The following is a 144,179-nucleotide window of genomic DNA, read 5'->3' as shown; positions in this document are numbered from 1 at the left end:
AAGAGCCCTTATTTGATCTTCCATGAAGATAGGGCAGAGTTGAGGACTCGTCAACAATTTCTGCCGTAGGTGGTTTCATCGTTCCACATAAACCAACCTATTGTGGTGCCAGTGGCTACTGATGCCTTAGTGGAGTCGAAGTCTCTCAATGTAGTCAGAGCTTTAAAAATTTATGTCGCCAGGACAGCTCAGATTAGGAAAACGGAGGCTCTGTTTGTCCTGTATGATCCCAACAAGATTGGGGTTCCTGCTTCCAAGCAGACTATTGCACGCTGTATCTGTGCTACGATTCAGCAGGCTCATTCTACGGCTGGATTGCCATTACCGAAATCGGTGAAGTCCCTTTCTACCAGAAAGGTGGGCGCATCCTGGGCGGCTGCCCGGGGGGTCTCGGCATTGCAACTTTGCAGAGCAGCTATTTGGTCGGGTTCAAACACTTTTGCAAAGTTTTACAAGTTTGATACCCTGGCCGATGATGACCTCAAGTTTGGTCAATCGGTGCTGCAGAGTCATCCGCACTCTCCCGTCCGTTCTAGAGCTTTGGCATAACCCCATGGTTCTTATGGTGACCCCAGCATCCTCTAGGACGTATGAGAAAATAGGATTTTAATACCTACCGATAAATCCTTTTCTCATAGTCTGTAGAGGATGCTGGGCGCCCGTCCCAGTGCGTACTGTATCTGCAGATATTAGTTCTGGTTACACACAGGTTGTGTTACGTTTATAATCAGCCTGTTGCTGACATTGTTCATGCTGTTGACTTGAGTTCTGTTGCATGCCACATTGTACGGCATGTTTGAGGTGTGAGCTGGTATGTATCTCACCTTAGTTTAACAATAATTCCTTTCCTCGAATGTCCGTCTCCCTGGGCACAGTTCCTATAACTGGAGTCTGGAGGAGGGGCAGAGAGGGAGGAGCCAGTTCACACCCTTTCAAAGTCTTAAAGTGCCCATGTCTCCTGCGGATCCCGTCTATACCCCATGGTTCTTATGGTGACCCCAGCATCCTCTACGGACTAAGAGAAAAGGATTTACCGGTAGGTATTAAAATCCTATTTTCCTCATCTACATAGAACAATATTCTCATGTTGGAGATACACCAAAGCTATATAGAATATCGTGTAAGAGACATACGGAGATTAAATCTCCCATGCCTTATTAGTTAGATAATGCTGCTGTTCTGCAGCAGTCTTATAATATTACCCTTACAGATAACTGATAATTCATCACTGTCAAAGGCATGAATCTAGGAAATGTACTTTTAGGAGCATTATAATTATTATATTATTCATGATTTGCTAAAAAGGAATACTGCCAGCCAGTTAATGTTTCTCTTGAAGCAGGTTCATACCTCCCAACACGACCCTCTCCAGAAGGGACACGGGCCCTCATTCCGAGTTGTTCGCTCGCTAGCTGCTTTTAGCAGCCGTGCAAACGCTAAGCCGCCGCCCTCTGGGAGTGTATCTTAGCTTAGCAGGAGTGCGAACAAAAGGATCGCAGCGCTGCTACAAAAAAAGATTGTGCAGTTTCTGAGCAGCTCGAGACCTACTCCTAGCTTGCGATCACTTCAGACTGTTTAGCTCCTGTTTTGATGTCACTAACACGCCCTGCGTTCGGCCAGCCACGCCTGCGTTTCCCCAGGCACGCCTGCGTTTGTATGTGACACGCCTGCATTTTTACACACACTCCCTGAAAACGGTCAGTTACCTCCCATAACCACCCACTTCCTGTCAATCACTCTGCGGCCAGCAGTGCGACTGAAAAGCGTCTCTAGACCTTGTGTGAAACTGCATCGGCTGTTGTGAAAGTACGTCGCACGTGCGCATTGTGCCGCATACGCATGCGCAGAATTGCCAATTTTTTGCCTGATCGCTGCACAGCGACCGAAAGCAGCTAGTGATCATCTCGGAATGACCACCACAATGCGCTGCTCCTGGACTTTTCTCTTAATTTATGATTGCCAACACCTGTGCTGAAACACCTTTCTTATCCATTCACCTGTTCAACACGGGTGCCAGTAATAATCATACATTAAGAGAAAAGTCCAGAAGCAGAACATTGTGTCCCTCCTGGAGAGGGTCATGTTGGGAGGTATGTAAACATAATCAGAGAGACTGCAGAGCGCTTTCTGCCTGTCACACAGCTGACGATACAGTTACTTCGAAGCCTACATGCTATGGGATTTCATACCTCCCAACATTACCCTCTCCAGGATGGCAAAATGCTCTGCTCCTGGGCTTTTCTCTTAATTTATGATTGCTGGCACCTGTTTTGAACACATTAATGGATAAGAAAGGTGTTTCACCATAGGTGATGGCAATCATACAGTATATTAACAGGGAAGTCCAGGAGCACAGCATTCTGTCCCTCCTGGAGAGGGTCATGTTGGGAGGTATGCAGGTTGATTACTTATTTTAGGATGTTTACAATTAGCATAGCACCACTGAGGACAGAGCTTATAGCACATTATCCAGATGACCTTTGGCCTCACTCATTGCAAACATTTTCCTGTCAGTAGCTGGGATGTCCTTGGACAGTATGTCCTGTAAAGCAATAGCAATGAAGGTGTTTTCCAGCTGAGCCAAATCACTCATGAGTTTTCACCAAGCACTAAATGTGCCTATGAAAGACTGCCAGGAGTAAGGATAGGGCATACTAGAACTGCAAGGGCTCACTCACTTTTCAGATGCTAACTAAACCTGAAATGTGCATTACAGATATGATGAATTGTTTTATGGGCTTATTTCCTTTATTGCAATCAAACATTATTTTTTGTCATTATCTCCACTGTTCCGTCTAAAGAGAAATAGTGGAGGTAATGACCATGGCACCCCATCCAATTCTAGGTATGGGGAACACTTCTACTTGTTTCTCTGACAATTTGATATATCTCCCACTTTAAATCATGGCAAAATCTACATTTCACTACTTTGTACGATTGATTGTTTTAGTATAAGTGCAAAAACGACTCAGTCAAATTCTTCTAAAGTGTTCATTTTCATCATATGTACCCATTTTCCAAGTGGGTTGGGTACAAAATCCCAGCAGTCGGGATCCCGACAGTCAGAACTCCAACAGCAGAATCCATGAGGGCCAGAATCCCGATGGATCCTAGTATTTTCACCCTACCCCAACTCCTAACCCTATCCCTAACCCACCCCTCCTGCAGCCTAACCCTAGATTCCTCTTCCCACAGCCTAACCCTAACCCTAACCTCCCCCTCCCACAGCCTATTCCTAACTTCCCGCTCCCGTAACCATTCCTTAATCGTTCCTCCCGCAGCCTAACTGCCCCCCCGCAGCCTAACCCTAACCTCCCCCACCCTTGCAACCTAACCTTAACCCTTACTCTAGTGCCTAACCCTAACTGCAACCCCTGAACTGACCTTCGGGATTTGTCGGGACTCTAACAGATAGGATCTTGCCGTTGGTCTTTGACAGTCAGGATTCGACTGCCGGGATTTTTACCACATCCCTTCCAGGTTTACAGGTTGCAAAGATAAAGATCTCTTTTAGATAAATCCATTAAGTTAAATCCATTTGGTGAATTTGGTCCCATCACTTCCCTTGTTAAAGGGTTCCACAGCCTGATTATCCCATACAGCTTGTTCATATATTTTTTTGTTCACATTTTTCTGACATTATTCAGGTACTAAAAATAGAAACTTTGTTATAATACAGGTATTCCAAAATATGGAATATTCCGAAATATGTAATATTTTGAGTGAGAGTGAGATAGTGAAACCTTTGTTTTCTGATTGTTCAATGTACACAAACTTTGTTTAATACACAAAATTATTCAACATATTGTATTAAATGACCTTCAGGCTGTGTGTATAAGCTGTATATGAAACATAAATTAATTGTGTGTATGTACACAAACTTTGTTTAATGCGCTGAGGGGCAGATATATTAACCTGGAGAAGGCATAAGGCATAAGGCGCAATGAGGTAGCTGTGTGACTAAGCTCAGCGACCCTAGTGGCCGACACAAACATCTGGCCCATCTAGGAGTGGCACTGCAGTGTCAGGCAGGATGGCCCTTCCAAAAAACACTCCCCAAACAGCACATGACGCAAAGAAAAAAAGAGGCGCAATGAGGTAGCTGTGTGAGTAAGCTCAGCGACCCTAGTGGCCGACACAAACACCTGGCCCATCTAGGAGTGGCACTGCAGTGTCAGGCAGGATGGCCCTTCCAAAAAACACTCCCCAAACAGCACATGACGCAAACAAATAAAGAGGCGCAATGAGGTAGCTGTGTGAGTAAGCTAAGCGACCCTAGTGGCCGACACAAACACCTGGCCCATCTAGGAGTGGCACTGCAGTGTCACGCAGGCTGGCCCTTCCAAAAAACACTCCCCAAACAGCACATGACGCAAAGAAAAATGAAAGAAAAAAGAGGTGCAAGATGGAATTGTCCTTGGGCCCTCCCACCCACCCTTATGTTGTATAAACAGGACATGCACACTTTAACCAACCCATCATTTCAGTGACAGGGTCTGCCACACGACTGTGACTGAAATGACGGGTTGGTGTGGACCCCCACCAAAAAAGAAGCAATTAATCTCTCCTTGCACAAACTGGCTCTACAGAGGCAAGATGTCCACCTCATCATCATCCTCCGATTCATCACCGTGTACATCCCCCTCCTCACAGATTATCAATTCGTCCCCACTGGAATCCACCATCACAGCTCCCTGTGTACTTTGTGGAGTCAATTGCTGCTGGTGAATGTCTCCATGGAGGAATTGATTATAATTCATTTTAATGAACATCATCTTCTCCACATTTTCTGGAAGTAACCTCGTACGCCGATTGCTGACAAGGTGAGCGGCGGCACTAAACACTCTTTCGGAGTACACACTTGTGGGAGGGCAACTTAGGTAGAATAAAGCCAGTTTGTGCAAGGGCCTCCAAATTGCCTCTTTTTCCTGCCAGTATACGTACGGACTGTCTGACGTGCCTACTTGGATGCGGTCACTCATATAATCCTCCACCATTCTTTCAATGGGGAGAGAATCATATGCAGTGACAGTAGACGACATGTCCGTAATCGTTGGCAGGTCCTTCAGTCCGGACCAGATGTCAGCATCAGCAGTCGCTCCAGACTGCCCTGCATCACCGCCAGCGGGTGGGCTCGGAATTCTGAGCCTTTTCCTTGCACCCCCAGTTGCGGGAGAATGTGAAGGAGGAGATGTTGACAGGTCGCGTTCCGCTTGACTTGACAATTTTCTCACCAGCAGTTCTTTGAACCCCTGCAGACTTGTGTCTGCCGGAAAGAGAGATCCAAGGTAGGTTTTAAATCTAGGATCGAGCACGGTGGCCAAAATGTAGTGCTCTGATTTCAACAGATTGACCACCCGTGAATCCTTGTTAAGCGAATTAAGGGCTCCATCCACAAGTCCCACATGCCTAGTGGAATCGCTCTGTGTTAGCTCCTCCTTCAATGTCTCCAGCTTCTTCTGCAAAAGCCTGATGAGGGGAATGACCTGACTCAGGCTGGCAGTGTCTGAACTGACTTCATGTGTGGCAAGTTCAAAAGGTTGCAGAACCTTGCACAACGTTGAAATCATTTTCCACTGCGCTTGAGACAGGTGCATTCCACCTCCTATATCGTGCTCTGTTGTATAGGCTTGAATGGCCTTTTGCTGCTCCTCCAACCTCTGAAGCATATAGAGGGTTGAATTCCACCTCGTTACCACTTCTTGCTTCAGATGATGGCAGGGCAGGTTCAGGCATTTTTGGTGTTGCTCCAGTCTTCTGTACATGGTGCCTGTACGCCGAAAGTGTCCCACAATTCTTCTGGCCACCGACAGCATCTCTTGCACGCCCATATAGTCATGAGTCTGCCCTGCTCCACTTGTCCACATGTCCGTGGTTTAGTGGACATTGGGTACAACTGCATTTTTTAGGACACTGGTGAGTCTTTTTCTGAGGTCTGTGTACATTTTCGGTATCGCCTGCCTAGAGAAATGGAACCTAGATGGTATTTGGTACCGAGGACACAGTACCTCAAACAAGTCTATAGTTGGCTCTGCAGTAATGATGGATACCGGAACCACGTTTCTCACCGCCCAGGATGCCAAGGCCTCAGTTATCCGCTTTGCAGCAGGATGACTGCTGTGATATTTCATCTTCCTCGCAAAGGACTGTTGGACAGTCAATTGCTTGGTGGAAGTAGTAAAAGTGGTCTTACGACTTCCCCTCTGGGATGACCATCGACTCCCAGCAGCAACAACAGCAGCGCCAGCAGCAGTAGGCGTTACACGCAAGGATGCATCGGAGGAATCCCAGGCAGGAGAGGACTCGTCAGAATTGCCAGTGACATGGCCTGCAGGACTATTGGCATTCCTGGGGAAGGAGGAAATTGACACTGAGGGAGTTGGTGGGGTGGTTTGCGTGAGCTTGGTTACAAGAGGAAGGGATTTACTGGTCAGTGGACTGCTTCCGCTGTCGCCCAAAGTTTTTGAACTTGTCACTGACTTATGATGAATGCGCTGCAGGTGACGTATAAGGGAGGATGTTCCGAGGTGGTTAACGTCCTTACCCCTACTTATTACAGCTTGACAAAGGCAACACACAGCTTGACAAATGTTGTCCGCATTTCTGTTGAAATACTTCCACACCGAAGAGCTGATTTTTTTGGTATTTTCACCAGGCATGTCAATGGCCATATTCCTCCCACGGACAACAGGTGTCTCCCCGGGTGCCTGACTTAAACAAACCACCTCACCATCAGAATCCTCCTGGTCAATTTCCTCCCCAGCGCCAGCAACACCCATATCCTCCTCATCCTGGTGTACTTCAACACTGACATCTTCAATCTGACTATCAGGAACTGGACTGCGGGTGCTCCTTCCAGCACTTGCAGGGGGCGTGCAAATGGTGGAAGGCGCATGCTCTTCACGTCCAGTGTTGGGAAGGTCAGGCATCGCAAACGACACAATTGGACTCTCCTTGTGGATTTGTGATTTCGAAGAACGCACAGTTCTTTGCTGTGCTTTTGCCAGCTTAAGTCTTTTAATTTTTCTAGCGAGAGGCTGAGTGCTTCCATCCTCATGTGAAGCTGAACTACTAGCCATGAACATAGGCCAGGGCCTCAGCCGTTCCTTGCCACTCCGTGTGGTAAATGGCATATTGGCAAGTTTACGCTTCTCCTCCGACGATTTTATTTTAGATTTTGGAGTCCTTTTTTTACTGATATTTGGTGTTTTGGATTTTACATGCTCTGTACTATGACATTGGGCATCGGCCTTGGCAGACGACGTTGATGGCATTTAATCGTCTCGGCCATGACTAGTGGCAGCAGCTTCAGCACGAGGTGGAAGTGGATCTTGATCTTTCCCTATTTTTGGAACCTCAACATTTTTGTTCTCCATATTTTAATAGGCACAACTAAAAGGCACCTCAGGTAAACAATGGAGATGGATGGATACTAGTATACTTATGGATGACGAGTGACTGCCGACACAGAGGTAGCTACAGCCGTGGACTACCGTACTGCGTCTGCTAGTATAGACTGGATGATAATGATATAAAAAATATATATATATCACTACTGCAGGACAGGTATATATTATATAATGACGGACCTGCTGGACACTGTCAGCAGCAGACTCCTAAACTACTAGTATGAAGAAGATCGAAAAAAAAAAACCCCACCACAGGTAGGTATACAATTATGGACGAGCACTGCCGACACAGAGGTAGCTACAGCCGTGGACTACCGTACTGCGTCTGCTAGTATAGACTGGATGATAATGATATAAAATATATATATATATCACTACTGCAGGACAGGTATATATTATATAATAACGGACCTGCTGGACACTGTCAGCAGCAGACTCCTAAACTACTAGTATGAAAAAGATAGAAAAAAAAACCCACCACAGGTAGGTATACAATTATGGACGAGCACTGCCGACACAGAGGTAGCTACAGCCGTGGACTACCGTACTGCGTCTGCTAGTATAGACTGGATGATAATGATATAAAATATATATATATATATATATATATATATCACTACTGCAGGACAGGTATATATTATATAATAACGGACCTGCTGGACACTGTCAGCAGCAGACTCCTAAACTACTAGTATGAAGAAGATAGAAAAAAAAAAACCCACCACAGGTAGGTATACAATTATGGACGAGCACTGCCGACACAGAGGTAGCTACAGCCGTGGACTACCGTACTGCGTCTGCTAGTATAGACTGGATGATAATGATATAAAAAATATATATATATCACTACTGCAGGACAGGTATATATTATATAATGACGGACCTGCTGGACACTGCCAGCAGCAGACTCCTAAACTACTAGTATGAAGAAGATAAAAAAAAAACCCACCACAGGTAGGTATACAATTATGGACGAGCACTGCCGACACAGAGGTAGCTACAGCCGTGGACTACCGTACTGCGTCTGCTAGTATAGACTGGATGATAATGATATAAAATATATATATATATCACTACTGCAGGACAGGTATATATTATATAATGACGGACCTGCTGGACACTGTCAGCAGCAGACTCCTAAACTACTAGTATGAAGAAGATAGAAAAAAAAACCCCACCACAGGTAGGTATACAATTATGGACGAGCACTGCCGACACAGAGGTAGCTACAGCCGTGGACTACCGTACTGCGTTTGCTAGTATAGACTGGATGATAATGATATAAAAAATATATATATATCACTACTGCAGGACAGGTATATATTATATAATGACGGACCTGCTGGACACTGTCAGCAGCAGACTCCTAAACTACTAGTATGAAGAAGATAGGGAAAAAAAAAACCACCACAGGTAGGTATACAATTATGGACGAGCACTGCCGACACAGAGGTAGCTACAGCCGTGGACTACTGTACTGCGTCTGCTAGTATAGACTGGATGATAATGATATAAAAAATATATATATATCACTACTGCAGGACAGGTATATATTATATAATGACGGACCTGCTGGACACTGTCAGCAGCAGACTCCTAAACTACTAGTATGAAGAAGATCAAAAAAAAAAAACCCACCACAGGTAGGTATACAATTATGGACAAGCACTGCCGACACAGAGGTAGCTACAGCCGTGGACTACCGTACTGCGTCTGCTAGTATAGACTGGATGATAATGATATAAAATATATATATATATCACTACTGCAGGACAGGTATATATTTATATTATATAATGACGGACCTGCTGGACACTGTCAGCAGCAGACTCCTAAACTACTAGTATGAAGAAGATAGAAGAAAAAAAACCACCACAGGTAGGTATACAATTATGGACGAGCACTGCCGACACAGAGGTAGCTACAGCCGTGGACTACCGTACTGCGTCTGCTAGTATAGACTGGATGATAATGATGTAAAAAATATATATATATCACTACTGCAGGTATATATTATAATATAATGAATGACGGACCTGCTGGACACTGTCTGTCAGCAGAATGCGTTTATAGAATAAAAAAAAAAAACACCACACGAGTGTTTAACTTTTTCAGGCAGACAATAGTAGCAAAGCACCAGGATAAACCATGCTGCACTGCAGGTGGGGCAGATGTAAAATGTGCAGAGAGATGTAGATAATATGAGAGGGGCATTCCCAAACTGAAATCTAAATTGCAGTGTAAAACAAAGCTGTCCAGCATTTGTGGGCTACATGCAAAAGCAGCCAGTATTTATATACTGGTGGTCACTGGTCAGTCACACTGGCAGCAAAAGTGTGTACTGTTATGTACTCCTGCTATAACTGCTCCCCGTCCCCAGTCTCCCCCACAATTAAGCTGTGTGAGCAGTGAGCACTCAGCACAGTCAGATATACATAGATGATATTATCATGCAGCACACTGAGGCTGAGCACAGATATGGTATGTGACTGTGTATCGTTTTTTTTCAGGCAGAGAACGGATTTTAAATAATAAATAAAACTGGTGGTCACTAGTATAACTATCAGCAAAACTCTGCACTCTCTGAGTACTCCTAATGCTCCCCAAAATTACTAAAATTAAATTACTAAATCAAGTGTCTCACTCTCTATCTAAACGGAGAGGACGCCAGCCACGTCCTCTCCCTATCAATCTCAATGCACGTGTGAAAATGGCGGCGACGCGCGGCTCCTTATATAGAATCCGAGTCTCGCGATAGAATACGAGCCTCGCGAGAATCCGACAGCGGGATGATGACGTTCGGGCGCGCTCGGGTTAGCCGAGCAAGGTGGGAAGATCCGAGTCTGCCTCGGACCCGTGTAAAAAGGCTGAAGTTCGGGGGGGTTCGGATTCCGAGGAACCGAACCCGCTCATCTCTAGTTGCTGGGGGGAACAAGGGTGCTGTGTCTGTTCATGGAGAGAAGGGGGGTTGCTGGGAGGTATGATGATGCTGTGGCCGTCTGTCTATGGCGAGGAGGGAATGATAGTGCTGTGATGTCTGTCTGTCTATGGCGGGCGGTTGCTGGGGGGGAATGATGTGCCTGTGCTGTCACACAATTGAATAGCAGGTTGCACTCATTGCAGGAATAATCAGGCAACAAACAAAGGGTTCATCAACGTTTCAATGTTATTCAGTTCAACATTTCATCAAAGTGAAATGGGAACAAGGATTTACCTATATACTCTATCCAGACTGTCCATGGCGCCATCTGCTCACAGGTTCCTAGCGCAAAATGACATCACATGGGGAGTCCACCATCGGCATCACGGAGGGAGCCGAACCATCTAATGTTAAATTGAATAAAATTGAAATGTCGGTGCTGATTATTCCTGCAGTGACTTCCGCCTGCTATTTAATTGTATATTCTGGAGACGCCACGCTGGAGTTATTAATGATGGCGTCTGCACTTACGTTATATTACATACTGAGAGGAGTGCTACTTCATAAGGAGATATACACACACACACACACACACACACACACACACACACACACACACACACACACACACACACACGTCAGATAAGAGCTACTGTACTTGGCCCATCTAGGCTGTGACATGCACAAACTTGCACACTAGGGTTATTTGTCTTATTGGGAGCCAATGAACCTACCAGTATATTTTTGGAGCCTGTGATGAAACTGGAGTACCCAGAGGAATCCCGTGCAAGTACGGGGAGAATAGACAAACTCCACACAGTTCCCATGGTGGGAATCGAACCCATGACATCATTACACCATCCGTACTGCAGTCGACAAAGTTGGCAATGGATATTGCTAATGTGTCTTAGCACTATGGTTAAAAATAGGTTAATCAAGACAGCACTGAACCTAATAAGTTAAAGCTAGAGAATGGAAACCCCCCTTTCAAAATCCTGCATTTGCCACTGTCTGCACATGTTAAATCTGCCTCCCCTGCAGTGCACATGGTTTTGCCCAATTACTAACTAAATTCCTGCTGCGATCAACTTGGAATTACCCCCCAGGGGCGGGCCTAGGCCACTTGCTGCTGCTCAGGCGGTGGGCTACCATAAATCAAAGATGCGATGGCAATTGCTATACACCTAATTGTACGTTGAAGCAAAGACTGTAAATGTATACAAGAAACAGTTTATTGCCCCCTTGTTCCCATGTACTGCCCACTCTGAAAGAGGTTACCCCATTATATACTGTGCCATAATCTGTCTCCCTGTCTGATGCCCGATGTGTTGTGCCAGTTTGTGCTGCTATATTTAGCTATACAAACCAGCAGAGGCGAGAACGTAGTTTGAGATTTTGATCTAGAAGGTAAAATGATACGTTAGAGTACACAGAAGTAATACAAATCTAGAAAAAATAAAGCAATATTGTAACTTTACTCACAGTTACCTAATGCCAACACGCAGACATCAACAGCTATTTAGTTTCTTGCATTGGTCTATATTGAGGTGTTTATACAATGACTTCTCTTTACTCATTTACAGACTTACAGGAAGCGTTGTATTATGGTTTATACAGGCTCATTGTGCAACGGGATTATACAGTATTATCTGATCTTTTTAGTGTCGTCGTACCAATGGTGGAGTATAAAAAGAGTGATAGAAATAATCTCAACATCACCTTTGAATCGGCACAATGGCAATGGCAATTCAAATAAGCACGTTTACTTCATAAAATGATTCTGGGCAAAGGGCTGTCAGTGATCACTTGAAATAAACTGTACTCGTGTAGGGTACCTACTGTGGCCTAACCCTTACTATGGGAGTGCAGGAGCAACTCAACCAGTGGCCAACCATGTCTGTCACCTTGGGTGGCAATGTTCAAGGGTAACATGAAACACAGTCAGTAAATGTTAATTAATATTTTTTTTGTATTTTCCCCCACACTGAGTGCTGGCTAATGACACAGAGCAGCATAACACGCAGACAGTTTCTTACCTGTAAGTCTGCCAGCTGCATTTCATCTATGTTGGTGATATAGTGGGGGCATGGTGCTGTGATGTCACAACCCAGGGCCATACTACTAGTAAGACAAAAGCGGAGAATAAGGCATAGGATGCAAGGATGGTCAAGGGGTATGGTATGACTAGTCAGCATCTAGGGCGGAATTCAATTGTTCCCCACCTCAACCACTAAGGGTTGCCCGTTAGCCGCGGGGCTAAAAAAAATTCTCGCAGCCTCCTGTGGTGTGAGAAGATATGTGTGCATTGTCAGTGGTTTCCATTCGGCCGCCCTAACCAGGACTTTAGATGGGATTAGCATCTGAAACCCATCTATTTGGGCACGATCAGTGCAATAAATATAAACAATTTGCATTGTGACTCCCAATTTCTTGTCATTACAGACGGGAGAATTGAATCGCCCCCTTAGAATGTGGACACCAGTATGTTGATGTTGGAACCCATTACATTGACATATATACTGTTCCTGCTAGATGCAAACAGTGCAGGGTGCTGAGGTGCAGGCACTGGATCGTTGCTTGTGCCTTATGGAGGCACTGGGCTTCCCCAAGCTCTCCCCCCAATGTGAATAGACTCCTCTATTCACCAGCAGTGATCGCTACACCTCAACTTTGCCCACCCATTGGACAAACATTATTTTTGCTTATTTTACCTTAACCCTAACCCCTAACCCTATAAATGAACAAATAAATAAATAACTCCCAAGTGATAGTGTCTCAGTACATAACCTAGTGCAGCTCACACATTACACCAGGAGGGTTATTTAATAACACTGCATATACTGTACTGTAGGAGCAAATTTGCATTACACCACAGTGAGCAGACACTTTACTTCAATTATGTAACTTGTTCCATACTTGCCTACCTGACCCTCTCCATGAGGGAGAAAATGCTCTGTTCCTGGATGTTCCTGGTAATGTATGATTGCCATCACCTGTGGTGAAACACCTTTCTTATCAATTAACTAGCTCACCACAGGTGATGGCAATCATACATTACCAGGAACATCCAGGAACAGAGCATTTTCTCCCTCATGGAGAGGGTCAGGTAGGCAAGTATGAGTCTTGTTCTAGATCAGTATTTCCCAACCTCATTACTCATAGCACACAAACACTCCAGGTTTTAAGGATAACCATACTTGAGCACAGGTGACTTAATTAGTGCCTTAGTTATTTTGATTGACCCATCTGTGCTCAAGCATAGATATCAGTAAACCCTGGACTGATAGTGTGCCTTGAGGATTGAGGCCGGGAAACACTGCTCTAGCTAAATACTAATCCACTCTGTTTGGTTCAGAGCAAATATTCATATCATGCAATCATGTATTACTCTTTCTTTCTATAACATCACCACATTACTCAGAGCTGGATGGATCTTGTATAACTATTCACATCAGACCCTGCCCCAGTGTTGCTTACAATCTATGGGCCTGATTCAGACCTGATCGCTGCTGTGTGAAATCGCACAGCAGCCGATTATCAAATGACTGAGCATGTGTATGCACTGCAATATGCAGGCGCGACGCCAAATAGCATCAGGATGGTGTGAAAATTTAGATTGCTAGGTGTTCGCAAGGTGATTGACAGGAAGCGGACGTTTGTGGGTGGTAAATGGTCGTTTTCTGGGAGTGTCAGGAAAAACACTGGCGTTCCCAAGCGGTTTCTGGGAGGGTGTGTGACGTCAGCTCCTGACCCGATCAGCCTGTTTGTATCGCACTGTAGGAGTAGGTCCTGGGCTATGCACAGACTACACAGTATGGAGAAATCATTAGATGGTGAGTGATCTGCGAACGGATTTGTAGATGTCTGCTGTCTGGCGAAGTTTTCGCATGGCGTACACATGCATTCGCACACTTGCACGGGGCGGGTTTTCACTCTCTATGGGCGGCGCCTATCTGATTGCTGACCATAGCAAAAACGCACGGCAGCCATCAGGTCTGAATTAGGCCCTATGTTCCTTACCACTGGCACACATATAAACCAATTTAGTATGAAGCCAATTCACGTCCATGTTGTTGGACCATTGGTGGAAACTGGACACGCTATGGACATACAAACTACAGGCAGATAACACCCTGAACCCAAGAACCCACCACTGTGTCACCATAAATTCAGTAAATAATCCTTTTTAACCAGTTAACAGCCCGTAAAAATGACGGACCAACATAAAAGTAATGTTAGCGCAAGCGGCTGTGTGTACCTGAACGGAGAAACACTTGAAATGCTCCATCGGGCACCAGCGCGCAAAACAATTGAATTCCCCCTAGAGGTGAGGAGCAGCTTTAGCCTTTTATTATATAGGATAGCATCCAAGCAGTGCATTATGAAATGAAACTGAAGCTTTTTAAATAAGATTGTGCTAATGTATGTGCTTGCTTATCTGGGCGATGGCTCTCACTGGTAAAAGTATGACCTTACCATGTTAAGCTGTCAGCTGTATCTGATGCAGGATGACAGTTGATGATGGCGATGGATGGTTGTGTTATAGCCTAGTATTTTGAAAGTTATGAATCTATGCTGCTAGCAATCTTTTACAAGCAATCATGGCAGGTCAACAGCCATACTTTATTATGGCTGCCATGGAATCGTGATTTAGTTACATGATAGGACAGGTCCCTTGAAGGTGCTCTGAGCTTCTTGTCAGTCAGTCTAATGTAAGGCAGGTTTGAGAAGAGCGGAACATGTCAATGATGATTCTGCTGGTTCAGGTTGGAGAGATGCTGGTAGCACTGCAGCATAAACATACATGAATACGTTATTTCATCATTCAATTATCATTGTGCTGTAGAACACAATGTTTCTAACCTTGTTAAAGTGTTTTAGAGGGATAATGTATTTATTGTTTTGTGGAGTAGAGGGGATAGAGTCTTAACAACTGTACACTGTGGGTTCCAATGTATAGGAACACAGTTAAAAGATAGACAGTCATTAGGTCGAGCCTATATGGTCGACAGTCAAAGGTCGACAGGCAAAAGGTTGACATGTTTTTTAGGGTTTTTCATACTTTTACAACCTTTGCCTCATTTACTATCCATGTCACTAACTATCACTTATAATAACCTTGTGGCAAGCGGAGTGAGCCACCAAGCCCTAAGTGTGGTCGAGTGAAGCGAGCCTGCACGGGGATGTATTTCAACAAATGTGGGTAAAAAATGTTTAAAAACACAAAATAACACAAAATGTATTTATTTTTTGTCGACCTTTTGACCCTTTCGACCTTTTGACTGTGGACAATATTGGTTCGATCTAATGACTGTCTATCTTTTAACTGTCTAACTTCTATACCATACCCGTATACAATATATTGCAGTCAGTCATGCAGTTGTAGAGTTCTCTCCACATTTGTGAAGATTAAAAAAAGAGTCTCTGTCTCACTACAAGCTTTACCTATGTAAGCCATATTTGATGGAACAGAGGCCTGTTTGCCTCATCATCCTGATAAGCCCCATGAACTAGCGTATATGCAAAAATACACCATCAGGTGATCCATGTCACGTTTGTGTTTGTTTGTGAACTCGAGCTGGGTACTTTGGCTGGGTGGAAGTGTAACACCCCTGGGGTCGGCAGGGTATGTCTAAGTGGTTGAGCTAGGTATCAAATTTGTTGGGTGGCTATGTGACAGACCTTTCCCCTGAAATGTTGTTCCCCGTACCTTGTCTAGTAGAACCGTGCTCAGAGAGGTAGGATAGATTAATACGAATCAGAAGTGAGTCAGCAATTCCAACAGGAAATCTTTTTATTGAGCTCCAGTGAACTCTGGATTGAAGATGACTGACTGATTATTTGACTTTGAATTTAAAGAATCACAAAAGAATTGGGTATCAAGAAGAAAAAGAGAAGACAATTGTGCTACAGTTCACACCACAAAGGATCATTTAGTATGCAAAATACATTTGGTTTGAATAATAGAAGAAGAATATCATTAGAATCACAAATCAACATAACATAATTAGAATCATAAATAATAGGCGTTAGCACTCCATTCTATAATGTGGTGATGAGAAGAACAATGGAAAACATGTTCAGTAATCATAAACAATAACTTTCTAGCTTTCCCTAGCCAAGGTACAAATATTTTCACCGGCAAATATCGTTGGAGTTCTAATTAAAGTCTGCTGTGCCACAGCGTGTCAATTGGGATTTGGACACACAGATGTATGAGGGAATCCTGGATTGGGATGTTAATTGTACTAAGTTCTCTTATCCAAAGAGGGCATAGCTAGTGAAGGAAGGGTAATGTCACTTGACAATTACAACTCAATTAACCATAATAAACACTCACAATCCTCCACCAATATTTCTCTTTCTCTTTTGATTTTATTAGCTGGTGACATATCACCAAATCCAGGACCCAACCACTTGTCCCACTCATACTCAGCTGATTCTAAACAACATAGAAATCCATCTAACCTCATAAATATCACATGTCTCTCATCCCCCTCCAAGTCACTAAAATGTGCCTTATGGAATGCACGCTCTGTTTATAACAAATTAACTTCAATCCATGACCTCTTCATCTTTGACAACTTCAACCTGCTGGCTATTACAGAAACATGGCTCACACAATCAGTTCCAACCTCCCCTGCAGCACTGTCACACGGTGGTCTCCACTTCACACACACCTCCAGGATTGGTAACAATAAAGGAGGTAGGGTTGGAATATTACTGTCCCAATTTTTCACATACTCGGTTCTACCACAGGTTCCATCACTCACATTCACATAATTTGAAGTTCACTCTATCAGGATTTTCACCACTTTCTCTCTGCATGTTGCAGCTATCTATCGCCCTCCTGGGCAACCCAAACAACATTTTCTAGAAGATTTTTCTGCCTGGCTCCTACACTTCTTATCCTCTTACATCTTCACCATAATCATGGGTTATTTCAATATCCCTATTCACAGTCCACAATCTCTTCATGACTCCAAACTCCTCTCTCTAACCTCCTCTCTTGGCCTCACCAGGAGGGCCACTGCCTTTATTTTGTGTTCACCAGGCTCTGCTCAGTTTCTGAATTCAATAACACTCCTTTCTCTCTCTCTGATTTCAACCTTATCACTTTCTCAATCTCTTCCATTACGCCAAACTCTATGACACTGAAATCAAGCAAGCCTCCTCTAACCCACAGAAATACTAACTATTCATTTTCAACAACTTTCTACCTCTCTGCAACAACTGCTATCGACAATTTCTACATTTACCTTTCCTGAGACTGCTGTATCCCACCTGCACCAGACTCTAGAAAGAGCCCTTGATGAAGTGGCTCCAGCTACCCATCACACTCCAGGTAGGCTTAGATGCCAACCGTGGCACTCTAAATCAACAAGACACCTCCAAAAACTGTCACATAAAGTAGAACGTCAGTGGCGTAAATCTCGGAATCCAAGTGACTTCCTTACATATAAGACTACCTACCACTCCTATCGTAATGCCCTGGACACTGCGAAACAAACATATTTCCAATCTCTCATATCTTCTCAATCCTAAGTGACTTTTAATACATTTAAATCACTTCTTTACCCTCCTTCACCCCCCCCCCCCCCACTAGCTACTATCAGTGCACAAGATCTTGCCTCCTACTTCAAGGACAAGATTGATAAGATCCGAGATGAAATGGTTTACTGTTCCTCATCCAGTGACTGTTTTGTTAATACTTTTGTAAATCCAGTCATCAGGACACAGAGACATGTGAGTTCACTGCTGTGCTGTTTATTCCCTCCAACTCCAGGCACACTGCACACTGGACCCCCCACTTCCCGGCATCCCCCTGGTCCCAGGGACCATCACTGAAGATTCAGGCTTACACAGATTAGTAAGGGAGTGTCTACAAATATTAAGCATTCTAATACACTAACATCACATCCTCTTTTCTTTAAAGATAAGCCCTATACGCTTCAATGCAACAATTAACAACGTCATATTAAGAACATCATCTAACACGTTTCAATGAGTCTCTCAGGTCTGCGTATTTCCTTTTTGGGTCTTTCACACACAGTCTGTGTTTCATCGCCCATGTTGGACCTTTCTAGAATCGTGGTTGGTAGTTTGAAATGTTCTCGTTTAATAGCTTTGTTTAAATCTCTGGGGTCTAGACATATTCAGAGTTGTCCATTTTTCTTTTCAACAATTACTAAGGAGCTTACCCATTCAGTAGGCTCATTAACTTTCTGTATCGCACCCAAGGCTTCCATGCGATTTAACTCTTGTTTCAGTTTTTCTCTCAGCGCAAACAGCACTTTTCTACAGGGGTGTATCACTGAAGAAACTTGCGTGTCTATATTTATTTTATGCTCTCCAGGCAAACAACCTAGACCTTCAAACAAGTCTCTGTATTCTGTAAACATCGATTTGCAGTCATCTTCTACTTGTGATGTCACCATAAAAACTTTCTTTAGCATGCTTAGTTTCTCACAGGAACTTAATCCTAGAATCGGTTGCACATTTTTATCCACAATCAGTAGAGATGTTTTAAACTGTTGTCCCTTATATTTCAGTGTCACTAAGCATGTACCTTTCACAGGAATTTCCTCCTCAGTGTACCCTGTAACTTTCACTTTGGCTGGTGCAATTTAGGTTTTACTCTAAAAGTGTTATAGTCTTGAAATTATATTAAATTCACCTGCGCACCAGTATCAAGCTTAAAGGGAATGACAATCTCGTTCACAGTTAAAGGGACAATCCATTCTTTCTTACCTGCACTGCAAAGTTCAATGCAATCCACAAAGAATTCATCTGTTTGTTTAACAGCATGCACTTTGGTTGTTTTACTTTTAATTTTACAGCATTTGGCAAAGTGATTAAGTCTACCACATTTCATGCAGGTTTTACCATAAGCGGGGCACATTTTAGGATTGTGAGCATTTCCACATCTACTACACATTTCCTTATTAGACTGTGGCTTAGACTGCTTCATTCTTGAGAATGGAGGTTTGCATGGCTCTGTTTTCTGCACTACAAGCACATCAGCTTCCTTGTGTAACTTTTTGGCTTGAAATCTAGTTATTTCTGCAGATCTACACATAGTCACTGCCTTGTCTAGTGTTAGGTCTTGCTCTCTCAGCAATCTCTCTCTGAGTCCATTATCAGGTATTCCACAGACAATACGATCTCTAATCAGTGAATCCTTTTTATCACCAAACTCACAGGTTTTACTGAGTGACTGCAGCTCTGTAACATACTGATCAAATCCATCTACAGACTTCTGATCACATGTGAAAAACTTATATCTTTCATATGTCACATTTTTCCTTGGCACAAAGTAATCTTCAAACTTTTGCATTATAGAAGATAGCACCATATTCTGCCCCTCATCAAACTGAAAACTATTATAAATGTCCAGCACATCCTCTCCTATCACATGGAGGAAAATGGATGCCTTCGTTTTGTCAGCCTCTGAATCAGCTCCACATGCAGTAAGATATATATTAAACCTTTGCTTAAATCTTTTCCAGTTTTCAGACAAGTTACCAGATATCAGCATGCCGGTTGGAGGAGCTAGTTTATCCATGGTTACTCACTGTTTGAAGATAGGAGCACACGGCAGGCTTTACAGACACAGAGTATCACAGCCACAGACTTCTGCAAGATTCTTTCACACTCTGAGAGCACTAGCAGTCCAAGTTAAACTTCTTCTGACACCATGTTTTGTTCATATGTTTGTAAATCCAGTCATCAGGACACAGAGACATGTAAGTTCACTGCTGTGCTGTTTATTCCCTCCAACTCCAGGCACACTGCACACTGGATCCCCCACTTCCCAGCATCCCCCTGGTCCCAGGGACCATCACTGAAGTTTTCAGGCGTACACAGATTAGTAAGGGAGTGTCTACAAATATTAATTATTCTAATACACTAACATCACAGTGACCTGCTCAATTCTCTACCTGAACCTTCTGTCACTTTCTCTTCATTTGCTCCCAGGAATGAAGATGAAGTATCAATGCTCTTCTCATCCTCCCACTCTACTACCTCTCCTCTTGATCCTATACCCTCACAAGTCAGTAAAACTCTGTCTCTGTGCTTATCCCAACCTTAACTAAAATCTGTATTCTCACTCTCTTTACTTGTATCTTTCCTTCTCTGTTCAAGCATGCGGTGATTACCCCCATTCTGAAAAATCTAAATTCTGTCCCAAACTCTCTTTCTAACTACCGTCCCATCTCTCAGCTTCTATGCCCCTCCTAGCTACTTGAGAGAATCTCCTACACTCGCCTCACACATTTTCTTAACTTCCACAACTTATTGGACCCACTTCAGTCAGGCTTTCGTGCCCAACACACCACAGAGACAGCACTGACAAAAGTAGTGATTGATCTGGTCACTGCTGTCACGATCCGGGTAATTTCTCATCAGTATTTTCCTTCCAAATGCCTCCTGAGACTGGCCCAACGTTCCAAGCCTGGATTCCATCTGCGCTGTTTTCCCTTTAATCCCGGCAGTGCTGTCATGGCAGCATCACTGTTAAAACCCACTTGCTCTTAAGTATGGCGTCTCCTGCCTTCCGCGGCCTCCGCCGTCGTTACTGCACATGCAAGTTACAAACAGTCTTTCCCTGCAAATTCAAACATGGGCGCAGCCATGTTTGTTCACATCACATGTTATTCTACAACCTATCCGCTGCACTCTGGACTTTGCCTAATTATCCAGCCAATGCCTGCTCACCAGCTGGTATAAATATCCTGCTCCAGGGCTGGATAATCGTCAGTGCTTTAGTTGTCTAACCTGTCTCTCCAGTCAGGGCTGGATAATCGTCAGTGCTTTAGTTGTCTATACCTGTCTCTCCTGTTTGTGGATTCTACAGCTCGTTTCTCCAGGCATTCCAGCTCCTGTGATCCAGCTCCACTAAGAGACTTGCACCCGCTACCATACCGCGGTGCAGCCTGACTTCTGCAGTGTTCCAGCATTGCTCCTGGGAATCTCCTGTGATCTGACACCGGCTTCCTGCTCACAGCATTGGTCCTGCTTCGCCTCCAGCCTCCAGCGGTGTCCTGAGATCTGCTTCCATTCTCTGCAGCATCGCTCTCTATGCTTCATGGTGTGTTTATCACGGGTTTCTAGCTTTCTACAGCGTTCCTGTGTCACTATCAGCCTTCCAGCGGTGCCTGCATCATCTCCAGCATTATTCTTTGTCACCAGCGGTACTCCGATATCGGTCTGCATCTGTGACCACATAACATCGAATCACAGTCTCCATCGATGGACTCCAGCTTCATTGGTGAGCTCAGTATATCTCTTATTCAACCCGGTTCCATCCGGTATCCTCTGCAGTACCAAGTATCACCTCAACTACTGTGCACCTGTGTTTAGCCAGCCTCTGTGTATCATCTGCTGGGCAGTACCAGCTTGTTCCTTACCTCAGCAGTTAGCTGTGGCATACGGACTTCGTAGCTCCGGATTTGGCAAGGACTATACCATTCTGTTCTACAAAGTCACAGCACTTATTACCTCTGCGCTTCTAGGAACTGTACTGTGATATCTCATTGCACATCTACTATTGAAGTTACTGCATAACCCGAGTGTCTATACTGTGTGTTCGATCAACTGACTTTGCTTTTATAACTCCGTTGTCGTGGTCACGCCTTCGGGCAAATGGTGCTAGAATTCATGTATGTCTAGGAACCCAACTCTACCTCCATGGTTCACCTTCACGCCAGCCCCTATATCTGAGGCTTCCCCAGGTCAGCCTCAGCCCTCAGTTGTGACAACTGCTAGATCGAAAGGCCATTACTCACTTTTTATTCTTCTAGATCTATCTGCTGCTTTTGACACTGTTGACCACTCTCTTCTCACACGAACACTACAATCATTAGTTCTTCAGGACACAGCCCTTTCTTGGTTCTCATCCTACCTAGCTAATCGCTCTTTCAGTGTTCGCTTCTCTGATTCTACCTCCTCTTCGCTACTTCTATTAGTTGGAGTACCTTAATGCTCAGTCTTAGGTACTCTGCTTTTCTCAATCTATACCTCATCTCTTGGTAAACTATTCAGCTCCTTCGGATTCCAGTATAATTTGTACGCTGATGATACTCAAATCTGTCTATCCTCCACAGATTTGTCCACACCTGTATTGGTCCGTGTCACTGAATGCCTTTCTTCCATTTCATCTTGGATGTCATCTTGCCACCTCAAACTCAACATTTCCAAAACAGAATTAATTATATTTCCACCAGCTAAGAGTAGTTACCAACCTGATATCTCCCTAACTGTTGACAACTTGACAATCTACCTTACCCCACAAGCTCGCTGCCTAGGTGTCATCCTTGACTCTGAACTGTCCTTTGGGGGTGATTAGGAGGCAATCGCTGCAATGGCAGTGATCGCACTCTGAAGTCTTTTGTGGAGAGCGCACGCGCAGTAAGTCCCAGTAAGATGCTAAAAGCTGTCAATCAGGTAGAGACGGTCGCAGAGCAGGAGGGGGCGTGCCAATGGCGTTAGAACGCCATTGTTGGGGCACAGTCTGTACAACGCAGGTGTGTCTGGACCGTTGCGGGATGGGCTGCGGTGGCTGCGACCCAGAATGTGGCGGATAGCCGCCAGCCAGCGCAGCTAGGCTGCGCAGGCAGGGAGCTACTTGGTGGGTGCGAAAGTATCACTGCTGTCCAATGCTTTTGCACCCGTGCGTGGGGGGGAAGGGACTGACATGTGGGGCGGACTAGCCCTGTGCTGGGTGTCTCCCCGCATGTATTAGAAACTGATCGTAGATGTGCTAACTTTGGCACATCTACGATCAGCTCTGAATCCCCCCTATGTTCCACACATTCAATCTGTCTCTAAATCATGTTACATGCATCTAAAAAACATATCCAGAATATGACTGTATCTTATACAAGACCCTACAAAAACTCTCATCCATGCTCTCATTATCTCCTGCATTGATTATTGCAGTGGTTCTCAAACTCGGTCCTCAGGACCCCACACATTTCTCGTTTTCCATGTCACCCAGCAGCTGCACTGTTTATCACCAACTGTCACATTTAAAAAATCTACAGGTGACCTGCAAAACATGAACCGTGTGGGGTCCTGAGGACCGAGTTTGAGAACCTGTGCATTATTGCAATAGTCTCCTGGTCTTCCACTACAATCCATTCTGAATGCAGCTGCAAGGCTAATCTTCCTAGCATGACGTTCATCATCTGCTGATCCGCTCAGTCAGTCCCTCCATTGGTTGCCCATATTCTATCGTATTCAATTTAAAATACTTCAACTCACATATAAAGCTATTAACCAAACGACACCAACATATATCTTTTCGCTTATATCAAAATATCGGCGCGGCTATTCACATTGCGGGTGCATCCGTAAGATAATTCTCAGCGGTGGGCAATGGGTGGGTGGCGACATGGCATTGTGGAGGTGAGTCGTGCAAAACGGGGGCGTGTTGGGAGTGTTTTCAGGGTGGCTGAGTGACATTACACGCAGCCACTTCATGAAATAAAATGGCGCCGGACTGCCTGCCAGTGCAGCAAGGCTGTGCAGGCAGGGGTCGACCTTAAATCGATGTATCTGCAATTAGATTGCGGACGCATCGTGGGGTTTACGCCACACACATGCTGAGCTGCCTTGCCCTATGCGGGGCGGCCCCCAGCATGTGAGTAGATGGACGCAGATCTGCGTCCATCTCTGAATAACCCCCTAATTCTCTCGCAGTTGCCAGACTTTTCTTGCATTTGCATAAATCACTAAGTCCTTGTAGAAATAAATGTTCAACTTGCTCTGCATAGAACTCAGTATTTCAAAATAAATGTCTACCTTATACTTGCAATAAACTCAGTCTTTTCAGGACAAGCTTTGCTTTGTACTTACATAAAACTTAGTTTTTGCTGCACCCCTTTAGTGTGGTTTATCTTGTAAGATATGATGCTTCTGACTGTGCCCTTACACCACTGCAGTCAATGACAAGGGTTCCAGAGTTTAGAGGGCACACTTGCCTGTGGCTTGGGCTATCAGTTTCTCATAGTACTCAGACCCTTGGAGCAGAGGTATATACCTGCTGTACCTGCCTTAGTTAGTTCCTCGTCGACACAAGATGGGCTGGCAGTGTCCGGTTCCGGGCTGTGACGTCTCAACACCAGCTTCTCCGGCACTTGGTTCTCATCTGGCCGCACCCTGCTGCTCACCCTTCTGCAGCGCTGTTCTTACCGTCCAATGTCCTGAGGCTGGCCTTGTCCTCAGCTCCCGCTATGCTCCATGATGCCTGCATCTCCAGCACCTCCTCACTCCACACACCAGCTCCTGCTTCTTCTTCCCACAAGGCTTTCCTTCTCCCAAGCTGCTTCTGTCAAATCAGCTCTCCCCTCTTGTACCACGTGACCGGACTATGGGCTCAGCTTACCACCTGCTGTGCCAGTGCCTTTCCCTGCTGCTGCGGATTGGTAAGCATTCTTAAAGGGCAATCTATACCAATTTTCTGGGGTACCACATTAGCTAGAGGAACGCTGTGGGAAACTGGATAGTTTCTACTCATGGGCAACAGTAGAAGCAGTAACAACTGTGCGAGGTTGATAGATGGTGAATAGCTGCTGGCAATCGTACGCAGCAATCAAAGCTGGTATCTGTATGGATCTTAGATACTGAACACACAACAGGGGAATTCTGTTGTAGAACTGGACTGTAGGAGACACTGGAATGGAAACAGAATTCAGGAGACCAGGGCTGGATTAACAATGGGGCTGATGGAGCTGCAGCTCCAGGCCCACTCTCTAAAATAGGCCCACAGCATCTTACAGATCTGTTTGCTGTAGATAGGAAAAAATTTCCTTCTACTGCAGCTTGATGCATCTCACTGCTGCGCCTCCTCTCTAGGATGTCACTGCCGCAGCCTGGCACTTCCTGCTCCGTCCTCTTCAACAGGCCAGTCTCAGGGGTGTGATTGCCGCTTCCCAACTGCCACACTCTCTGGCGGCCGGAACCCGCACTGTGCCACTCCTTGTGCACCACCTCCGGGGTGCGCTGTCCTCTGCTGAACCTACCTCTCTTTACAGGGCTGTCTCTGCGTTCTCTCCACTGACAGGAGCCCAGGGCAGCGCAGCTCTACTCTCATGATGATTCCTTCAGGACTCCTCAATGCCACGGTCAGTGAGTTTCCCTTTTTGTAGCCTCCTCTGGGGTCGTGTGCTGCTCCTTAGCCGGCACACGGCATAGCATCCACATGCCAGCTCTGTACACCGCTGTCACCAATGCAGTATCATTTCAGTTACAGTTCCAGCAGGGAAAATGATACAGGAAATTGATACAAGAGTAACAAAGCATCATATAAATTAAACATATATTTATATAAATTACATTAAGTGTTTCTATAGGTTTCTGAGGGAGTGCCACATAGGTAGGTAGTGCAGTGATGTACTGTGGGGAGTCAGTGCAGTGATGTAGTATGGGGAGGTAGTGCAGTTGTGTAGTGAAGTGAGGTAGTGTAGTGGTGCAGAGTGGGGAGGTAGTATAGTGCCGTTTTGTAGTATGGGCAGGTAGTGCAGTGATGTAGTGTGGGGTGTGCAGTGATGTAGTATGGGTAGGTAGTGCAGTGGGGTTGGGTATGTGTGACCAGCGGAGTCACAATATCAATGATGGGATTCCGGCAGTTACATGGCCAGTGAGGGGGGTAAGCGCAATGAAGCCCCTTGCGAGCTCGTTGCGCTCGCCACAGGATCTATTCCCACTCTATGAGTGTTGTGGACACCCACGAGTGGGATTAGTTCCTGTTAGTTGGCATGCCAACCAGCGGGATTTGTAGATGCTGGGTTCCCGGCGTCCAGAGGTTAAAGTGAGTAGGAACGAGGCGGAACTGCGTTCCGTCAGTTCCATTTGGAGACGGAACAAGTTCCGCCGCCTCCGGCTCACCTAACCCACGCTGTCAGCCGGCGGTGCAGGGAGATGCTGGGCGCCCGCTGAGACTTTATTTCCAGTGGGCGCCAGGCTTCCTCTTCCCAGCGGCAGCAGGAGCTCATTCCTGAGCTCGGGCTTCCGGCTTTTGCAGTTTGCGGTGTGCGCTATTGGAGAGACGTCATAACATCTCTCCCATAGTTCCGAGGAGGAGCGGGCGGCAAGGAAGAAGGACGTCAGCGGTCAGATGCGGTAGCGGGGCTTAAGGTGAGTATATTGTGTGTTTTTTTTGTGTGTGTAAGCGGCACTACTAAAGGGGGCATACCTACAAGGGGCACTACTAAAGGGGAATACCTACAAGGGGCAAAAGTAAAGGGGGTATAGCTACAAGGGGCACTAATAAAGGGAGCATACCTACAAGGCGCATAACTAAAGGGGGCATACCTACAAGGGGCATAACTAAAGGTGACATACCTACAAGGGGCACTACTAAAGGGGGCATACCTACAAGGGGCATAACTAAAGGGGGTATACCTACAAGGGGCACTACTAAAGGGGGCATACCTACAAGGGGCACTACTAAAGGGGGCATAGCTACAAGGGGCATAACTAAAGGGGACATACCTACAAGGGGCATAACTAAAGGGGTCATACCTACAAGGGGCACTACTAAAGGGGGCATAGCTACCAGGGGCATAACTAAAGGGGGCATACCTACAAGGGGCATAACTAAAGGGGGCATACCTACAAGCTGCATAACTAAAGGGGCCATAACTACTGGGGGAATATCTACAGGGGGGCAAAACTAAAGGGGATATATCTACAGGGGGGCAAAACTAAAGGGGCCATAACTACTGGGGGCATATTATCTACAGGGGGGAAGATGAAAGGGGGCATATCTACAAGGGGTAAAACTAAAGGGGGCATATCTAAAGGGGACATAACTACTGGGGGCATATTTACAGTGCCAAAACTAAAGGGGGCATATCTACTGGGGGCATATCTACAGGGGCCAAAACTAAAGGGGCATACTGTACAGGGGCTATATCTACAGGGGGCAAAACTAAAGGTGGCATATATGCTGGGGGCAAACTAATGGGGGCATATCTACTGGGGACATAACTAAAGGGGGCATATCTACTGGGGGCATATCTACAAGGGGCATAACTAAGGGGACATATCTACAAGGGGCATATCTACAGGGGGCAAAACTAAAGGGTGCATATCTGCTGGGGGCAAACTAAAGGGAGCATATCTATAAGGGGCATATCTACTGGGGACATAACTAAAGAGGGCATATCTACAAGGGGCATATCTAGAAGGGGCAAAACTAAAGGGGGCATATCTACTGGGAGCATAACTAAATGGGGCATATCTACTTTGGCAATACTACATGGGGGTATTACTACATGGGGGCACTACTAATGAGGGCATTGCATAAGGTCCACTTCATAAGGAGCATCACTTCTGGGGACATAGGGGGCACTTACTACTGGGGGCACTGCATAAGGGCCACCAATACGATGGGCTCTACAAAAGGGGCACTACCATTACAGTGGGAATTGCATAAGGGGCACTACTACTGTGGGCATTATGTGTATTTGGGGTGCTACTACTGTGGGCTTTCTGTATAAGGGGCACTAATGTGTGTCATAACATGAATAAAGGACACTACTATGTGGTGTAATGTGAATAGGATTGTGCTACTGTGTGGCGAAATTTGAATTGGGGATACTATTGGGTGACCACGCCCCTTTCTTTTCAGACCATGCCCCTTTGTGTGGTGCGTGCTGCAGGCACACGGGCGGTGAGGGGGATGTGAGTTCCACCACCTCCCTAGGACCACATTAAGCACTGCCGGCGTCCGTATTGTGACAGGCGTTCTCCTGACCCTCGGTCACATAACCACAGCCCAAGCAGTGATGTGTGTGGGGTGTCAGTGTAGTGATGTAGTATAGATAGTAGTTGTTATTATGAGCCACGGCTGTGGCTCATTCCTGTTTTGCATTTTGGTTATGTATTTTATGTTATACTTCTGTTTATGTTCCCCGTGGGTGTCATGGGGTGTTCGGAGCTCACCCTTAAGGAGAGGGTACTGTTATGAACCACAGGTAGTGGTTCATTCCTATTCTATGTTTATAGTTGTCTTGCAGGCCAGTATTTCCTGTTGCTCTGGTTTTAGAAGACTCTTGTTTGCTGCCGGTGGTGAGTCTGTGTGATTGCAGCTTGTTCCCATGTGTTCAGCCTCACCTGTCTGTTGATTGCACCTCTCAGTTGTGCAGCAGGGCAGCTGCACGACATAATTAATTAAGACTCTGTTATATTCTGGCTCAGTGCAATTCACAGACGCTGGTGATATTTCCAGATTTCCAGAGTTCTTGAGTTCTGAGCTAGTCCCTGCCAGTTCCTGAGCTCCTGTCTAGCAGTGTCTGTCTAGCTGCTTCGAGTGTCGGTTCCAGTGTCGGTTCCAGTGTCGGTTCCAGTGTCTGATCCCGTGTCCTGCCGTGAAGCGTTCCTGTCCAGAAGTCCTGTGGCTTTGTCTGTGCCTGGTCGAGTATCTGGCTTCTTGGTGTTCACCGGTCTGTCGTTTGGGATTCTGCCTGTCCTCCAGTTCTGAGAGTCTGTGTCGGCTACATTGGGGGTTCCTGTCCGTTTGCCAGTATTGGTACCGGTTCCGTGAGTAGCGGCTTTGCCGCGTCCGTCGGCCTAGGCCGCAGTATTCTTTGGTTATATTTTGTTACTGGTGTTTTGCAGAGGGTTCTGCTTATGCTGTCACCGCCGGTACACAACAGTATTGTGTCGGCGAGTGGACAGCATTTCCTTTGTTGTTCTTTTCCTTTGGCAGCGTGCCGCACATATATTTAGTTTTAGGGTTGTTAGTAGCCCCTAGCCTTCTGTTTGCTTTAGTTAGAGGTCCCCTTGTTATTATCCTGTCTCGGTTCACGCCTTGTCTCACTCTAAGACCTGGGGGCATCGGAGTTGGGCAGACCTAATCCGCTCTTCAAACGTGGCTGCCGTGGGCCCAAGAAACCATAGTCACTCAGGCGTGAACTGACCACACGGGTGAAACAATGGAGGTAGGGTGTTAGGGGCTATTTCCACACCACACCTTATTTCAGCATCACGTTCTGGTGCTCTGGACTCACTACGCAACATCTCCCTTGTTCTGAGCACCAGGAACCTAACAGTAGTGCAGTGTTGTAGTGTGGGGAGATAGTGTAGTTGTGCAAAATGGGGAGGTAGTATAGTGCTGTTGTGTAGTGTGCAGAGAAGTAGTATGCAGAGGTAGTTAGTGTAGTGATATGGGTGGTAATTCTGAGTTGATCGCAGCAGTAAGTTTGTTAGCAAATGGGCAAAAGTATGGGGGTAATTCCAAGTTGATCGCAGCAGGATTTTTGTTAGCAATTGTGCAAAACCATGTGCACTGCAGGAGAGGCAGATATAACATGTGCAGAGAGAGTTAGATTTGGGTGGGGTGTGTTCAATCTGCAATCTAATTTGCAGTGTAAAAATAAAGCAGCCAGTTTTTACCCTGCACAGAAACAAAATAACCCACCCAAATCTATCTCTCACTGCACATGTTATATCTGCCTCCCCTGCAGTGCACATGGGCCCTCATTCGCTCGTTCTTTTTCTTCGCATCGCAGCGATTTTCCGCTAATTGCGCATGCGCAATGTTTGCACTGCGACTGCGCCAAGTAAATTTGCTAAGAAGTTTGGTATTTTACTCACGCCATTACGAGGTTTTTTCTTCATTCTGATGATCGTAATGTGATTGAGAGGAAGTGGGTGTTTCTGGGCGGAAACTTGCCGTTTTATGGGAGTGTGTGAAAAACGCTGCAGTTTCTGGGAAAAACGCGGGAGTGGCTAGAGAAACGGGGGAGTGCCTGGACGAACGCAGGGTGTGTTTGTGACGTCAAACCAGGAACGAAACTGACTGAACTGATCGCAGTGGCAGAGTAAGTGTCGAGCTACTCAGAAACTGCTTAGAAATTTCTATTCGCAATTTTGAGAATCTTTCGTTCGCAATTTTGCTAAGCTAAGATTCACTCCCAGTAGGCGGCGGCTTAGCGTGTGCAATGCTGCTAAAAGCAGCTTGCGAGCGAACAACTCGGAATGAGGGCCATGGTTTTGCCCAATTGCTAAAGAAAATCCTGCTGCGATCAACTTGGAATTACCACCTATGTGCACTGCAGGGGGGGGGGCAGATATAACATGTGCAGAAAGAGTTAGATTTGGGTGGGTTATTTTATTCCTGTGCAGGGTAAATACTGGCTGCTTTATTTTTACACTGCAAATTAGATTGCAGATTGAACACACCCCACCCAAATCTAACTCTCTCTGCACATGTTATATCTGCCTCCCCTGCAGTGCACATGGTTTTGCCCAACTGCTAACAAAATTCCTGCTGCGATCAACTTGGAATTACCCCCATTGTGTGTAGACTTTGGACCTAATTCAGCATGAGTTGTAGTTTTGCGAAAATTCGCAAAACTACAACTGTTCCACTAGCATGTGGGGAGCCGCCCAGCACAGGGCAAGGCTAAAATGTGAGTGCTTTGCTAAGCAGCGAAGTGCTCGCATGATAAGGATGGCCCCCTGTCTCCGCAGCCTAGCTGTGAAGGCAGTCGCCGGGCCGCCATGTTTTGGGTCGCAGCGGCTGCGTGTGACACCGCGCTGCCGCCATGGGCCCAACCCGCAAATGATCCGGACACGCCTCCTTAGTCCGGACTGCCCCCCCCCCCCCCCCCCCGTTGCCTGGGTCACTGTATCTGCATGAGCAATGCGGCTCCTGCGTATGTGCACACTGCACGAGGGCTTCGGCATGAAAACGCAGCGCAGATATGCAGCACTGTGGTGTGGAGAGACAACACAGTAATATGGTGTGGGGCGGTAGTGCAATAATGTGAGATGGTAGCCAGGGTTGGATTAGAGGCAGAGCGGCAGGGGCAGTTGATCAATGATGACATCTAGCCAGACTGTGTGTGTCCCAGAGACTGTCATTGCATTGAGTCACATAGAGCTGTTCCACAGCAGTGAGCGTTGCTGTGCTCGCTGCTGCAGTGAAATTACCTGAACCCAGAGAAGGCCACTGGCACCTGTGCAGTGAACTCAGATGGCTCCCTGCAGTGACCCAGACATGGACTGCCTCCAAGGCCTGCTGCTTTCCCCTTCACCCCCGCCCAATATGAGAACAGCCTCTACAGCCGATAGCACCCTCCTCCCCAGCAGACTGCAGATACACGGAGGATGTAGAAGGTGGGGGTGCTGGGGTCCTTCCTGTACAGCTCAAAGTCCCGGCTGCCAGTGCTGCGATTCCCGTGGTATTTAGGGGGCGGGGCCTAATTCCGTGAATTGCTAGCCCCCATCAGAGACCTTTGCTGTGTTCAGGAGGGACAGGTAATGCATCTCCTCCTTGTTCCCCCCTCTCTCTCCCTCTCTCCCTCTGATACTCTCTCCCAGATGCGAATAAGATGCATTTTCGGCAACAAAAGACGCCCGCCGCTTATGGAGTTGCACAGGACTCCAGGCATCTCCTGCTGCGTGGTGTATTGAGGCAAGATATATGAGGACACATCTGTATGCGGCTGAGTAACATATGTAGACATCTGTACATGTATGTGCACGCACAGACTTATGTGCATTGTGCTTACCTCCCCACACCCCCGCCGGCAGCGCCAGATACAGCAGCAGTGGAGACTTGCACTTATTCATCATGGGAGATGTCCGCCCGTGGCCGCAGGGAGAGCAGGAACTGGGGACTCAAAGATTGGTGACGTGATTCTGGCAGCAGCACAGGTCCTACAGTCTCTCCCAGGCCCCATAGCAGTTGCTTCCACTGCACCTATGGTAGCTACCCCACTCTATCTATCTATGTATATGTCTATCTATCTATACTCATCTTCCTAGGAGGTGCGGAATCACCCCACAGGGCGGAGAAAGGTGATGGGAGGCATGGTGACAAAATCCCGGCACCCGGTGAAATGCCAGTGGTCGAAATCCCGCCCACCGCCCACAATCTCCACTTTGGTGGTGGTCCACGCCACCACCCGAGGAGAAATACGCCACCACTACGTGGGGACATGCTGCGCTCGCCGCTGATATTCCAGCTGTCGAGATTCCGGAGTTGGTCTGCTGGCCGCCGCGATCCCGACACACGGGATATCATACTGAACCCCTCCAAAAACTTCAAGTATTCACTGAAAACTGACCTTTTTGGGGAATTATATCAAATTCCTGAACTTCCCTAAGTAATTTTCCCTGATTAATTGCTCTTGGAATTAAATCTTTCCAGTGCAGTTCACTGATTTCTGTGCAAAATACCAACAGATAAGTTTCTGAGAGTTTGACATTGCTTTCATATTAACCTCTTGTACTTCTTATCTCAGTTACAAAAACTTTTTTCTAATGCTGTTACTACACCAAAATTAATTATTGCATTATTTTTAGTCTAGTAAAGTGAATTTTATGTTATTTTATGCGATTAGTGTGACTATAAATATATGGGAATAGTCCTGACTTAGAACGGGATGTATCAACCATCGCATTTTGCATGCAACGCATCCTGCCACTCATCACAAGCATAACAGTGTTTATTAGCGCTTATGCTTGAAGAAAATCTCAAAGGACAGCTCTCTCAGTAGGCTATTTGTAAACTTGCAGATCGGTTCAAACTGCGTGGATCACAGTGCTTATAGATGCACGTGAACAAAATGCACTTGAGTAAAGCGCACCAACCAACCATTACAAAAACAATATATATATATATATATATATATATGGTACTAGGAAAGAAGAACAAGCGCCTTATGGTGCAGTAATTTTGTTAATAGTGTATTTACAAACACAAATAATGGAAAGATCCGTACCAGATACCAACTTGTGTCAAGGCCTATCAATTCCTTATCCAGTGGCTGTTCTCCACCTATATATCAGGAGACATAGAACATCGCCATATAGTGTAGTATCTTAGTGTATCAACCAGGGGTCCCACCCCTATATATCATGCGTACCAAATCGAATCTTTAACCTGCACGTGTCAGATAAACCTTTATCCAATCCGTATAAAACAATGGAAGACTCCCTTGTATTAAAATATAAGAATAACATTTTTAATACATAAAAATAAAACATAAAAGGCTTAGCTTAGTGATACAGGTAGGTAGGCTGAATGTTCAGTCAGGTCTCTCAATCTCAACGCATTTCGCCCTTCAGGCTTCCTCAGGAGAAATGATTGATGTTTTATTTTTATGTATTAAAAATTTTATTCTTATATTTTAATACAAGGGAGTCTTCCATTGTTTTATACGGATTGGATAAAGGTTTATCTGACACGTGCAGGTTAAAGATTCGATTTGGTCCGCATGATATATAGGGGTGGGACCCCTGGTTGATACACTAAGATACTACACTATATGGCGATGTTCTATGTCTCCTGATATATAGGTGGAGAACAGCCACTGGATAAGGAATTGATAGGCCTTGACACAAGTTGCTATCTGGTACGGATCTTTCCATTATTTGTGTTTGTAAATACACTATTAACAAAATTACTGCACCATAAGGCGCTTGTTCTTCTTTCCTAGTACCATTTAATTTCCATGACTGAGTATACCCGGGTCATTTACTGAGGAACTGAGCTGCCGCCAGGAAGTCTGGAGTGGGCCCATAGGTGATGATCCGGCCAATTCACTGAGGACAGTGACGTTTTTTAAGACTTTATAAACTACTAGTGACTGACCCCTAGAGGGAATTTCCGATTGTAGGATAAGCGCACTGATCTATCAAAAACTTCTTATTTATATATATATATATATATATATATATTTATAATCTGGACACAGCACAGCCAGTATAGCAGAGTATAGCGCAGCATGCATCAGCGTGCAGTGTGCCCCTATACACACACTCAGTCACACTCCAGATCAGCCAATATACAGTACAGCCACTACAGCAGAGTATAATGCATCAAACGGCAGTGTGCGTTCCAGTGAAATGGCACCGAGTCCTGGCTTCAGGGCCTTATAAAGAATTCAAGTCATGCGAGAATCCATCGCCGGAAAGATGACGTTCGGCCTCAAATGGGAATCTGAGTGTGGCAGGAGCATCCGAGCCGCGGCTTGGGTGGACTTGGATCCCAATGTTCGGAGCTGCTTGGATTCTCTGGTTTTGGGGTGGTCAAGATAGATTGGAAATTACTGGAAATTAATGTTATTGAAGTTAATAATATGCTAGGAACAAAATACCAAATTATGTGATCTTAGCTTTTTTGGACAATTTTTTGGGAAAAATACAAAACCGGCAGAAATTCAAAACCGAATCCAAAACCAAAACCAAAACCAGACAACAAATTTGAACCAAACCCAACAAAAATGGTCCGGCGCACATCTTTAGCTGCGTCCCGGGGGTTAATGTTAAAACGTCCTGTTTTTGTGTTGTAAAAAACTGGAGCCTTGTCCAGTGGTGCAAGTAGAAAAATGTCTTACAAAAAAATGGGTGTGGCCAAATGCCACATGGTGCGTGGCCAATATAAATGGGGGCGTGATACACATATGGGGGAGGGGCAGATACACATATGACCCCAATAGTGCCAGATAGACGTTGCCCCACAGTGCCAGATATACATTGCCCCACAGTGCCAGATACACATTGCCTCACTGTGCCAGATACACAAATCATACCTCCCAACATGACCCTCTCCAGGAGGGACAGAATGCTCTGCTCCTGCTCTTCCCTCTTATTGTATGATTGCCATCACCTGTGGAGAAACACCTTTCTTATCAAGTAACTAGTTCAACACAGGTGATGGTAATCATACATTAAGAAGGAAGTCCATGAACAGAGCATTGTGTCCCTCCTGGAGAGGGTCATGTTGGGAGGTATGCACAAATGCCCCCAGAGTGCCAGATATACATTGCCTAACAGTGCCAGATACACATTTCCCCACAGTGCCAGATACACAAATGCCCCCACTGTGTCAGATATACATTGCCCCCCAGTGCCAGATACGAAAATGCCCCCACAGTGCCAGATATGCCCCCAGTGCCAGATACAGAAATGCCCCCAGTGCCAGATACACATGCCCCCACAGTGCCAGATATGCCCCCAGTGCCAGATACACATGCCCCCACAGTGCCAGATATGCCCCCAGTGCCAGATACACATGTCCCCGCAGTGCCAGATATGCCCCCAGTGCCAGATACACATGTCCCCACAGTGCCAGATATGCCCCCAGTGCCAGATACACATGTCCCCGCCAGTGCCAGATACACATGTCCCCCCAGTGCCAGATATGTCCTCAGCGCCAGATATTCCCCAGTGCCAGGTATACATGCCCCAGTGGCAGATATGCCCCCAATGCCAGGCATAGATGCCCCCCCAGTGCCAGATATGCCCCCAGTGCCAGGTATACATGAAGCCCCCCCTCCCCTGCTGCTCACCGCTGCTGCTGTCCTGTGTGTGTGAGGGGAGGAGAGCGCAGCCTGTGCCTCTCCTTCCCCTCAGTCTCCAGCGGGTGCGGGTGAGTTCAATTCAGCGCCGATCCATGAGCCAATCAAAGCTGCCGGACCGCGAGCTCCGAATGGCTCACGGGTGGCGCTGAATTGAACAAAGACACTGAGGGGCAGGAGAGGCGCAGGCTACGCTCTCCTCCCCTCACATCAGCGGTAGCGGCGGTGAGCAGCAAAGGGAGGGAGGGAGGGGAGGAGTGGCGGCCCGTCGGTGTGGGTACGACATACCCACGGCTAAATTCTTAATGGTACGCCATACCCACCCGTACCCGCATACTTGCACCGCTGGCCTTGTCATGTATTTCACTTTGAAGGAGTCCAGCAGTATTTTCCCGATAACTGACTTGCACAGAGTTTTTGTCACTTGTTTGCACCTAGGGGGTCATTCCGAGTTGATTGCTAGCTGCCGTTGTTCGCACCGCAGCGATCAGGCTAAAAATCGGCATTTCTGCGCATGCGTATGTGCAAGCGCGACGTACGGGTACAAAGTCCTTTGTGGTTTTGCACAGGTTCTAGAGAAGCTTTCAGTCGCAAGGCACAACGCGGGAAGATTGACATTATTATTATTATTATTATCCTTTATTTATATGGCGCCACAAGGGTTCCGCAGCGCCCAATTACAGAGTACATAAACAAATAATCAGACAGGAAAACAGCAACTTACAGTTGACGACAATATAGGACAAGTACAGGGTAAATAAACATAGCTACATCAGCAGATGACACTGGAATAAGTATCAGGTGGCAGAAGACTGCTGGATTTGGTGCAGCTGAAGATTATTAAAGTAAGAAAAGGGTAAGCACATGAGGGAAGAGGGCCCTGCTCGTGAGAGCTTACATTCTAAAGGGGAGGGGTAGACAGACAGGGGTGAGACAGATGGGGTACATAGAGAGCGTGGAACAGAGGTTTTGGATGAGATTTGGCTGGGTTTGGTGAAGAAGTGGGTCTTGAGAGCGGATTTGAAGTTTTGTAGAGAGGTGGAGAGTCTGAGGGGGAGAGGTAGGGAATTCCAGAAAAGTGGTGCAGCACGTGAAAAATCTTGGAGGTAGGTGTGGGAGGAAGTAATCCGTAGGCAGGAGAGTCGGCGAGCATTAGCAGAGCGAAGAGGACGGGTGGGAGTGTAAAGCGAGATAAGATCAGAGATGTAGATGGGAGAGGAGTAGGTGAGGGCTTTGTGAGCAAGTGTGAGAAGCTTGAAATGGATTCTGAAAGGGAAGGGGAGCCAGTGAAGGTCTAGTAAGAGAGGAGAGGTGGACGTAGTGTGTTTGGTGAGGAAAATGAGCCGGGCAGCAGCATTGAGGATAGATTGGAGTGGAGAGAGGTATTTGTCAGGAATGCCAGTCAGGAGGAGATTACAGTAGTCCAGTCTGGAGATGACCAGTGAGTGGATAAGAGTCTTAGTAGCATCCTGGGTCAGAAAGGGTCTGATCCTGGAAATATTTTTTTAGATGAAAACGGCAGGTTTGTGAGAGGTGCTGAATGTGTGGTTTGAAGGAGAGGGAGAAGTCAAGGATTACTCCAAGACAGCACACTTGGGGGGTAGAGGAGATGGAAGTGCCATCAATAGATAATGAGATTGTAGGAGGTGAGGTTATGCGGGAGGGAGGGAAGATGATCAGCTCGGTCTTAGACATGTTAAGTTTAAGAAAGCGCTGGGACATCCAGGAAGAGATAGCAGAGAGACAGTTGGAGATACGAGTGAGGAGAGCAGGGGAGAGGTCTGGAGAGGAAAGATAGATTTGAGTGTCATCAGCATAGAGATGATATTGGAAACCAAAAGAACTAATGAGCTTACCTAGTGAGGACGTATAGAGAGAGAAGAGAAGAGGACCAAGGACAGAACCTTGGGGTACCCCTACAGTTAGTGGAAGTGAGGGGGAGGTGGAGTCATGAGAGGAGACAGAGAATGAACGGTCAGAAAGGTAGGACGACAACCAAGAGAGGGCAGTGTCACGCAGACCAATGGAGTGAAGGATTTGCAGTAGGAGAGGATGGTCCACAGTGTCAAAAGCAGCAGAGAGATCAAGTAGAATAAGTAGAGAGTAGTGTCCCTTAGATTTAGCAGCATGGAGGTCATTGCATACTTTTGTAAGGGCAGTTTCAGTGGAGTGGAGAGGACGGAAGCCAGACTGGAATGGGTCAAGCAGTGAGTGTGAGGAAAGAAAGGAAGTAAGGCGGTTGTAGACAATACGCTCAAGGAGTTTGGAGGCAAAAGGGAGGAGAGAGATGGGTCGGTAGTTGGAGAGAGTGTTTGGATCAAGGGTAGGTTTTTTAAGAATAGGAGAGATGAGTGCGTGCTTGAAGGAAGAGGGGACAGTGCCTGATGAGAGGGAGAGATTGAGAAGGTGGGAAAGATGGGAACAAGCAGAAGAAGAGAGGTAGCAGAGGAGGCGGGAGGGGATAGGGTCAAGTGGGGAGGTGGTGAGGGGACAGGAACGAATGAGGGCCATGACTTCCTCTCCAGATGCATGACAGAGTTGGTGCGAGGGATGGGGAGGGTTGGTAAGGGATGGGAGAAGGCTGGTTACTGATGGTCTGGTGTGATGTGATGTCCTGACGTATGGAGTCAATTTTGGATGTGAAGTAAGTGGCAAAGTCAAGAGCAGAGAGTGAAGAAGGGAGACGAGGTGGAGGTGGGCAGAGGAGTGAGTTGAGAGTGGCAAAGAGGCGCCGGGGGTTGGAAGACTGGGAGGAGATGAGGTTCTTGAAGTATGACTGTTTAGCAAGAGATAGGGCAGCACTGAAGTATGAGAGCATAAGTTTGAAATGGAGGAAGTCTGCCTTAGAGCGTGATTTCCTCCAGTGTCGCTCAGCAGTACGTGAGCATTTTTGCAGATATCTGGTGCATTTGGTGTGCCAGGGTTGAGGTGTTAATTTGCGAGGGTGAATAGTGGTTGGTGGAGCAACAGAGTCAAGAGCAGAAGTAAGGGAAGCATTGTATGTGGAAGTGGCTTGTTCAGGGCATGAGAGAGAGAGAATAGGAAAGAGAAGTGAGTCAAACAGGGAGGAAAGGAATGTGGTGTCAATAGCTTCAATGTTACGCTTAGTGATGGTAGCCTTAGGAGGTAGAGATGAGGAAGTCAAGAGAGATAGGTTAAAGGAGAGCAGGTGGTGGTCAGAGAGGGGAAATGGGGATTTGGAAAAATCAGAAATATCACAGCGGTGAGTGAAGACCAGATCCAGTGAGCTCCCATTCACATGGGAGGGTGAGGAGGTCCACTGGGAGAGACCAAGTGCAGAGGTGAGGTTAAGGAGTTTCAGAGGCAGGGGATTGTGTGGGGATGTCAATAGGGATGTTGAAATCGCCTAGGATAATGGTGGGAATGTCAGAAGAGAGGAAGTGAGGAAGCCAGGAAGCAAAGTTGTCGATGAATTTGGAAGCAGTGCCAGGGGGGCGGTAAATGACAGCTACTCTAAGATGGACTGGTTGGAAGAGGCGTATGGCGTGGACCTCAAATGTAGAGAATATAAGGGATGGTTCTGGCGGTATGAGTTGGTAGGAGTAACTAGAAGGTAAAAGGACCCCAACACCACCCCCATGGTGACCCCCAGGTCGGGGGGGGGGGGGGGTGAATGTGAAGCCCCCAGCAGAGAGAGCAGCAGCAGAAGTAGTGTCAGAGGGCGTAATCCAAGTTTCAGTAATTGCTAGTAGGTGGAGGGAGTTGGAAATGAAAAGGTCATGAGTGGGGACCAGTTTGTTACAAACAGATCTGGCATTCCGGAGGGCACAGGATAGGGGGTATGAGTTAGTGGGAGAGATGTGAATGAGATTTTCAGGGTTGCTGTAGCGATGAGGTGGGATTAACTTTGAGGGCAGGGATGATGAGAGAGTAGTGATGGTACGGTTGCCTGAGCTAGGAGGGGAAACTGCAGGAGGTGGGCAGGGAGGGAGGTCAGTGTGATGTGGATGGGGGTGTGGGGAGGTGACAGGGAAGGGAGAGAGGGAGCAGGGCTGAGTTGTGGGGTAGCAGGACCATGGGGCAGAGGTGAATGAAAGTGGGGTAACAGGAAAGGTGGGGGAAGGAAACAGATGGATGGAGGGGAGACAGAGGAGGGGAGAGAGGAGGAGGTGTAGGAGACTAGGGGGGAAGGATAAAGATACATTATTAGGTAGACACTGAGTGATGTGCGGAGTATAAGAAAGCCTTGACATAGTGTTAAGTAGGTAAATAGGTTGAGGGAAAGTGAAAGTAGGAGAGGAGACTGTAAGGGAATCCGAGCAGAAGAATTGCAGAAATGCAGGTGAGAAAAGCAGTGTAGGCTCAAGGGGTGTAGATTTAGTATGAAATGAGTCAAAAGCGTAGATAAAGTGGGTGCAGAAATGTATTTGCAGTGTAAGAAATGAAAGGATTGTGAGAGGTTTAAGAAGCAATGGTAATTATGTTAGATTTTTTAAGTGTTTGCAGGTAAAATTGTATTGGTGCAGCTGTGCTTAAAAAACAAAATTACAATAATACAGATACAAGCATTTGTAGGTGAAATGGACGGTTTTTGAAATGTCCAAGTAAGGTTGTTCCGTGCTATTTAATCAGATGCAACAATCAGGAGGTGAGTGATCTGAGGAGTAAGTGACTCACATTTGTTATTAGTTCTTCAGTTTTCTTTGTTTTGTTTGATTGGTGTGCTTCTGTTTTCCTTCTTTTTCACTTCGATTGAACGCTGATTGAACGCTGTTGTTATGTGTCAATTTTATCACGCTTTGTTAAAAATGCACGTTTAGATCAATAAATGCACAGCCAAACGGCTTTGCACAGCCTACACCATTGGACTTAAGTAGAAGACTATTACAAGTGAAACCAACAATTGAAATCTGTAACCACACCCCAACCCTCAAATGCCAGGCAATAAATTACCTTAAAAACAACAACCAGGCATTCCACAAAAATTAAACTGGGTCTATATCATTCAAAACTTAAAAAAGTACTTCAAAATCACATACTATGCAATAATGTTTCAATTTGCATTACCAAGCAGAATTAGCTTTGCATATATAGATATAGGAGGTCATTCCGAGTTGTTCGCTCGCAAGGCGATTTTAGCAGAGTTGCTCACGCTAAGCCGCCGCCTACTGGGAGTGAATCTTAGCATCTTAAAATTGCGAACGACGTATTCGCAATTTTGCGATTACAAACTTCTTAACAGTTTCAGAGTAGCTTCAGACTTACTCGGCATCTGCGATCAGTTCAGTGCTTGTCGTTCCTGGTTTGACATCACAAACACACCCAGCGTTCGCCCAGACACTCCTCCGTTTCTCCAGCCACTCCCGCGTTTTTTCCGGAAACGGTAGCGTTTTTTCCCACACGCCCATAAAATGGCCTGTTTCCGCCCAGAAACACCCATTTCCTGTCAATCACACTACGATCGCCTGAGCGAAGAAAAAGCCGTGAGTAAAAATCCTAACTTCATAGCAAATTTACTTGGCGCAGTCGCAGTGCGGACATTGCGCATGCGCACTAAGCGGAAAATCGCTGCGATGCGATGAAATTTACCGAGCGAACAACTCGGAATGAGGGCCATAGTGCAGCAGAATATGTTGGTGATTGTAGTCAATTGTAATTACCAAGCAGAATTAGCTTTGCATATATAGATATAGTGCAGCAGAATATGTTATGTTGGTGGTTGTAGTCAATTGTAATTACCCAGCAGAATTAGCTTTGCATATATAGATATAGTGCAGCAGAATATGTTGGTGGTTGTAGTCAATTGTAATTACCCAGCAGAATTAGCTTTGCATATATAGATATAGTGCAGCAGAATATGTTGGTGGTTGTAGTCAATTGTAATTACCCAGCAGAATTAGCTTTGCATATATAGATATAGTGCAGCAGAATATGTTGGTGGTTGTAGTCAATTGTAATTACCCAGCAGAATTAGCTTTGCATATATAGATATAGTGCAGCAGAATATGTTGGTGGTTGTAGTCAATTGTAATTACCTGTAGGTGACAAGAAGAGAACAAACGTCAATTCACAATCGATATCAGCTGAAGATAAATTAACGCTGATTGAACGCTGCTGTTATGTGTCAATTTTATCACGCTTTGATAAAAATGCACGCTTAGATCAATAAATGCACAGCCAAACGGCTTTGCACAGCCTACACCATTGGACTTAAGTAGAAGACTATTACAAGTGAAACCAATAATTGAAATCTGTAACCACACCCCACCCCCTCAAATGCCAGGCAATAAATTACCTTAAAAACAACAACCAGGCATTCCACAAAGATTAAACTGGGTCTATATCATTCAAAACTTAAAAAAGTACTTCAAAATCACATACTATGCAATAATGTTTCAATTTGCATTACCCAGCAGAATTAGCTTTGCATATATAGATATAGTGCAGCAGAATATGTTGGTGGTTGTAGTCAATTGTAATTACCCAGCAGAATTAGCTTTGCATATATAGATATAGTGCAGCAGAATATGTTGGTGATTGTAGTCAATTGTAATTACCCAGCAGAATTAGCTTTGCATATATAGATATAGTGCAGCAGAATATGTTGGTGGTTGTAGTCAATTGTAATTACCCAGCAGAATTAGCTTTGCATATATAGATATAGTGCAGCAGAATATGTTGGTGGTTGTAGTCAATTGTAATTACCCAGCAGAATTAGCTTTGCATATATAGATATAGTGCAGCAGAATATGTTGGTGGTAGTAGTCAATTGTAATTACCCAGCAGAATTAGCTTTGCATATATAGATATAGTGCAGCAGAATATGTTGGTGGTTGTAGTCAATTGTAATTACCCAGCAGAATTAGCTTTGCATATATAGATATAGTGCAGCAGAATATGTTGGTGGTTGTAGTCAATTGTAATTACCCAGCAGAATTAGCTTTGCATATATAGATATAGTGCAGCAGAATATGTTGGTGGTTGTAGTCAATTGTAATTACCCAGCAGAATTAGCTTTGCATATATAGATATAGTGCAGCAGAATATGTTGGTGGTTGTAGTCAATTGTAATTACCTGTAGGTGACAAGAAGAGAAGAAACGTCAATTCACAATCGATTTCAGCTGAAGATAAATTAACGCTGATTGAACGCTGCTGTTATGTGTCAATTTTATCACGCTTTGATAAAAAATGCACGTTTAGATCAATAAATGCACAGCCAAACGGCTTTGCACAGCCTACACCATTGGACTTAAGTAGAAGACTATTACAAGTGAAACCAATAATTGAAATCTATAACCACACCCCACCCCCTCAAATATCAGGCAATAAATTACCTTAAAAACAACAACCAGGCATTCCACAAAGATTAAACTGGATCTATATCATTCAAAACTTAAAAAAGTACTTCAAAATCACATACTATGCAATAATGTTTCAATTTGCATTACCCAGCAGAATTAGCTTTGCATATATAGATATAGTGCAGCAGAATATGTTGGTGGTAGTAGTCAATTGTAATTACCCAGCAGAATTAGCTTTGCATATATAGATATAGTGCAGCAGAATATGTTGGTGGTTGTAGTCAATTGTAATTACCCAGCAGAATTAGCTTTGCATATATAGATATAGTGCAGCAGAATATGTTGGTGGTTGTAGTCAATTGTAATTACCCAGCAGAATTAGCTTTGCATATATAGATATAGTGCAGCAGAATATGTTGGTGGTTGTAGTCAATTGTAATTACCTGTAGGTGACAAGAAGAAAAGAAACGTCAATTCACAATCGATATCAGCTCAAGATAAATTAACGCTGATTGAACGCTGCTGTTATGTGTCAATTTTATCACGCTTTGATAAAAATGCACGCTTAGATCAATAAATGCACAGCCAAACGGCTTTGCACAGCCTACACCATTGAACTTAAGTAGAAGACATGTTGGTGTCTTTTCTCCCAGCACATGGGGGTAGTGAAGAGGGAGCTGCAGCGCTGCCCGGCTACCTATGTGAGAAGAAGTAGCCGAGCAATGCAGCTGAGTGGTGATGGCGGGGGGATGCGGACCCCACAGTTCGGCGGCGGAGCAACCAGGCGGGTATTGCCGGTGGTCCTGCACCCACAGTGCATCTGCGCTGTGTGCCAGGCACCACTGGCACACACCTGGTTACGGCCCTGTCACAGAGCTGAGATTCGGGAATTTGCCGGCTGCTAGACCCAGCAAATTTCCAGGTCTCATGCCTGAAAGGGGCTCATTTTTGCCAGTCTCACCAGACTCCCTTTCACACAGAAAAGCAATTTACTGTATGAGACAGTTCTACATGGTAATTTGCTGATCAACCCAGGTATTTCTCCTGTGAGTTTCAACCTGGGTCAAAATTGTTGGATCTTCAACACTGGTGGAAATCTGAGTCGAAGTCCCAGGATTTTCGACCCGGGCTGACCCTTTCACTTCTGTGCGAAAGGGGTAAGCAGGCATATTCAATTAGGTGTGAGTTTACAAAAAATCTCGCACCTGCTGGGTTTTTCCTGCAAGTGTAAGAATTTTGTTATTCAGCTGGATGTTGGGTTTAATTTTTTTGCGTGCTCAAGTTTTTTGTTTTTGTTTTTTTAGTGCCTCCAAAGTACGACTAATTTTTCCTTAATTCCTTATTTTAAGGAAAAATTATCAGTACTTTCTTCGGGATCCCAGCAGCACCCTCTAACATACCTCCCAACTTTATAAGTTATAAATGCAGGACTTGGTATTCCAGAGGTGCACCTGCATCTGAAAACGTGTGGTGCATCAGATGGAGGGGCGAGGCCTCATCTCATGATCCCATTATCGTCACTTTTGGGGGCGTGGCCAGCGCTCCTTGGGCAGCTTCCGGCTCTCTTCCACGCACTGTTAGATGCCATACACATGTGCACGGCATCTATTCAGTGATCACCGGGTCTTTGCAGAATAGCAGGACTGTCCCACTGGAATCAGGGCAGTTGGGAGGTATGCCCTAATGACTAATTAAGCAATTGGAGGTTTCCAATTAGCTTAATTAGTCCAATAATTACTCAGAATTTGGCAGAGCTGTTCTCATCCTACATTTCTCCGACATGCTAAAGTCTTCCCTCTAACGTCTGCAGAGTGTGTGAGTGATTCCTGTGTGTATGAGACCCCTGTCATATCCCTTTCAGACATCAGACCTGGGAAACTGCTGAGTCTAGCACACTGGCAAATTCCCGGGCCTGAGCTCCATGACCCTGGTTGGAAGATGGGTCATGCACTCAGACACACTAAAGTCCCAGGTTGATGCGCGTTCACATGCATAATACCAGGATTTTGATACATTTCTGAAAGGGGTCTCAGTGTGTGTGTGTGTGTGTGTGTGTGTGTGTGTGTGTGTGTGTGGTGTGGTATGGGTGTGTGTGTGTGTGTGTGTGTGTGTGAGATCCCCTGTCAGTTGTCTGTGACCCCCTGTCATGTGTGACCCTGTCCAGTGTGTAGCGTGTGTGTGACCTCAGTGTGCTGTGCCATCACTTCTGTTTTGGCCACAAAATAACCCCTCAATTTAAAAAAAAAAAAAAAAAAAAATGTATACCATGGATTAATTAAATGAAATAATCATATAAGTGATACTTGCCTATTCTTCCGGAGGTTACGGGAGACTCACGTTTTTATATTAATACAATAGTAAGACAGTGTGGATTAAAGTAGAGTAGCACTTTGACATATACAGTACTATGAACCAATTAGTACAACAACTCTCAATAAATTGATATTATCCACAGCATATGACATCAATTGTCATAACCTTATATGCTTAGTCAATTAAAATCAGATACTAACCTCATTAGCTCCTGATACTGGGAATCATCTTGAGGGGTAAATATATATATACATATATATATATATATATATATATAAATAAAAATATCTATCTATCTATCTATCGGAATGGGGTGCACACCTGCACTCACCACCCCCAGGCAGGGGTTCAGTGGCATGTGATCACATTGTTTAAATAATATACCAAGAGCCTAGCACTCACCATATTAAGCTCACTCACATTAATACATCAATATATAAATAAATAATGGGGTTTTAGTTCATAGATTGTACAATGCATTTAAGCTTGCAGTCCAACATCAAGGGACCCCATTTCACTGCAACTCCTTCTCTATTACCCAGATTTTTGAAAACCTGGCCACTGCTATCACATCAGAGTCAAGTAGCTAGGTGTTCAAAAATCTGGGTCATAGAGTAGGACTTGCAGTGAAAAAATGGGGTCCCATGATGGTGGGCTGCAAGCTGAAACCCACCACCCAAGGAGGAATAGAACATTGTGGCGACCTAAGGGCGTGGTGAGGGGACACACTGTGCTCGCCACCGGTATTCCGGCTGTTGTTATCCCAGTGTAGGTCTCCTGACCACCAGGACCCCGACCACCGGGATATCCTACTGAACCCCTGCCCACAGTGCAGCCCAGAGATCCTAATAGTAATACTGGACAGCATTAACCATTTATTGGTGCACACTGGTTCTGTACATGCCTGCAAAAGTTTTCAGTGTGCCACCATTACTATAAGTGCAGTGAGTTGCAGCAGTGTGAAAAAATTAAATATAAAAAAAACCTTGTGCAACCAGCGGCACTATGTTACAGTCAGGGGTTAAAGTGTGTGCGTGGGGGGGGGGGGGGGGATGAGGTGTAATGGTAAGGAGTACTAGTTCCACCACCTCCATTGCCATGCACAGTAATTCCAACAGAAAAGCCTGCCCCATCACCTGTATCAATAGATGATGCAGTCGGCACTAGTGTTACTGATGACCTGCAGCCACCTCCCCCTTCCTTAGGTCCAGGTGGCTCCATGGTCCTCCATTTACAGCCTACCTCTCCTGGTACTCACACATGCTGTGTCTGTTGGGCAGCATTCATCCCCTCCTCAGGTCCCAGTGGCTTCCTTTTCCGGCACAGTTTATGTGAGGTCATGCTGTCGCCGCTGCTGAAGTGAAGAGGAGGCATGAAGAGGAGCAGGCTCTGTGCATCTTGAAGACAAAATGAGAGGGCTGGAGGGACAAGAGAGGTGGGGAAGCTGGTGGAGGGATACAGGTCATGGAGCTGCTGTAGGGACACAGGCGGTGAGCTGCTGGAGGGACAGAGTCAGAGATGTGTATAAGGGGCACTACTGTGGGCATTATGTGTATAAGGCACTAATGTGGTCATTATATATAAGGGGCACTTCTATTGTGGGCATTATGTGTAAAAGGCCCTACTTCTGTGTGCAGTCTGTATATAAGCGGCACTACTACTGTGAGCATTTTGTGTACAAGGAGCACTTCTGTGGTCATTATGTGTATAAGTGGCCCTACTGTGGTCATTATGTGTAAGGGACACTACAACTGTGGGCATTATGTGTATGGGGCACTACTACTGTGGGAATTGTGTATAAGGGACATTATTGTGGGCATTATATACAAGGGGCACTACTGTGTGGCATAACATGTAGTTCCATTGTGTAGTGCATTGTGAATAAAGGGCACTACTGAGTGACATTACCTGAATAAGGGGCATTACTATGTGGTGTAATATGAATCACGGGCACTACATGCGGTGTAATGTGAATAAGATTGTGCTACTATGTGGTGTAATTTGAATTGGGCTATTATTATGTGACCACGCTGCTTCTTTGTGAGATCAGTGTCTCTTTATAAAGTATGTGAAGTAGGGCACTAATTCATAGTTTGCAGGGAGTTGCTGAACACACTAGCACTGGCCCTGACTCCGCTTAATATGAGGATGGGGGTGGGGTGGCGAGGTAAATGGTTTCCACCACCTCTGCAGGACTACTTTTTTAGCCATGGTTACAATAATGCTCAATAGGTGCCCTGCCACCGCGTAATTAAAGATCTGTGTGAGTCGCAGTGTGAAGTTGTCATTTGTTAAAAAAACAGAAAAAAGTTTTTTTGGTTTACTAAAACTCGTGTGTGCTCAGAGCCAGGCAGCAGCACTGTGTTACAACAACGCTCCATAGGTGTCGTGCCACTGCGTTAATAATATAAGTGCTGTGTAAAGTTGGTGTTACTTGTCGTTGGAGGTCCATCAGTCCCCTATGCCCTAACCCCCAATTCCTAGAAGTCCTGCAAATTGGAAACCCACTTCAACTTAGTGGTGAAATGAATCGGGATAGATATCCACCTCCCACAACCCTCCTATCATGTCGGAGGCCCCATGAATCAGCACCTCTTGCAGTGGAAGTGAACAATGATAGACGGGATCAAAAGCTCGACGGTCAATAGGTCGACACCATATGGTTGACAGGGTCAAAAGGTGGACATGGAAATGGTTGACAGAAAAATGGTCGACACATGGTCATTTTATACACTCCTCAAAAAAATAAAGGGAACACTAAAATAACACATCCTAGATCTGAATGAATGAAATATTCTTATTAAATACTTTGTTCTTTACATAGTTGAATGTGCTGACAACAAAATCACACAAAAATTATCAATGGAAATCAAATTTATTAACCCATGGAGGTCTGGATTTGGAGTCACACTCAAAATTAAAGTGGAAAAACACACTACAGGCTGATCCAACTTTGATGTAATGTCCTTAAAACAAGTCAAAATGAGGCTCAGTAGTGTGTGTGGGCTCCACGTGCCTGTATGACCTCCCTACAATGCCTGGGCATGCTCCTGATGAAGTGGTGGATGGTCTCCTGAGGGATCTCCTCCCAGACCTGGACTAAAGCATCTGCCAACTCCTGGACAGTCTGTGGTGCAACGTGGCGTTGGTGGATGGCGCGAGACATGATGTCCCAGATGTGCTCAATTGGATTCAGGACTGGGGAACGGGCAGGCCAGTCCATAGCATCAATGCCTTTGTCTTGCGGGAACTGCTGACACACTCCAACCACATGAGGTCTAGCATTGTCTTGCATTAGGAGGAACCCAGGGCCAACCGCACCAGCATATGGTCTCACAAGGGGTCTGAGGATCTCATCTCGGTACCTAATGGCAGTCAAGCTACCTCTGGCGAGCACATGGAGGGCTGTGCGGCCCCCCAAAGAAATGCCACCCCACACCATTACTGACCCACTGCCAAACCGGTCATGCTGGAGGATGTTGTAGGCAGCAGAACGTTCTCCTTGGCGTCTCCAGACTCTGTCACGTCTGTCACATGTGCTCAGTGAGAACCTGCTTTCATCTGTGAAGAGCACAGGGCGCCAGTGGCGAATTTTCCAATCTTGGTGTTCTCTGGCAAATGCCAAACGTCCTGCACGATGTTGGGCTGTAAGCACAACCCCCACCTGTGGACGTCGGGCCCTCATACCACCCTCATGGAGTCTGTTTCTGATCGTTTGAGTAGACACATGCACATTTGTGGCTTGCTGGAGATCATTTTGCAGGGCTCTGGCAGTGCTCCTCCTGTTCCTCCTTGCACAAAGGCGGAGGTAGCGGTCCTGCTGCTGGGTTGTTGCCCTCCTACAGCCTCCTCCATGTCTCCTAATGTACTGGCCTGTCTCCTGGTAGCGCCTCCATGCTCTGGACACTACGCTGACAGACACAGCAAACCTTCTTGCCACAGGTCGCATTGATGTGCCATCCTGGATGAGCTGCACTACCTGAGCCACTTGTGTGGGTTGTAGACTTCATCTAATGCTACCACTAGAGTGAAAGCATCGCCAGCTTTCAATAGTGACCAAAACATCAGCCATAAAGCATAGGAGCTGAGAAGTGGTCTGTGGTCACCACCTGCAGAACAACTCCTTTATTGGGGGTGTCTTGCTAATTGCCTATAATTTCCACCTGTTGTCTATTCCATTTGCACAACAGCATGTGAAATTCATTGTCAATCAGTGTTGCTTCCTAAGTGGACAGTTTGATTTCACAGAAGTGTGATTGACTTGGAGTTACATTGTGTTGTTTAAGTGTTCCCTTTATTTTTTTTGAGCAGTGTATATTTAACCATATGTAAACCAAATTAGTGCAAATGTGTACCCTTACATGCTCCCTTCGCTCACCACACTTTGCTCGTATCGCTTTAGGCAAGGTTACTATTCCCAGCTGTAGTTTATGGTAAATGATGAAAAAGTAAAAAACAAAAAAAAAATAAAACTTGTGTTGACTATTGTCATGTCGACCTTTTGTATCTATTGACTTAATGCATGTTGATGATATGGTGTTGACCTTTTAACTGTTGCCCTCTTGACTGTCCATTTATCATCTGGAACCTGTAACTTTTCCATCCAAACTGCTGGATAATAGATGAGGCGGTTTGCTGGTGGTACTATGTGGCATTGGATGACAGGCCTTAAAACACACAAGATAAATCTGCAAAACTGAACTGCACTCAACTCTACACCAGTCCCATAGTGCTGTGATGTTTTCCTACAGTATATTAAAGGGATGCTATTAGTAAAACAAGGAATAGTTCATATTACCCCTTAAACTTAGCAGTATAAATTATGAACAAATGTCTGCGTACACTGTTTTACTGATGGAATAAATGTCACTACAATTTTTCCTCAGTCTCAATGGTTTACCGCTATTTTATGTGGCCCTAAACAATAGGTGGCTGTATTAGGTTTATCAATTCGCTTAGAATGCTGCCTGAGGCTTGCTCAGTGTGAACCAGAGTATCCCTTCATACGCTGAGACGGTTTCATAGACAATGTCTACAGACAAATGTTTAATGTCTCTGAAAATTGCACAGCTTCAGTTTCATTTCACTAACACAATCAGACACTATAATTAACGGCACCACAGCTATTATATATTATTACATAGAGCAGAGTAAGAGCGCATTTATCACTGAAGAGAGAAATAATGCTAAACATTCATGTATTTATTTTAAGCTAAACAATTTAGAATATAAATAATATCTCAGTGATTCAGAAAACAATAATGATCTGTGCAGTACACAATGTTAAAACTCCATATACTCTTATATTTTATAATATATATATATATAAATATATATATATATACCTCCCAACATTTGCCGATCTTGGAGCGGGACTCCTTTGTTCGCTCCAGAAAAGGGGCGTGGCCTATATGAAAGAGGGTGTGACCTTGTGGCAGTCTCGTGAACGCGAGCCATGCCCGTTTTCCGTCACTGAGGGGGTATGCCCAGCGCTCTGTGAGCTGCTGACATGCCGCCAGTCCCTTTGTCTCCATTAAATAGATGATGTACGTATGCGCACAGCGCCTATTCACCGCAGAGTAGTGAGTGACAGGAGCCTCCCAACTGCAACCCCCTCACCGCAGGGCACTGCCCAAAAAAACTGGACTGTCCTGCGAAAATTGAGACAATTGAGACACTTGGGAGGTATGCATATATAAACATTTCCTTGGTTTCTTTTACTTCCAGTTTTTTATATTTAGTGTGACATGTCCATACATGCGCTCTGGGCCTCATTCAGAGTAGTGCGCAAACCTGATAGTTTATCCACATCTCCAATTGTTAGCGATCGTCGAATGCACTAAGCTCCTACTGCAAGATCGCTTGCAGTCCCCCCTTAGCTGTGGCATTTTGGGGGGGGGACACACAGATCTACAAAACGGAGGGGTGGGGGGAGTCCTTCTTTTCTGTTTTTTAGGCATACTGAGCCCAGCGTCTACATCTTCAGACACAAACTTCCTGCCCCTGGCTGAGTGGTTCCGCTGGTCATTTTGAGTATGTTGAGGCTTACTCAGATGGCCAATGGTGATCCTTACCAGTTCCCGTTAGTAAATAAATATATATTTAGAGGTTGAAGGTGTCAAGAAATAATTTCATTTTGGCATCCAAGGATAATGTCCATGCTCATCGTTGTCTTTGTGCTGCCTCCCAGGAAGCTTGGGCATCCCGTATATAAATGTAGCCCAAGAATGAAGAAGCGCTATAAATAACCAAATGCTCACTTAATCAATACAGTTTTAAAATGCAACCACTTATTCAGTATATGTCCTCATCTGTAGCAGCAGCTACACATCCAGAAAGGTCTTTCCCGGACACCAACAGCACCAGTCACCCCGGAACCAGTAGGCAGCATCTCTGTAGCTCCCATGGAGGCTAAAGATGAGCTGCTTGCAGGGCTGCCCTGAGGCCAAATTTTTAGTAAGCGAATATATACTTTGGTGCCCCTTGGAGTACTTTTGCACAGGCCTAAAATTAAGGTGGCATAGTCTCATGGGAAAAAGCATAGTTGTAGTACTATTTACACATTATGCTCTCAGTAGTAGTACCCCTTACACATTATGCCCTCAGTAGTAGTGCCCCTTGCACATTATGCCTACCATAGAAATGCACCTTACTCATTATGCCCTTTGCTGTAGTGCTCCTAACACATTATGCCCACTGTTGTACTGCCCCTTACACTATGCCCACTGTTGTACTGCCCCTTACACATTATACCCACGTAGTATTACCTTGCATGCCCCACTGGGCAGTGCCTGCCTAGGTACTCGCACAGCAGGCAGTGTCATTGGCGCCAGTGTTCAGCACTGCAAAACTCAAAATAAACTACAGCTCCCATCAGTCCAGCAAGGGCTGCTGGGAGAGGTAGTTTGTTTTGCATTTCTTCGCTGTACAGTAGTGCGATGCAGTGCCGGAAACCTGTTCCAATAGCACTGCCTGCTGTGTGAGTCTCCGGGCAGGCACTGCTCAGGGAGGCATACCAGGTAGCATGTCGCTGGTGTGTCTGAGCCAGGGTGCCCTTCTCTATGTAGTGCCCTATTCAGCTGCGTAACCAGTGTATGGGTAAAACCGGCCCTGGACGCTTTTCATACACAGGATTCAACTTATAGTGTGCACTGGCTGTGAAACACACAGCACAGACGGGACTGCATCTCTCCGCAGTACAGTATTTTTAAATATATGAGGAATGCGGGATAATATTATATCAAAAGTGAGACTGTGCACAGGTTTATTTAAATTCAGTAAATTAAGTATCTGGACTAATTAATTAAGTAATTTGTGCTTTCTGTCCTTGAGGACATATACTGTATAAGTGGTTGCTTTTTATTGTCTTTTAAATACTACTTGTTTTATGATTATGTTATTAAACATTTATTGCTGCATTGGTTGAGTGAGCATTTGCTTATTTATATCTTTTCCCCATTCTTGAGCTGCATTTATATATTGTTTCTAATTCTATTTGTTGCTGTGACTGATATCCTGTAGCTATATTGAATTGGGGAATGCTTTAACTCGTTAGAGCCTGGGTCCTTTCTATTTTATCCGCTTGTGGTACCCGTCCTGCTCCTCTTGGACCCCCCATGTTGGGGTACTGATCCAGGGTTATGGGTTCCACTGTGGGCCCCCTGATGTGTACAGGGCCTGTAGTGCCTCCACCTCCTTCTCTCACTGCGTGTGAATGCGGAGCTCACTCTCCAAGACGTTTCAGCTCATTATAAGATAATAGACGGATTGCTTGTTTCTACATTTTGCAGCCTGGATTTCTAATTTTAATTGTCCTATGTGTTCGTAAATAAAACTAGTGCTAATACTAAATAATCAAAGAGTAAAAATCTGTAATTATATTTGTAAACATAAATGATTTACAGACCAATAAGATGAAAAAAGTTTAATACCTATAACAATACATAAAAATAAAGTACCAAATATAAAACAAATATTAAATTAACGGCACATAAACGAGAAGTATTGGAGAGGGTAACAATCAAGCCAATTACCTATATTAGGACTGTACAGCCATGGCGCTGAAAGTGTAAGTAAGGAACTGATCATCCCACAGCAGTGGAGGTTGTAATGCAGAGTCCCAAATTATTATCACCATTTAGGTGACACAGTAGGTATCCGTGGTCAGGGGCGGATTGGCCATAGGGCTCACCAGGGAGATTCCTGGTAGGCCAACGTGTCTCTGCCATCCAATGATGCTGCCATGGCTACACGCTATGTTACACCTCTTGTGCTGCCCATGTCGAGCCACTTCTACAAAATTTTACAGGGCCACTTTTAGTTCCCAGTTCGCCAATGGTCTTCAGCAAAACATGCAATGAAGGCCGCAATTGTGTACGATCAGGCCCTATGAGGAGGCATCTCGCCACCCCTCAACAGACCCCACCCTCTCATCAGACCACACCCTCATTAGGGCTGCTTCCATAAATTTCCCGGTCTGGTTTTCATCCCAATCCACGCCTGTCCGTTGCAGATAAGGGTGAGTACGATGATAAAAGAACCAGTGCAGTACTCCTCACATACCTCTGAATATCACAAACATGTTCCAGTGCAGGGTAAGTCCACAAACTTGCAGGTGATAGATCAATGAAGCGTCTGGACCTTGTTGTTGATATGTCTGTGTGTACTATTTTGTGATGTACACAGGTGATAAATAGTAGACATCAGCAGAAAGAAGTATTGGAAGCTCATCAGGCGGACAGACTTATACAGTTGCTTGGGTTTATTGCAGTGCACAGATTGTACAGCCGTATTCACTGTAATACCAGTAGACAGCAGAGATGGAGCGGAGTAGCCAGTCAGCTATGCAGGATATTGTAGGGTCACTTTAGAGCTGGTAGAGGCTAAGACTGTAGAGCAATTTAAACATGCTTGGGATCGGCATATGAATATCCTTACAAAGAATTAAGGTTCAAAAAGGGTTAAGATTGCCTAAAAGATAAAAAAAAAAAAGGGGTCAGACTAGATGGGCCAAGTGGTTCTTATCTGTCGTCAAATTCTATGTTTCTATGTTTCTATGAGTACTATACGTCCATGTAGTACTGTGGTGCTCAGACACAGTGGAAAGATGGCGCCATACATGCGCAGTAATCCTAATGGCAGCTATATTGGTAGGGCAGATTCTTCACTATAACAGCATCATGGAGTAGTAGCACACTCCATATACCAACACTCGTGGCTCTGAAGATGAATGCAGTGGGTGGCCACCCTGCCAACTGGTTCCGGACTTGTAAGTAGTAAAGGTAGGGGTATGGCTGTGTTGGGTGTCCTCTTTCTCACGCCCAATGCCAGTAGCAAAAGTGAGTGTGGTTCATCAAATCGACAGTGTCTAGGTCGACAATGTTTAGGTCAACCACTATAGGTCGACAGTCACTAGGTCGACATGGATGGAAGGTCGACAGGGTTTCTAGGTCGACATGTGCTAGGTCGACAGGTCTAAAGGTCGACAGGATTTTTTTTGTGTGTAATTTTCTTCGTAGAGGGCCCGGGATCCCAAATTAGTGCACCGCGTCCCCTCGCATGGCTCGTGCATGGTGCCTTCGCTCCGCTGCCGCTTTGCTCGGCACACTTTACCGTTCCAATCGTAGTCCACGTGGATCGTTAAGTATGAAAAAAATCAAAAAAAGAATTTTTTTTGAAAAACTCATGTCGACCTTTAGACCTGTCGACCTAGCACATGTCGACCTAGAAACCCTGTCGACCTTCCATCCATGTCGACCTAGTGACTGTCAACCTATAGTTGTCGACCTAAACATTGTCGACCTAGACACTGTTGATCTTCAGACCGGATCCCAGCAAAAGTACAGTATAAATGGCAGCTATCTCTCTCCTAGTAGTTACTCCAAAAACACTTACATGTTTCCTCTCTCAGGAAGACTTTATCAAAGTCCTATGTGATCGTGGGGATTATTTTTTAACTAAATAATGTACAATTTGAGGGGGGGGGGGATAAATATAAAAATGCTTTGGTCATTTTGCTTTATATTGGTCCTATGTTTCTCTATTTCATTTCTATTTCTATTTGTATTTCTATTTCAGGGTTTATGTCTGTATTGGCAGGATTTGAACCCCTATAAAGTGGAAAGAGATAAACTACCAGCCAACCAGCTCTTGTCATTTTTCAAACACAGCCTGTAACGTGGAGCTGATTGGCTAGTACTTTATTCCATCCACTTTATCACTCACCAAGGTTTAGTACATCTCCTCCAAAGTGAGGTGTCGATGAGCATATTCTTATTGTTTTAATATAATCATAATACTAGAACATTAGTAAACCATCAATCCCATAATTTTAAATGAAAAAAGAAAACTAGTACACCCATGAAAGTTTTCCCAGTCCATAATTGCCATCCCTTGCTTTCTGCTAGGTGCCAAGAGTACTGAAGTGGAGAAGTTGCGAACCAGTACTGTGCGGGTGTGGCAAATTCCATGTGGGCATATTCTTCCCAACAGTACTCTAGTAGCCACAATATGGCATATGTATATTAGCGTAGAGAGATATATAGTGGAGAGAAAGAGTATCTTTTAGATATCAATGCCAATATAGACAGAGGTGCTTCATGCAGCACACACCGACACAGCAATACATGTGGGGGGGGGGGGGAGTGGTATCAGCACATATAATGGCACATGAATGGCCTACATCACAAAACATACCTAGAAAGATTAAACATCTCAATATATATCATCTGGAGCAGAGAAGGGAAAGGGGAGACATGATAGACAGTTTAGACACTTTCAAATATATCACGGGTTTTAACAAAATCCAGGAGGGAAACATTCTTCAAATGAAGAGAAGTATTAGAACTCAAGGACATACACTGAGACTGGAGGGAGGAGGTTCAGGGGAAATTTGAGGAAAAATTACTTCACAGAAACGGTAATAGACAAGTGGAATAGCCTCCCATAAGAGGTGGTAGAGGCTAAGGTTCCCAAACTGTGTGCCGTGGCTCCTTGGGGTGCCTCGGGACACTTGCAGGGGTGCCCTGGGTTGGTGGTCCAGGACCAATTCAAATTATTCATGGTCAATATAATAGGCAAAACCAGTGCTGGTGGCTGCCAGTCATAAAATATGTGGCCAAACAGAAGCAAATCTTGTCCCTCACCACACAACTGACCCTAAGGATGACATATAAACGCGATCTACTTAATGTAATATTTCTTTCTAAATTTCTCAATAAGAAATTTTTGGCCTAGGGGTGCCGTGAAAAAAATTCTGATATTCTAGGGTGCCGTGATTCAAAAAAGTTTGGAAACCACTGCAGTAGAGCAATTTAAACATGCATGGGATAGGCATAAGGATATCCTTACAAAGAAATAAGGATCAAATAAGGTTAAGGTAAAAATATTATTATGAAGGGGCAGACTAGATGGGCCAAGTGGTTCTTATCTGCCGTCACATTCTATGTTTCTATTTAACCACAATAACCTGCAAGAATCACCAGTAGATTCTGATGTAAAGGTGACAACAAACATTACATTATTACTTCAAATACAAAATTGCCAAAGTGCAACAAATTTGGAGTAAGAACTTCACAGGAATAGGCAGTTTGTGAGTTCTCCTCAACAGAATTTCCCATAAACAAACTTTTAAATGACATTTTATTAACACTTCATGTCCTGTTGAAGTGTTAATAAATTGTCCTGTTGATGTGTTTAAAAAAAAATAATGTGTTATGACACATTCCCTTGATAAGCTAATGCTGTACCTCTGGTGCAGCCAACACACTGCTTACCAAATCTGACCAACCAATGACTTAACCCCATAACCTCCATTCAAACTTCCACAACGCTTTATAGACCAGCAGAAGATGTAGAGTAGTCAAACAATAGTTTGCAAGCCACAATTGATCCATAGAGAATGATTAAAAAATAACGGCCTGTGAATACAGTATTAGTTCTATGGTGAAATTTCAATGATGTACTTTTATTAATGTCACCATTTAATTAAGAGAAAAGGAAAAATGTACAACAACAGAGCACACTTCTTTCCTTTTGCTAAATCAATGTCAGCAATTGCACAGAGATTAAATATATGCAGAGTCATGGATTTCGCCCTCCAGCACAAGCTTTTTTTAAAGCTCCCTTCTGCGTGAGTTTTATATTGCCTGTCATGACGAGAGCGAGCTCAGTGGATCTGGCTTTCACGCTCAGCCACAGCAAGCTGCTTCAGCCAGGACGGAGCCAAGGGAGAGAGGACCTCCTATGAAAGCCCTCTCTGTACAAACTAGTGCTCAGATCTTGCCAGCTGGCTCTTGTGTCCTGTTCATAGATTGTCCCTGACTTTCTGGTAAAAAAATGTCACATACAGTTCTCTCTTTCGAAATAGGAATGTTGGTTTACAAAATATCATTGCGATGGCTCCATAGCTTTCTAGTGCCTTTTATTTAACTCGAGATCATTTAGGTTTATGGAATGGCAACATTTTTACAAAGACATGTAACTAAAATGTGAAAATAACTTCATTTTAGCACAATATTATAATTTGTGAGTAATTCCTTATTAGCGAAAAAATTACATATAAGCATTTTCAGACATCAAAACCCCTACAGTCATTATTATATAAGAGCATAACTGAAACATTTACCCTAAACACTTACCTTTTGAACATATCTATAAAAGAAAAGATAAAAAGCCAGAGATATGTGAGAGGGGGTGCGGGTGCAGTGCCCGCTGCCGTGCATGTGTAGTCTCACTGCTTACCTCGCGCCATGACCTTCAGGTCACGGAAACCTCAACTGACCTGTATTCTTCACTGGAACCTGGACACGGCGATCCCCTTCCAGAAACAGACGACGGATGAGCTAGGAAGGAAAGGAAACCAATGAAGGAGTATCAACTCTTTTCCAAAGAGGATACTCCAGGGGTGGCGGCAACCTTCACCAGCTAGGTGAAAATCATCATCGGCATAAAGCCTCAGCCACCCAATTTTCACCCAAGCAACACTCATGCTCTGGGGTGTAGCTGGACCTTGCACGGCCGAGCAAGGTCCACTGAACCGGCTCTCAGGGGACAGATGGACACGGTGACAGACAGACACAGATGATGTTCACCGTTGCCAATCTTGTACTCGGATCTTCTCCACTTACAGGTCCCTGTAAGGAGGCAAAAATAAACAACAGCCGTGCAGGGCCAATATCTAACCTAGTGTGCGTCCGCTACACTAGCTTCATTAACAGAGCCCTCAAACTAGCTCAGGTGTATGTGGTGCAACACAAACTATGCACAAACTTTAAACAAACTTTGCCCTGCACAGAAACAACAATCCAATATCACAGCACAGTACAAGAATATACAACGGTGCTGTCCCTATCCGCTTACTGTTGTGACTACGTGTGTGGAGCTGGACCGCTCCTCCACACAGGGGAAAATCCTACTTTAAATTACTGGGGAGTGGGCGCCGCACAACATGCCCACTTCCCATACACTAATTTACCAGGGGCTCAGGCCCTGCGGGCCTGCCTACATGCACACGTTGGAGTGGCCTGGGCCTAGTGCCCAGAACCACCCTTATTCACCGGGGGGGCGCACACTATTTATACTGCGCCTGACAATTAGCCATGGGCCTAGTACCTGCCTAACATGTGGTCGGTTGGAGTAATCTAGGCCTAACGCCCAGATCACTCTTATTAAACTCAGGGCCTAGTGCCCACCACGGGCCTGATGCCCGCCTCTCATGCCCAATACAGTGGCTTGGGCCTACTGCCCAAACCAACAAACACTGTTTTGCTGCCAATGCTCCTAGCTGCGCACAGGCCTAGTGCCTGAACTTACCCCTCAGGTCTAATACCTGCACCCTGGTGGTCTAGGGAGGAGAGGGGCAGGGATGAGCCACACTGAGGCCTCACCTAGTCCTGATGTCCTCTGGCGCCCCCTTCTGCCGCTAACCCGTCCTGGCCAGCGGCGCCGCCACCGCCATTCCACGTCTAGCCGCCGCTGGACATCCTTCTCCTGGTTGCTGACGTCTTTCAGCCTCTTCAGTGGCCACTGGAGCTCTTCTTCCCATGGCTGCCGTCTTCTTCTCCCGCCGTGATACTTATCCTCTCCGTCGGGCTTTTCGACGCTCTTCTGCTTAGCCTCCTCTCTCGTCCTCATCCCGCCGGGGATGGGGCCTATGACACGGCGAGCGCTGATTGGCTCGCCGTGCCTGTCTGTGATTGACCGCCGATCCGTGAGCCGCGATTGGCTCACGGAGGGTGCCAATATTCAAATGCCTCTGCGGCCTCACCAGCGCTGGGATCAGACACTTGCAATACAGGGCACATCTCCACAGATATACAAGTAAGAAAACAGTGTTACTAATTACTGTGCAATGTACAAAAAAGCTCTGTCAACACTGTGACCAGGATTTATTATAGTATATGTCTATGACTAATCCTTTGTACTGATCAAACTAGGAGAACCTTTAACATTTGTTGTTATTAGTGCTGTGGAACACCTCCAAACTTTAAGGTAGAACGTTGCGGGACTCCTGTGCGGCGAACCTGCACCCGCCCAAAAGGAGTGTGGCCTCAATAAAAGGGGCATGGCTTCACTGCAATGCCGTGGTTGCGAGCCACTTTCCCGTTTTTCATCACTGTGGGGGCATGGCCAGCACTCTGTGAGCTGCTGGCATGCCGCCAGTGCCACTTGTCTCTGTGAATAGTTTCTGAGTGCGCATGCGCACAGTGTCTATTCACTGCTGCTCAGGGGTTAAAGTGGGGGGGAATGAGGTGGAACTGAGTTCCACCACTTGTAATGGCAGGGGGAACTAGTTCCCTCTCCTCCATTGCCTTACACAGTAATTCCAACAGAAAAGCCAGTCCCATCACCTATGTCAATTGATGATGCAGACGGCGCTAGTGTTACTGATGAGCTGCAGCTACCTCCACCTTCCTCAGGTCCTGGTTCCCCTCCATCTACAGCCCACCCCTCCTGGTACTCACACATGCTGTGTCTGTTGGACAGCATTCATCCCCTCCTCAGGTCCCAGTGGCTTCCTTTTCCGGAACAGTGTATGTGAGGTCATGCTGTCACCACTGCTGAAGTGAAGAAGAGCCATGAGGTGGAGCAGACTCTGTGCATCTTGAAGACATGAGAGGGGCCTGGAGGGACAAGAGAGGTGGGGAAGCGCTGGAGGTATGCGCATGGAGCTGCTGGAGGGACACAGGCGGTGAGCTGCTGGAGTGACAGAGGCAGAGAGGTGTATAAGGGGCACTACTGTGGGCATAATGTGTATAGGCGGTACTACTGTGGTCACTATGTGTCAGGGGCACTACTATTGTGGGCATTATGTATAAGAGGCACTACTACTGTGGGCATTCTGTATATAAGTGGCACTACTACTGGGGCATTTTGTGTATAAGTGGCACTTCTGTGGGCATTATGTGTATAAGCAGCACTACTGTGGTCATTATGTGTAAGGGGCACTACTACTGTGGATATTGTGTATAAGGGGCACTACTGTGGACTTTGTATATAAGGCGCATTTTGTGTATAAGTGGCACTTCTTTGAGCATTATGTGTTTAAGCGGCACTACCGTGGTCATTATGTGTAAGGGGCACTACTACTGTGGAAATTGTGTATAAGGGGAACTACTGGGGACAAGGTATATATGGGGGACTACTGTGTGGCATAACATATATAAAGAGTACCATTGTGTAGCGCAATGTGACTAAAGGACTATACTGCGTGACGTAACCATAATAAGGGGCATTACTATGTGGTGTAATATGAATCAGGGGCACTACATGCAGTGTAATGTGAATAAGATTGTGCTACTGTGTGGTGGAATTTGAATTAGGGGGTACTATTGTGTAACCAAGCTGCTTCTTTGTGAGATCACTGTCCCTTTAAAAAATATGGGAAGTAGGACACTAATTTATAGTTTGCAGGGGGGCTGCTATAAACACTAGCACTGGCCCTGGCTCCGCTTAATGTGAGGGGGAAGGGGTAGGTGGTGGGTTAATGAGTTCCCCCACCTCTTTAGGACCACTTTAAGCCCTGCCGCTGCTCTACAGCAGAGCAGCAAGTGACAGGCGGCCTCCTAGCTGCCCCCCTTCCCCACAGTGGGACACTGTGGCCAGCAGGTGGGACAGCAGGACAGTCCCAGAAAAATGTGACTGTCCTGCGAAATTGAGATAGCTGGGAGGTATGCAGTGGTTACTAAACTTGGTCCTCAAGTCCATGTTTTAATGATATATATGGATGAACACAAATGGTTAATTTAAAATGAAAAAGTAATAATTAAGTCTTATGCTCCAGCATGGATATCCATAAAACATGAACTGTTAGGTTGCTTTGGTGACCAAGGTTGGGAATAAGTGGTTGGTGGTTTGCATAGTGCTTTAAACACAAAAATGTTCTATGCTTCCTCTGCTCTAGTGGCTCCCAAACTGGGGAAGGGGTGCCATGAAAATATGCATTGGTGGTCTAGGACTAAATAAAATAATTTATGGTCAATGTGATAGGCAAAACGTGGCTACAATCATATAATATGTGTACAAGTGCAAGCCAACCCTGTCCACCGCCACATAACTGACCCTAAGGATAACGGTCAGCAAAATGTACTTAATTTAATATTTTTTACTGAATTTCTCAATAAGAAACTTTTGACCTAGGGGTGCCCTAAAAATATGCTGATATCAATAAAACCTCCCGCTGCCCCGGCTTCTCACAGCCCATTACATTTACCCCAGTGATTTAAGAAAGTTAGGGAATCACTGCTTTTGCTTGTATTCTCCTCTTTCCATAGGCAGGAAAATATAATAAAATAAATGCACAAAGTACAGTTAAAGTATGGTTAAAAAAATGCCTTTACATACAATTCAGCTCTCTAAGTACAATTTAAATATATGATATTATCTTTCCTATATAGTATATAATGTTGATGGTATTTTTATTATATATTTTATACATAGCATACCACAGGTTGAGTCTCCCATATCCGAAATTCTTGGGACCAGAAGTATTTGGGATTTCAGATTTTTCTGTATTTTGGAATATTTGTTAACATAATGAGAGATCTTGTGGATGGGAACCAATTCTAAACAATAAAGGCATTTATGTTTCATATACATCTTATACACATAGCCTGAAGTTAATTTTATACAATATTTGTAATAATTCTGTGCATGAAATAAAGTTTGCGTACGCTAAACTATGATAAAGCAAAGGTGTCCCTAATTCAGTCGCACTCAAAAAAATGTTGGATTTTGGATTTTTGGATATGGAGGACTCAACCTGTAATGGTATGGAGACTACTACCCGTACTGCAAAATGACTAAGGTGCTAGACAGCATAAGGGATCTGTTCCTTTAAAAACTTTCTCTTTACATGTAAAACAATAACTTCAACTTCTCCTCACAATATGTTATCCCTTATATGTTTAGATTAAAGCTCAGACTGTCCCATAAGGTCCTGGGGAATCCTCAGTAGACCCAGCTGTCTGTGGCCTCCTACTGGGATCTAATCTGGTCTCCATGGGGCTGGCATGGAATGATGGTCCTTCCTTGGGACTAGTCCCTCTCCCCATTTTGGTTTACCTCCATTTACTGACACAATCCTAGCCATGTACCAATCCTGTATATATCTCTCAAAGAATCAGAGATTCACAATGGATGTCCTTAGCCATGTACAGTAGCCCTTTTACCTACTAGATACCCTGACAATGACATCAAAGGCCTCAACAATGGCCTCCTTCAATACAAAGTCTGTATCTCAGCCCAAGGCTTTTCCACCAAACCTCTGTTTGGTTCTTACAGAGCTCAGTAAGGTATTTGGTTTCAAAATACATAAGGTACTTTAAATCGGATGCACTACATAGTAAATACAAATCTCCCAAATATGTTGGTTTATTGTTAGTTATCAATTTTCAGTTATAATGGAAGACGACTTCCATGAGATACTGTACCTTGGAATCTTGCGGTTATCTTTCTATAGCAAATTCTCCAATCTAATAGCATGGTTAAAAACATAGCAAAATGAAATAAATAAATAAATAAATAAATAAAGCTAAAGCTTAACCCATAAGCTATATCAACACTTTAAAATGAATATCCCACCTCATATACTTTATTTATTGCAGTCTCTTCCTTTTCCTCTTCCAAACATTATTTCTGCAAACCGCTATTGGAAATTTCATGTGGGCAGGTAAACCACACCAAACCAGCATTAAAACCTCAGTTATCCCAAGGGAAGAGGGAGGAATGGGGGTGTTTTGGGAACTCAGTTATGAAAAGTAGCACAAATAGCACAGTTTTTTCCAAGTGGCATCAAACCCCTGAATTCTGCAGATGGGTTGAGCTTATGACCACATAAGCATTTCTTCACTCTTCAATGGATCTTTGAATCCCTTCTATACAGAGACCTATAATAGTTTATCATACTCCAAGGTTCACATACTGTATGTGACTCTTTAGCAATATAATTTAAGATACAACAATGGTACATGAAATACACTGTAATGCTAAGTTCCACAACTCAGACTTTGTCCCCGGTCTTCATTCAGTTTGACTCCACAAGTGGGTTTGTAATGGGTATTCCACACTACATAATTTATACAACCTCAATGTCTGAGGAAATAAGAATCAAGTTTAGTCTTCTGAACTGTGAATGTTACAGATTAGCTGGCCGGTACTTTATCCATCTCCACTCTATTACTCTCCATGGCTTAGTACATATGCCACTATTAGTTTTGCGCTCTATGCCCAAAAATGTATCTACAGTAAAAGTATCAATGTTTCAGAAACTGAGGAATGGACAATGGGGGTCATTCCAAGTTGATCGCTAGCTGCAGTTGTTCGCTGCGCAGCGATCAGTGGAAAAAATGGCTAATCTGCGCATGCGTAGGCACCGGAATGCGCACGCGCGTCGTACGGGTACAAAGTCCATTGTGGTTTTGCACTGAATCTAGCGATGATTGCAATCGCACTACCGGCCGAAAGGTGATTGACAGAAAGAGGGCGTTTCTGGGTGTCAACTGACCGTTTTCAGGGAGTGTTTAGAAAAACGCAGGTGTGCCAGAGAAAACGCAGGCGTGGCTGGGCGAACGCTGGGCGGGTGTGTGACGTCAAAAGCCAACCCTCCAACGTTAGAATCAACGCACACGAAGAGTAAGTTCAGGGCAGGTCTTATTTTGCACAAAATTATTTTGCAGGCGCTCTGCTGCACAGGCGTTCGCACTTCTGCAATGCGAACATACACTCCCCGGTGGGCGGTGACAATGCGTTTGCACAGCTGCTAAAAACTGCTAGCGAGCGATCAACTCAGAGTGACAGCCTATGAATCATATATGGTGGAACTACTCTCTAGGGGTGGGATGAATCAAAGTTGATACTGCCATCAAACCTCCGAAAATGCAATTTTCAGAGGTTTGGTCGCTTACTGCGTATACACCAAGCAGCAAGAGGCATCAAGTCCGGAGATTAGACCCGAAGAGTAATGCCATTTTTAGATGGCATTACCCAATAGATGCCTATGGCCGTCTATTCACATGTCCCCCTGAGAGGAGCCAATCAGATCCCCACCAGCACCCCACTTTTTCTCAGTACAATCATTGCTCTATAAACAAAAAATACATACATACATACATACATATAGTCAGGTGGTCAGCTTTCAGAATGTTAATGCCAGAAACTTGACATGTACAGAATGTAGACATTTAAAATGTGTACACTGGCATAATGTTGATATTGTCAGAATGTCAAACACCCAATTTCAGGGTTAGGCTTAGCTGACATGTGAATGTGAAATCATATTGTCGACATGCCAGCTGCAACACTCACAATGTCAACATTCTAGCAATGTTGACTATGTCACTGTTGTCATTGTGAATGTTAACATTTGATATTTCAACATTCTGTACATGTCAACATTCTGAATGCCAACATTCAGAACAAGTCAACACACTTCCATAATGGGGGTGCAGAAGCCATAAACAGATGGGTGCATGTATTACAGTGGGAACCCCATTAATGTGCAATACAGGATCTACTTGCAGTCTATGTAATACAGCAAGACTAGACTACCCATCTGGCAAATCTGGCAAATGCCACAAGCCACGATGGGCTGTTGGGATGGTACAATCACACAGAGAGCCAGGATGGGTGTGTGCAGCCTTCAGGTTCTCTCTTTGCTCACCCACCTCCTGATGTGTGCGTCTCTTAATTAAAGATGGTGGCGTGCCACCAGGCCACACACCCCTGACACGTGGCATGCCCCCACAAGCAGTAGCCACACTCCCCGTAACACACATTAAAATACCAGGGATGAAAAGCAGCCCCAGTCCATCACTGTAATATAGTGTTTCTGAATAGCGAAAATGCATAAATAAATCTCAGATTGTAGCTCTGAATTATTATCTCTCCTGGCATCATACGCTTGTCACTTACACTGGGCCGGGAAACAGGTGGCTGTGTTATTACTAATTAGCTGCTAGTGTTAAGAATGTTTTTTTCTTTTATCTGTCTCATTTGCGTTGTAATTGAGTCATTGATTGAACAGATGAAGTGGTATATAGCAAGATAAAAATTAACTGTGATGTTTTACTAGAAAGAAGACAAAATTTACCTAAAACAAGATCAGTAAAATGGAGCAGAAAGTGTGGTATATTTTAAGAATAAAAATGAATTCCACCTTTATAACATGGTTTGTAAAGTCACCTGCATCAGGCTGGTATACAGTAACACAGTGACTTTGCAAGAGGGGTGATTGTTGGGGCAGGAGCCCAACTTGCTAATGTTTCATGAGGAATATGACTAGTTACTGTGGGTAGCTCCTTCTCTGGCACCAGTCCTTCACCCCTTTCACCTCCCACTTCATATGTTCCTCTCCTCTTCCTCCTCAGCTCCCCCTTCAATGTTTCTCTCTCTCCCACTTGGACCCAAATGCACCACCTCCCCCATCGCGCAAAGCCCCCCATTTCAGTTCAGCTGAAAGTGTAATCTGTAAAGTCTCCAAGCACAGCCTCAGACAGGGTGAGAGCTATAAGTGGAACCCGTCTCTTCTCCTTCTACAGGAAGGTAAGTCACTCACATGTTACAAGTTTGTTTTAGGGGCATATTTATTATGTAGGAGATACCATAAAAAATTATATTTTCAGGGGGAAAACCTTAAAATGTAAGTATCCCCTGAAAGTATTATAGTTCTGCAGCAGGTATCTTTAGCAGCTGTAGAAATATGTGAAAAGTTGGCTGCTGGAGCACCCAAACTTGTGTTTCGGCAGTAGGGCTGCCATCAGAAATGATGGTGCCCGGGACTGACCCTCACAAGGCAGGGCCCTGCACACAATGTCCGCTCCCACTGCTCCCCTGCATTCCCCAAACTGTACCTTTTGAGGGGGCCGGGGTGGTTATAGTAAGGATCAGGGGGCCAGGTCAGCTGCCTGTCTGCGCATCGGCAGGCAGCCACGGATGAAAAGAGCGCATCGGAGGGGCAGCCACGGAGGAACAGAAGCAGAGCCACGGCCCGCGGCCATATTCTTAATACAGAGTCGGCTGTGAGCCAATTGGAGCTCACAGACCATCAGCCAATCAGGAGCTGCCGAATGGCCATGGACCGCGGCTCTGCCTCTGTCCCTCTGTTGCTGCCTGCCGATGCGCAGGCAGGCAGCTGACCCGTGTCCCTGATCCTGACTACAAGCACCCGGGCCCCATCTCAGTCTGGGCCCGGGACTGCAGTACCCACCGTCCCCCCTTGACGGCGGGCCTGTTCGGCAGCATGCTCAATGGTAGACGGGAGGCATTCATTTTGCCGGCTGTCGGGATCCCGGCTGTCTGCATAATGATGCCGGAATCCTGACACCCGGTGAAATACGGGTGGTCAACGCCACCATCCGAGAGGGAAAGTCGCCACTGTGCCCGAAGGGTGGCGAGCTGAGCGAGCCTGTGAGAGTACACTTTGCACTCACCACCAATATTCCGGTTGTCGGTATCCTGGCATGATAAGTAATGGGCGCCCTCAGCACTCACTTCCATTTGCACTACAAATAACCATGACACTGGTAGCCATTACTCATGGACACATAAAAAACAATTGGCTGCGAATGCCTCTGCCTGATTGACAGGCAGAGGCATTCGAGTGGTGGGCGGGGGATGGTGATGGAGCGTTGCAGGGGTGGTGCAGGATTTTTGGTGTTTTCGGGGCGGCTGCGTGACAGGTAGCCACTCCGATGAGAAAAATGGCAGCTGACCGCCTACAAACACAGCCTAGCTGTGGCTACAGAGGGTCTTGCACAGTGGTTGCGACCGCATGATGGGCAGCATTACCCTGCGATGGGCGGCCCACAGCATGCGATAGAAAGTTTTGCAGATTCTGCAATCCATACTGAATAACCCCCTATGTCCACAGTGTGTCTCATCCAAAATATATGCATGTATGTATGTATTTATGTATGGGGAGAGAGAGAGAGAGAGAGAGAGAGAGATAAAATCACTGGTAATGTGATAAATGGGAGATATGTTGTCCCAGGCTTTTGATCTATATGATTTAAACCCCAAGGAAATGCCTGTTTGTTTCTGCTAAACAGACTTGATTAGAGTTTGGGCTTTTAGTAAACGCCGGATAATGGATCCTGGGGGTATGGGTGTGAGGGAGAAAGTAGGGCTTCACCCAGCCATTTCGAGTTTTTAGGCCTTTAGGCTTTAGAGCACGCTAAGTAATGCCTGCACCAGTTAGAGGCTGATATACGCTGTATTAGGGCTTGGCTCAGGGTCTCACTATCTGGGGAAATAGGCAGCAGGCCTGTTATAAGACACTGTGATTTGCTGACTGTAAGCATTGTGTCTGTATTTGCGGTAGGGGCATTAGGTCCTTACCATCTGAGAGAGGGAATCTATTATGTTTAGTTAGTGCCCAGACGGGCTAGGTTTTATTATATATATTATATTTATATATAACAAAAATCATGCAGGCTCTATATATTTCAAATATATACACATATACAGTTAGATTCTAAAATGTCTGAGCTTTTATTCTGTCATCAGAGAACACACAGTATAAATGTTGACTTACCTATTAAGATCCCCACACCAGTGAACGAAGAGACCCGCAGCGCTGGAGCGCTGCAACACCCACGGCAGCCCAATGCGCTGACGTCATCAGCAGGAGCTCCGAGCCAGCACAACCATCCTGCCATGGTAGCCATAGAAATGGTGTAAATAGAGAACAGAAAAAAAGATAGAGCGCAAAGAAACAATTCCAAGCAGAGTAACAATGTAATAATAAGTATCAAACAGACCGCATTGTTACAATTTATAACAACTCATGGATAAGTACCAGGTATAACTCTATTAATAGAATGCAGCAACACATCTCAGTACATTACGGATCATATGATACAAAATATTAATCTGTCTAAAAGAAATATACACAAAGGACAACATGGGTAACAGAGCCAGCATATTAGAAAAAGAGGAGTTGGATATACATATGTGCATATATACTGAGGGCAATGAAGATAACTGAACCAGAATATACATACAAAAATCTAGATGGAATGCTATGTTGAAAACGAATGTCTTGGTAAAGATTTACTGGCAAAGTCTAGATTTAAGAACAAATTTAATAATTGCACGAGGGAAAACCAGCAGGCAGTACAGGTATCATCAGGCACACATAATTCCAAGATTAATAAGAAGAGTAGGGTACATCTACACAAATATTATATGCTGATTCAGTTATCTGCATTGCCCTCAGTATATTTGCTCAGCTGTATATCCAACTTCCCTTTTTCTAATATGCTGGCTGAGTAATTTCTCAGTTGAGGACCGCAGTCGTCGGCCAAGGAAATCCCTTTCAGACCGCCAGCCTGTATCCTGGGTTATTGTACATGCGCGTGCAGTAACACTGGTTGCTGTGCAGTCTGAAAGGTGCCAGGGGAAATATCCCAGGTTGAGAGACCAGGGTTGAATACAGATTCAGCCTGGGTCACTGTGTGGTGTAAACGGGTTTCCGGGTTGATGCGATCCGTTTCCCGTTCCCACTGTATGGACGGCTGGCTCTGGAGATCATCTGATCTCCAAGCGCTGCCTCCGCACACCTCACCGCTGACGTCACCAACCCCGGCAATATGGCTGGGGATGCCAGTGTGAAAGAAGCCTGAGCGGGTTGCACCCAGGAAGCACCCGTGTACGGCTCCCGGGTGCAACCCGCGAAATGCAGTCTGAAAGGGGTATAAGTGCATCAGATGAAAACACTTCATGCTTACTTTCCTTTGAAATCGGAAGATGTCCAGCAGTACCATCGGTTCAGAACTGGCTGGAACCAGTGGGACTCAGGTACACACATTTAATGTTCGGAGAAGTCTGGCCAGATGTGGTCTTCATGGAAGAATTTCAGCCAATAAGCCATACATTCGATGTTGAAACAAGGCCAAGTAACTCAGCTATGCAAGAAAACATAGGAACCGGGGTGTAGAAAAATGGCAGCAGGTGCTCTTTATTCATAAGTGAAAATCTTAAATATTTAACAGAAGGCAGTTTGTTCACCAAAGGGCTAGAGAGCAGTCCACTAATGAGTGTCTGCAGGCAACAATGAAGCATGGTGGAGGTTTCTTGCAAGTTTGGGGCTTCAAGTCACCAAATGGAGTTGGGGATTTGGTCAGGTTTAATGGTGTCCTCAATGCTGAGAAATACAGGCAGGTACTTATGCATCATGCAGTACCATTAGGGATGTGTCTGATTGGCTCCAAATTTATTCTGCAGCAGGACAATGACCCCAAACATACAGCCAATGTCATTAAGAACTATCTTCAGCATAGAACAAAGAGTCCTGTAAGTGATGATATCTGTGGTTAGTTCTCCAAGATATTTCGAACAACCTCCCTGCTGAGTTCCTTTAAAAACTATGTGCAAGTGTGCCTAGAAAAATTCATGCTGTTTTGAAGGCAAAGGGTGGTCACACCATGGGCCGGATGTAATGACGCCCAAGTTCGGACATTTTTTTGAAGGGGCAATCACTTACAAGGTATGGTTTTGTCTTGTAAGTGATTGCTTTATTAAAAAAAGTCAGAGTTTGGCTGGCATCCTGCACGGGCATCGAAAGCAGACTTCATTACGTCGAGTCCCAAATATTGATTTGATTTAGGTTTCTCTTCTGTTCATTCATTTGCATTTTGTTAATTGATAAAAATCAACTATTAACACATCTGGTTTTGAAAGCATTCTTACTTTGCAGCATTTATTCCACACCTGACTAAAACGTATGCAGTTAATATACCTGTTGTCGGGATCCCGACGTTCAGAATACCGACGCCGGAATCTCGACAGCTGTTGAAATGCCAGTGGTCACAATCCCGACCGAAACCCCGTATTCACACTCGGGTTGTGGGTCCACGCCACCACCCGAGTGGAAATATAACCTATGGTGAGCAAAGATCACCCCCGGACCTGAAGCATGTCAGTGCCTCAGTTATAATTATTATTATATAAAGTGCAGCAGTCATGGGCCTGGCCGGCTGACTGATCCTCCTGACAGATCACTTCAGGAGGATCAGTCAGCTGGCCAGGCCAAAGCCGCCTTCACAGAGCTGCTTGCTGCCAGCGCCTCCTGGTGCAGTGGTGGCACATTTGCGACATCACTCATCCATACTTGCCTACCTGACCCTCTCCATGAGGGAGAACATGCTCTGTTCCTGGACTTTACTGGTAATGTATGATTGCCATCACCTGTGGGGAAACACCTTTCTTATCAATTACCTAGCTCACCACAGGTGATGGCAATCATACATTACCAGGAAAGTCCAGGAACAGAGCATTTTCTCCCTCATGGAGAGGGTCAGGTAGGCAAGCATGTACTATTCCCAACCATAGGGTCGGATGTAATAGCTTGTGAGACGCCCGGAGCTACAAGACTCCATCTGAACTTGTACATTTTTTTAAAGCAGCTAACATTTACAAGGCAAAACCAACCAGGTTTTGGCTTGTAAACGTTTGCTGCTTTAAAAAAAATGTACGAGTTTGGCCGGAGTCTCGGAGCTCCGGCCGTCTCACAAGCTATTACATCCGGCCCATAGTCTACGTGGATAGTACAGTCTGAAATAGTTTGAAAAAAAATAACCCCCCCCCCCAAAAAAAAACCACAACAAAAACCTGTGTTGTCCATATGTGTGTCGACCATTTGAACCTGTCAACCTTTTGTACCTGTCGACTTTTTACATGTCGACCATTAGTGGTCGACCTAATTAAGGTCAACCTAGAGGCCGGATACCTCACTGCGTATGCAAGGCAGAGAGGGTTAGTGAAGGCTCCCGCTGCGCCACTACAGTGTATGTGTATGGAGTGCCTGCAGTGACATTTGGTTCCACACAAGGGAAGTTCGCAGCCGGCTGCCGGGTGGTGGAGGGACCTCAGACGGCCACTGGCAGGTTGCTGTAGCAGGTAAACATTTTGTCTTGTACAGCAGTAGCACAGCAGCTGCTGTGGGCTTATTTCGATGGGAGGCCTGGAGCTGCAGCTTCATATGCCCCATCGTGAATCCGGCCCTGGGAGTGTATATATTACCTGGGCCTAGGCTTGTCTAGAGGACCTAACGGGGCCAGCAATGGGGCCTTGGCCACGCACCTCTGTACAATTTGTTCAGTAGATATTTTCCAGGTGGGCTTGGCCACGAACCCTGTCCAGCAATAGGGCCCACCACGGGAACAGAACTAGAGGCTGTGTAACCTGTGCATTGAACCTGGGCCCGCCGCAATGAAAGGGCCCGCAACTGGCGGCACAAGGAGCCGTGACAATGAGGATGTGGACTGGCCAAAGGAGGAGGGGTGGGGGGCTCCCACTCTCTGCCTTCTCTCTGAGACTGTCCTTGTCTTACCGCTGGGGATCTGACATAATGATCTACTGACCATCCCCGGCATGAAAGCCCAGGGAGAAGAGGGAGGAGGTGCTGCCCTGTCCCTGCCTGTCAGCCAGCTCAGCCATGCCAGAGACTGACCCACATGCTCAAAGCATATTGTTGCACCTGGACCCATCACTCACTAGTTCCGCCACTGGCCCACCAGATGTCTCAGTAGTCCCATGGAAGTGAAACAGTAGCTTTGAAAGTAAAATATTTAAAACTGATGATAAAATGCATTTCTTTTTTGATATTAACAGCCTTCTAAATCTACGAGAACTTGCAATATATTTAATTTCGGTGGTAGCACTCACTCCTTGTGACCGCAGAAGTGGTCAGTGACTATTTTTCCCTTTCTACTCCAGTTCAATTCAAAACCTGGCAATCAGGCAATAATGGGATATTATAGAATTACACCTGAGATAGCATTTTCCCCCATCATCAATAGCAAACTACTGGCCAACCATCACTTTGCTGTTAAAATAATTTTCCTTTTAATGACTTTGAATAAATTAGAAATTACATGTATTTACATATAATTAGAAAACTAACAATCTGTTTGCTATGGAAAAAGAGCTAGATGTATATAGTGTATAACTACTTAATATAAATAGCTGCATTCATATAGTGTATAACTACATAATAAATATAAATAAATGGCTAGATGCATATAGGGAATAGTTACATAATAAATATAATAAATAGCTAGATGCATGGAGTGTATACCTACATAATAAAGATAAATAGCTAGGTGCATATAGTGCATAACTACACAGTAAATATACAGTGCATCCGGAAAGTATTCACAGCACTTCACTTTTTCCACATTTTGTTATGTTACAGCCTTATTCCAAAATGGAAAAAATTAATTTTACCCTCAAAATTCTACATACAATACCCCATAATGACAACATGAAAAAAAGTTTTTTTGAGATTTTTGCACATTTATTAAAATAAAATAAATAATAAATCACATGTACATAAGTATTCACAGCGTTTGCCATGAAGCTCAAAATTGAGCTCAGGTGCATCCTGTTTCCACTGATCATCCTTGAGATGTTCCTAAAGCTTAATTGGAGTCCACTTGTTATAAATTCAGTTGATTGGACATGATTTGGAAAGGCACACACCTGTCTATATAAAGGTCCCACACTTGACAGTACGTCTGAGCACAAACCAAGCATGAAGTAAAAGGAATTGTCTGTAGACCTCCGAGACAGGATTGCCCCGAGGCACAAGTCTGGGGAAGGGTACAAAAAAATATCTGCTGCTTTGACGGTCTCAATGAGCACAGTGGCCTCCATCATCCGTAAATGGAAGAAGTTCGGAACCACCAGGACTCTTCCTAGAGCTGGCCGGTCATCTAAACTAAGCGATCGGGGAAGAAGGGCCCTAGTCAGGGAGGTGACCAAGAACCCGATGGTCACTGTGTCAGAGTTACAGCATTCCTGTGTGGAGAGAGGAGAGCCTTCTAGAAGGACAGCCATCTCTGCGGCAATCCAACACTCAGGCCTGTATGGTAGCGTGGCCAGACGGAAGCCACTCCTTAGTTAAAAGCACATGGCAGCCCGTCTGGAGTTTGCCAAAATACACCTGAAGGACACTCAGACCATAAAAAACAAAATTCTCTGGTCTGATGAGACAGATATTTAAATTTTTGGCGTGAATGCCAGGCGTCATGTTTGGAGAAAACCAGGCACCATTCATCGCCAGGCCAATACCATCCCTACAGTGAAGCATGGTGGTGGCAGCATCATGCTGTGGGGATGTTTTTCAGTGTCAGGGACTGGAAGACTAGTCAGGATAGAGGGAAAGATGAATGCAGCAATGTACAGAGACATCCTGGATGCAAACCTGCTCCAGAGCACTCTTGACCTCAGACTGGGGCAATGGTTCATCTTTCAGCAGGACAACGACCCTAAGCACACAGGTGGTCATTCCGAGTTGTTCGCTCGTTGCCGATTTTCGCTATATTGCGATTAGTCGCTTAATGCGCATGCGCAAGGTTCGCAGAGCGCATGCGCTTAGTAATTTTACACAAAAGTTAGGTATTTTACTCACGGCATAACGAGGAATTTTCATCGTTCTGGTGATCGTACTGTGATTGACAGGAAGTGGGTGTTTCTGGGCGGAAACTGGCCATTTTCTGGGAGTGTGTGAAAAAACGCTGGCGTTTCCGGGAAAAACGCGGGAGTGTCTGAAGAAACGGGGGAGTGTCTGGGCGAACGCTGGGTGTGTTTGTGACATCAAACCAGGAATGAAACTGACTGAACTGATCACAATGGCTGAGTAAGTCTCGAGCTACTCAGAAACTGCTAAGAAATTTCTATTCGCAATTGTGCTAATCTTTCATTCGCAATTCTGCTAAGCTAAGATACACTCCCAGAGGGCGGCGGCTTAGCGTGTGCAATACTGCTAAAAGCAGCTAGCGAGCGAATAACTCGGAATGAGGGCCACAGTCAAGATATCAAAGGAGTGGCTTCAGGACAACTCTGTGAATGTCCTTGAGTGGCCCAGCCAGAGCACAGACTTGAATCCGATTGAACATCTCTAGAGAGATTTGAAAATGGCTGTCCACCGACGCTTCCCATCCAACCTGATGGAGCTTGAGAGGTGCTGCAAAGAGGAATGGGCAAAACTGCCCAAAGATAGGTGTGCCAAGTTTGTGGCATCATATTAAAAAATACTTGAGGAAGTAATTGCTGCCAAAGGTGCATCAACAAAGTATTGAGCAAAGGCTGTGAATACTTATGTATATGTGATTTCTTAGTTTTTTATTTTTAAGACATTTGAAAAAAATTAAAAAAAAAACTTTTTTCATGTTGTCATTATGGGGTATTGTCTGTAGAATTTTGAGGGGAAAAATGAATTTATCCCATTTTGGAATAGGGCTGTAACATAACAAAATGTGGAGAAAGTGAAGCGCTGTGAATACTTTCCGGATGCACTGTAAATAGGTAGATCCATATAGTCAAGTGTATAGCTACATAATATACATAGCTAAATGCACATATTGTAAAGCTAGAGAACCAGGCCAGCTCCCTTCCCCTCTACCTTGCTACTGTATCTCCCCGCCAGAGAGCTGGGACAGCCCCTTCTAGCCCTCTACCCTGCTCTCTCTCAAACTGAAGACCAGGCCTGCTCCCTTCCCCTCTGAGACCCGGCTATCTCCCAAACTGAGTATCAGGCAAAATATTTCATCCTCTTTGGCCCGCCCCCTTCCCCTCTGCTGTGCTCTTTCCTGGGCAGAGGATCAGGCACGCCGCCTCCTTCCACTCTACCCTGTTACTCTGTTGGACAAAGGACCTCATCACGGTATGTGCATGTGGAGGGTAGTAGGATGTAGTAATGTAAATGTAGGGAATGTAGTGCAGTGCAGTCATGTAGTGCAGCGTATAGGGGGGATGTAGAGCAGGAATGTTGTGCTGCGTGTAGAGGGGATGTAGTCAGGCGCATAGCGAGGTTGGCACCGGTGGAGTGCAAGCTCCGGGCACTGAAAAAGTTAGAAGGTGTGCTGTTGCCAGCCCCCCCTTCTTCCACCCACTATACCGTGGCCCGCTGTACATGTAGCCGCAGAGCAAGAGGAGGAGAAGCAGAGGGGGCGCACACTGACTTGGACACTGAGACTAGGTAGGGAACAGGGCAGACCAGAGGTGACAGCATGAGACACTGACAACCAGCACATGCCGGATCTCTGCCCGTACCTCGTTATATGTCTCACTGTCTGCTTGTAACTATGCAGCAGGGTTACTTCGGTCCTGCTACACCAGCACTCTCTGCCCCTGCTGCTGCAGCACCTCTCTCTTTTCTTTAAACTGTAGAAAATGTCTCTACCTCAGATGCTGCAGCAGCTCTATCTGCCCTAGTTGCTGCAGCACTTCTTTTTGCCCTGGCTTCTGCAGAATCTCTGTTCTCGCTGCTGTAGTACCTCTCAATGCCTCAGCTGCTGCAGCACCTCTCTCTGCCCCGGCTGTTGCAGCGCCCCTCTCTGTTCCTGCTGCTACTGCACCTCTCTCATTTCTGGAAACTAGAAAATGTCTCTACCTCAGATGCTGCAGCAGCTCTCTCTGCCCTAGTTGCTGCAGCACTTCTTTCTGCCCTGGCTTCTACAGAATCTCTCTCTGTTCTCGCTGCTGTAGCACCTCTCAATGCCTCAGCTGCTGCAGCACCTCTCTCTGCCCCGGCTGTTGCAGCGCCCCTCTCTGTTCCTGCTGCTACTGCACCTCTCTCTACATTGAATCTGCAGCACCTCTCTCTGCCCCAGCTGCTGCTGCAGTACCTCTTTCTTCATTAGAAGCTGCAGGGCAATTCTCTGTGATGCATGGGACAGCTACACAAATTCAAACAACATACTTCTCCAAAATGCCAAGATTTTAGTGGGTCTTAAGTTATATGGAAAGGCATTGCTACTAAGCAATTAAGTTTTCATGTAAGAACAATTTCTTAACAGACCAGTTTAAAAGAAAAAAAAATTAAATGCATATGATGCACAGGACTTTATGTTCACTTTCTGGAGAATCACCGTGCAGATTAACATGTATAAGCGGCTCTACTGTTGTGTAACGTGTATAAGCGGCTCTACTGTTGTGTAACGCGTATAAGCGGCTCTACTGTAGCATAACGTATATAAGCAGCTCTACTGTAGTGTAAAGTGTATAAGGGGCTCTACTGTGTAGCGTACTGTGAATAATGGACAATACTGTACAGTGTAATCTGAATTGGTACTATTCTGTGGCCACGCCCCTTCCCCATGAAGCCACGCTGCTATATTTTTGTTGATTGCCTTCGGCGCACATTGGGGGTCATTCCGACCCGTTCGCATGCAGCAGTTTGTCGCTGCGGTGCGAACGGGTTTGGAATGCGCATGCGCAGTGGCCGCACTGCGTTCGCGCATCATTGACCGGCGACAGGGGTCACCGGGTTACGTCACGCTCTATGAAGAAAGTGGTCGCAGAGCCGACCGCAAGAAGATTGACAGAAAGAAGGCGTTCCTGGGTGGATCCGGACCGTTGGCTGCCGTTTTCGGGGAGTGGAGATGAAAACGCAGGCGTGTCCATGAGAACGGAGGGCGGATGTCTGACTTCAAAGCCAGCTCTAGCATCGCAGAGATCGTCGCACAGGGTAAATATGTCCAGGGCTAGTCATGTTCTGCTTGAAATTTTTTTAGCTTAGCAGGGCTGCACAAGCGATCGCAGCCCTGCTAAGCTAAAATACACTCCCCCATAGGAGTGGACTAGTTGATCGCAGCAGCAGCAAAAAGTTGCTGGCTGCGATCAACTCAGAATGACCTCCATTGTCCATATTTTAAACATGGAGGGGGCCCAAAGGAAACTTTTGCCCAGAGCTCCACAAGCTCTAGAACTGACCCTGTCACCAATTTTAGGATTTGTAAATATTTTTTATTTTCAAATGTAACATGCACCCAAGTCAGTACAGGGGACGGGCCCCGAAATATACCCTTATTCCGGGCACCATGGCACCTAGCTACACCTCTGGATATAGTGTAGTGATTTAGTGTGGCGTATAGGGGTTATGTAGTGTAGTGATGTAGTGTAGTGTGGCGTGTAGGTGGGATGTGTAGCGTATAGGGGGATGTAGTGTAGTGATTTAGTGCGGTGTATGGGGGTATGTAGTGTAGTATGGCGTTTAGGCGGGATGTTGTGTAGCGTATAGGGGGATGTAGTGTAGTGATGTAGTACGGCATATAGGAGTATGTAGTGTAGTGATGTAGTGAAGTGTGACGTGTAGGTGGGATGTAGTGTAGTGATGTAGTGCGGTCTGTGTGGGGTATGTAGTGTAGTTATGTAGTACGGTTTATAGGGCCATTTGAGGTAGTGATATAGTACTGCATATAGGGGGGATGTATTGCAGTGATGTGATGTTGTGCAGTGGGATGTGGGTTACATGCAGCGGTAGGGGGTATGTCAGGGAGATACTGGCGGCAAGGAAGCATTTGGGGAAAATGCTGCTGTGGATTGGGCATGGGCACTGATAACAATTTATTACTATCTGCCTTGTAATCTTCTAGCTGGGGGAGGGGGTGTTTGGCGTGTGGGGGGCCCAAAGCATATTTTTGCACTTGGGTCCATTTGATAGCTCTACCACTGGCTAGATCCACAGTATACATGTGAAGGGTATAGCTACATAACACAAATAGCTGGATGCATGTAGTGTATAACTACAGAGCCAGGCCTACGCATAGGCAAACTAGGCAAATGCCTAGGGCATTTGGAATGCCTAGGGGCACAAGCAGCTTCTGCTGATTAAAATGATATGCGGCATGCCTATATTCTGTGTGTGACTGCGGCTGTATCTGCATACAAAATGCTACGTTACAGTGTATTTCTGGAAATCACTGTAACGTAGCATTTCGTATGCAGATACAGTACAGTCACAATCAGAATATAGGCATGCCACGCTATTTAATCAGCAGAAGCTGCTTGTGCATCCTAGCCACATAGTAATGCTTATTTGCATTACTATGTGGCTAGGATGCACAAGCAGCTTCTGCTGATTAAATAGCGATGCATATAGGGCAAAAAGACGCCCAACTTTTCTGCAAAAAAAAGGGGGTGCAGGGTCAGAGGTGGAACTAGTGGTGGTGCGAAGGGGCACCTGCCAAAAACTTGCCTAGGGTATCATATAGGTTAAGGCCGGCTCTGTATAACTTTATAATATAAATAAATCGCTAGATTGTATAGCTAAATAATACAGAACTAGATGCTCGTAATATATACAGCTACATAATAGTTACATAAAGTGTATAATAGTTACATAAAGTGTATAGCTACATAATATATCTACAGCTGTATATGTGTGAGGTAACGGATGATATGTAAGTCCTGGCTATATTATCTGGTTAGAGCCAGGTGTTGTTATGAAAGCAGCAGCGAGAGCACAGAGAGCAGGTAGATAGGAATGTATTGTTATTATCACGGGAAACACGCGTGCTCATCTCTGAGGTTACAAATAACAGCAGCGTTATCTGCAAGTGTCATTCCCCTTTGTGCTCTTTGGATAGCGCAGAGAGAGAGAGTGTGTGTGTGTGTGTGTGTGCTACACAACGCTGCAGACACGCTGCACGGACTGGACATAAACAAACCCCACACTCGGGGTTATTGCATGTCTCTCCCAGTCACACACAGCAGCAGCCCAGCAGCGCACGGGTCCACCCACCCCCTGTGTCACTCACAGTCACGCCCCGCCTACTCAGCGGCCGGGATAGGCGAGGTGGGAGGGGGAGGAAGCAGCGACGAGAAGCTTCGATTGGCTGAGACCCAGCTCTCCTCTGTCAGAGCGGCCACTCCCCCGCCGCCCCTCCCTCCCCCCTGTCAAGGGTGGGCGGGCTCTCGGCGCGTGACACGGCACGGTGGGTTCCAGTAAACTGCAGCCTGTTGCCGGGGGCAGCCCGGAGTCACTCAGACGCTCAGCGACAGGCGGCGGACGAGGAGCCGCGTTAGCGCTGTCCCAGCCAGTGACGCACCTTTCCGGGTGGCCTCAGCGCGGGGTGCCGCAGTCTCTCTGCCCCAGGCGCGGAGCCGCTCTCATGAAGTGACTGAAACTTTCTCTGTCTCTCGTCAGTGCGCAGCCCCCGGGTGTTTGGGACCCTCCAGAGCTCGAGCAGCCATGGCAGAAGCCCCGCAGCCCGTGGTGGACATAGACCCGGATTTTGAGCCCCTGTCCCGGCCCAGGTCGTGCACTTGGCCCCTTCCCCGGCCGGAGTTTAACCCGAGCAACTCGGCCAACTCGTCCCCGGCCCCCTCGCTGCAGCCGGAGCCCGCCGCGGGCAATGTGGACTTTATGAGCCTGCTGGAGGAGAGCGAGGACTATGAGCCGGCGGAGGCGCTGGGGGTGTGCGGGGACTTCCAGTGCCGGCTGCAGCAGCAGCACCCCCAGCAACAGCAGCACTCCCAGGCTGGAGCCCTGCATGCCCCTCCAGGTGTGCCTGCTCTGTCCCCCGCCTCCTCCCCGTCCCCCCTGGGAGCCCAGCAGCCCCGCAAGAGCAGCTCCTCCCGCCGCAACGCCTGGGGAAACCTGTCCTACGCCGACCTGATCAGCCAGGCCATAGAGAGCTCCCCAGAGAAGCGACTGACCCTCTCCCAGATCTACGACTGGATGGTCAAGAGTGTCCCCTACTTCAAGGACAAGGGGGACAGCAACAGCTCTGCCGGCTGGAAGGTGAGCAGGGCAGGGGGCTGGGACATTGCTGCAAAGTTATTTGGGACCTGTAGACAGGAGATCATGTGGGTCAGTGCCCATGGTGGCAGGATAGATGAGTAGTGACTCAGTGCACATGGTGGGGTGGATCAGTGCCTATGGTGGCAGGATAGGGTACGGGTGGACCAGTGCCCATGGTGGCAGGATAGGTGAGGGCTGGATCAGTGCTTATGGTGGCAGGATAGGGTACGGGTGGATCAGAGCCTATGGTGGCAGGGGAGGGGTGGCTCAGTGCCCATGGTGGCAGGGTAGGTAAGGTTTGTATTAGGGCCTATGTTGGCAGGGTAGATGAGATGATGACACAAAGCTGGGGCACTTGGTGAAATACCTGGTGCACAACCAGCACTTGAGTGTCAGTTTCCCCTGTAAGCATTTCAGGTAATACTCCTTGCTGATATCCTGCAAAGTGCAGTCACCTAGAGGTCTCCTTCTGGGAGCTCTGGTGGCAGACTGTGAGATGCATATGTGTGACTGAACCTGAAAGGGTTGTGTCTGGTCTGGATGGGACTCTGGGGACCCTGTCTGTGCAGCTCTTAGACAGGCTCCAAAGCTCAGGGCTGATTACTGAGGCTATTCCCATAATGCTGAATATAATGGAATAGGGTCCAAAGAGTTGCAATGCTTCTGCATGGATACTGAACACCTAGAGGGGGCACATGCAACAGGACCCTGTTGTGCCCCCCCCTCCCCCCCTCCTTGTTACATTGTGTAGTGACCGATTCTCTCCACTGTCTGTTTCCTCAGAGTTCATCCTGAGGAAGAGCGGAGTCTCAGGTTTCCAGTTTAGTAGAGTAGAGAATGGCGATCCTTTAATTTATAGTAAAGTTATTGTATATTAATGGTCTGATCATAATGCACCGAATATATATAAAAAAAAAAGAACAAAAATGTTGTGCAAAGTTTTTTTTTATTTTATTGGTCTGTTAGTTAGGTCTCAAAATACTTTGGCTGCCTCTTAATAAAAACAAACAAACATATAAAAATGTTTCAGCAAATTGTTCTCGTCACCTCCATGCGTTTCTGGCCTTAAATGAACTGTTGCCAGGTATCATTGCATTGCCCCTGAGGGTTTCCTTTGACGATTTTCTCTTATCTCCGAAACGGTTTATTTATACCATTTGTGCAAAGCATTCAATTAAATGGACGGAAGAGGGACTGCTTATTTTTGTGATACATCTGTTCTCTGGACTAGACCTTCCTCTTTGGCACAGGATAATGATAATGAGCAGTGTGGGTGTAAATGATTTTGGGCACTTGTTACTCGGACACCAGTGTGACAGTACTGTAACCCCGTTATTTAGAGCAGAGGGAGATATATCCACAAGGTTGGTTGTTCTGAAACAGCAGAATACCCCTAAATCAGATTTGTGCACATGTGGTCAAAATTTTTCCTCCAGACCCCTTTCCCATCCCTCCATTCATATTTTATGACATACCTTTTTTTTCCCCCTGTACATTATTTCATAACTCATTGTCCCACAAGCAAAGCTCCGACACCTGTTGCTTATTTCCTTGTGAAGTCAGCATATAAAAATCTCAGTTTCTCACATTGCTGTTAATATTGTTTAAAACGTTCCACAACAATTATGAATGGCAGGGTTTCCCAACCTTGGTCCTTAAGGTGTACTAACAGACCAAGTTTTAAGGATATCCATGTTTGAGTACAGATGGTTAGATCAAAATAACTGCAGTACTACTTAAGTAACCTGTGCTCAACTATGGCTATACTTAAAATCTGGACTGTTGTTATGCCTTGAGGAACGATGTTAGGAAACACTGATCCATGGACTAGATTCTGACGACATATGCCATGCTTACATGTATGTTTCTGTTTTCATTGTTGAAGTTGGGGGTAAATGTCCCTTTTTTTTTTATTAAGACCATGGGGGAGATTCAAATGTTTGAATAGTCAGTTGGGTGTCTGTTTTTTCCTATCTAATAGACAGGAACACCAGACACCCAACTGATATTTCAAACATTTGAATTCCCCCCCATATGTACAAGACTGCATTGCACACTGGTCTCTAAAGACTTTTGCAGTGTTTTCTTGTTTATTTGTTGGTCAATTATTTAGGCTCTCAATTTGAGGAGACAAAACAAAAATCTGTTTTAGTATTCTGTACATGTTGTGGTTTGAAAATAAATAAATAAAATGATTTGAATTCCATTCCAAATAGTTTGATACCCAGAACTATGATATTTTAAATGGAAGTGCGTTCTCTGGTGTCTTCAGTGATTTTACAGGTTCATCTGTAAATAATTGACATTGAGGCATTTTTGACTAGTGCTTGGATCCCATTGGTCTGTTTGCGCCATTTGTTTGCCGCAAGTCGCCCTTTCCAAAACAAGTGACGTCTCTCTTGTTTTCATGTAGGGGAAATATCTATTTACTGATGACGTAAGTAGTGCCAGCGTCTGGTACCTGTATCATCGCCAAATCGCACTGGTTCCTATGCAACAGGTTCTTCTCCCAGAAGAATAGCCAAATTCTTCATGCAAAAGTTTTATCCAAATTCCTTCAAGGATTAAACTTCACACGCCATCTACAAGACAAAAGCAAATTGTCTTTTTTTTTTTTTTGCCAGGAGGGTGAACTGTATCGTAGCCCAGCAGTTACTTTTTTCTGAGCTGGCAAAACGGAGAATAACTAGAGCGTTTTGTCAGTCCCGCAACCTGTAATGACATGAAGATTCGCTTGCAAATCACATCATAAAATTATGTCTATAAATGAAGGCTTAAGCTTACATTGAAGCTTTAATTACAAAAGAAATAAATGGGGCTGGCGAGAAATAATGTAAAACTAATGAGATCCTAAATGGAAAATAATTAGTATGTGAGTGTTCTAATGCCACATGTATATTAAAGGAATGGATTAAGTAAAATTAGCTGTATGTTTGAGATAGGTGGGTTCAAGGAGAAATGAATTTGACGTTTACTGATCATCTTGCGCAATTCACTTTGTACACAAAGCTGGTGTCATCTAGCCTGGGTGTTAGTTGTGTTCTGCGGCCATTGCTACACATATTGACAGTTCAGAATCTTTATAGGATCTGTGTTACAGGTTTGTTTTCATGTAGTCATTTTACAAGCCAGATAGTGACTGGAAACTTTATCACTTCTGTGTAGTCTTATAATGCAATATATTATAACATCTCATAATGCAAGGGTTCTGTGGATCTCTGGATCCTTGGCTGGGTCTCAGAATTAGGTGTTGGTTTTTTTTGGGGGGTGGGTGGACTTTTCATTGTTACATAATGCAGTACATGCTATTGTATGTGGTTTCTTGTTAGTTACACTGACACATGGACTTACAAATACGGAAAACCATCATATTCGATATTGTTGTGCTCCTTGGGGGCGATTCAGTTATTTTATGCGGCGAGATAATTAATGGGTGAATAATTATCGGCTGCTTATAGACCAAGAAGTGTGGTATTTAGTATGGTTAGTACTATTAATAGTATTCTACAGATTTACGTAATAGACTGTGTGACTTGTCTGTTATTATTCAGATCAGCTACACTTGTCATTGCTGGTATCTTTGATACCATTGGGTGACACTAAAGAGAAAAAAAACTAGTAAGTGATGAAAAATTGATTGTACTATTTGTTCCAAATTTACTCTCTTACTCTTAATTCAGCCCCCTTTTTTTTGCTGTAATATAAAAACTGTCTTGGGGGAAATTCTAATGATAATTGTACATTATGAATAGTTGTAGCTATTAAAGTATAATGCAATAAGTGCACAATGGGTGACCAGGTGAGAGGTTTGGCGGCAATATGTGATTTACAGGTGTAGCTACACCTAGTGTTCACGCTAGCACCCTGCACCTAATGAGTGAGGAGGGCATATTTTAATTTTGAAGTGCAAAATTTTATATGTGACATATTACTACTGTAGCTGTGTAAAATTTTGCCCTTCAAAATTAAAATATGCCCTCCTCACTCATTTATGTGGAGGGTGCTAGCCTGAACACTTACACCAGTGGTTCCCAAACTGTGTGCCTAAGCACCCTGGGGTGATGATTGGGTTGATGATCCAGGACCAATTCAAATTATTTATCGTCAATGCAATAGGCAAACTCCCTGCTGCTGGCTGTCAATCATAAAATATGTGGACAAACAGAAGCAAATCTTGTCCCTCACCACACAATTGAACCTAAAGGTGCATACACACGGTGCGATTTTGGCTATGTGCAATTTTGACTATACTATATTTTGACTCCCATTTATCAAGCCTTGGAGAGTGATAAATAGCAGGGTGATAAAGTACCAACCAATCAGCTCTTAACTTCCGTGTTACAGGCTGTGTTTGAAAAATGACAGTTAGGAGCTGGTTGGTTGGTACTTTATCACCGTGCTATTTATCACTCTCCAAGGCTTGATAAATCTGGGCTTTTGTACTAAATAGTAAGAATTTGACTATTTGCCCGCACAGTCTATTTTTTTTTTGCTATACCGATCCCACTGGACCGCGCAGCGGTACTGCAAGCTGTGTACACACGGTGCGATTTTGCTTTAACTTTCCTTACAATTTTGACTATATAGTAAAAATCGCAAGGTTACATCGCACAGTGTGTATGCACCTTAAGGATAATATATAAACATAATTTACTTAATTTCATATTTCATTCTAAATTTCTCAGTAAGAAATGTTTAGGCTAGGGGTGTCTTGAAAAAATATTCTGATACTCTAGGGTGCCGTGATTCTAAAGTTGTGGAACCACTGAGCTACACTGACCCCTAACTAACAGTATGTCAGGAAACCATCACCAAGGTGTGTACCTCAGCATCTGTCATGGTCATTGGGGCTAACTAGATATCATGAGCTACAGATTATCAAAGTGATTCTGATCTTTTCTTCATGCTGTCATTGATAAACCTGTCACCATGTTTCCTTCTGAAGACTCCTCTTACTATAAGAGAAGTGAGCAGAGGTGCATGTTACAGAGAGGATGATAAAAGCAGGCCATGCCGGGTTCAGAAGAGGAAATGGCAGGGGTGGAGCAGACTGACAGAAACCCACAACTGTGGCAGATGTGAATAATCCTAGCTTCACTTGTAATATGACTAATGCCCCAAAACTCAGATGAATCGCCCTCTACAAATGTAATATTTGCATAGGTTACTCACACGGTGGTTCTCTTTTATTTGGGATTGGAGACTCTCTAGCTTTAAACCTGAACCCAATTTGAAGTGTTCATGAACTAATATAGTGTGTGGGAGTGAATTGTAGGCTGACTACTGTTAATGAGTAATCATTAGTCTGAGTTCCAGCTTTGTGCAAAGCTAAATAGAAGTCTCAGCTCTAATGGCTTTAATTTGTCCTAGCTAACTCCTGCTGTTGTGGAACAAAGTCTTATCATGCCTTCCCATCAGACATGCTGGTACATGTAGTTCCACAACATTAAGTCTGCTTTAAGGGAAAATGACTTTGAATACTGTAAGCCCCCCCCTTCCCATCAGCTAAACATCATAACTATCAACATTTGTTCTAAACCGTTTAAAGGCCCCGTACACTTATGTGACCACATATCGCAGGCGATCACCCCGGCAGTTTGCTCCCGGTGCTATTCAATACAGTGACGACTGACCATCAATTGTCGGGAATTCTTCTCTCATCCCCGGGGGATGAGAGAAGAAACCCGACAAAAGTGCGGCCGGCGCAAGGCCGATTCTGTCGGGAATCCGCATCGCCGCGGGTAGTTAAGTCGGAGAATGCCCGTTCTCCCGACAAAACTACCTGTTAAGTCGGCGAGAACGGGCCATCGCCGACTTAACTGGAGCTGAATTGAATAGCGTCGGGAGCAAACTCCCGGCACTATTCATCTGTTGGAGAATAGAATTGACCCCAATGTATCTTGGGCGATCCCAGCCATGCCCCCAGGTCGGACCTGATTGAATGTGCAGCACATTCAATCTGGAGGATCCGATCCGATGCTCACGGGAACGCGGATCGGATCGGAAACACCTTCAAAATGCCCAATTTCCTCCGATATATCTGGCTGAATGCCCGAAATCGGCCATTATCGCTCTAGTGTATGGGGCCCTTTAGCTTTACACATAAGGGGAGATGAGCTTTAATTTTTCTTTTCTTTATTTATTTAATTTTGTTTGCTTACCTTTGGTTGTCAGTAAAGGTTCCTTGAAATATGTAGGTCAGTGGGCATTGTATTGACACACAAGTGTGACATGTAATTGGTTAACTTGCTTTAGTTGTGTAAATGGCCCACGCCGCTGTATTAATATCCATTTCACTGGGACATGAGCCCATTAAAAGTTGCCTCTTCTTGCTACTGGCGTAGGACCGTGGAGTAAGTTTTATAGCGTACGATACTTAATATTAAAATATACACTTCTACTTTTTGCAGCAGAGAGACATTGTCAGTTTATTTTCATTACAAGGTTTTTTTTATGCGCAGCGTGGGATGTTTATGGAAACTGTTACCCAGGTAACTGCAGAAAAAGGTGCTGTAACCCCTTGCAACCAAACTGCATTTAGTATAGTGTAGGAAATGTGTCGGAATGAAAGGTTCACATTCTCCCAGCAGTAAATGTCAAAAGCCGGCTGCTGTATTAACGTCCCTTTCCCCTGTCAGCCTTCTACCGAGCACACGTTTGCACAACTTTTGCAGCAAAGACCCAATTCAATTGAACTATTTTACCATGCACAATATTAGAATGATCCATGAAAATAAACCATTTTCCTTTTTAAACCTGTGAGTAAATAATCCTTCAGTTGGAAGCTATATGCAAATACCCAGGCTTGGTGTGGTGAGCCAGAGACTCTGCACAGCATTCATTGCAGTTTCTCATTGGATATCCCTGGGGTTTTCTGCTGTTGTGTCTCCTCTCGTTAGAGTGTACATGTACAGTATGTGCTGTGATAAAAGGACGCTTTTCTGTCTATGATTACGTATGTTGTAATACATCAAGTGATTCCTACTTCTAATTGCATGTGAAAACTTACAATTGGCACATCAAGATCTCAGCTGATGTGCTTGTGCAAAAGTTCTGCTCTGAAACCAGCTAATGGCTGTCCTCCCCAGGACTTTTGACGATCTTTTGGGGGTGGTGGGAGTGAGGGCGGCTGCGGGTCTGTTAGGGTGTTATCTCGTATCATGCCAGGGATTTACAACCTGTTGCTCTACAACTGCTGGATTAATAAATCCAGCTTGCTCCAGCATGCCTGTTTTCCTGTTAGTGTGTGAACGTGTGCTTCACTGTGTCTGATCATATTTTAGGAGTGATGTTGTTTTTTTTTTTTTTCTTCCACAGTCTCCTACTGTGGAAATTGCTTCCCCTCCGTGAACTTCGCTGGGCACACGGAAAATATCTTGGTGAGTATACACTGAGCTATTTTCCTGCCAGCGATGTTCACGATCATCGCTGTGCATACATGCTGGGCAAAAACGCCCAGTGTGTATGCACCACTTGTAAAAGACTTGCCCTTTGTATTTTGCCGAAAGCTATTCTTCTTAGCTGGAAATGTGGCAGTATATCTTTACAATAAAATAAGTAATGAATTTGTAGTAAGGTGTGTGTGTGTGTGTTTTGCGCGTGAAATCTCGTTGAATAGTTATCTTTAATCCCTTATTCCTCCTGTATTTGTGGTGATTCCAGCCCATGAGAGCAACACAAGCATAATATTGTGTACGGTAACTGTTTTATCTGTGTTCAGTCCTCCTCCATTATTTTTCCCTATGAAATTCTTCAAGAAGCTCTAGAACAGGCCTGTCCACCCTGTGGCTATGCAGCTGTTGTGAACTACACATCCCAGCATTCCCTGCCAGATTAGTCTTGAAGAAAAAGAATAGTTTCATTGGCCATGCTGTGAGATTTTCATACTGAATATTTTCCATAAGGACTAATGGAGCCCATACACAGTGCTATTTGTGCTACAGTAGGTACGATTGGAGCCTATACAACGTGTGCTATGCGATTTGGACTAAGTGGGGTATGCTATTTGAACTACATCCGATTTTGACTACACTACAATGTAATGTATGCGATCTAGTACAAAAATACCTGCCTGCACTTTTTTTGCCTTGCGATATGGTCTTCACGGGAGCGCGCATCGCAAGTGACACCACACACACACACACACACACACACACACACACACACACACGTGCTATTTGAACTTTAAAGTTCAAATAGCATGCGCTAATTGCACCGTGTATGTGCTCCATTACTATAATAATCGGTCATTTCTGCATTTTATTCCAAGTTGGTCTAATGCACTACTCTCCTCTACCTGTAGAAGGTGTGGATGCTGTATGAGGCATAGAAATGTTGCCTTGCAGTCTCACAAATGTAGTCAGACATTCGCTGCAGAATGAAATGCCACAGAGTCAGTTTAATGTTACATTTGCAGCGGTGGTTGCAAAATGCAATTCTAGATGTAGTATAGTATATTTCATAATGGCTTCTGTAGTATTAAGTATTTTGTTAGATGAGTATCGGAGCAGAATGTTTTTATTTTTTTTATTTTTTTTTTCTTCCCCACAACAGGTCATCCACATTGTTACCTGTTTATTTCACAGCCTATTTATTTATTTATTTATTTATTTATTTATTTATTTTTAGATGATTTTTGTTTTTTAATAAAACTAGTTCTGACTGTGTCAATGAACTCTGAATCATTCTGTCTGCCTGTGACTTCCTACCAATTTGCGTATTTAGCTGCCTCAACCCCCTATATATTATGGCCAATTAATGTTTAAGGATGGCATCCTACTAGATTGTAGTGGCGCCTGTTGTGTGGATAGGATTTAAGTTTTCCAGTTTCTTCAATAATGCTCTGTAGAGCTTTTCTGAAGATGTCTGGGTTGTAAAATACATCAGTGAAAATCAACAGGACATGGTGGGATCCGGCTCCATATTTCAGATAACGCTGGTTACAAGAATGATCTCCACCTATTTGCTATTTAGGGCATGATGAGGCTTATATAATTGTTGGTCTCTCTGGCCACCACTAGATGGAGCCCAATGCAGCAATTCAATTGCTGCTCCATTTGGGTGTGCATGCAGCCGGGGGACACACTTCAGCCCACAGCCTCCTGAGCGCCCAAACCAATACTTTATAAAGTTTAGCTGGTTTGCTCAGCTTGTTTTGCACTAAAGCAGAAAGGGTTAATTTATCTATGGGGACATGGCCAAGTGATTGTGCGGCCACTCCAATTACTGCAGTTGTTGCTACTTCCCTGGTAAAAGAGGAATACATACAATATTCCGGCTGTCGGGATGCCGACTGCATTCCTACAGCCAGGATGCTAAACGCATCCCGTATAAGATCCTGTTAGGGTACGTTTGTTGGTTGTAACAGTATGGCTATACAGTTCTATGAGAGCATCAGTCGGATGTCCAATTAACACTGACTAATGTCTTCATATAGTTAATGTATGAAAATCTCGATGGTATGGTTTTGTGGTCCTTTTCAGGTAGGATACCAAGTGATCACCTCAGCATATCCATTACTGTAAACCTATACTACCACCAGCTACATTTGCAATACAATAACACATCCAATACATAGGAAAACACAGGGGAGGGTTCCAGCTGACCGGAAACTTCCCATCTTCACAGCATGGCCAGCGGCCACTACATGCAGTGTAAAGGGAGAAGTAGAGCTTTTGCATGTGCCCAGTGGCAGTAGTTTTTCTAACAGGTTTGTGCGTGTGTGTTTATGGGTCGGAGTGTTCAAATACCACACCAGAGAGAAAATTTGCTAAGTGGCTTACCACATGATCATTGGTCCTGTATATGTTTGAGGTACTGTATTACATAAACTTCGCTTTGTTTGGGGCAGATACAGCGTGTTATATGCTTATTATGCTCCCTTCATGGGCTGGCAACAGTCTAAAACCAAACATTTGGACTACCCCCCCCCCCCCCCCCTCTTAGGATTCCTGTATTTGCCCTTGCAATTAGCCCTAATTCCTCCCATGTTGCCTCCTATCTTTTAGCTAACTTGGCAAAGGCCTTCAGCAGCAACTGCTATTATTTGGAGTACAGCTATACAATTAATAAATAGCTTGTACGTTTCTATTATTTGGATAAAGGCAATTGTCTGGGAGATCAAGGGCCTTAAGAGGGGTACACACGGAGAGATCCGTTCTTAAAATCTAAGCAATCTGACTAGATTGCTTAGATTTTAAGCACGGATCTCTCGTGTGTATGCCCCACAGAGATAGCGATGCGCAGCCACGCACGACACTATCACCGGTGCTAGATTGGCCTGCATGCAGGCACAATCTAGCACATCGCACATTTCACCCGCTGGGTGAAATTAGCGGTCCCCCCTTGCTCAGCACGCATCTCTCCCTGTGTGTACCCCCCCTTTGCACAGGGCAAGCAGCAGCAACAACTGCCACTTGTTGGTCCTATCTGCTCCCTCTTCTCCTCCTTCCCTCCCGTCCCTGTTCCCTCTCAAACTTCCTGCTATTTGCAGAGCAGAATATTAGTAGTGCAGATGGGGGTTGTGGTCCTGGGGACTTCAGCGAACACAAAAGCTGAGGAAAAGCTTTACAAATGAACGGGAAATAAAGTGTGCTCTTATGTGTATTTAGTATCTGTTTATACGTTTAATTTACCGGCTGTCTGGATACAGACGCCGGAATCCCATCAGCCGGTAATGCCGCCAGCTGGAATCCTTGCACAACAGGGCTATTCCTACTCGTGGGTGTCCACGTCACCAATAGAGTGGGAATAGATCCTGTGGCGAGCTACCGAGCCCGCAGCTTGGTGAATCCGCAAGGAGACTCCTAGCGCTCGCTCCGCTGATGGCATTCTGGCGGGCGGGATGCCAATGTCTGAATATTGTCAGCCGGCATCCTTCTCGCCAGTAATCCATACCAAACCTGTTTAGGCTCCCTTGATGTAGGGTCCTATGACAATTTAATGCTTGAAAGAAAAATCTATGTAACAGTTTTGCAGTAATTCACTTTACAGGTTTCCAGTTGGGTTGCTAGACTTTTTAAAGATTGCAAAGATCTACTAACACTGTATTATGGGTAACTATGTAGTATTTTCTACACTGTGTTATGGATGACTCTCCAGTACTTTCTATTGGCCCTAAGTGTGTGTCTGCATTCTTACTCCTGGAGGGAATAGTTGGAGACTAAAGGTCCATACACACGGAGCGATATAACTGAGCGATTTTGACTATATAGTCAAAATCGCTCAGAAAGTTAGTGCATATCTCTCCATGTGTACACAGCCAGCGATAGCGATGCGCGTCCCCGCCAGGTCGCTATCGCTGCTAAAAATAGACTGTGCAGGCAAGTCAATTTTGGCTATGTCGCTGGGAAAGAAAAAGCATCCCCTTGCTTGAATGAGTTAGCCAAAATCGCCCATAGCCAAAATAGCTGGAAAAGTTAGTCAAAATCTCTGGTAAAGTTAGTCAAAATCTCCTACTGCCAGTTCAAGGGAAATCGCTCAGTCACAATCTCTTAGTCAAAATCTCTCCGTGTGTATGCACCTTTAATACCCCTTTTCCACTAGCTCAAAAAACACGGGTAAATGCACGGGGGCGCACATTTACCCGTGTTTTTTGCAAGTGGAAAAGGGTCCCCCCGCAAAAACCCGGATCAAGTAACCCGTGAATCCTACCCGGGTAAATACCTGGGTAGGACACAGGAATGATCCGGGTAGGGTTGTAGTGTAAACGGGAGCCGTGTCAATGCGACACGGCTCCCGTTTACACTGTATGGAAGGGCAGCACTGGGAGATCATGTGATCTCCAAGCGCAGCCCCTGCCGCATCACTAGCAGCGTCACCAACCCGGCAATATGCCGGGTTGGTGACTGCTGATGGGAAAGGGGGCTGAGCACGGGCCGCAGCTGGGTAGCACCCGTGTCAGGCTCCCGGCTGTGACCCGTGCTCATAAGTGGAAAAAGGGTATAAGCAAGTGGCATAGGTGCCTTCTGTAAGAATGTCCACTGTAACTGGGTACAGGGGGAGGGCCAGGCCCTGGAGGCAGCCCAGACCCCATAACAGCCGTATCCTCTGCTCTTAAAACCTTGGTCAAAGCCCTAGAGCAGGCATGTCCAATCTGCAGCCCTCCAGCTTTTGAGAAACTACACATCCCAGCATGCCCTGACACAGCTTTAGCATTCTCCGACAGCAAAACTGTGTCAGGGCATGCTGGGATATGTAGTTTCACAACAGCTGGAGGGCCACAGTTTGGACATGCCTGCCCTAGAGACTAAGATCATCTGCACCTAGGGCTGGAGTAGAAGTGATGCATGCACATTATTAGTGGATGAAAGTAGCAACATCCCCCTCAGTTGGCATATTTAGTAATATTGTGGCAGTCTGATGTGAGATGGTGTGTGACTGGCAGGGACTGTGACAACTGGATTTAGAGGAATCCTATGGGGAATAAAGCGGCACCTTGCTTTCTGACCTCTCTATTTTGTGAGACAAGTCTCGTTTTAATATTACAGGTTTGCCAAACATGTAGGGTTCCGTGTGGTATTTCCTTACGCAAAGCGTGCACTCCTCTGAACTATATTAATGCGTGTTCTCATGATTGCACTTAACACTGTGGTTCTCAACTCCAGTCCTCAAGCACCCCCCCAACAGGTCATGTTTTCTGGATTTCTATAATCATGCATATGTGAGTCAATCTATTTTGCTGGGTCAGTAATGTTCCCACCTGTTTCAACAAAGAGAAATCCTGAAAATGTGACCTGTTTATGTGTACTTAGAACAGAAAAAAAAACTATCATTTAATTCCGTAATATGTTTTACAGAGTTAATTTGTTTTAATGGAAAAAGTGTCCATAAAACATTTTAAAAAAAAATTGGTATAAGATATTTAGATAATGTATACAATTTCTGTGTGACGGACAATATAAATCAAGCACTCTGTTTCAATATGCCGAAAAGGGAGAGCGCAGGTTACCCTCAGGCTGTGTCTGCAGTGTCAGAGTTGTAAGGCTCAAAATTCTGAAGCATTAGCATTGCTTGGAATAGCTTGTCTAAAAGGCCACAGATTAGATCACCAAGTATGACAAAGTTTTCTCAAGCACGCCAAATGGATTGTGTTGCTTAAAGGGGAATACAGAATAATAACAATATGATCTGGTTCATTAAGCTATATAAGGTCAGTTAAGGAAATATAAGGCTGTAGTGCCCACTGGTAGAACAGAGGTTATAGTGACTCTTTAATGAGCAACTGTGTAAAAGAAACTTTCCCCCCCCCAGATTATCATGCAAGCAAAAAAAATCTTAATCTGCCTATTCAATGACACGAGCAAAGGTAATGAGCGCGAGTCTTCAGTTTGCGTTTGTCCTCCTGAACAGAATGCAGCTCAGACAGATGGGGTATTATGCTGCTCAGATGGGACATTCTGAAGCCCGTTGCAGTAACACTACGGGCAATCCTGAGTAACTGCTTATCGGGGTGTACTGTAGATTCATTCTGCATTGTACTGTTCCTGCTCTGCTTCTCCAGTCATTGTCCCAGTGATCCTTGTGAGGATAAGGGATGTCTTTTTGAAGATTGGTTGGGTGACCACCATAGACCTGTGGTGTGCTAGCTCTATAATGTTGAGACATTAGGTGTCTTTATTTTTTTTTATGTCCCCTCTTAAAGGTGGCCATATGCACCTGTGCCTGCAGCTATGCCAGGCTATCACTTGTCTGACAGGAGCAGAACAATTTTTTTCCTTTTTATTAGTACACAATATAAGTGCTGGGTAAATGTGCATTTATTATAAGTGGAATAGTGAATCACATTGCGATGTAATGACCATGGCAGTACTGTGTATGAGAGCTCAAAATCTGCTGTCCTCAAACGATAGGCTCAGTGTTTCCTGGATATAAGCTTTTACGCCCAGGTGATGTCTGATTTTAAGTTTAGCACACTGTGCAGATCTCGGACACCTACCAGATTGTTAGAAATAGAAAGGATCCGCAACTTCCACGCAGACGTAGCAAGATCGTCTCATCCAGTTTGCGTGATACTCGTGCAACAAAGCAGCAGCACTCTGTATTATAAAAGATACAAAAATATATAAAGTGCATCCAATGTTTCGGGGCTCGTAAGCCGCGTTTTTCGAGGTGTACATAATATACCATGAATTACAGAATTCTATGTATAGCACTCTCAGGTGGTCTACAGGGACTGGAACTTGTGGTGAATTGGCAGGGCTCCAGCTGTGATGTGACAGCGGCTGATGGGTCAGTGTTGAACTCGCCAGATTCAGACGTCTGCATGGACCCGCCGTTGGGTCTCATAGACCAGCAGCAGCGGGTGCACCGTTGCTTGCTGCAGTGCAGGCTGAGTGGTACCAACAGGATCCATCCTGTTCTGTATTGCAGGTGTTATTAGGGCTCCTGGAACAGAGCTGATTAACTCTGCAGCAATGGGTGCACCAAAGAGCTCTGTTGTAAGAGCATCGGTCACACTTGGATCCCGCTGCATATACAGCAGCACCTATTTTATTAAATAAGTCTCTCTGAAACTAACAAATCCCCCCCCCCCCCGACCAAAAATAAAAATAAAAAAATATGCGTCTTAACCTGAAGGTGCGGGCACTCTCTATAAGGAGGAATGTACCAATGAGATTTAAAAAAACAAAACAAAAAAAACCCAATGTGAATGGCTGCCTGAAGGGTATTTGGATTCTGTTGTGTTGAATCTTTTTATAAGTGATTTTTTTTTTTTTTTACAGTGATTTAAGGGAGGTCTACACAGTAATGCAAAGTAAACCTTATGACCGGTCTTGCTCTCCAGTTCAGCTGGCATGATGGGGCTTGTCTTACTACAGCTGGAGATCCACTGGTTGACCAAGCCTGCTATAAACAAATGGAAATGTATTTCATTTGTGCACGCACATGGATAACCTAAATACTGAACCATAAGATCATTATGAAGTTGTACATAATGGGAATTTGTTGACATAGGCCCTAGGGGGTCCTGACTGAGCACTAATAAAAGTCCATATTGGCAGCTGTTAACCGTCCCAAAAGTACAAGTAAATGACCAATGTTTCTGATCAGCATAGAGTAGTATCCTTTTACTTAATTACTTGGGTGTCTCAAAATGAATTATGGTCTAAAATCCTGTTCATATTAGAAAGCTCAGCAGCTTAACACTGCTGTAGCACTTGTGTAGTGAAACTGTAAAGCAACAATACACCAGCCTTTAACCTAAAAAAACACAGCTATAAAACATAGTCTGCCAGTGTTAACACACTGCGGCCTTGCCTGAGAAAAAAGGCAGCTGGAGAAATTGGTCAATAAAATGTCCATCTAGCTAGGAAAACGTATAGTCAAGCACTTTTATGTACATTTGCCATTAAACCCGTAGCACGGCATGAAGCTTTAACTACGCTTGCTTCTGTAACAAGGTTGTATAAAATTTGCTGTGACATGTATAAGCCATGGGTCATATAACCCTCATTGTATAAAAGCACCAGTTGCTGGTATATATGTGCACTTATTACTGTAATGAAAAAGGGGAAAAACGTTTTCCTTGTGAAATTGTGCTAATGTTTTAGCATGTCTAGAAATGTGCTGATTTGTATCATTAGCATTTTTAATTGTTAGAAAATCCTTGTTCCTGTTTAACACATGCAGTGCTGCAAATGACAGACTTGTAATATTACTGTTGATATTTATAGTAGACAAGAAGTCCTGTTATTAGAGTACATAGTTTTTAGACTGCAAAAATCTCTTCCAAGGATACTTTGTTGCTAATCACACACACACACATATATATATATAATAACGTCTCACGTGTATAGCTGGGTACACACTGGAGCGTCTTGTCTCCTACCCGCCGGAACACTGACTGTGTGGCTGATTAGATAAGGTGTATACACACTTACTGATCGCCCGCTAGATATGTCGGTCCTCGCATAACAGCTAGACGGGCATTTGAATTTACTAGCCCAGTTATGTCAGTCCCTGTAGCCTGTGGACGGATGGTTGGCAGACTGCCCATATACACCGCCAGATGCGCTGATATACCGGGCGGGTGTACAATGAATTGCCAGCTGTCGGGATCCCGGCGCCCAGCATACAGGTGCCGGGATCCCGATAGCCGGAATGCCGGCAACGGGGTGAGCGCAAAAGAGCCCTTTGCGGGTCGTGGACACCCCAAGAGGGAGAATAGTTGTCGGTATACCGGCGGTCTTGATCCCGACAGCCGGTATAACGAGTGCCCCCATACCGGGCATTTGTTGTGCGGCAGGGCTGACGTGATATGCTTGCGAACGATGCTATTCAGACATATCATGTACACACACCTACCATTCGGCAAATGATAGATCGCCTGTTCGATAAATATGCAGGATCAGGTCGATATTGAAAACTAGTCCCTTTTTAAGGGCCAGATCTTTCAACAGTTGGGACTATCCCTATAAAACAGGGATACAATATGTGACTATGACAGTGGCGTCACACAGCAGGAAGCCACTCTGTAACACTAGTACAGGTTGAGTATCCCATATCCAAATATTCCGAATTACGGAATATTCCGAAATACGGAATTTTTTGCGTGAGAATGAGATAGTGAAACCTTTGTTTTCTGATGGCTCAATGTACACAAACTTTGTTTAATACACAAAGTTATTAAAAATATTGTATTAAATGACCTTCAGGCTGTGTGTATAAGGTGTATATGAAACATAAATGAATTGTGTGAATGTAGACACACTTTGTTTAATGCACAAAGTTATTAAAAATATTGGCTATAATGACCTTCAGGCTATGTGTATAAGGTGTATATGAAACATAAATGCATTCTGTGCTTAGACTTAGGTCCCATCACCATGATATCTCATTATGGTATGTAATTATTCCCAAATATGGCATAATCCCATATCCAAAATACATCTGGTCCCAAGCATTTTGTATAAGGGATACTCAACCTGTACACAAAAACAATGTTGTACACTCAGCAGTATTTCTAAAGTCTAAAACGTATTTGAAGTATTATTACATATATGTGCACACTAGATGTCCCTCAGTGTATAAAGGGGAAACTTAAAGATAAAATAATCATGAAAGGAAAAATACATTCTGGAGACCGGTTAATAAATTATGGTATTCCGAGGACAAAGTTCAATTGTACAGTTATAATTATGCCACGTTCGTTAGCTGAGCGGTCACCTCAGCTGGTGCCTAACCATTGCAAAATTGCAAACATCAGAAAATGTAAAAGGAGCTGAAAACATAAATGTAGCATATTAAAGTCAAAGCATTGGTTTCTCGGCCTGTGACTTTGATCTGCTTTTTTTTTGCAAACAGATTTTGCAACGTTTTGGGGACAGAGGTTAAAAAAAAATGCTCCCATTGTGTTTCTGATGTAAAATTAGAAGAAGATTTCAAAACTATTATTTGCACCCTAAACAAAATAAAAGCCCCTGACTATTGCAGCTCTTACTCTATACATATAAATTTCATTACAACTTGTAGTTCTACAAATGCTGTGGAGAGATAACGGTAATTTTGTTCTAAATTTGTAGAATACTCTAACACCTACATATATTAATAATCCCTTCCACAACCCACTGGGAAAAATGTGGTTTTCGTGTCATCTAAATTATTCCTTTCATTACAAGAAGACTCTCGGCACGGCACACTTCAGATGAAACAGTCTCAGAACCCTTAGATAGTACAGGAATTGAATTGTTTCCTCCACATCTGTGAGAATTCAGCATATTGTGCACTTGTTCGGTACATTGGGGGGGGGGGGGGGGGGGGAAATGTCTAACCAGCCAGTGCTTCATAACATGTGCGTACATTTTTTAAAGAGGGGGGAGGGAAAGTTTAACTTAAGTATTTAACTTTTGCCAACACAGCAAGATCAAATGTACCAGTTATAATTGGATAATAACTATACAGATGAGTAATTACTGTCTGCTAAGAGAGGATTTAAGGTTTCTTATAATTGCAAAGTTATTCGTTTATAAAGCAAGCTAACCAGAATTGAACCAAGACTAGCAATTAATTTCACACACATTAGTATTGCATGATCCTGTTATAAACAGTCTTTCCATTATGTGGGCATTCATACTCTTATGTAACTGCTCTTGTCCACTGGCATTACACACATTCACTGCCACCTTATGGCGAAACTTTCTTTTTCAGCTGGAAAGTTTAATCCCAATTTGGACACAACTTTGGATAAGTGACAACTATATTTACAACTGGATGGTGCAATTAGTTGATGACCAACAGCTTGGTGGTGTGGTGGTTAGCATTGTTGCCTCACAGAGCTTGGGTTATGGCTTCAGTTTCAGTCAGGTCTCTGAGTATGTTTATGTGTTAGCCCAAAAGCATTGTGGTAGGTTAATTGGCTTCAAACTAAATTAACCTTAGTATATGTATATGCGAGTTAGGGAATATAGGTTGTTCCAATGGGGCAGTGAATGATTAAGACTGTCTACAAAGAACCTGTTAATAAATAACTCTTAAGAACCAAATGCTTGTGGCACCAACTTCAATTATCCCCATTGCTCCTTGTTCCTGAAATATCCATACCAGTCAAACCTGCTATTAAGCTAAATAAGTATGTGTCGCAGATTTGGGCATTAGTATGGTTAAGGAAGGAGAGCAAAGAATACGTTGAAGGATATGCAGTCAGTAGTAAACGGGTTGTGAGATTTTGTAATGTTCTTAAAATCAGGAGGTCATTGGTTTTGGTTTTTGTATAAATTTGGTTTTATTGACTTTCAAAACAGAAATGGTATACAGAAAAATGGGGAAACAGGAGAGGAGAAATGCAACAGTTTCAGATACCACGTATACATGTGTATGCGCCTCATTCATAGGGGCCAGTGCAACTAGGAGTGAGTTTGTTTCCTGAAACGTGGGCACCTGAGAAATGCAAGATCTACTTAGAAATGCCAATTTGCGGGAGTTGCTGCTAGTTTATGCAGCTTTTCTACAAAATGAGACTTGGGAGAAGTGCATGGAACCCCAAGAAAGTGACAACTGAGATAGCAGGACCATATAGAATGAAAGTAGTGGAGGATTTTATAAGGTGTCACATGTTGTTGTTTTTTTTTTGTGGGGGGGGGGTTCAGCTTGTTATTAATGCTGGAAAAATTATAGCAAGCAGGTGTTTTCCAGCAAATTAAAGTACAGACCATTTCATGTACCCCCAAATGCTGGAAAGTGTTTTTATACAAGTTTGTAAAAAGTTAGAGTAAAAACTTGAAACACCTGAAAACTGATGTCTTTGTTGGCCAAATTTTGCACTATGTACCGGCATTTTTACTCTAAAAATAAATATTTTCCCTACAGTACCTCATCTGCTCGGGGAATATACACACCAAAAAATAAGTAATTGTGAATTTCATCTTGAAAATGAAAGTGGCCAATTCAATTTGTTTTTGGTATCTAAAAATCCTGTGTTTAGACACCCAAAAATGTATATCTATTCAGTTGTGTGGGCGCAGATGCATGTCGCGCCCAAACAGACAGGGTTTAGCTGGCTAAAACTGCTAAACTGTCTAAACTCCTGCTTTGGGCGTCCAAAGTGCCGAGCTTGCACACATTTTCTCTTGCACCCCAGGAGGCTGCGAGAAAAAAATTGTCCTCCACAGCTGCTGGCAGCAAAACAATTTAAATCTTGCCATCTGGCACCATATAGTGGTGGCTGTGAAATAAACAATTGAATCAGCCCCAAAGAGTTTGGAATTGGTTTGCATATGTAATTCACAGTGTGGGTTTGCAGTGAGACTGGCTCGCTGGACCCAGCTCACACCTAATTGGATTGACCCCATAGTCATTACATTTTGGGACAGAGAAAAACAGATGGAGAACCATTTGAAGCCTTAACCTGATGTGGTCCCAGACACCTAAACGCAGAAAAGTAGTACTCCATGACAATGATGACTATTTTTATTTTATTTTTTTAAATGGGCAATCATTTAGAAGGCATGGATATGTCTTGTGAATGACTACCCCTTTAATGAAATGTATGAGTTTTTCCAGCATCCCGCACATAGGGCGAACGCCATTATATCCCGCCCCTGGCCCAGAGCTTTCATTTTCCATTTGGCGATGGCATTTTTGTCCTCTGCTTCTGTCCAGGGGATATTAAGGGAGAATGGAGTCTGGAAAATGCAAAGGAAATGCAATGCTGGCGTGTGTAAGGGTCATCTCTTAAAATATGCCATTTGGCTTAATTTTGTGTATGTATTTATAAATTGTCAACTGTAAGTCGCTGTTTTCCTTTTTTGATTATGTGCATATGTACTGTGTAATTGGGCGCTGCGGAACCCTTGTATATATTGCAACTAACCATAAAAGGAATGTTGGTGTTTGACATTTTTCCTGTGTTTTTTTTTTTTATTTTTTATTTTTATACTGCCATTAATTTATAATTTTGCACAGTGCCATGGAAACCACATTCACGTGGCACATAGTATAGATTATTTGGAACATCCCTCTGAACTCTGTGCTGTAAAATCCTTTTTACAAAATCTGTTAGCATGTGCTTTGTGTAATTGGTAGCCATCATTTGTACCCTCCACAGATAGTTAGGGGTATATTGACTAATGTGCAGGTTTTTAGAAGTAGAGATGTTGCCCATAGCAACCAATCAGAATCTAGCTATTATCTTCTAGAAGGTGCTAGATAAATAAGAATCTGGTTACTAGGGACAGGCGGTTTTTGAAACAGTCCTTGTTCAAATCACTATGAGATACACGGATAAAAGGCGTTTACTGTGATTTAAAAAAAAAAAATCTATGTAATTGCTGTTCTACAATGTGATACATTGTGTAACAGTGAGCCATTTTGGGGTGTGATAAACGTTTGTATCCTGTCTCTAGGTCGACCACTATTGGTCGACAGTAACTAGGTCGAAGGATCTCCAGCTCGACGGGTCAAAAGGTCGACATGAGGTTTTTTTTTCTTGTTTTAAAAAAAAACTTTTTCATACTTGACGATCCACGTGGACTACGTTTGGGAATAGTAACCTGTGCCGTGCGCAGCGAGGCACCTTGCCCGAAGCATGGCGAGTGAACACGGTGCAATAATTGGGTTCCCGGTCACCGTACGGAGAAAACACCAATTATTTTTTTTATTTTTTTTTAAACTCGTGTCGACCCTTTGACTTGTCAATCTAGAGCATGTCAACTTAGAATCCCCGTCGACCTAGTTTCTGTCGACCAATAGTGGTTGACCTGAGTGTGGTCGACCTTCCATACCACCCATAAATTATTTTGTTAGACTTGTTATGCCCCCTACACATTCAGCGACCCGCCGCCGAGCTGCCCGGCGGGGGGGGGGGGGGGGGGGGGGGTTAGTGAAAAACTTCACACCCCTTGTCACCCGGCTCCATAGCAGTGCATGCTGATATGGATGAGATTGTCCATATTGGCCTGCATGCATAAGCAACGGGGCACCAACGATGAACGAGCGCATCGTTGGTGCCTCCACACTGAACGATATGAACAAGTTCTCATTCATTAATGAATTAGGGCGTTCGTATCGTTCACTTATATCTTTAAGTGTGTAGGGCCCTTTACACAAAGGCTTGGTTGTAACCTCACCCATACTGTAATATGTTAAATGTGGATTACACTGCTACAAAGCCTTGTTAAAAAGTACTATACTATATGTACGAAGTATGTGCTTATTTTGCTCACCCTAGCTACTGTATTAGTCTTATTGGTCTAACAATGAATACAAATTGAACAGAATTGTTAAGCAAAGACCAAATTGCTTGTGAAAAATATGAATCGACCCCATTATCTCTGGAGTATTATGGGAAGCCAGTGAAGCTGAAATCTGTTCCTGGTATTCATTTATAACAAGCACGGTGTACCCATGGATGTTGTTTGGTACATGTGTTTTATATTTACCACTTTAAATATTAAGATTTTACTAATATAATGCACTAGGAGGTGCCTCTTGCCTTTATTTTACCACAGATACATCACCTATTTGAGATATAGGGCTTGGTTTGTGGCAGCCACTGGAAGTTCCAGAGAGTTCACTATAGAGAAGAAAATTCTCTTCAGTGATTGTATGAAAGAACACTAGGGGTTATTTAGATTTGTAAGCAAACCAAAAAAAGCCCACTGGGAAAAACCATGCTGCACTGCAGGTGGGGCAGATGTAGAGAGTTAGATTTGGGTGGGTTATTTTGTTTCTGTGCAGGGTAAATATTGTCGGCTCTATTTTTACACTGCAATTTATATTTCAGTTTGAACACACTCCACCCAAATCTAACTCTCTCTGCACATGTTACATCTGTCCCACCTGCAGCGCGACGTGGTTTTGCCCATTAGCTGGGGTGGACTGGCCATAGGCCTAACGGGGTGGGGGCTCTTTTGTTTTGTTTGCTGACATGTGGCCCCACCAACACACGACAGGTAGCCCATCACACTCTGTACACTGCATTGTTCCCATTCATTCTGTTATTCCATCTCTGCAGTACAGGAACTCTGCCATCCTCAGTGATGCTGCCATGGCTACATGGTATGTTATACCTCTGGTGCTGGCCACGTCGGGCCTCTTTTAGTTCCCAATCTGCCCCTGCCCATTACTGTGCTTTTTTCTTTTTGTATGCTTACAAACCTTACTAAGGCACACTGTTTTGGACTTGTGTTGATTACTGAAGTTAAGCTCCAATTACCAATATTTGTTTAATTTATTTATATACACTGTGTATGTTATATATATATATATATATATATATTATACTTCTCCTATTCATTAGACCTGTATTCCTTTGCTATTGCTGAGGGTACAAACATCGTGCAAATGGACGGCCAGCTGGTGTCCAGATAGAAAACAATTGCCAACCACTGGTCTTCATAATGGCAGATCTTAGCTCGGTGACCCCAGTACATGGTGCTGCTGTTTTTTCTTTTCTTTTCTTCACACCAGTGCAGGATCTTGTTTTACACTAAAATGATCTTAACGTTGACCTGTAAAACAGCACAGGTCAAATACAGAAATAATATGATGAAATGATCAGATTACAGACTTATTATGATTTTCTTCTGTAACAAAAGACCAGCTACAAAAATAGGCAGCAGTTGTTTACATTGCTGCGCTGATCAATGAAATAATGTTTGGCACCCTCACAGGCCTGTTTCCTCATTTGTATTTCTTTCAAACTGTTTATGCCCTCTTGGTGTTTTTCAAGCACCTCACACTTTATTTGTTTAAATTTTTTTTATCATTACGTACATGAAAACATGTTCTTTCTTTATGAAATTGGTTTCACCGGGGGCTTTGTTAATTAGAAGCTCAAAAGCGGAATGACTTGGTTATTTTTACATTTTCCTGTAAAAACAGCCCTACAAACCGATCCACAATGAGCCGTGATGGATTTCCTCTGCAAGCACGGAAAATGCACCATTTATTATTTCAGCTCTGACTCACCATGAACCTGCTGACACTGGGATGTTTTAAGACCTAATCACAAGGAACAGGTTAGGGCAAACATCACGGACGCCAGGTCTGGGGATTACCTGCTCATTACCGAAGTTTTGTTTTACTACTTTGGATGCTCTCGGGCTGCCGAGTAATGATGGAAGTTTTTTCTTTTTCTTTTAAAGATAGCACCAAAAAGACACATTTTCATTAGCTTTGCACTAATTATTAAGATATGTATATTTGTGTCGCCTTAAAAAAACATCTGGCCTTAGGTGATATTCTTCAAGGCTACAATATATAATTTAGAACCTCTAATTACTTGAATAGCAGTTAAGCTTTCTAGTAACCAAAGGAATGCTGATAAGATCTACCAGGGTGCTATGTTAGGAGCTTAAGTAGTCAATGAGTGCGGACATCAGCCTGGTCCTGTTTCCTGACATATGATGACGACTGACAGCCTTGTACAGTACATGCATATATTTTGATGAGCAGACTATGAAAGACTTGTGATTCTGGAGATCCTACCCATGGAGGGGATCAGTACTAAATCCCGCTGAATGGGATCCCGGTGGTCGAAATACCGGCGCCGGAATCCTGACCAAACAATCCCGACCGGGGTGGCGAGCGGAAAGCAGCCCCTTGCGGGCACGGTGCCTCGCTACGCTCGGCACACTATTATATTCTCCCTCTATGGGTGTCGTGGACACCCACAAAGGGAGAATATGTCGGGATTGTGCCGGTCGGGATTCCGGCGTCGGTATTTCGACCACCGGGAATCCATCCGGCGGGATCCCCCATGGATGACCTGTCTGTGTTGTAGAACATGCTTGGGAACATGAAGGATAAGCACAGTCTGTAATTGGTAAAATATTGACATAGTTACATGGTATAGAAAACATACTGGAATTTATTCTGAAGAACCGTTGTTTGTCGGTCTGCGAGGAACGGTTGCACTGCTAGTTATGGTTTCCCAAGAAGTTGCAGTGTTTTGTTTTTTCTTTTCTTTGCCTTGTTACAGATCTGGCTGCTGCCACTTCATTTGGGTATTGTGTCTAGCTCTAATTACATCCCATGTATAAACATAGGTTCCCTATCTGACAAGTCCAGAGTTTTTCTAGGCGGGTGAATAAAGCGCATAGAGATTGTCTGGTTACTATGGGAGCTGACCTTTTTCTATTGCAGAATCTGGCTGCTTCTCTCCCAGGTGTGCTAACATGCTGTAAGAGATGGTAGAGAGCGGAGAACTGCACGTTCAGTCCATCCAACGCTCCCCGATTTCCAGGAACTCTCCAAGAGTTTACAGGTTTTTCTCTGGAAATGCCCCTATATTTAATGATTGGCCAACTGCACAGTACAGTTTTTATTATGTATACTGAATACAGTCCTCTGATATTAGTGTTATTCTGTGGAATTTTTAAGACTATGCTTACGAAATACGAATAATTCAGTTGCATGAAAATTGTATCTAAATTCCATAAACATGTTGATGAGGATTATATTGATGCTCCGTTCTCCAGAGGTGGTCTGTGACACGGCAGTGACTGGTATCCTTTTATTCAGTGTGGATGTACTTCTGTCTTCTCCCAGCAGAGGTGACTGCTGCAGTAACTTGTGGACAATACGGGCACTTGGGGAATAAGCATTATACTGCTTGTGGTGTAGTTGATGTAGTGGGGGGTTGGGTTTGTGAGGGTGCGATGGTATCATGATCCATGTGCACAGTTAAATATATATTAATATATATTAACATTGGCCACCAATATACACATTGCAGATACGCTGCTTGTAGTTATTCTGAATGTGTATTAGCTTGAGGGCTAGATGTGCAAAATATAAATGCATTACAGAGCACAAAGCGATGAGTATGTATTTGTATGTATGTTTGTACATATGTTTATGTATACACAGTGATCGCGCCGAGCAAAAAAAATTGTGGGTCCCAGGGACCCATTACGTTAAAAAATTGGGGTCCTACTCCACTGTTTCGGGGTCCTATCACGTATTATGGGGGTAGAAGCAGGGGGAAGCTGGTTAGAGGTGGAGGTAGAGGCAGGGAGAAGTTAGGGTAGAGCTAGGGGTAGAAGGGGTAAGGGCAGGAAGTGCTGGGGGTAGAGAGGGGCAAGTGCAGACAGCAGTTGGGATAGTGCTGAGGGGCAAGGAAGGGGATAGGGGCAGGCAGTGCTGGGGGGAGTGAGGGGCTAAAGGTAGATAGCAGTTGGGGTAGTACTGGGGGGGCAAGACGGGGGTTAGGGACAGTCAATACTGGGGGTAAGGAGGAGGAAAGGACAGATAGCAGGGGCAAGTAGTGTTCAATGCTGTAAGTGTAATAACACTTAAAAAAAATCCTGTGATCCTAGCTCACCGCTCTCACTACAGCCGCACACTGCAATCACTGCACCCTTACTAAAGACACACTATAATCACTGCACCCCCACTACTGCCACACACTGCAATCACTGCGCCCTCACTGCAATCGCTCCACCCTTACTAAAGACACACACTATAATCACTGCACCCCCGCTACTGCCACACACTGCAATCACTGCGCCCTCACTGCAATCGCTGCACCCTTACTAAAGACACACACTATAATCACTGCACCCCCACTACTGCCACACTGCAATCACTGCGCCCTCACTACTGCCACACACTGCAATCACTACGCCCTCACTACTGTCGCACACGGCGCACTCACTACTGCCACGCACTGCAATCACTGCGCTCTCACTACTGCCACACACTGCAATCACTGCGCTCTCACTACTGCCACACACTGCAATCACTGCGCTCTCACTACTGCCACACACTGCAATCACTGCGCTCTCACTACTGCCACACACTGCAATCACTGCGCTCTCACTACTGCCACACACTGCAATCACTGCGCTCTCACTACTGCCACACACTGCAATCACTGCGCTCTCACTACTGCCACACACTGCAATCACTGCGCTCTCACTACTGCCACACACTGCAATCACTACTGCCACACACTGCAATCACTGCGCGCTCACTACTGCCACACACTGCAATCACTGCGCCCTCACTACTGCCACACACCGCAATCACTACTACCCTGCCACTACAGCGACACACTGCCTTCTGTGTACTTTCTCTGCTTCCCCTTCTCCGTTCTTTTTGCAACTATGTCCTGCCTGCAGCGGCCCGTCACCTTGTGGATGCCCGCCTCTGGCGGTCCTGGCCTCTGTTGGAGGTCCCCGCGAGGTGAGGCATCGGCCTGTCTGGTTCACCAATCCAGGGGGCAGTGCTCTCAGGTGGCCAGCTCCCCTCTGCCGATAGCACAGCAGAACGGTCTGTGGAGAACTGTGGAGCGGCGCTGAGGCCACGGGATATCGGCAGGGGCGTAACTAGAACTTTGGAAGCCCCATAGCAAAATTTTGTAAAGGGTCACCTTTCTACAGAGAGGGGAGGTAGAGGGTGACAAAAACCCAAGGGTAGAGTGGGAGTACAGCGTAACACAGAAACGGGTAGCGTGTGCGTACAAGGTGGCATAAACACACAGAAGGATAGGGTGTACAGAGTGTGACACGGGTAAGGGGTGTACACTGTGCCCTACACACAGAGGTATGGGGTACAGGGTGCCATACACATATGGGTAGAGGAGTACACACACACACACACACATGGGGTAATGGGTGCAGGGTGTCACGCACAGTGGGAAGGGTGTGTACATTGTGTCACACATACACAGGGTAGGGGGTACAGTGCAGGGTGTCATACACTGGGTGGGGGTTCAAGGTGTCACATACACAGAGGGGTACAGGGTGTCACACAGGGGAAGGGGGTGTACACTGTCACACATGGGAGTATAGGGGGGTACAGTGTGTCACACATACAGTACAGGGTGTCATACACTGGGTGGGTACAAGGAGTAACACACACACAGTGGTACAGTTTGTCACACAATGACTGCATGGGCAGTAACAGGCAGGGTACGGTCCCCGGGCTGTAAGTTACCTGTGTCCAGCACCCAGCAGTTCAGCGTTGTCCTGGTACTGCTAGCACTGGCTCCCGGGCACACACCAATTCACAAGCTGTAGGATCAGTACGTATGTCTGGCGGGAAGAGCTGCCCATGTCCCCCTGGGACACCCGGCAGTTCCTGCTTGGCTCCCCACTCATGCAGGGCCAGCCGTACGTGTGACCGCTCACAAAGAATACCCCACAACCTGGGCACAGCAGATTCCACACAGTGGTGGGTCCCTCTGCGCAGTCTCTCCGAACTACAGCCACCGCTACCCACCGGAGAAGGGATGTTTGCAGTGTGTCTGGTGCGGGGGATGCGGCCCACGGTATCGGGATTCCAGCGGCTCTGGCATCGGCTGCAGGTGCTGTTCGCGCAGGAGGGACTAGTGCAGGCCTGGCCAACCTGTGGCTCTCCAGATGTTGTGAAACTACACATCCCAGCATGCCCTGTCACAGTTTTAGCCTTCCCTAATAGCAAAACTTTAGCAAAGCATGATGGGACTTGTAGTTTTACAACAGCTGGTGAGCCACAGGTTGGCCAGGCCTGGACTAGTGGGCAGGCGGAAGTTAACGCTCCTGATTGCGGCTCCCTGCTGACACCACATGTACTTTTTCAGAATGGGTGGGGGTCAGTGGGGACACATCCTGTGGGATTGGCTATAAGTTTAATGAACGTCTGCCTTGTCCGGCAGCTCCTCCTCCACTTGTAAAGTCCTCTCTGCAGCTGGGCAAGGGAGACATCAATTATTAAACCTGTAGCCAATCCAGGCGGAGCGCGTCCCCGGGGACCCACCCACTTTGAAAAAGTGAGTCACCGGGCACCAATATCGCGTAAAATACGCGCCATAGCGCGTTTTTGCGAACACTGATACATACAGTGCCTTGCTAAAGTATTCACCCCCGTTTGCATTTTTCATGTTTTGTTGCCTCAACCTGGAATTAAAATGGATTGTTTGGAGGTTTGCATCATTTCATTCACAGAACATGCCTACAACTTTGAAAATGTTTTTTTTTATTTTTTTTTATTGTGAAGCAAACAACAAATAGGACAAAATAACAGAAAACTTAAGCGTGCATAACTATTGACCCCCATAAAGTCATTACTTTGTGAAGCCATCTTTTGCGGCAATTACAGCTGCAAGTCGCTTTGGATAAGTCTCTATGAGCTTGCCACATCTTGCCACTGGGATTTTTGCCCATTCCTCAAGGCAAAACTGCTTCAGCTCCTTCATGTTGGATGGTTTCTGCTTGTGAACAACAATCTTCAAGTCTGACCACAGATTCTCAATTGGATTGAGATCTGGGCTTTGACTAGGCCATTCCAACACATTTAAATGTTTCCCCTTAAACCACTCGAGTGTTGCTTTAGCAGTATGCTTCGGGTCATTGTCCTGCTGGAAGGTGAACCTCTGTCCCAGTTTAAAATCGCAGGCAGACTGAAACAGGTTTTGCTGAAGAATATCCCTGTATTTAGCACCATCCATCTTTCCCTCAACTCGAAACAGTTTACCAGTCCCTGCTGCTGAAAAACATCCCCACAGCATGATGCTGCCACCATCATGTTTCACTGTGGGATGGTGTTCTTGGGGTGATGGGATGTGTTGGGTTTGCGCCAGACATAGCACTTTTCTTGGTGGCCAAAAAATTAAATTTTAGTCTCATCTGACCAGAGCACCTTCCTCCATGCATTTGGGGAGTCATCCACATGCCTTTTGACAAACTCAAAACGTGCCTTCTTATTTTTAACACTAAGTAATGTGTTTTTTTTTTTCTGGCCACTCTTCCATAAAGCCCAGCTCTATGGAGTGTACAGCTTATTGTGGTCACATACGCAGATACACCAGTCTCTGCTGCGGAACTTTGCAGCTCCTTCAGGGTTACCTTTGGTCTCTGTGCTGCCACTCTGATTAATGCCCTCCTTGCCCGGTCTATGAGTTTTGGTGGCCGGCCCTCTCTTGGCAGGTTTGTTGTGGTACCATGTTCTTGCCATTTGAATGTGATGGATTTGATGGTGCTCCGGGGGATCATAAAAGATTTGGATATTTTTTTATAACCCAACCCTGACTTGTACTTCAACAACTTTGTCCCTAACTTGTCTGGAGAGCTCCTTGGTCTTCATGGTGTGATGCCTCTTGCTTAGTGGTGTTGCAGCCTCGGGGGCCTTTCAGAAAAGGTGTGTTTTATACTGACAGATCATGCGACACTTGCACATAGGTGGACTTCATTTCACTAATTATGTGACTTCTGAAGGTAATTGGTTGCACCAGAACCTTTGAGGGGTTTCATAGCAAAGGGGGTGAATACATATGCACATTTTTCTAATTTTTTATTTTTAAAAATATTTTTTTATATTTTTTTTTCTCATTTCACTTCACCAACTTAGACTATTTTGTGCATATCCATCACATGAAATTCAGATAAAAAATTAAATTACAGGTTGTAATGTAACAAAATAGGTAAAAAAAGCCAAGGGGGGTGAATACTTTAGTTTCGTCAGTCAGACTTCATCAAGACCCCTTGATGAAGTCTGACTGACGAAACGCGTTGGGCTACCTGGCAGTGACCTCATACCAAGTTAAGTTAAAATTGTTTTACATATTTTAACATATTTTTAACTGGTATTACTATGCATTGTGTCTGTTGCTTTTATCCCATCTTTTAAGAAATCTTTTGCTGCTCAAATTTTAGCTTAATTAGTAATTGTCTGTTTTAATTTATCAATAAATTAATTTTTTTAGATTCATCTTTTATATTTGGTTATTACTTATTAGATTTATTACATCTGTGTAGATCCACTTTTATTTCGAAATATTCTAAGACACCATTGGTCGCTTTATCCCCCACCCCTCGTGTGTTATTAATCCTTTGCTACAGGGAACCACCATCCCTGTTTTATTTGGGGGACAGCTGACGCCCTATACCAACCTATAGGGAGTGTTATTTAATCTGACTATACGTGATTATTTTATTATTTGGAGTTGTACACAAGTGGCGCAATAATCCCCCCCCCCTTTGTTTTCCATATATGTATGTGTATATGTATGTATATGTATGTATGTATATATATATATATATATATATATATATAATCTCCCTCTTTCCCTCTCTAACTTTCTCTATCAATGGTTGGCCTTGTGTGATTAAAGACAATTACACCTACGATGGGGGTGATTCAGTAATTCTGTGGGCACCAAAACATAATGGGTGCCCATCAGATCAATTCAATTCATTTGGGAGCAAGTGCATGCCCAGAAGTACCGGGTTTTGCCGCACAAAGCAGCTAAACCCATCTAAAATACTGCTTTCTCGCACAACTTATCACACACTTACTGCTTGCCACCTCAGGAGGCACAAGCAAAAATCTTGTCTGTGTAGTCGTGTCCACTGCGGCTGTCCCTGTGTGAATGGAGCACCAGTTGAATTGTCCCGTTGGGCAAAATTTAGTGACCATCGTGGGGAATACAATTGAATTCCCCCTTTTTACATTTCCCCTTTTTCCCCCTTTTTAGATTTAATTTCTCAAACTTCAAGAAAACCAGTGCAAGTATATGACAATAGATTTTATTATGACCAGATGTAGACTTGCTCGTAATCCGATTGGTAACAGTGGGAAGCTTTTTTTTTTTTTTTTTTTAAAGCGGTTTTAAGTTTATATATTTAACTAGTGCGATAGAAGTTTAGTGATTGCATGAAGCAGTGATTCTTAATCTGATATGATCACAAGGTGCGTGCGGTAATTCTGTCTAATCTCATAAAAAGCAAATCTGTGTACGAAAATGTGAAAAATTGTCCTGTCTGAGCATGTGATCCCCCCACCCCCATTCCTTGTCTGAGCAAGCCACACACCTGAACCTCACTCTAAATGAGATGCAGCTGTTCTTAGGGTTCAGCATCTAGTTACCTTCCATCCATTGTAGCCTGTTAATGTGGATGGGATACGGTCATTAGGTCGACATGACTTTTTCCCGTCCCCCCCCCCCCCCCCCCCCACACCATTTTTTTTATTTTTTACTTTTTCATACTTTACGATCCACGTGGACTACAATAGGGAAACGTAACCTGTGCCATGTGTAGCATGTGAGGGAACACGGTGCACTAATAGGGGTTCCACAACACTTTAAGAAGAAATGACACCAAGAAAAGTAATAAAAACTCATGTCGACCTTTTCAGTGTCGATTTAGTACATGTCGACCTAGTGACCATGTCGACCTAATGCATGTCGACCAATAGTGGTCAACCTAATGACTGTCGCCCTAAATCTTGTCGACCTAATGACCCATACCCATGTCGACAGTGCACAATAGCGACTGGATTTTCCACCATAAAATAGTCTTCTATCCTATTTTTACGATTTTCATCATCGGGGATTCGTTTTTCTGGCCCTTGAATACTGTGATTATTTTTTCAGTTGCCAGGTATTCTCTGCAGTATGGCAGTGTGCATGAAAACTTCTGTTTGTTCAAATGTGTCCTCATACACCTAATGGCAGTAAGTCATTTGGGGCTAGACGCCTGGCAAAACTAAGCCACGGTACAGGTCTGGTGCATGAGCACGGTACCGAACATCTGTACTTTAAGGAGTGCACCACTATAAAGGGACCTGAATCAGGCCAGGGGGACCTGATGGGCTGAGAGGGGCTGTCTGGCACGACTAAAGACTGTTTATGAGGACACATCTGTGTTTGTGACTGGTATCATTTCACATTCTATCTACAGAGTTTTGTGGGACTTCAGAAATATAAAATAATTATATAAAATTCAGGAGCCAGCTCTTCGAGTGGCCAAGAAAGTCATGCACCCTTTTAACGTCCAGAAAATCCAGCAGTAGATTTATTTTTTAGGCTCATTGGCTCCTCAACAACTGGGATCAGTCCAATGCTGTTTGTAGTTAATGCGGATGTAGAATTGTTTTTTTCTTTCTTTTATAAGATAAACAAATATTCCAGAAAATCTAGTCTATCCCTTCATCCTTCTGACTTTGTACTCTCCTAAGCTGCAACTAACATGGCACAAATATACTTTATTTTGCTGCCTTTGTACCTTTTGAAATGGCCTTGGGAAGACACACTGTCCGTAGCTGTTACGTCAAAGGTCATTGGCTGGTAGGTTTTTTGACATACTTGGAAAAGATCTCCTGCACTGACCTACGTAACACATAACAACAGGGCCTGTGTTGTTTATTAAAACCTGGCAAGAAATTCCTGACCCCTGACCATGTGTAAAACACAGCTATTAGTCTTTGGGATCAAAATGTTGAACAGGGCTAATCTGAAACAGAAAAAGCTGGAAATCAGCATCCCGGCATTTGTAACAGCAAATAAAATCGTGGTCGTCATTAGGAGTCAGTCCTTTGCGTGTTAGCATATGCATGTGTTTAGCCATGAACAATGTTCTTTTATGGCTGCTATGAATCGCTGAGGCTGTGACACATTAACTAGATATGTTAAGTACCATTAAAATGAGGTGTGGCAAGAGTTGGCCTAGCTGTTTGTCAAGCTGAGATCCTCAGACAGTGGTGACGATTAATTACTTTCAGTTTTACTGGGTAATAATCTAATTTAAGTGTGATCAAAGTACAGTACATAAGGCTAAGTCAGGACAAGGGCTCTGTCTGTGTGTAGAAAAGTGCTTTGTACTCTCTTATAAATACATTAAAAATAGAAGCTTTTATTTGCATCTTTTTAAATCATTGTTCAAAGAAACATGGGGGTGGGTGCGATCTTTCGCCCGCCACAGTCAAAACTCAGCAATTGATGATTGCTCCGTTTAGACACCTGTAAACATTCCGTTTAGACCAGTAAAATAGAAGCCCAAAAACAATTGATTCGCCCCCACGGAATTAATGTTCTACACCTGCTATACTTAACTCTTAGTTGTAATTGATTTTGTTTTCATTGTTACAATGCTTTCTTCTCTAGCATTGGATACTACGAGTGTAGTATGTGTTGCCGGTGGTCGGGCTCCCGGCGCCGGCATACCGACAGCTGGGCAGACACAAATGAGCCCTTTGCGTGCTCGCTGAGCTCGCCACGCTGTGGGCACGGTGGTGCGCTACGCACGCCACGCTATCTATCCTACAGGTTGTGGACCCCCTAGAGGGAGAAAAGTTGTCGGGATTCCGCCGCCGGTATGGTGGTCGTCGGGAGCGTGGCCGCCGGCAACGTGAAGACCACCCGGATACTACAGCTAAGTTATGTTTTCAATATTTTTTTACTTTGTTACACATTTTTATAATGCTTCTTACTTTGATTCCCTTCATGGCCCTAACTGTGGAGTTTGTATATACTCCCCATGTTTGCATGGGTTTCCTCTGGGTACTCCAGTTTTCTCCTACAGTCCAAAAATATATTCGGTTAAGGCCTGTACACGCGGGGAGATGTGTGCCGAGTGATCAGTGATCGCTCAGCACACATCTCTCCCCCCTGCGCTGCACAGCGCGATGTGTGCTGAGCGATGGGGGGGGAGGGCACTCATACAGGCCAATCTAGCACTGGCGAAAGCGCCGTGCATCGCTATCGCTGTGGGGCATACACACTGAGAGATCCGTGCTTAACTTCTAAGCAATATAGTCAGATTGCTTAGAATTTAAGCACTGATCTCTCTGTGTACGCCCCTTTAGGTTAATTGGCTTCCAACAAAAATTAACCCTAGTGTAAGTGTGTGCGTGTACATAGGCAGACTTGAAGAGCTAAATGGTTGTCATCTGCTGTCATAGTTTGTTTCTATCTATCCTGTCAACCACAATCTTTCATGTCCTTCTCTTTCCTACTCTGAATACCTCTGTATACCAAAGTGTTGCATGTTATTATGACTTGTTCAACCACTTTTAAAGTATTTGTTCTTGGAGAACATGGTGATAAGTTATGTGGCACTTATGTCATGTAGTGGTATATTCAGGGGGATTGTTTATTTAGTGTGTTCCACTGCTAATTTAAACTGCCTGTAAGACTCGCTCCTTTCCCCCCCCCCCCCCCATATGTTTTGTTTTGGTTTCTGGTTATGTACTTTTGAAGGTGCTGCGGTCCCCTTGTGGCTCAGTGTAGGTTAAAAATAATTTGACCACTCCATTTACAAAAAAATTTAAAAGGACATTTGGGGAGAATTCAGTTGTTTATCGTGCTGGCTCCCGTTTTAAAGTGACTGGAGAGTGTGGGGAACAATTCAGTTTTTCTTTCATTTTTATTTAATTTTTTTTGCACTTGTCTCTCCCAAACAGACTTGGTTTAGCCACATAATATAAAAGTGCTGGTCGTGATGCGAAAAGTGCCATTTGTGAGCTCATTTCAGCTCGCCACCTCTGGGGGATGCCAGCACAGGCAGCTGTTCGTGCCTGAACGGAGCAACAAATGCATTGTTCCGCAATAAATGAATTGTTCTTTTGGGAACTATCTAGTGGCTGCCAGCGGGGTGAACAATTGAATTCCCCCTGAGTGTTATGGAGTAGTTGGTGTAGAATAGGGTTAGTTTCAGCTACATAATGGTATCCACTGACAGCTACAGACGCGAGTGAGCCATGCCGAACAGTGTAGCTTAGCAATGTGTTCTTTACATTTTGCGTCTTATCTGCACCACAGATTTAGCAAAATATCACTTGGTGTATACTAGAGACACCAGGCTGCACGCGAATTGGTTTTAAATATATAGCTGCAGATTATACATCATACAGTAAGACTGCATCCTAGCACTTATACAGATTCAGACTCGTGCAGTCTCGTTTTGGCGGTCTGGCCTGCAGAGAAGGGCAGACTGGCAGGACTGCGGCAGTAGTGTATGAAGACACGTCTGCAGTTGGCAGCAGTGAACATCTTTGCCAACCACACGCTGAATGTTGTTGATAGTCTGTCTCTGGTCACACAAGTCCTCTGCTGAAGGTCTGCTGGCTAGAAAGCAGAATTTCCATGTTTATAAGTAGTTCATGTTTTTGTTTTTACCATTTTATATAGATTAAATCCTGCATGTCGGTGCACTGTTTTAACAATGCAAACACCTTTCCATATATTTTCCTTGTGGAAAAATGGTTGGCAGCTCCGTAAGAAAACATTCGTAAACTGCGCTGACCCTCTTTGTTATCTGAAAATATCCTGCTCTTTAGGGTCCTGTTGGAGGTAGAGGCCAATTGTATCATCGGATTTCCTTCCTGTAAGCCTTATACAGTTCATTTTGGGCCTCGATGTGTAGCAACCTGAACATTGCAACTGCCTTCTATACTTTGTGTTCACAATTAGCTGTTCAACTGCATCCTAATGAAACAATGTGCTGTGAAATCCTGGCTTCTCTCTCATCTTAAGCTGTAGTGGGAACAAGAGTTGAATATGTTTTTTAATTTAAAACTGGGAACTGGACTGATCTCTATGATAAAGGGGTAGGCTGAGTGACGCAGACTAAAGGCCCATATAGATGGGCCGATGTGGGAGAGATTTATTTATTTTTTATTTATTTATTAACAGTTTCTTATATAGCGCAGCATATTCCGTTGCGCTTTAAGAGATGTGTGCGGGGGGAGACGGGACGGGGGGGGGGGGGGGGGCGCTCATTTCACCCAGCGGGTGAAGTGAGCGACCTGCTAGATTGGCCTGCATGGCAGGCCAATCTAGCACCGGCGATAGCGATGCGCGGGGCTGCGCATCGCTATCGCCATAGGGGGTACACATAGAGCGGTAATGCTTAAATGCTAAGCAATCTAGTCAGATTGCTTAGAATATCGCTCCGTAAGTACCCCCCTTAAAGGAGAAATTCAATAATCCCCAAGGCTAATTGTATGGTAATCACCAGGTATAGGGGCTAATTCAGGTTGGATCGCACTGTGCAGAATTTGCTATCCTTACTGAATTAGCCCCATAGTCTATTCTTTTAAATACCCCCATGCCTAAAATCTGTGATTACCATGCAGAAACTCACTGATCGCACGTAAGCTGCAGAATGAGTTTTCCCTTCGCGTGAACCCCCAATTGTGCCATTTTCTCCCAGACTTTTCTACACATCTCCTGCAACTGCGAGGGAAAAGTACACCCTCAGGGGTTTACATGCTGATGAATCCCTGCTAATTGAATTGGGTTGGCACGGTAATTAGCTACAGGGTTTAGAATATGCCCCATTGAATGTGTTTTTATTGTTAAATACATAAAATGCGTTATTTGAATACAGCACTGTACTACTTGTACTTGCTAAAGTGCCTGAACACTTATGACCTGTCTTGGAGAATTGTAGGGCCTGGTGTATGTGAACAATACTGGCTTATCTCTGTTGTGCTTTGTGTAAGTCACCCTACCATCACCAGGCCACATTCTTTATACCACTGGGGCACAGACTGCTCAGGATGGAACTTCAAAGTGCTGCTCTGCTGTTCATACTAACAGGAAGCAAATGACGGATAACCGGGCATTCCTCTGTTGAATATACATCACGCTTAGTCTGTTAATGCTAGTTTTGAATGCATACCGGAAAAAGATAGAAATTCTCCAGTGTACATAGGTAAATGTTGCGGCCTTATTTCCACTAATCCAATAGTTTGAATGGAGGTTGTGTGTTGTCTGCATATATGCCATGTATATATTGATCACAGCCGACATCCCAAAGGTGAGAATCGGGGTTTGGATCAGGGCCGTGGTGGGGTGGGGGTTGTTAGGGTTAGCCCTAGCCGCCACCCCTGGAAAGTTAGGGTAGGAGTGGATAAAAATACTTACCCCCTCCAATGTCTGGATGCCGCAGGCAGTCATCTGGCATCCCGATTACCGGTATTTCATATTGAACCCAGTATAATAGCTGCTCAGCCACAATGTAATGTGACACTATACAGGTTGAGTATCCCTTATCCAAAATGCTTGGGACCAGAGGTATTTTGGATATCGGATTTTTCCGTATTTTGGAATAATTGCATACCATAATGAGATATCATGGCAATGGGACCTAAATCTAAGCACAGAATGCATTTATGTTTCATTTACACCTTATACACACAGCCTGAAGGTCATTTTAGCCAATATTTTTTATAACTTTGTGCATTAAACAAAGTGTGTCTACATTCACACAATTCATTTATGTTTCATATACACCTTATATACACAGTCTGAAGGTCATTTAATACAATATTTTTAATAACTGTGTGTATTAAACAAAGTTTGTATACATTGAGCCATCAGAAAACAAAAGTTTCACTATCTCACTCTCGCTCAAAAAAGTCTGTATTTCGGAATATTCCGTATTTCGGATATTTGGATATGGGATACTCAACCTGTATTAACAATCCTTAATGAAGTTTAATGTAAAGAATGTCCAGTGTCTCTAAATTCTTATCACAATTACAGCCGTGTTGTCGGCTTGTTATTAAAGTGGCGTGCTTTGTTATTGCAGCACCTAATGGTGTTTTGCAGTTTATTTGTGCGGCAGACGAAATCTGTTTTCATTTATTTTTTCGTATGTCACCTATCAGATTGAGTCATCTCCAAAAGTGATTTCTGGCCTTGTTCCCTATTTAGGTTTTTTTTTTTTTTTAAATTACATGCGCAGAAATAAGCTGTGTAACGTATCCATCTGTTTGAATGGACTTTGTGCTGGAACAGTGTTGCAATATTTTAACAGGAAAACATGTTGTGTTTCAGCAAAAAATGAAAGTTAAGTTAAAAAAAGTTAAGTTTGTCATTCTAGATATTTGTAACAGAATATTTGATATTTTTATATTTCTCGTTTGAGGCCCTAAGGGATGCCACTTCCTTGTCAGTAAGAAGTTTTTGTTCCTGTTTAAAACGGTCTTCTACACCTGCCAGATGTATCTGTGTATATGATTGTGTCTGGTCATACATGAGTGACCATTAACGGCAATGGTCATCTTGTTCAGAAAAGAAGATATCATAGACTGAGTCAGCTCCTGGATAGTAACCACTTGTGTGAGGATCCCAGGAAGGGGGATTTCTAGGTGATCTATCTAGTCAAATGGTCAACATTAACAGTGTTGACAATTATGTGGACATTGATCTGTTGACATTTTAACATGTCAACATTTCAGCACTGACTAAATAATTGTCAAGATGACTATTGTCGATCTCTAGGTCTATATTTTGACTGTCAACAAAAGGTTATCAAGAACATGTATGATATTGACAGGTAACAGGTCTACATTCTCAGAATGTCGACATTATGGTTAGGCAGCGGTGGGAATGGTTAGTCTGGCACTAGAGGGAGTCTATATCGACTTTCTAACATGTCAGCATTTCAGCACTGGCTATAGGATGATCAACACAGACATTCTCATGTCGACATAACTGTCGACATAGATTAAGACAACCTGGAGAGAGTCTCATGTTGTCCATGCATGCTTTAAGCTGTACTTCAATATTTCATTGACATCAGTAGTTGCCAAAATCTGTCCAATAAACCATGCTGATCATTAATGAACAAATACTTTGGGTTTATAGTGGCATAAACCTTTCTTCATGTTCTAGTCCTGCCATGCATTACGTCGTGGCTGTTGTAAATGCTGTCAATATTCAGACAGCGGAAAACTGTATCCATACCTCCCAACATGACCCTCTCCAGGAGGGACAGAATGCTCTCCTTCTGGACTTTTCTCTTAATTTAAGATTGCCGGCACCTGTTCTGCACGGGATCCGGTCTGAAGATCGACAGTGTCTAGGTCGACAATGTTTAGGTCGACCACTATAGGTCGACAGTCACTAGGTCGACATGGATGGAAGGTCGACAGGGTTTCTAGGTCGACATGTGCTAGGTCGACAGGTCTAAAGGTCGACATGAGTTTTTCAATTTTTTTTTCTTTTTGGATTTTTTCATACTTAACGATCCACGTGGACTACGAGTGGAACGGTAAAGTGTGCCGAGCAAAGCGGTAGCGGAGCGAAGGCACCATGCCCGAAGCATGGCGAGCGAAGCGACCCATGCGAGGGGACGCGGTGCACTAATTTGGGATCCCGGTCACTTTACGAAGAAAACGACACCCAAAAAAAAAAATAATCCTCATGTCGACCTTTAGACCTGTCGACCTAGCGCATGTCGACCTAGAAACCCTGTCGACCTTCCATCCATGTCGACCTATGGTGGTCGACCTAAACATTGTCGACCTAGATACTGTCGATAAAACGAACCACACCCGTTCTGCACAGGTGATGGCAATCCTAATTAAGTGGGACGTCCAGGGACAGAGCTCATGTTGGGAGGTATAGCATATCTTAAGTGTCTATTTACAATGATTTATGTAATAGAACTCTGAAACCTCTTGAAATGTGTTCATATTATTATTCTCTATATTATGTTGGGACCCTGAGCAGCCCGCCAGAAGCCGCAAGGTCTCCTCTGCCCACCAGAGTCAGCATCTTTGCAGTCGGGGACATTCAGGCGAAGGGCAAACTGTATTAGTTCCCTCGGCGCATTGCTCCCCGCGACACTGACTAGCGCCCCTTTGCCTTTGCGCCACCGCCCCCCAATACCGGCATGCATCTTTGTTTGCTGCTGCACTTGAATAAAATAAAATTTCTCCCGTGGTCTGTTAGCTTTACTTGTAGGATGTTTCATAAGCACAGCATTTGGAAACATTCTTGCCTTGTTAGATCACTTTTAAGGTTTGTTTATGATCCTGATCCATAAAGTAATGTTCTAACCAGTGTTTTTAATTCCTTAATTTTTGGACCAATGATAATGTTCTGTTGATTCCAGAGGCCTCTATTCAGATATGCAAAGACAGCTGTAGCACAGACTACTGTATATGAATTGTGATGTCGCTTGTAGCAGCTGTCTGTTGACCATTGATAGCTAAACCCAGGTATTTAAAGGTATCCACTTGTTTATACCCCTTTTCCACTAGTTTTTTTAAACACGGGTAAATGCGCGGGGGCGCGCATTTACCCGTGTTTTCCCCTAGTGGAAACGGGTCCCCCGGCAAATTCCCGGATCAAGTGATCCGGGAATCCTACCCTACGTGTTCAACCCGGCTAGCTGTCTAGTGTGAACGGGAGCGTCACGGCTCCCGTTCACAGTGCATAGGGAGGGCGGCGCTGGGAGATCATGTGATCTCCCAGCGCCGTCACTAGCGCGTCACCAACCCGGCAATTGCCGGGTTGGTGAGCGCTGTCTGCAGGGGTCTGTAGCACGGGTCGCAGCCGTGTCAGGCGACACGGCTGCGACCCGTGCTACGCTAGTGGAAAAGGGGTATTAGTGATGTTACTATCTAGGTTTAGCTGCATCTGTGTGGTTCCACTAAATATGTGCTTGGTTTTTCCAGCATTTATTTGAAAAGCCAAGCTTTGCTGCATTTGTGTAGAGCTTATTTACAATGTTTTGGGAACCCTGCATGTTTTCTGCTTGGAAGACCATACTATTGGCGTAGAGTAAATGTGTAAGGGGTGTATGTTTGCCAGTACGGTGAACAGTTGATCAAGGAATATTTTTCTAAGAATCCAGCCCATAACTATGTTAAAGAGCATGGGCGATATTATACAACCTTGCTTGACGCAAGCTGAGTTTGAGAATGGTTGGGCTATTTGACCTATATAATTAACTTTGATCATTTGTTGTAGAGGGCTTGAAATGGGTTCAGTATGTGATCAGCGGATGGGATGCTGGTGGTCACAATACCTACGCCAGCACCCCGATGTTTAAAATCCCAACAGGGGCGAGGTAAGTATGCTATCCCCCGTTGCCTCCTACCCCCTAATCCTCCCTTCCAGCAGCCCAACCCCTCCCCCCTTAATGCCTAAACCTTTCCCCCCACTCCCAGTGGTGCCTGACCCTGACCCTTCTCCCCCCCCTCCCCCGGCACTAACCCACCAGCTATACTTATGGTCTGTATTCCAGCAGCATCTTTCTGTTTTTGCTAGCCTCGAGTGTATTATTGATATTAATATTTTGCTGGGTGTTACTAGCAAACTTAAGGTGCATATACACTGTGCGATGTGTTTTTACGAGTTTGACTATATAGTCACAATTGTAAGAAAAGTTAGCACATATCGCACAGTGTGTATACAGATTGCGATACTGATGCACGCTCCCGCTGGGTTGGTATCACAAGGAAAAAATTGTGCTGGCATGGCAAGTTTGACTAGAAAGTGTACAATCTAGTTTTTAGTATAGTCAAAAGTGTACATAGCCAAAATCCCACCGTGTGTACACTACAATCAGTATCGGGGGTTCTGGGATCGGGGGAGTTCAAGGGAAATTGCAAAGTCAAAATCTGCCTTTAGCCAGAATCGCACCGTGTGTATGCACCTTTATGCTACTCTAGTTTTTACAGTTTGTAGGTCACCTTTTTTGTGAATGGGAATTATGGCATCTGGAAAGTCTTCTGACGCACAGGAGTCTTTCCAGGCGATTACATACTGTATGTCTCGAAGTTGGTGTACTATTACCTCTCCTCCTGCTTTCTAAAGCTTCTGCTGAGATATTATCAATGCCTTGTGCTTTTCCATTCTTCTGCTTTTTAATTACTAGTCTAATTTAATCTGCTTTTCTGGGGGTTATCAGTTATCACTACAATATTGAAAGTCATTGTTTTCCGGTAAGTCAGGGTTTAAGTATTCAGACCTGGGGAAATTTAATAGGTGGTTAGTGTTCCTGCCATCTTTCAAGTTTGCAGTAATATGCTGTACAGCAGCCGTGAATCATGCTTTCTACTGGCCTCTGCTTTTTTAATTTGTATATTCAGGGGTCGGTAGCGTTTACTTTAAGATCTTTTACTTTGCGCATTTTCTTCTAAGTCTAAGGTGTTAAAGATCCATGGTTTGATCTTCCTCTGTTTAATTATGTATGACTGTCTGAGGTACTCACCTATTGCTGTTTTTGGTGGATGGGGTTGTGAACCTGTATTTGAGCAGAATTTGAAAGTTCAGCTGAGTATTGAGGTTTTTTAAGACCATGGGGTCGATTCTATTCGGCAACTAATGAATAGCGCCGGGAATTAGCTCCCGACGCTATTCAATTCAGCAACTAGTTACGTCGGCGATGGCCCGTTCTCGCCGACAAAACAGGTTGAATTGTCGGGAGAACGGGCATTCTCCGACTTAACTCCCCGGCGCGAAACTGATTCCCGACAGAATCAGCATCGCGCCGGCCGCGAGGCAGCACTTTTGTCGGGTTTCTCTTCTCATCCCCCGGGGATGAGAGAAGAATTCCCGACAATTGCAGGTAATTAGTTGCTGAATTGAATAGCGTCGGGAGCTAATTCCCGGCGCTATTCATTAGTTGCCGAATAGAATCGACCCCCATAAAGTCTAAAATTGATGGGGCTTTCAAAGTGTTTGGCAATTTTTAGGTGAATTTTTAGCTTTGCTCGTACTAAATGATCTGATCCAATTGATGCTCCACGCATCGCCCTCACTTTGTGGAAGGCACTCTGAAACATTTATGGAAATTACATAACCACAATATCTGGTGATCTGCATGCAAAAACGGGCCCTGACCGGTTGGGTTGGGAAAGAACGACTAGGCCCATACGGATTCTGTCACCTGAATGATAATGGTCTTCGCTTACTTACGATTGCCAGCCACAACAGTTATGCAATACGTAACAGCTGGGTCCATTGACAGAGAAGGCTGCATAGATGTACTGTAAGACTTAAGTTTCACTCTAGGGGGGTATCCAATTACCCGTAATAATGCTGCGGCCACGAAACAGGGGCATTTTCACCCCTTTTTTAAAAAAAATATTCCATCGCCATTTTTTCCCCCACCGGTAACCAATTACGTCACCCCGTTTTTCTCATGAAAATACATAGGGTCCGAGAATAGCCGCAGACCTATGTATTTTCGATGCACTTACCACAGCAAAAATTGTCACTTATTTGGAATTTGGCTTCTCCCGCCTCCACAATAAGTGCATGCTATTAGGGCTAATAGCCATGGTAAATTACCGCGACTAATTGGATACCTCCCTGGGTATGGTCTGTGTTTTGGTGCTTTGATGAAATGCACTTTGGTTTTTGTAGCTATTAGGGATGTCACACAACAGAGTGGTGTATGTTAATGTGTTCTTTAATATTTCTCTTTCGTCTGAAATACCCTCTGAAGATGTCTGCTGCTTCCTGTGGCAGAGGAATTTCCTGCACAGCTATGACTACAGTGTAACGCTCAGTGGCCTGGCTTTCTCACACCATTTACCTACCTTGCCGCTAAGAAGGACTTCAGTTGTTTTTTTATTTTTTATTTTTAACTCTAAGGTTTTGACTTAAAAATAACTTCTTGACTGTGAATAATGTTTAAAAGGCTGTTTTGAAAATCCCTATGCAACAGCATGGCAAATCCCTGGGACATTAGCCTATTCTGATTTCCATTTGTGTTTATAGGGGTCAATTCTATTCGGCAACTAAAGAATAGCGCCGGGAATTAGCTCCCGACGCTATTCAATTCAGCTAAAGTTAAGTCGGCGATGTCCCGTTCTCGCCGACTTAACAGGTAGTTTTGTCGGGAGAACGGGCATTCTCCGACTTAACTACCCAGCGCGAGGCTGATTCCCGACAGAATCAGCCTCGCGCCGGCCGCGAGGCAGCACTTTTGTCGGGTTTCTTCTCTCATCCCCCGGGGATGAGAGAAGAATTCCTGACAATTGCGGGCAACTAGTAGCAGAATTGAATAGCGTCGGGAGCTAATTCCCGGCGCTATTCTTTGGTTGCCGAATAGAATTGACCCCATAGAGTGCACAGTGGACGGGTTTCGATATATTAGGTCGACATTCCAAATGTTGACATGAGTGTCAATATGGTCATTATGTCGAGATTTTCATTATGTTTACATTAATCACATGAACATTCAGCATGTCACTAATGAAATGCCGATGTGGTCAGAATGGTATTGAGTTAAACCTAACACGAATGCTGACCGTTCTATCCATGTCAGCATTATAACAGTGACACAAATTTCAACATTCTGGTGCCAGCCTTATTAATGTAGACCTTTTTGCTGTTGACAATCTGACTGCATATCCAGTGATCTCAACACTTTGGGATGTACATGTGTACTTCTGATTTCTTGTTTAGCAAAGTAAAGTACGTACAGTGTGCAGGGTTGTGGAAAGACGAAGGGCCCTGGTAAGGTGGTGAAGGGGGGGGAGGTGGCATTAAAAAGGGCATGGCAACACCCCGTTACTATTAAAATATTAATACAATAATATAATTGCAGGCTGTGTGCTCCACAGGGAGGGCGCCCGCTTCCTACCTTACTTTTATCTCTCCGGTCCCTCCCAGTGATATTTGGGAAAATTACGCTGGGCACTAGAAAACGTAGACTCTGGCACAGTGCCAGAGTCTTTCTTCACTTTGTGCGGCGCCTTTTTACAGAATATATCACTGGGAAGATGGCGCCGGCAACAGTGCAGATATCCTGTGGGGGGGGGGGGGGGGGAGATATCTGCCCCTCTCTCAGCGCCACTGACTGTGTGTAGTAAATGTGTAGCTGTTGCTGGCCTGATTGTAGCTGTATTAGCATTAAAACTGACAGGTTACTGGCCAGGAATGTTGTACAGTTTACCGCCTGTGTCAGAATTATGCCTTAAAGCAGATGTCGTGTTATTAGTTTATTGTGATTTTTTTACTTTCACTTTTTATACAGTGCATTTGTTTTATTTATTTTTTTATTTTAATTTTTTTACATTTTTAATATGAGAGGGAAGGTGAGGTTGTAACACAAATTCCTACGGGGGTAATTCAGAGTTGATCGCAGCAGGAAATTTTTTAGCAGTTGGGCAAAACCATGTGCACTGCAGGTGGGGCAGATGTAACATGTGCAGAGAGAGTTAGATTTGGGTGGGTTATATTGTTTCTGTGCAGGGTAAATAATGGCTGCTTTATTTCTACACTGCAATTTAGATTTCCGTTTGAACACACCCCACCCAAATCTAACTCTCTCTGCACATGTTACATCTGCCCAACTGCTAACAAATTTGCTGCTGCGATCAACTCTGAATTACCCCCTAAATCTACTTTTATAGGCTTATCTCTAACAGGGAGATTCAGTTGTTGCTACTGATGGGCACAAATGCTGCAGCCGCCCATATTTCTGCTCGCACCCTCTTGAGGCGGTGAGCAGAAAGCATTTAAAACCAGTACTTTTAGATGGGTTTAGCTGCTTTACACTGTTTTTTCCCTTTGGGGCAAGACAAGCTCTATAAGTAATGGGCGCCTGATCCGAGCAACAATTGACTAGCTCAGTTGAGTGCCTCATAAAACAATGGAATCTCCCTCCTATATGTGTCAAACTAACAAATAAACAAATAAAAATCAGTTTGTTTTTTTTGCATATTAAACGAACATTGCAAAATAATTGAAATTACACAGCCTTTCTGAAGCGGAGCATGCGAACGAAAAAAGAAAATCTGAATTCATATATGCTTTTTTCAGTGAAAACTTTATTTGGTTGGGTTTTAGCCCATTAGGTACTCTGGTCATGGGTGCATGTTTTATACTCCTGGCATTAATCTGTGCTCTGTGACATCTTGTTTGCTTATTGTATTGCTCCCAGAATCTCTAGAGGCAAACTGCCTATGCCTAGGGCTACCTCTGTATGTCAAATGCCTAAGGACATCTGGGCAGGCGGACATCTAAATTCTGATTTAGCAATTTCTGGCTGGAAGTTTATTGCAGCCACTGTAGCCTTATTACACTAGTGGTGGCTGGTGCAATACAATTTTTGCGGAGCAGTGTGCATTACATCAGATGTCATGCAGCACCGCTGAGACAGGCGGAGCAGTGGGGCTATGGTGGTGGGCAGCCAGGAAACAGCTGTTGGCGGCCAGAAAACATCAAAGAAGGTAAGTGTGGTGGCTAAAGAGACACTTTTGTGGGCAGGGACTGGAGCTTCAGGAATTCATTCCTGTTTGAAAGATTACTTAAATGTTTGCACCATTTTAACAACATTCTGGAGCACAGGATGGAGAGAAACAAGGGGGGGATGGAGTGCAAAAGCTCCCACATCACCAGACAAAATCTTGCCTACTGCAACAAATTGGTCAGGGTCGGCTCTGCTGACATAGGTGGGTGTGTTTGTGGTTTTTATTCTTTTGGTGCCATGGTGTTCAGCACTCCAGTACTTCTATCATGAAGAGTGGATGTCGGTGCTGCACAGGCTAAAGGCTCTATTCACTTAAACCTTCCCCCCCCCCCCCTAGTTCTTTCACATATTCCAGATTATAATTCTGCCAATCCCAGTGCAGCACTGAATGCAACTGCACCAAAGACAGCCTTTTTCCAGTAGCCGATTCACTCATGCACGCCTCATGTTGCCAACAGACACACCTCGCATAAATACACCACACTGGGTTTGCAAAGTGCTGACAATATATTCACTCAAGCAAAATACATTTGCTTAAATTCCACTGTAAATGTAGACTTGCTGGCAGTTGTCATTCACATTATCCGTGCAGTGTGTATGGAAAAACTCCCACTTTTCTTTCATCACATGTGTTTTCACAGCAGGCTGGGAGGGGGATCATGAGCTTTTGAACCCATCCATGTCCTTTCCCGGTTTCCGAAACTAACTGCTGGTGATCTTAGGAGAACTGCATCGTGATACTGATTTTATGAATTGTTTAAATACGAACACTGATCAGGTCATGCCTTAGTTCTTATGTACTAGAAGTACCGTATTTAATGATGGAAATCTCATTCAGAACATAAAGGTTTGCCTTCTGTGACATGTGGCATATATTGTGTAAGTATAGCAGCACTGCCCAACTATTTTAAAGGTGTCCCAATGTGTCTGCAGTGCTGTAAAGAGTTATACATTAAGGGGGAACGCAAATGTTTGAAAAGTCGTTTGTGTGACTGTTTTTTCCTAAGTGTTGACATGCACAGTGTTGGCATGGTCATAATGCTGACATTGTGCTTTCCAACATTTGGCATGTCTTCATAACATTATGCCCGTATTAAAACCCTAACCACAGCCTAAACCTAACCTTAACCGCACCCTAGTCCTAACACTGACATTGTAAACATAGTCTGGTGTCTGCATTCTGAATGTCAACATAATGACTACATAACGCACCTTGACATAGCACAAGTACAATACGTTCTAGGAACAACATATAGCTAGGTTAGATGAGGGCATGAGGTGAGTGTAGGTCTACTCACTGTCTTGTAGGGAAAGTGCTGGTAAATTGGAAGGAGGGGAGGCAATTAGGCACTCTGTGAATCTGGACACAACATAAGGGAGAGTATACAGCAGAGGTTCTCAAACTCTGTCCTCGGGGGCACACACAGTGCATGTTTTGCAGGTAACCCAGCAGGTGCACAGGTGTATTAATTACTCACTGACACATTTTAAAAGGTCCACAGGTGGAGCTAATTATTTCACTTGCGATTCTGTGAGGAGACCTGCAAAACATGCACCGTGTGGGGTCCTGAGGGCCGAGTTTGAGCACCTCTGGTATACAGTGTCAGTGAGTGGGACTTGGGGAGAATAGGACACAAGTAAAATGCAGTCTTCAGGGCTTTATAGTACTGTATACTCTGGTTTGCTTGACAACCTCTATGGGCTCTGTTTTACCATCTCTTTAATGGCACCTGACCTTTCTGAATACACATCACACATACTTGCCTTTAGAATTACAAACATGCATGAGTTAAGAAGTTAATGATCAATAACCAAAGTAACTATTTCTAGAACGTATTATTTTGATAGTTTCTATTCTAGTTTATCAGAACTGCGTGGATATGTACAGTGGTAAACAAGACTGTGTGTTCAATTCAGTTATCCGCAATGGGGCAAGTTGGAGTTGTGTAGAAACGCTGGCAACCGTATCAAAACTCTCTCTCCCTCTCTGCAGCTCTGGACTTGTGGATTACTGTATGCAAACAAAATCTGTGAGTCCAGCGATATTGTAAGCTTGCCACTTAGCAGCACTTGCTCACTCTGAGGGTACTCATGAGTAACTTGAGGGCTATAAGGCTTGAGGGGGGGGGGGGGGGGATGATTCAGTTACCTGTGGTAAATTACTGCGGCTTACTGAATTCCCACCTTAGGGTGATAGCCATAGTACATTATCGCAGCTAATTGGATAACTCTCTCTCTCTCTCTCTCACACACACACACACACACACACACACACACACACACACACACACACACACACACACACACCATTCTTGCTCTATCCAACAAAATGTAGAGTGTTTGCACACTTACTAATAGTATATTGTTGTTGTTTGTTTTATTGTGCATAGACTGGCAAGTAATATGAATGTACAGCCCAGTCTTTTCAGCAGCCAGCCTCTTACTAAATACCAAATTAGAAATAAACAACTATTCATTTTTTTTATTCCAAGAATGTCTTATACCTGTGTATGCGCTGAAAGTCGTCTCGGATCATGTACATAAGCAAGAAAACAGGGTAGAGAGATCTATTACATAACTAACCCTTGGCTTCATGTGGATCAAAGAACTCCTTTATTGTGTACAATAGTTACATTTGCCTCATTATAGATGTACAGACCAGTTTTTATAGTAATGGTCGTTTATAAACACTTTGTGTGTGTTGAATTAATTTTACAATCAAATAACTCAGTTATTCTTTATTTTAATTTTTTCCCCTTAATAACTTGCTTGCTGTGTGTAAAAACAGGATTTTGTCTAACGAGCCAAGCAGACGTTTTCCGAACAGGAAGTTCAGCTTTTTTTTTTTCTTTTTCCCCTCTAAATATTTTTATATTTGTTGGCTCTTAATATCTTTGTGTGACCCTAGATGTCTTTGCTTGCTGTAGTAATTTGATTTGAAGTTTATTTTTGATGAATAAGAAATCTGTAACCAATCTCTTATGCAATGGTGCGTTGCATTTGGGACAAAGGGGTATATTCAATAAGAGTCGGGTCCATTCTGTCATGCAGTTGTCGGAATGGACCAGACAACCCCAATTCAAAGAGCTGTTCCGTTCCCGGTTTCCTGACCTGCTGTGGCTGACAGCGGCATCAGGGGGAGCTGTTAGCTGCGCCGTCTGCGGTGGTGGAGACGGAGCGGACGGAGGGAGGAGAGGAGGAGACTGGTCGGAGCAGCGGCTGCTGCAGCAGCGTAACTGGAGGCTCACTGCAGCATCCACCTGGCTCTGGCAAGCAGGACCTCGCTTGCTGGAGCCGGGTGGACGCTGCTGCTGGGTTCCTGCTCTCCCCGCTGCGCCCGCCGTCTCCTGCTCTTAGCTCCCTCATCTCAATCCGACTTTTTTTTAAACTCGGATTGAGATTGTCGGAAACGGGGCTAAAACCTGTCATGTTTGGCCCCGCTTCCAACAATGCACGCTGATTGGCGGCTGAAGCCGCCGATCTGCGTGCATTCCAACAGCATTCCGACAAGTTGGGTTTCCCGACTTGTCGGAAAAAATGGGGCCATAATGAATATGTCGGAACCCCTTCCGACCTAAAACTGTTGAAAGCTGCCATGTCCGATCTAAAATTGTCAGAAGCTGCCGTCTTTCCGACAAGACGGCAACTTCCGACAGTTATTGAATATACCCCAGAGTCATTTTGTTGGGTTCATGGTACTACTTGGAACCAAATTGCCTCCACAATTTTCGATCCAATATGACTTTGTTAGGACTTCATTATGATGAAGTTGACCGATGTTGGCGTTAAAAATCCTTTCAGGCAGAATTTACTAATAACATTTTGAGTTTGACGTGTATGACTATAATTGTGTTTTTCTGTAGTTGTCTCTAAGCAACTGCACTTCAAGCTTTTATTACGTAGTTTATTACAATATTTTACATTACTTTTTATGTTTTTACCTAGTGTATTGATTTGTGATTTTTCTAGTAAACGTTAGTGGACTCGTTGCCCTCTAAAGGCTACACATTCAATAGACCTCTTAGCAAACAACATATGCTACCTGTACCATGTGTTACAGCCCTTGTAGTGTCTCCAGAAGTCATTGTTTGACTAAATGTATGCAGTTAGGCGTAAATGTTCATAAGTATTAATGTGTGATCCCATGAAATGGTAGGAGTATGCTGCGGAAAAACAAGTCTACCAGCTTTTCCCCCTGGTCCCCACTGGCCGTAAATCACATGAGATTAGTGCACACCAACATCTATTTGAATAAGGCTTATATATAACAGGAAGTACTAGAGATTCCAAGAATGTTGTGTATATTGCATGTGCAGTCTGTCATAGTTTCATCTTTTTCAAAACTGCAGGACTAGGTACATGTTTACTCCATACACATCCAATCACACTGATGAGCCTGAATGGAAGCAGAACAATGTTTACACTGTGTGTTCATGGTATGTTTACAGATTGTGTTGGAAAAATATAAAAAGACATGCACCTTTTGGTCCCAGAAGTAGTTGCAAGTGTATACTATTTTACATAACTGACACAACTATCAGACTGAAAACGCAATTGTACTCTGTAACAGCACACATCTAAGCCAAGGCTTATTTAATCAGTACTGTTGCTTATTTAATCCTATATAGAAAGAACACTAGACTTTAGTGTTTCAGAGTATAATTTCTTATATGAACCATGTGAAGGCAGTCATATGGGCCATGCTGCAGATCACTGTCTCTTATGGAGAGTCTAGTAGTTAGCTACATAGTAACAGTGTGTCTGGAACTACAAAGCAAAAGCCATCTTTGAAATACACATTTTGCTACGGTTTGATTTTAATGGTCGTCCTTTTGTGGGATTTTGGGTATGAATTGCTATATTGCTTATGTCTGCTCTCTTGGCAGTAAATACTGCTCTCTATTCTAAAATGTTCACTGCTTTTAATGCAAGCCATATACAGAGAGGATTCTGGATAGTGGCAATTGAAAAGCACTGTGTTATGGGCCTATAGACTTGTCTTCAGCTAGCCGTATGCCATATTGTTTCAAGCATCTCTTCCAGTTTTATTTAAAAACGCACAACACTCTCGTACTGTAAATGGAACAGAGCACAATATGGACAAGCCCCTTGTATTTTTTCACCAAAGATTAGTTAAGACATGTTATGGGGCCCATACATCAGTAGATTTGAGCAATTCCCAACTTTGCAGATGAATAGGGTAGAAATCTGCAATGCATGGGATGCACCAATCGCCGATTATGTCCAAAAAGTGATCCCAAATTGTGTCTTTGCGTGTTGGATTTCAGAGACCAATCAAGGCTCTAGATTGCTAGCCTATGGAAACAATCTGTAAAATGCTAGTAACTGTCTCCAAATCTGCTATTAAAATGGGCACCTTCATGATTTGCAAATCTAATATTTGGATAGACGAAATCTGCAAATTGCTGAAAAATATTGGTAATGTTTGGGCGCATATTGGTAGAATGGAGAATCATTAAATCAAAGTGGGGGGGACGGGGGACACAGAATAAGTGAATCGTTCTTTTGAGATTGCAGATAGATGGGCCCCAATACTAGTACTGCTGATTAATCAGTTTTAGTATTAAATTATGTAGATACATATTCATATAGTCTCAATTAAAAATATTGCATCCAAAATAGTAATTCCTTAACTCCGAAGTGACATGGATAAATGTGGATAAATGTGATCAGCAATATTCCAATTTGAATAAAATCTTGTTCCTTCACTAGGCTCTGTTGTAACTGCTTGTCCATTTACCATTGAGTAAATGGCTGCCTGCAGTAGGGAGTTATTGCTTATGTTTATTCTTTCTGTGACATAAAGTGTAATATGCACACAGTTATGATTATTTTTTATTTTAATATGCTCATAGTTTGTATTCCTCTACTCAGTTAAAGTAATACATTTGTGCAAATAATTGAAAGAAATAGATTTTCTTAACAGAACAAAAAACAAAAACAACACATTCTATCTGTTTTGACTGTTGTCAAAATAAATGAGAGAAACCATATTTTGGCCAATCTTGACATGCAACACGTGTTTCTTTTTTGTGTATTAAAAAAAGTAATATTGTATTTCATAAGCTATTTTTATTTCTATTTAAATAGAAAATGCATTAAAATTTTTTTATTTTTTTTTTATTCTTCCAGAATTCAATCCGACATAACCTATCCCTTCACAGTAAATTTGTGCGGGTACAAAATGAAGGGACTGGTAAAAGTTCCTGGTGGGTCCTGAATCCTGAAGGTGGAAAGAATGGCAAATCACCAAGAAGACGAGCCGCTTCAATGGATAACAACAGCAAATTTGCTAAAAGCAGAGGAAGAGCTGCCAAGAAAAAAGCCTCCATCCAACAAAGTCAAGATGGGAGTGGAGATAGTCCTGGGTCACAGTTCCCGAAGTGGCCGGGAAGCCCCAGTTCCCACAGCAACGATGATTTTGAAGCCTGGAACACATTTCGGCCAAGAACCAGTTCCAACGCCAGCTCAATCATGCCAGAAGAGGAAGATCTCGGAGATTCTGATGTGCACAGCCTGGTGTATCCACAATCTTCTACAAAATTGGCCTCTACCTTGCCAAGTCTATCAGAGATTGGAAACTCTGAAAACATGGAGAATCTATTAGATAACCTGAACCTGTTGTCTCCCAACACCTCGTTGACCGTTTCAACGCAGTCCTCACCCACCTCAATGATGCAGCAGCAATCTGGTTATTTATTTACATCGCCAAATACAAGTATGGGGTCACCTGACTCTGAATACAGAAAGTACAGTTATGCTCAAGCTAGCATGAACTCTATATCCCAGATGTCTATGCAAAGTGTACCAGACAGCAAACCAGGTTATAGAGCTGTGGGCCCATACAGTGTTCCTGCTGGACTTCTAAAGGAACTGCTTACTACAGATTCTCCACCACATAACGATATATTGACCCCAGCAGAGTCTACAGTCTCACATGGCAGTAGTAGGGTTGGGTTGGGTCAGAATGTCTTAATGGTATCTAATTCTGGAATGCCTGTGTACGGCAGCCATCCACCCCACAGCAAAATGAACACTATCCCCCATGCACATCAGCCACATAATCAGCAGACGTCTCTCAATGGTCGTGCCTTGCTTCATACCGGCAGTACCATGACACACAGTGCTGGCATTAACCGCCTATCAACAGTGAAAACTTCATTACAAGTGCCTATGACTCAACCCCTTCAAATGTCAGGCATGGGTCCTTACCCCGCTAATAGCTGCAATGGCTACGGAAGAGTCGGTATTGTCTCCATCCACCAGGAAATGCTGCCTAGTGACTTGGATGACATGTTGATTGAAAGTTTGGAATGTGATATGGAGTCCATTATTCGGAATGACCTCATGGAGGATGGCGAGGCAGATTTTAACTTTGATAGTCTATTACCTAACCAAAGCTTTCCTCACAGTGTCACAACCACCACGCACAGCTGGGTGTCTGGGTAAAGACAGATACATGGTAAGTATGTTTAATGTCTGGTAACCATCTAAATTCAATGATCACAGCCACTAAAACTAATCTAGAAGCTCCTAATATATTCAGTTGGCTTTAAGCCGAAACACACAACAATACAGAAAAATGCTGGATGTGATGATTCTGTAAGATTAATTTTTTCTCCCAAACTTTGTTTACTCTTTTCATAATTCTATTTATATTTTGCTGACTGTGTAATATTACAGATAAGGGCAAATAGATTTTAATATAAAAAAAAAAATTTGGTATCCGTTTATGTAGGAGTGCTATGGTCAGAATAATACTCCTTGTTGTACGTCATACAACACACATTCTAGTGAGCAGCCTCTAATTCTGAAAGAGTCATAATTGTATGAATGCCATCATGCAGAAATCTTCTAAAGCATGTTAAGTTAGCCTTTGCCATTCACTTTCTATAATAGAGCTCAGTAGGGCTGAGGGTGACAGAAGTGTACCTCCTAAGGAGCATGGACGGATGGTCAGCCGTTGACATTGGTCATTTTTTTAGATGTTTTTGCTACAGTTCAAAGTTTGCATTAAGGGATCTATATACACTACACGCCATGCATATTTCAGGTGATCCTGAGCACTATAGGTATGCTCTTCTTGATGGGAATGTTGAACTGGAAGTGTTACTGTAGCCAGTGTCACTTAGCCACCTGTATTGTGAGGTGGGTTTTTTTTTTTTAGGTAGAGGGATTCGGTTTAGCGTGATTGGCAAGCTTTGCCATTTTGGACTGGCAAATAGCATCCATCTGCATCGCAAGTTTAGCATTGCATCCTATAGAGGTGTGCAGGGAAACCTGCGATGCTGGCATCACTGTAACTGGCCAGCAGTTGCATTCCTTCCTTTGAATGTTTCGATGATATATTGGCATGCTGCTGTATAGTTTACTTTCCCCACTGATACTAATCTGCCATGCTGTTCACTTGCATACATTGCACTCTGTATATACCTTGAGATTGAAATCTCCCTACATTCTCTTTAATCGCCCATATAGCGCTTTTCTTAATGCCCTCTATTTTTTTTTATTTTTTTTACTCTAAAAATGTTTTTAAGTGATGTCACTTGCACGCAGTGGTGGTAAGTCTGTGGTGAACCAATAATATGCTTATCTGCTCGCTATAGATTTGGGACACCATTGAGGCTTAGAAGGTACATGAGCAGGTAAACACTCATCTCGGTTGCATCAACACTGAGATAGAAGAACAGTGTGTCCTAGTGATCTTAGTCTATAATGTACATTTTGTTTAGCCGGCAAAATGGCAGCTTCCACTGAGTGCAAACGGACGGGCCCACAAAGTATTGATTTACAAAAACATGTTTGGGGTTTATTCATTAGAGACTGCAAATAATAGTAAATAATGTGAACCAATCTTATTTGTCTTGTAGGCAATGTCACAGCAAAGTACAATGGAAGAAACCTCCAAAGATTCTCCAGTCTATTTTTATCAAACCCACGGAATAATGGATTTGCCCCCAGTGTATGCCAGTCATGTGCTGCTCTTGGACCTGTATCACTATGAAGTGCCAAACTGACTAGAAAACCTAATGGAAAAAAACAGCCTGTATCATTGCCCCTGCTGTTTTGGTGCTTGTCTGAGCAGTAACTGCTGCTTACTAGTGTGCTGTGTGTACCTGCTTCATTGCTCTAGGAGCCAGAGCTGCTTTGCAAACAGGCTTCTGAATAAAATTGTAATGTCTCAAAGACTGGAAAACTCCTAAGCATCCATAGCTATAAATGGCCTAACGAGAAGCATAAAGTGCCATTTGTTTTTTTTATAATGCTACCCTTCTCTTTGGTAACTGCCAAATGTATGTTTAGCAGCAAGAATCTAATTTATTTACATTCCAAGCTAATAGGGATTCTCCCTGTTATTGGACCAACATTAAAATAATCCAGGGTTGGTGCTAATCGTGTTTCTGAAACCTAATTTGTCTGCTCTGCTCAAGACATCCTCTCACTGCACTAGTGTTCTGTAAACAGACTACAGAAAAAAAAGTTGGCACTAGTCTTTGCCAGTGCATGTTTGTATTTGTTACTGAGCTGGAGCATTGCTTGATTTCCAGGTATAGGATATAGTATCCAAACAAAATAATAGAATCATGGCGTTCTAATCAATTTGGGATGTGTTTGAAAACATGGTGAGCAGGTAACTGTGCTGTAACTCGCAGCAACCGAATCAGACTGTAAATATAGGTAGAAGAATGTAAGATAATGCAGGCTGCTATACTGTAGGTTACAGCAGTTCTCAAAGCCAGCACTCGGGGACCACTCACATTGCATGTTATCAAGGTCTCTGCACATATGTACAAGTGAAATAATTACCACCTGTGGATCTTTTAAAATGTATAAGTGATTATGGTGGAAATTAATCAAACCTTCTTAAAAGTGGAGACGTTGCCCATAGCAACTAATATGCTTCAAGCTAGCATTTATAAAGTACATTCTGTAAAATGATAGGTAGAAGCTGGTTGCTCTAGGCCGCTCTTTAGAAAAAGCTTGATACATTTCCCCCCTAAGTTGCCTCAGTTGGGTGATGGGAAAAACAGGCTCTCTTAGAGGTTTATTTACTAAAGGTCTAAATTGATCGAATTTGATAGATTTCAAATAGATTGAAATCACTCTCCATTGATGTTAGGTTTATGGGGCTGAAACACAGATTTACTAAAAGATGATTTTTAAATGTTAGTAAATTTGTGTTAAAGCCCTGGAAGCACAACATCATTTAAGATCGATTTTTAATCCATCGGAAATTGAATACAATCGACCTTTAGTAAATATACACCCCAGCACAGGGGTAGCCAACTTTGGTCCTCAAGATCTACCAACAGTTCAAGTTTTCCAGGCCACCTGTTGATCTGTAGAATGTGTCGGCAAGGAATAAATGCACCACATGTTTGAAAAGTGACAGCTAGTAATAACTGCATCGGTGCACCAGCCAGGTGGTTTGGAAAACGTGAACTGTTAGTAGCTCTCAAGGACTAGCCTGTCCCTGAGGGCTGGGTCTGAGTAAACTGGTTTACAGCATAGAATTTTGCACAATTACCTGTACACCAGCTGTAATAAGTTTTGCTGATTTGGTTTGTACAAATCATTTTAAAAATCAGAGAATCAAAAATATATATTCATTTCAAGTCCCTTTTTTTGTATGAGGTATAAATCGTGAATGTGCATTGCAGAGAGTTATTTATTTTTATCTTTGTGACATAAAAAGCAGAAATCACTGCAGTTCTATTAAGCTTCTACGATTGGTATCTTTAGGCAAAGCTTAGAAAACTATGGTCTTGAGTTTTTGGGCTCCCCAAAGCCATTCGCTTGGCGATTGCAGTTGAATGATGCAGCGCGTGCCAAAGGTTGCCTAGACCGCTGCCTTTTCATCCTTTTAAATTCAGGCACATCTCTGAAAAGCTTGATGTTGATCCAATTAAAGGGTTTAGTCTATGAGCAGTTGACTATAGAGACTAATAAGTTATGCCAGATCTTGTACAAAGTGGGAAAAAAATCAAATGTTTTTAATATCTATGTATAATTTGTCTTTATACTCTTGTTGTCGATAGCCATGTTTTTGAGCTGTGCCAGCATCCTGCGATCTCTTATAGCACGGAAGCATTCAGTATTCCTTTGTCGTGTGCTTTGTACCAGCTTTTGTACCTTCAGATTTTGGGTGCTCCCCTCCCCCCTTTGCTCATGGTTTTTCATGAAAGGAAATTGGAGGAAATCCTGTAAATAAGATGAAAGCATTTCTTCCTTTTGCCTTAAAAGAAATGTAGAAATATTTGTATTGCTTGCTTGGGAGAGTCTCATTTAATATATATTTTTATTTTTTATTTTTCCTCCAGCTTTCCATAATATTAATTAACAAAATAATAGTGCTATAAAAGAGGGACGTCTCATAGCCCTCTGGGAATTGGTAAACCACAATGTCCCTCATACTGGTTACAGAATGACTGAAGTTGCAGGCACACCATTGAAGAAGCTGAGCTTGTCGTCAACTGTTGTAAATTGATTAGTATCGTAAACCATATTTAACTATGCCAGAGAGACCATAATGCATTGAGAAATATCTTGCATCTGCTGTCTGTGATCGAAAGATTAAATGTTTTATTTTCTGGAGTTCCCAGAGTGTCTTATAAACGCTTACATGTACCCTTCCCTGAACCAGTTTACATTTCAGTACCTTATTTATCATGTAACATCTTATCACGTAGTATTTCCGTTCCGTATCATGGCTATATAGATGATCTTTTTGGTTTCTTTGTTTGACTTGTGGAGGCCAAACTTGTACTGTGCTGCCTTTGAATACTGCTGTCTTAATCTCCACCAAAGTGATATATATACTTTTAAGCACTCAAGTCATGTGTACAAGGTTACACATGATGTTTTGTGTTCCTACCCTACCTTTTATCCTCAGTGTTTCACCATCCCGAGTCCTGGCATTGTTCTAAGATATAACAAGAGCCATGGCACAGAATAACAGAAGAAAACGGATGTCTGTAGTTAAAAGCTTTCCAGCTGCTGTCTAAACATCTTTGCTATGGGAAGCTGAGCAGCACTGAAGGTGATTGGCAGGGGTACAGAGACCTTGCTGAACTGACTAGTAGGAGTACTAGGACATGGTACTGTTCTTCTTGTATGTATATACTGTATACATTTAGGTTACAGCAAAACTATCTCTCCAATCACCCACTAGTAAGGACTCATTCCAAATGCAACTCTGTTATCTATGTTTCTAGGTTACCAAAAGGTAACAAAAGGGCATACTAGATGGGTCAAGTGGTTCTTATCGGTGTCAAATTCTCTGATATTAACACCAAACATGCCTAATATTCTCACAGTGAAGCTATGTGTAATATAGATCATGGCCGACTGGGCAGAGAACATATGTGACACACAATCGATATCTATAGATACAGCCTTATATTTGCACCATGCAGTGTCTAGTGTGTTATACCTGTTAGAAAGCTTCAGAAGAGAGAGAGCTTTTCTGCATGAGCGCTAAATGTTTAAAGGTGAGTTATTGGCCATCGTACGATTACCCTTGACCATGGAGTAGTAGAAACATTGTGTACAATGAGATGATGTATTAATGATAGGTCACTATCCGAGCATCACAGAAGACATTTGTAGCTGAAGCCAATTCTGGGTAAATGCCAGGGGTCTAGTAAACACGGCACAACATAATGTAATGCTTGTATCCAATAGTCTTAGTTTGCGGGATGACTTGCCTGTCAGGCTCCTAATTTATATTTTGTTCAACAGTGGCTTCAGCTAAAATCTTATGCAGTTATGTATATAACCGTCTACCCCTTATCTCCCCTGGTAAGTAGAGTAATGGAAGTGCCCATCTTAATCAAGTGGCTTGGGGGGAAGGGTCTGAAAATGAAAAACCTACAGTATTGGTGACCCTTTACCCATTAAACTTGTCACTTCAAAAGCACAATGTTATCTTTTACTACTTTACAAATTAAATATGTATGGCCTCATTCACTTTTTACAGCTAAAATTAACCTCAATTGAAAACATTAATCAAAAAACCTACTCTTCCTTCCATTAGCTCAAGAGCAGATAAGGATCACATGCAAAAAGCTAATTACTCATTAGGCAACGCTCCGTTACACCACCTCAGTGACCCCATGTGCATCTTCCGATCTCACTTGGCACATTGGAGGGGAGATATGCAATTCATGCGGTCTAATACATCTACCAGCTGCTCTCTTGGGGGCAGATATATCAAGCCTTCTAAAGAGGAAAAGCAGAGAAGTTGCCAATGTAGCCAATCAGCTTCTAGATATAATTTGTCAAGTACATCCTGTAAAATAATAGCTGAAAGCTGATTGGGTTCGCTGACATACTTACAAGGTTTCATACATCTATACCACGGTCAGATTCTCAGCCAAGTGAAAGGAAGTGCTGTGGGCTACAGCCTACACACAAACTCAAAAAGAGCCACCAAGTAAGGATCACGTCCCGCTCAGAGTACTACACATACAGTATTTCCCTTGTAATATTTTAATCGTAAAATTTGAGCTTATATTTCAAATATTATGTGTTCAGTAAATTATATTGGTATTGTCGTCTTACCAGTATGACCTCCAGCAAAGTCAGAGAAACCAGCATTTTCAACTTAGTCCCAATGGTGGTTCTTGAATGGTATGGATGATTTCATCTATGCAGCTGCCCTTTTAATGTTGTGTTCTGTTTTCAGTAGAGATGTATTGTTTTAGTAGTACTATGTAAAATGTTTATTTAGGCATATATAGGATCAGTTATTAAACTTTGTTTTGGTAAACTGAAGTCCTTCTTTAATACAAGCTAGCTACCTACCTACAGTATGTGGACTTTTTTCTTTATATCATGCCTGAAGTTCCACCTGCTTGTGCTCTCATTTATGGCAAAAATCGCCTGTAGTTTGTAACTGGACACAATGTCATGTACAATTTGAGAAAGCTGTCTATTTGCAAGATTTTGCACTAGCTGATGTGAGCTTCAGTGTTGGCGCTTCTGATTTTTAATTTTTTTTTGTAAACGTGGATCTATCCTCTTAAAATAACAGCGCACCCTTTGTTAAATATAGGGGGAGTTCTAGATTGGACCAATTTTAAAATTGTATATAACATTTGCACTTGTTAAACCACTGGAAATGTTATCAGTTTATCTGATATTCTATTAATATTTTTCATTATAAAATTGTCAAATCCCTTAATTTATAACTGATTTTCTTTTTATTAATTGAGTTGTATATTAGAGGCTACACAGTGGTTCATTTAAGTAAAACAGGGTTTTTTTTCCCCGTTTTTTTTTTTTGCTTTTAAACCAGCGTTCATTCAACACAGAGTCAATAATTCGGCAATATGGCTAATGGTGGCATGTAAAAACTGCTTTCTTTTGTTGTGTTGCAGCATTTTCATGTTCCCTTTTTCTTGTCAATTCATAATTCAATATCTGCAGACAAGTGCCTGATGTATTTACAGACACAAGAACAATCTGTTGTATGAAGCCATAAATGTATATAAATTATGCTACAAATGACTGTCTTCTGTTTGAATTGTGTCTTCATTTGCAATGCAAACACAACTGGATGCTATGTAAAGAAATGTAGGAACGTACAGGATAACTAGGGGCAAAAGTTAGAATTTAGGTTTGGGGGTAGTACATGTAAGGGTCTATTTACTAAGCCGTTGAGAGAGATAAATTACCAGCCAATCCGCTCCTGTCACAGCCTGTAACATGGCAGTTAGAAGCAGATTGGCTGGTACTTTATCTCTCTCCACAGTTTAATAAATAGACCCCTTAGTCATGACCTGCAACACACTTTTGGAGCACTGCTCACCCTGGTCCCAGATGTGGCAAGCTTAGTTCAAAACTCTGTAGCAGAGAGGCAGAAATTACCTGACCTTGTATGGACAGAATAACCTTATGTCATACAAAAAGATTAAAAATGGTAAGTCTTCAAAAATGAGTGTCTCTTATGGTATGTGATTCTGCTTTTAACTAGAGCAATCAGCCAGCTTGGGTATATTTTGTTGACGCTGATGAAATCTCTACATGATTAGAATGTTGACAACAGTCCTGGTGGTGGAGTGCCACTTTGCCGTGTTCGGAGGGTCTGGCGATCAGCTGATGAAGACTTCTGGCATCAAGGGGTGAATAACTCCCCTAAACCCCCACCCCCCCCCCCCGCATGCCTAATCTTAATCCTAACCCTCCACTACTGCAGAAGTTGATGTTCCATGTAGACATATCAACAATGTCGAGTTTGTGATGTCAGCATTGACTGTCATCCTTGTGACTACATCCCAAATCAGTCCTATACTAAGCAGCCCAAAACGGATCTATCTGCACATGAGGGTTCTGTGCTGGTACAGTTGGTGGTGCAGGGACTCTATGGAAATGACATTACTCAGAAGTCTCCTCTCTATTGTGCTTGAGTAGCGGCACATTGTAATGAATTGAGGCATTGCATCAGTCCGTGGCTGTGTCTTTTAACTTCATTTAGTTCATGTGTGCTAAATATTACCAAAATGTTCAAAATCCATATGACATGCTGTGCATGTGGGCATGAAATGTTGCTCATGTTTTGCCTTAATTGCTGTCCTTCGAATCCTGACCACACCAGCCACAGGAATTCATGAAACAGTGAGCAGCTATAGAGAAGAGGTATTCAACATGCAGCACTCCAGCTGCTGTGGAACTACACATCCCAGCATGCCCTGACATAGTTTTGCTAAAAGGGCATGCTAACATTGTGGCAGGGCATGCTGGGATATGTAGTTCCACAGCACTTTTATGTCCGCATGTTGAATGTCCCATGCTAAAGTGTGCAAAATTAGACTTTATGTATTGCTTGTAACAGTGCACTACTGCAATATGGTGTGTGTACTCTATTTGCAGGAAATGTTGTTTCTTACATACCCTACTGTCAAGTATAATCTTTATAGCAGAGGTTCTGGAGTGCTGTCCTTAAGGCACCCGACTGTCCAGGTTTTAATTATATCCATGCTTGGCCACAGGTGACTTAGTGTATCAGTTAATAATTATTATATACTTAATATATCAGTGCTGAGCTATGGATATACTTAAAGCCTGGACTGTTGGGAAGCCTTGAGGACAGAGTTTGAGAACCTCTGCATTATCATATTTTTGTTTTTTAAATAGCTTTCATTTTGAGATTATGAAACCATAATGGATGAGTTACATTCTACACTAGGGGTCTTCAACCTTGGCCCTGCAGCTGTTCTGGGACTACACTTCCCAGCATGTTCTGCCACTGATTTAGCATGGACTAATATCCAAAATGTGGCAGGGCATGCTTGGAACTCTAGCTCCATAACAGCTGCAGGGTCAAGGTTTAAGACCCCTGTTCTACACCCTAAAAGTATACACATGTGGTGGGATGTAATGGAGTCTGAGATCGACGTATGTGCGGGTTGCTGGCCAATATCAGACCTTTTTTCTCTAACGTCCTAAGTGGATGCTGGGGACTCCGTCAGGACCATGGGGGATAGCGGCTCCGCAGGAGACAGGGCACAAAAATAAAGCTTTAGAATCAGGTGGTGTGTACTGGCTCCTCCCCCTATGACCCTCCTCCAAGCCTCAGTTAGGTTTTTGTGCCCGTCCGAGCAGGGTGCAATCTAGGTGGCTCTCTTAAAGAGCTGCTTAGAAAAAGTTTTTTAGGTTTTTTATTTTCAGTGAGTCCTGCTGGCAACAGGCTCACTGCATCGAGGGACTTAGGGGAGAGAATTTCAACTCACCTGCGTGCAGGATGGATTGGATTCTTAGGCTACTGGACACCATTAGCTCCAGAGGGAGTTGGAACACAGGTCTCACCCTGGGGTTCGTCCCGGAGCCGCGCCGCCGACCCCCCCTTACAGATGCTGAAGATTGAAGGTCCGGAAACAGGCGGCAGAAGGCTCTTCAGTCTTCATGAAGGTAGCGCACAGCACTGCAGCTGTGCGCCATTGTTGTCACACACTTCACACCAAGCGGTCACGGAGGGTGCAGGGCGCTGCTGGGGGCGCCCTGGGCAGCAATATTTTTTTTACCTTAAGGCAAAAGAATACATCACATATAGCCATTAAGGCTATATGTATGTATTTAACCCATGCCAATTATCTAAATCCACGGGAGGAAAGCCCGCCGAAATAGGGGGCGGGGCTTATTCTCCTCAGCACACAGCGCCATTTTCCTGCTCAGCTCCGCTGTGAGGAAGGCTCCCAGGACTCTCCCCTGCACTGCACTACAGAAACAGGGTAAAACAGAGAGGGGGGGCATTTTTTGGCGATATACTGGATATATTTAAGCTGCTATAAGGAACAACACTTATATAAGGTTGTTCCCATATATATTATAGCGCTTGGGTGTGTGCTGGCAAACTCTCCCTCTGTCTCCCCAAAGGGCTAGTGGGGTCCTGTCTTCGATAAGAGCATTCCCTGTGTGTCTGCTGTGTGTCGGTACGTGTGTGTCGACATGTATGAGGACGATGTTGGCGTGGAGGCAGAGCAATTGCCGATAATGGTGATGTCACCCCCCAGGGAGTCGACACCGGAATGGATGGCTTTGTTTATGGAATTACGTGATAATGTCAGCACATTACAAAAATCAGTTGACGACATGAGACGGCCGGCAAACCAGTTAGTACCTGCCCAGGCGTCTCAGACACCGTCAGGGGCTGTAAAGCGCCCTTTACCTCAGTCGGCCGACACAGACCCAGACACTGAATCTAGTGTCGACGGTGATGAAACAAACGTATTTTCAAGTAGGGCCACACGTTATAT

The 144,179-nt window shown here is 44.2% G+C and overlaps 1 protein-coding gene across 1 annotated transcript; it reads left to right on the top strand.

Annotated features, from left to right (window-relative positions):
* Positions 1-79,319: 79,319 nt before the first annotated feature.
* On the top strand, positions 79,320-140,939 carry FOXO1 (forkhead box O1). The gene is made up of 3 exons (XM_063951908.1): positions 79,320-80,254; positions 132,556-133,885; positions 135,294-140,939. The coding sequence occupies exons 1-2, from the start codon at positions 79,703-79,705 to the stop codon at positions 133,870-133,872; spliced, it is 1,869 nt and encodes a 622-aa protein (XP_063807978.1). The 5' UTR covers positions 79,320-79,702; the 3' UTR covers positions 133,873-133,885; positions 135,294-140,939.
* Positions 140,940-144,179: the final 3,240 nt, after the last annotated feature.

The sequence above is a fragment of the Pseudophryne corroboree genome, chromosome 2 (genome assembly GCF_028390025.1).
Source record: "Pseudophryne corroboree isolate aPseCor3 chromosome 2, aPseCor3.hap2, whole genome shotgun sequence".
Taxonomy (NCBI): Eukaryota; Metazoa; Chordata; class Amphibia; order Anura; family Myobatrachidae; genus Pseudophryne; species Pseudophryne corroboree.
This window is presented reverse-complemented; position numbering and strand designations above follow the sequence as displayed.

Bases quoted from the DNA above. Each gene is read 5' to 3' on its own strand.
- FOXO1 (XM_063951908.1), top strand. From the start codon at position 79,703: ATGGCAGAAGCCCCGCAGCCCGTGGTGGACATAGACCCGGATTTTGAG. The intron at 80,255-132,555 runs GTGAGCAGGGCA...TTATTCTTCCAG, and splicing joins ACAGCTCTGCCGGCTGGAAG to AATTCAATCCGACATAACCT.